This window comes from Oncorhynchus mykiss, chromosome 16 (assembly GCF_057628025.1).
Source record: "Oncorhynchus mykiss isolate SJ-2025 chromosome 16, ASM5762802v1, whole genome shotgun sequence".
Taxonomy (NCBI): Eukaryota; Metazoa; Chordata; class Actinopteri; order Salmoniformes; family Salmonidae; genus Oncorhynchus; species Oncorhynchus mykiss.
In genome coordinates, this window is record NC_143037.1 from 27673214 (window position 1) to 27795109 (window position 121896).

The 121896-nt window shown below is 42.9% G+C and overlaps 1 protein-coding gene across 4 annotated transcripts; it reads left to right on the top strand.

Annotated features, from left to right (window-relative positions):
- Window positions 1–30710: 30710 nt before the first annotated feature.
- LOC110491776 (double C2-like domain-containing protein alpha) lies at window positions 30711–118981 on the top strand. 4 transcript variants are annotated; one of them, XM_021565514.3, is made up of 12 exons: window positions 31002–31338; window positions 77680–77739; window positions 79449–79804; window positions 80314–80393; window positions 82201–82275; window positions 82556–82665; window positions 88381–88507; window positions 94370–94429; window positions 105723–105919; window positions 107633–107714; window positions 110977–111073; window positions 118026–118981. In XM_021565514.3, the coding sequence occupies exons 3-12, from the start codon at window positions 79453–79455 to the stop codon at window positions 118160–118162; spliced, it is 1317 nt and encodes a 438-aa protein (XP_021421189.1). In that variant the 5' UTR covers window positions 31002–31338; window positions 77680–77739; window positions 79449–79452; the 3' UTR covers window positions 118163–118981. The 4 variants fall into 4 exon arrangements, with proteins under 4 accessions (XP_021421188.1, XP_021421193.2, XP_090058616.1 ...); XM_021565513.3 differs by lacking the exon at window positions 77680–77739 and having other exon boundaries at window positions 30711–31338; XM_090202490.1 differs by lacking the exon at window positions 107633–107714 and having other exon boundaries at window positions 30982–31338.
- The last annotated feature ends 2915 nt before the right edge of the window (window positions 118982–121896 follow it).

Genomic DNA, 121896 nt, shown 5'->3' on the forward strand with positions numbered 1-121896 from the left:
TGGTAGAATTTAGGTAACCTTGTTCTCAAATTTGCTTTCTTAAAATCCACAGCTACAATAAATGCAGCCTCAGGAGATATATTTTCCAGTTTGCATAGAGTCCAGTGAAGTTCCTTGAGGGCCGTCGTTGTATCAGCTTGAGGGGGGATATGCATGGCTGTGGCAATCAAAGACGAGAATTCTCTTGGGAGATAATACAGTGGCTTGTGAAAGTATTCACCCCCATGGCATTTTTCCTATTTTGTTGCCTTACAACCTGGAATTAAAATTGAGGGAGGGTTGTATTACTTGATTTACACAACATGCCTACCACTTTGAAGTTGCAAAATATTTTTTCTTGTGAAACAAACAAGAAATAAGACAAAAAACAGAACTTGAGCATGCAAAACTATTCACCCCCCCCCCCCCACCCCCCCAATACTTTGTAGAGACACATTTTGCAGCAATTACAGCTGCAAGGCTCTTGTGATTTTTCTCTATAAGCTTGGCACATCTATCCTCTGGGATTTGTGCCCATTCTTCAAGGCAAAACTGCTCCAGCTCCTTCAAGTTGGATGGGTTCTGCTGATGTACAGCAATCTTTAAGTCATACCACAGATTCTCGATTGGATTTAGGCTTTGACTAGGCCATTCCAAGACATTTAAATCTTCCCCTTAAACCACTCGAGTGTTGCTTTAGCAGTATGCTTAGGGTCATTGTCCTGCTGGAAGGTGAACCTCCATCCCAGTCTCAAATATCTGGAAGACTGAAACAGGTTTCCCTCAAGATTTCCCTGTATTTAGCGCCATCCATCATTTCTTCAATTCTGACCAGTTTTCCAGTCCCTGCGTATGAAAAACATCCTCACAGCATGATGCTGCCACCACCATGCTTCACTGTTCTCGGAGTGATGAGAGGTATTAGGGTTTGCGCCAGACATAGCATTTTCCTTGATGGCCAAAATGCTACTTTTTAGTCTCATCTGACCAGCGGACCTTCTTCCATATGTTTGGGGAGTCTCCCACATGCCTTTTGACGAACACCAAACATGTTTGCTTATTCTTTTCTGGCCACTCTTCCGTGAAGCCCAGTTCTGTGGAGTGTACGGCTTAAAGTGGTCCTATGAACAGATACTCCAATCTCCGCTGTGAAACTTTGCAGCTCCTTCAGGGTTATGTTTGGTCTCTTTGTTGCCTCTCTGATTAATGCCCTCCTTGCCTGGTCTGTGCGTTTTTGGTGGGCGGCCCTCTTTTGGCAGGTTTGTTGTGGTGCCATATTCTTTCTATTTTTTAATAATGGATTTAATGGTGCTCCGTGGGATGTTCAAAGTTTCAGATATTTTTTTTATAACCCAACCCTGATCTATACTTCTCCACAAATTTATCCCTGGCCTGTTTGGAGAGCTCTTTGGTCTTCATAGTGCTGCTTGCTTGGTTGTGCCCCTTGCTTAGTGGTGTTGCAGATTCTGGGGCCTTTCAGAACAGGTGTATATACAGAGATCATGTGATAGATCACGTGACACTTAGATTGCACACAGGTGGACTTTATTTAACTAATTATGTGACTTCTGAAGGTAATTGGTTGCACCAGACCTTATTTAGGGGCGTCATAGCAAAGGGTGTGAATACATATGCAAGCACAAAATTTTTTTTTTTCATTTCACTTTACCAATTTGGACTATTTTGTATGTCCATTATGTGAAATCCAACTAAGATCAATTTAAATTACAGGTTGTAATGCAACAAAATAGGAAAAACACCAAGAGGGGTAAATACCTTTGCAAGGCACTGTATGGTCGGCATTTGATTGTAAGGAATTCTTGGTCAGGTAAACAAAAGGACTTGCGTTCCTGTATGTTGTTACGATTACACCTTGAGTCGTTAATCATGAAGCATACACCCCCACCCTTCTTCTTCCCAGAGAGATGTTTATTTCTGTTGGCACGACGCATGAATTATCCTAGTGGCTGTACCAACTCCGACAAAATATCGAGAGAGCCATGTTTCCATGAAACAGAGAATGTTACAATCTCTGTCTCTCTGGAAAGCAACCTTGCCCTAATTTCGTCTACCTTGTTGTCTAGAGACTGAACATTGGTGAGTAATACACTTGGAAGCAGTGGGTGGTGTGCACGCCTTCTAAGTCTGACCAGGATGCCACTCCGTCTACCTCTTCTAAGACAATGTTGTTTTGGGTCGGCCTCTGGGATTAAATCCAATGTCCTGGGTGGTGGTACTAACAAAGGATCCGCTTCGGGGAAATTCGTAATCCTGATCATAATGTTTGTAAATTGACCTTGCTCTGATATCCAATAGTTCTTCCCGGCTGTATGTAATAACACTTCAGATTTTCTGGGCTAACAATGTAAAAAAAAAAAATGAGGTGACCGGCGCTCGGCAGTCTACAAACAACCGGTCCTGGCAACACATTATTATGCACACCTACGCCTCATTAGGCACACCTGGACTTAATAATTTCCCTGATTACTCCCCCTTTATCTAGCATTCTGTTGTTATGACCCATCAGGCAGTATTGTTTCTATGCTACTCTTGTTCATGTATTCACTCTATGTTCGTTCGTATTAAACTCACTGACTGCACCTGCTTCCTGACTCCCTGCATCTGTGTTACAAACATAGACAAACCTTGTTTAAAATATGCTGAATTTGTACCTTTAAAACAATGTCAGATTTTCTAAGTTATATCCACTATCAGAAACAAAATAGGCTGGCCAGCACCTTCTAATGGAGAATTGATCAATCTACAGCTACCCTTTGGTCTCCCATCTAAGGTTTTAACCTTCCCTAGCCCTGCTTAGCTATGATATTAGTCACTTTACTATTACCATTGCTATTGTGGGAATGATTTTTGTGAGGTCTCCACTTAAAAACTAAGTTGCTATCAAAGTCATTCCAAAATGTAGGTTTTACTGGGAAATTAAATGTGACCATCATTTATCAATCATTAATGACGACATTTAGGCCTATATAGCATTTGAAAAGTAATCAACAATTCAACAGCAATTGAGTTCAACCCAGAATTCAACAAAGAATTGACAATACAATAGGCTTAGGGTTTCAAGCTCTGGTTGATTTCTAATGTAATTATATTTAGTGAAATTGAATTGTGTTTGGTTCTCAATGCAACCAAATATCATCATTTTTAAGGAGATTTATCTTCTGCTTGGATAGTTACATCTGTGCCACTGACTTAGTCTGACTTTAATTCCGGTTTGTCTGCAAATACAAAAATATACATTTTTGGTTGAGATGAAATGGAATTTAGACAAACTGGAAATTAAGTCAGTGTAACAAATGGAACTATCCAAGCAGAAAATACATCTCCTTAAAATGTTGATATTTGATTGCGTTGACAACCAAACACAATTCAATATCACTTTTTAAATATACAGTGCCTTAAGAAAGTATTCACACCCCTTCACTTTTTCAAAATGTTGTTGTGTTATAGCCTGAATTTATGTATAAAATGTATAAAATAAAATAAAATGTGTTAGTGTACTGCTCACAATACCCCATAATGCCAAAGTGGAATTGTGTTTATTCATTTTTACAAATGAATAAAAAGCTAAAAGCTGAGATGTCTTGAGTCAATAAGTATTCAACCCCTTTGTTATGGAAAGCCAATATAAGTTCAGGAGTAAAAATGTGCTTAAGTCACATAAGTTGCATGGACTCTGTGTGCAATAATAGTGTTTAACATAATTTTTGAATGACTACCTCATCTCTGTACCTCACACAAGTAATTGTTTGTAAGGTCCAGTGCTGGCTGGTGGGAGGTAATATAGGAGGACATGCTCATTGTAATGGTATAAATGGAACAGAGTCAGAAATGTGGGTTCCATATGTTTGATGTGTTTGATACCGTTTGATTAATTCCATTCGAGCCATTACAATGATCCCATCCTCATTTATATCCTCCCACCAGCCTCCACTGATGAGGTTCCAGTCAAGCAGTGAATTTCAAACCCACAAAGACCAGGGAGGTTTTCCAAAGCCTCGCAAAGAAGGGCACCAATTGGTAGATACATTTTTTTTTATTAAAGCAGACCCGTTTGAGTATGGTGACATTATTAATTCAACTTTGGATGGTGTATCAATATGCCCAGTCACTACAAAGATACAGGTGTCCTTCCTAACTCATTTGCCGGAGAAGAAGGAAACCGCTCAGGGACTTCAATAAGGATCGTACCCTTTCCTTCAATTTTTGCCTAAAATGACATACCCAAATCGAACTGCCTGTAGCTCAAGACCTGAAGCAAGTATATGCATATTCTTGATACCATTTGAAAGGAAACACTTTGAAGTTTGCGTAAATGTGAAATTAATGTAGGCAAATATATCACATTAGACCTGGTAAAAGATAATAAAAAAAATAAAATAAAAACATAAAAAGTTTTTCCATCATTGAAATGCAAGAGAAAGGCCATACTTTCAGATAGGAGTCTAGGTGTAATTTAGATTTTGGCCACCAGATGGCATCAGTGCGTGAGCAAAGTTTCAGACTGATCCAGTGAATAATTACATTACTGCACAATAAGTCTGCCAGGTGTTTGTCCAAATGTGCCGAATTAGTAAAGTGATAGATTTTCAATTATAGAACTATAGAGAAAATACAAAAATGGTATGTAATAAAAAAATAATAAGTTTACACACTCCCAGGAATGTCATAATGATGGATCATTAGCTTATACACTAACTTTCACACATCTTGACGTCTGGGCGGGATGGCTGTGAAGCCAGAGACAGCAGTTGACAGGACCTCCGGGTCTCCGGTGTGAGAAACAGTCACTTAGCAAACTGAGCCACTAATAGTCGGCAGAACCCTGAAGATGAGGCAGTGTTGAGACTGTTTTAATAAAGTAAAAAGGAAAGTTCTTCAGGCAAAAATATAAATTCACAACATCAAAAGTAATTCCAAGAGAAAAAGGTAATCCTCAAAGTCAAAAGGTAAATCCACAAGGTGGTAGGTACAGCAGAAAAAAGCCTCAAAAGATAATCAAAAATAAAAAATAAAAATCTTGAGTACCACAAAGTTCAACTGGAGCAACAAATGTTCACAGCATCACTGGGGCTGGGTGCTAACATTCAAACACAGAGCAAAGAACTGAGGAAAACTAAGGGTTTAAATATATTCAAGGGAAACGAGGCACAGGTGCAAATAATAACTGGAAACAAGGGAAAACAAAAGGGTCAAAAAGCACAATGAGGGCATCTAGTGGCCAAAACCGGAACAATCCTGGCCAAATCCTGACAGCAGTGGGGTCAAACTGTAGACCCCAGTTCCTACATTTGAACATAGTTTTGTTTGGTAAAATCCATTTTTATGATACATTCTATCTCTGGGGCCCTCAGGAAGACAAATCAGAGCAAGATTACTAAATGTAAGTACATTATTTACCTTCATAGGTGAATGCATCAAACCAGTTGCCGTGATAAAAGTTTTTTGTTGTTGTGCACTCTCCTCAAACAATACCATGTTTTTCTTTTCACGGTAATAGCTACTGTTAATTGGATTTTATTTATTTTATTTATTTATTTTACCTTTATTTAACCAGGTAGGCAAGTTGAGAGCAAGTTCTCATTTACAATTGCGACCTGGCCAAGATAAAGCAAAGCAGTTCGACAGATACAACAACACAGAGTTACACATGGAGTAAAACAAACATACAGTCAATAATAAAGTATAAACAAGTCTATATACAATGTGAGCAAATGAGGTGAGAAGGGAGGTAAAGGCAAAAAAGGCCTTGGTGGTAAGGTAAATACAATATAGCAAGTAAAACACTGGAATGGTAGTTTTGCAATGGAAGAATGTGCAAAGTAGAAATAAAAATAATGGGGTGCAAAGGAGCAAAATAAATAAATCAATTAAATACAGTTGGGAAAGAGGTAGTTGATAGGGCTAAATTATAGGTGGGCTATGTACAGGTGCAGTAATCTGTGAGCTGCTCTGACAGTTGGTGCTTAAAGCTAGTGAGGGAGATAAGTGTTTCCAGTTTCAGAGATTTTTGTAGTTCGTTCCAGTCATTGGCAGCAGAGAACTGGAAAGAGAGGCGGCCAAAGAAAGAATTGGTTTTGGGGGTGACTAGAGAGATATACCTGCTGGAGCGTGTGCTACAGGTGGGAGATGCTATGGTGACCAGCGAGCTGAGATAAGGGGGGACTTTACCTAGCAGGGTCTTGTAGATGACATGGAGCCAGTGGGTTTGGCGACGAGTATGAAGCGAGGGCCAGCCAACGAGAGCGTACAGGTCGCAATGGTGGGTATTATATGGGGCTTTGGTGACAAAACGGATTGCACTGTGATAGACTGCATCCAATTTGTTGAGTAGGGTATTGGAGGCTATTTTGTAAATTACATCGCCAAAGTCGAGGATTGGTAGGATGGTCAGTTTTACAAGGGTATGTTTGGCAGCATGAGTGAAGGATGCTTTGTTGCGAAATAGGAAGCCAATTCTAGATTTAACTTTGGATTGGAGATGTTTGATATGGGTCTGGAAGGAGAGTTTACAGTCTAACCAGACACCTAAGTATTTGTAGTTGTCCACGTATTCTAAGTCAGAGCCGTCCAGAGTAGTGATGTTGGACAGGCTGGTAGGTGCAGGTAGCGATCGGTTGAAGAGCATGCATTTAGTTTTACTTGTATTTAAGAGCAATTGGAGGCCACGGAAGGAGAGTTGTATGGCTTTGAAGCTTGCCTGGAGGGTTGTTAACACAGTGTCCAAAGAAGGGCCGGAAGTATACAGAATGGTGTCGTCTGCGTAGAGGTGGATCAGAGACTCACCAGCAGCAAGAGCGACCTCATTGATGTATACAGAGAAGAGAGTCGGTCCAAGAATTGAACCCTGTGGCACCCCCATAGAGACTGCCAGAGGTCCGGACAACAGACCCTCAGATTTGACACACTGAACTCTATCAGAGAAGTAGTTGGTGAACCAGGCGAGGCAATCATTTGAGAAACCAAGGCTGTTGAGTCTGCCGATGAGGATGTGGTGATTGACAGAGTCGAAAGCCTTGGCCAGATCAATGAATACGGCTGCACAGTAATGTTTCTTATCGATGGCGGTTAAGATATCGTTTAGGACCTTGAGCGTGGCTGAGGTGCACCCATGACCAGCTCTGAAACCAGATTGCATAGCAGAGAAGGTATGGTGAGATTCAAAATGGTCGGTAATCTGTTTGTTGACTTGGCTTTCGAAGACCTTAGAAAGGCATGGTAGGATAGATATAGGTCTGTAGCAGTTTGGGTCAAGAGTGTCCCCCCCTTTGAAGAGGGGGATGACCGCAGCTGCTTTCCAATCTTTGGGAATCTCAGACGACACGAAAGAGAGGTTGAACAGGCTAGTAATAGGGGTGGCAACAATTTCGGCAGATAATTTTAGAAAGAAAGGGTCCAGATTGTCTAGCCCGGCTGATTTGTAGGGGTCCAGATTTTGCAGCTCTTTCAGAACATCAGCTGAATGGATTTGGGAGAAGGAGAAATGGGGAAGGCTTGGGCGAGTTGCTGTTGGGGGTGCAGTGCTGTTGACAGGGGTAGGAGTAGCCAGGTGGAAAGCATGGCCAGCAGTAGAAAAATGCTTATTGAAATTTTCAATTATGGTGGATTTATCAGTGGTGACAGTGTTTCCTATCTTCAGTGCAGTGGGCAGCTGGGAGGAGGTGTTCTTATTCTCCATGGACTTTACAGTGTCCCAGAACTTTTTTGAGTTAGTGTTGCAAGAAGCAAATTTCTGCTTGAAAAAGCTAGCCTTGGCTTTTCTAACTGCCTGTGTATAATGGTTTCTAGCTTCCCTGAACAGCTGCATATCACGGGGGCTGTTCGATGCTAATGCAGAACGCCATAGGATGTTTTTGTGTTGGTTAAGGGCAGTCAGGTCTGGGGAGAACCAAGGGCTATATCTGTTCCTGGTTCTAAATTTCTTGAATGGGGCATGTTTATTTAAGATGGTTAGGAAGGCATTTTTAAAAAATATCCAGGCATCCTCTACTGACGGGATGAGGTCAATATCCTTCCAGGATACCCCGGCCAGGTCGATTAGAAAGGCCTGCTCGCTGAAGTGTTTCAGGGAGCGTTTTACAGTGATGAGAGGAGGTCGTTTGACCGCTGACCCATTACGGATGCAGGCAATGAGGCAGTGATCGCTGAGATCTTGGTTGAAGACAGCAGAGGTGTATTTAGAGGGGAAGTTGGTTAGGATGATATCTATGAGGGTGCCCATGTTTAAGGCTTTGGGGAGGTACCTGGTAGGTTCATTGATAATTTGTGTGAGATTGAGGGCATCAAGTTTAGATTGTAGGATGGCTGGGGTGTTAAGCATGTTCCAGTTTAGGTCGCCTAGCAGCACGAGCTCTGAAGATAGATGGGGGGCAATCAGTTCACATATGGTGTCCAGAGCACAGCTGGGGGCAGAGGGTGGTCTATAGCAGGCGGCAACGGTGAGAGACTTGTTTTTAGAGAGGTGGATTTTTAAAAGTAGAAGTTCAAATTGTTTGGGTACAGACCTGGATAGTAGGACAGAACTCTGCAGGCTATCTTTGCAGTAGATTGCAACACCGCCCCCTTTGGCAGTTCTATCTTGTCTGAAAATGTTGTAGTTTGGAATTAAAATGTCAGAATTTTTGGTGGTCTTCCTAAGCCAGGATTCAGACACAGCTAGAACATCCGGGTTGGCAGAGTGTGCTAAAGCAGTGAATAGAACAAACTTAGGGAGGAGGCTTCTAATGTTAACATGCATGAAACCAAGGCTATTACGGTTACAGAAGTCGTCAAAAGAGAGCGCCTGGGGAATAGGAGTGGAGCTAGGCACTGCAGGGCCTGGATTCACCTCTACATCGCCAGAGGAACATAGGAGGAGTAGAATAAGGGTGCGACTAAAAGCAATAAGAATTGGTCGTCTAGAACGTCTGGAACAGAGAGTAAAAGGAGGTTTCTGGGGTCGATAAAATAGCATCAAGGTATAATGTACAGACAAAGGTAAGGTAGGATGTGAATACAGTGGAGGTAAACCTAGGTATTGAGTGATGAAGAGAGAGATATTGTCTCTAGAAACATCATTGAAACCAGGAGATGTCATTGCATGTGTGGGTGGTGGAACTAATAGGTTGGATAAGGTATAGTGAGCAGGACTAGAGGCTCTACAGTGAAATAAGCCAATAAACACTAACCAGAACAGCAATGGACAAGACATATTGACATTAAGGAGAGGCATGCTTAGTCGAGTGATCAAAAGGGTCCAGTGAGTGGAGAGGTTGGTTGAGGGTCACGGCGATTTAGACAGCTAGCCAAGCCAACCGGTAGCAAGCTAGCATAGGATGGAGTCTGTTGTTAGCCACCTCTTGCGTTCGGTCAGTAGATTAGTGGGGTTCCGTGAGGTAGAGGGGATTAATCCAAATCACACAACAACAACAAAAATAAGAACAATAGATATAGTTATAGAGGCCCGAGAAGAAAACATAATAATAATAAAAATAAATAAATTGTCCGATTGTCTATTCAGATAGCAGCCGGTAAGACAGCTAACGGTTAGCGGGCCGCAGATGGGCGTTCAGGTAACGTCGCGACAGAGGAGCCAGCCGGATCTCCTTCAGGTAGATAACGTCGGCAGTCCAGTTGTGAAGGCCCGGTGGGGCTCCGCGTAGGCAGTGAAACGGCTCCGGATAGGTGACTGCAGCCCAGGAGTGAATGATGGAACTCAGGAGTGATTGACAGAGCTGGCTAGCACCGGAACAATCGATGTTTGCTCCGGAATCGACGAAAGCCGACTGTCACACGGATAGCAGCTAGCTAGCTGTGAGATCCGGGTATGAATGTCCAGAGAGCAGTTGAAATCCAGGGACATGGAGAGAAAAATTGGTCCGGTATGTTCCGTTCCGAGCCGCGCTGCGCCGTACAAAACTGGCGATAGATTTTCGAGCTAAAGGATAGCTGATGACCACAAACCGTGGTTAGCTGAATACTAACGATTTGCCAGTAAAGAAGCTAACTAGCTTCTGGATTAGCTTCTGGGCTAGCTCCTGGCTAGCTTCTGGCTAGTTTCTGGCTAGCTTCTTGGAGTTTCTGGCTAGCTTCTTGGAGGATTACAGATCTGAGGTAAATAATAATTTTTTATAAATATAAATTGGTGAGGCTGGTTGCAGGAGAGTGTTTAGAAGATGAGTTGATGGAAAATAAAAATAAAATGTATGTGAAAAAAGTTGTAAATATATATATATATACAGGACACGACAAGACGAGGACAAAAGACGTCTGAACTGCTATGCGATCTTGGAAAAAAAAAAAAAAAAAAAAAAAAAGATACTGCAGGTAGATTAACAAGAATATGAGCTTTCTGCCCATATAAGACACCTATATGTCCAGGAATGTTGGCTGTTATATACAACATCATTCTGGTCACATTAGCACACGTTAGCAACAACCGTCCAGTTTTAGGGACACCGATCCCGTGTTAAAAAAGTTAGGATTTAATGGCTATGATAGGAGAACTGGGGATTGATCAACAACATGGTAATTACGCCACAGTACTAACCTAAATGACAGAGTGAAAAGGAAGCCTGTACATAATAAAAAATATTCCAAAACATGCAATAAAGCACTCGAGTAAAACTGCACAATATTTGCCAAAGATATGTACTTTATGTTCTGAATACAAAGTGTTATATTTGGGGTAAATCTGACACAACACATCACTGAGTACCACTCTTTATGTTTTCAATCATGGTGGAGGCTGCATCATGTTCTGGGTATGCTTGTCATTGGCAAGGACTAGGGAGTTTTTTTAGGATAAAAAGAACAGAATAGAGTTAAGCACATGCAAAATCTGTGGTGGTTTAATTCTGTATTATCAAATGAGGAGAGACAAACTTATCCCACAAGTCAGAGTTATACTTAAACTGAATCTTTATTAGTGAGAGCTCTGCAATAGCAATGGCTGGTCGACAAACCACCCTCAGATGATTCGTTGAGAGCCCCGACACAAAGACTACAAAATTATTTTGTAGCAAAGATCCACCCCATAGTCTACATAACAAACAACAGATGTGTGGAATGCGTCACAAGGTGAGACTTGATAAATGAGAAAGGAGAAAAAGGTATTATAATTATCTATAATACCTAACTAATTCTGATTCTTCCGCCACAAATCCTAGAGGAAAACCTGGTTCACTCTGCTTTCCAGCAGACACTGGCAGACAAATTCACGTTTCTGCAGGATAACAACCTAAAACATAAGGCCAAATATGCACTGCAGTTGATTACCAAGACAACATTGAATGTTCTAGTTACAGTTCAGACTTGAAGATGGCTGTCTAGCAATCATCTAGCAACTTGACAGACCTTGAATTTTTTTTAAAGAATAATGTGCAACTATTGTACAATCACAGATCACTGCACCTGTAAATAGCCCATCCAACTACCTCACCATATTTGTATTTATTTATTTGCACCCCAGTACCGCTATTTGCACACTCATCTTCTACACATCTATCACCCCAGTGTTCAATGTGACATACTGTAATAATTTTGCTACTATGGCCTATTTATTGCCTCACCACCCTTATCCTAGATCATTTGCACACACTGTATATAGACTTTCTCTATTGTATCGTTTGTTTATTCCATGTGTAACTCTGTGCTGTTGTTTGTGTCGCACTGCTTTGCTTTATCTTGGCCATTTTCAATATGGTGAGTTGAAAATGAGAACTTGTTCTCAACTAGCCTACCTGGCTAAATATTGGTGAAATAAATAAAAAATATATAAAAAAATACAGGTGTGCTCTCAGAGACTTACCCAGAAAACTCACCGCTGTAATTGCTGCCAAAGGCGATTCTAACATGTATATGATTCTAACATTTTAGTTATAATAAATTAGCAAACATTTCTAAAGACCTGTTTTTGCTTTGTCATTATTCGGTATTGTGTGTAGATTGATGAGGGGAAAAAAAACACTTTAAGCCATTTTAGAATAAGACTGTAACATAACAACATCTGAAAAAAGTCAAGGGGTCTGAATATTTTCTGAATGCACTGTATGTTCCCCCTCCCATCTCTCTCTCATCTCGCTCACTCGCTCCCTCTTATTTTCTCCCTCATGCTCAGTCTTGGTACCCCTCTTTCCTTGTCTGCCTCTGCCCATCTCTCTCTCTATAGAAAATAAAGAACCACATTTCTTTTCTGGTTAACAAGTGCCTCCACATGATGGCATGGTTTCTTTAAACTTGAGTTCCTTGCAAAATCAGCAGAGATTCCATTTCACAGAAAATAGTTCTTCAGGGTTGGTGTATGATAGCTTGAGGCAATCCCATGACTACTGCACATTGTAATCGAGGATATAAAAAATAGTTTGTCTCAGGAAATGTCTTGAGATCACACAGAGCTGAGATATTGATGGCTGAAGTATTGGCGATAGCCTGCTGGTAATTTGTTACATGAGATTTATCTGGCCATAAAGCTGATGGAAAGTGGAGATATAAAGTGGTGCATGTGATCCATGTGACGATACTCTTGAATAGAATAGGAGGCTTCTGGACCTCTTCTTGCTATAGATATTATGTCACTGTACCAACATCATCATGGAAACACATTGGTAAAAAATTAAAAGCAAACACAGCTTATGCACAATGATTTCCACATGTTTCTAATTCTGTGTATGTTTGTGTGTGCGTGTGTGTGTGCATGCATGCAAGTTCATGCTCATATGCATGTGTGTAGTTTGGAGGGGCACATATGGATTGATTTCAATATGTTGTTTCCACACGTCACAGACATTCAATTCAATACATGATCATACACAGAAGCAACCAAGGGGTGTCAAAGTCAATTGAAGTTCACAAGATATCCAGATTCAATAGGACTAATTACCAACCAGGCCTATTTGCATTCATCCCTCATGTTGTTCTTTTTAAATGACCTGCTTCAGCTTCGTTCAGCTTTACTGAGCAAATTATTTTGTTTAGTTACGTTCTGAGATATGCAGTTGAAGAGGCAACCAGCAGTTGTTACATACATTTTTGGACTTATACATTAATGATATGTACAGTGCCTTGTGAAAGTATTCGGCCCCCTTGAACTTTGCGACCTTTTGCCACATTTCAGGCTTCAAACATAAAGATATAAAACTGTATTTTTTTGTGAAGAATCAACAACAAGTGGGACACAATCATGAAGTGGAACGACATTTATTGGATATTTCAAACTTTTTTAACAAATCAAAAACTGAAAAATTGGGCGTGCAAAATTATTCAGCCCCTTTACTTTCAGTGCAGCAAACTCTCTCCAGAAGTTCAGTGAGGATCTCTGAATGATCCAATGTTGACCTAAATGACTAATGATGATAAATACAATCCACCTGTGTGTAATCAAGTCTCCGTATAAATGCACCTGCACTGTGATAGTCTCAGAGGTCCGTTAAAAGCGCAGAGAGCATCATGAAGAACAAGGAACACACCAGGCAGGTCCGAGATACTGTTGTGAAGAAGTTTAAAGCCGGATTTGGATACAAAAAGATTTCCCAAGCCGTAACCGGCCGCGACCGGGAGGTCCGTGGGGCGACGCACAATTGGCCTAGCGTCGCCCGGGTTAGGGAGGGCTTGGTCGGTAGGGGTGTCCTTGACTCATCGCGCACCAGCGACCTGGCCGTCCCTCTAAACTTTCAGCTCATACAAGGAGAAGACTGATCAGAGATGCAGCCAAGAGGCCCATGATCACTGGATGAACTGCAGAGATCTACAGCTGAGGTGGGAGACTCTGTCCATAGGACAACAATCAGTCGTATATTGCACAAATCTGGCCTCTATGGAAGAGTGGCAAGAAGAAAGCCATTTCTTAAAGATATCCATAAAAAGTGTTGTTTAAAGTTTGCCACAAGCCACCTGGGAGACACACCAAACATGTGGAAGAAGGTGCTCTGGTCAGATGAAACCAAAATGTAACTTTTTGGTAACAATGCAAAACGTTATGTTTGGCGTAAAAGCAACACAGCTGAACACACCATCCCCACTGTCAAACATGGTGGTGGCAGCATCATGGTTTGGGCCTGCTTTTCTTCAGCAGGGACAGGGAAGATGGTTAAAATTGATGGGAAGATGGATGGAGCCAAATACAGGACCATTCTGGAAGAAAACCTGATGGAGTCTGCAAAAGACCTGAGACTGGGACGGAGATTTGTCTTCCAAAAGACAATGATCCAAAACATAAAGCAACATCTACAATGGAATAGTTCAAAAATAAACATATCCAGGTGTTAGAATGGCCAAGTCAAAGTCCAGACCTGAATCCAATTCCGAATATCCGAATACTTTTGCAAGGCACTGTACTAGGAGTGAAACAGTATGTGTATTTGTATTGAACCTGTATTTGTATTGAACCGTTTGGTACATGGTCCACAGTGCACGGTTCGGTACGCACTGCAAACCGAACGATACATTAATCATATTTTATAGCTGGGGGGGGGGGGGAATATATATATATCTCGAGCCTCGCTTCACTATCCCTCCTGTACACATTTTTCCCAGATATTAATACCTGCCTTATACAAAAGAACACCTTGAGAGCGAGTTGTCAGAAACGCAGGCTGTTGCTCTAACAACAGACAGTTGGACGTCTAGAGCTACAGAGAGCTACCTCACTGTAACGGCTCATTTCATTACGGTAGAGTGAGAGATAAAAAGCCATGTCCTTCAAACACGTCCCCTTGAGAGGAGTCACACCAGTCTAAACTTGAGGGAAGAGCTAAGGGAAGTTGTTGCAGTGTGGAAGTTAGAGAGGGATAACGTAACGATTCCTGTGACCATTGACAACCCTAGAAAAATTGTAAATGCAGTTGCACTAGCTGGATTGGGGCCACAGATAGGATGCTTTGCTGACATTATTAATCTAGCATCTCAAAAAGCAATGTCAGTGAATCCAATCTCTCGCCTCCTAGCAAAGATCAGGAAGGTGGTATCCTTCTTTCATAAAAGCACAACTGCTGCAAATGTTTTCAAGACAAAACAGGAGATGCTGGAGCTGCCAAACCACAAACTAATCCAAGATGTTCCTACTAGATGGAATTCAAGCCATGACATGGCTGAGAGATACCTTGAGCAGAAAGTTGCGGTGTATTCTACACTGACTGATCAAGCTGTGAGGAAGAATGTCAAATATGTTGTGACTTTGTCTGAAAATGACATAAGGCTAGCAGAGGAAGTTATCAAAGTGTGCAAACCTCTCAAAACAGTCACAACACTGATATGCACTGAGAGCCTTCCATCAGTTTTCATGGTCCTGCCCATGAAAACAATGATCCTGAAATCAATGGTGTCATCTGATGAAGATGAACCCGCAGTAAGGGATGTCAAGACTGCTATCAGAGTTAAACCGGAGCCTAGATATGCTGGCCATGGTGTCCAAGACTTCTTACACAAGAGCACAGCTTCGGTTCAAGTCCCTGCTGCACCTGGATGCTGCTGCTCGTCTGAGAGTCTACAATGAACTCACAGCAGAGATTTTGACCAATATACAACAAATATTGTATTTATTTTGTTAATGTGACTATTATTAATTAGTGATTTAACAATTCATTATAAAGTAATAATTGTAATTGTTATAAGTTTCTGATATATATTTCTAAAAACAAATCATATTTTTAAAGCCACTTCAGAGATAATCATTTTCATCTAATTGAATTCTGCAGGGCCAAGCCACAGATACCACAGGAGCCAACCCCTCTCCAGAGACGGCAGACAACAGGGGTTCTCCTCCAGAAAAAAAGTCTGCCATGGCTGAGCTTTTTGGGGAGTTGTTCACGACACAGGAGCAGGGAACCAAGTCAAAGGTCATAGAGGAGGAGGTGACCTCATACAGGGCAGTGGACTATTCCCCTGGATGCTGATCCACTAAATGGTGGAAGACCAAAGAGTTAATATACCCTCAGGTTGCCATGTTAGCAAAGCACTACCTGGCTGTGCCCGGGACCTCTGTCCCTAGCGAGAGGGTATTCTCTACAGCGGCTGACATTGTCACAGCAAGCCGATCTGTGCTCACTGCAGATAATGTGGATAGACTAATGTTCTTAAAGTAAAACTTGAAAGACATTTTTTCAAGTAACCAGTCTCAAGTGGTCCTATTTTATTTAAGGCATTGCTATGTGACTTAATTTTGATATATGCTGTTGGACTATGCACTCTTGTTGAAGTTCTGTTTTAAATGACTATTTTATTTCATGTTATAAGGCAGGCACTGCTTTTTTTTGTTGACCCCTTGTTTCCATATACTCCTGGGAATTCAAGCTACCTGTAACGAGTGCGCTGAGAGTCGGGAAGCAAGTTCAGGGAGTGAAAACATTTAATTAATAAATTAACAAAACAAAAAACATGAACAGCGCACTGACATAAAACAGGGACAATGATGACTGGGGAAGAAACCAAACAGAGTGACAAATAAAGGGCAGGTAATCAAGGAGGTTATGGAGTCCAGGTGAGTGTCATTATGCACCTAACGCTGGTGACAGGTGTGTGCCCTAACAAGCAGCCTGGTGACCTAGAGGCTGGAGAGGGAGCACACGTGACACTACCCATGTATACTATTATAATAAATGGAAAATCTAAATACAAATGACATATTTCTCAGGCATTTATTTTGTCGCTGTACCATATCGTACCGAACTGACCGTGAGTTTTGTGAACCGCTTCACCCCTAATATGTACCCATTGATTCTTGAAGAATATAACTCATAAATGTCTCATGAGCTTAGTTCAACGGTCGTACCCCATCAGAACCCAAAATATATGCATGTTTTACTCCAATGTTTATAAACAAAGTAAATGTAAACAAACACTATAGCCTCAACATTGATAAAACTATACTTTTGATGTCATGGATGGTCACTCTTGCATCCATAACTCTATGAATTTAAGAAGGATTACATTTCTCAAGCCCCATCCATAAGCTTTTTACCAAACACTTTGTTTCTAATCAAATCAAAAAGTTTTTGTCACGTGCGCCGAATACAACAGGTGTAGTAGACCTTACAGTGAAATGCTTACTTACAGGTTCTAACCAATAATGCAAAAAAGGTATTAGGTGAACAATAGGTAGGTAGAGAAATAAAACAACAGTAAAAAGACAGGCTATATACAGTAGCGAGGCTACCAAAGTAGTGAGGCTACATTCAGACACCGGTTAGTCAGGCTGATTGAGGTAGTATGTACATGTAGATATGGTTAAAGTGACTATGCATATACAGTGGGGCAAAAAAGTATTTAGTCAGCCACCAATTATGCAAGTTCTCCCACTTAAAAAGATGAGAGAGGCCTGTAATTTTCATCATAGGTACACTTCAACTATGACAGACAAAATGAGAAAAAAAATCCAGAAAATCACATTGTAGGATTTTTAATGAATTTATTTGCAAATTAAGGTGGAAAATAAGTATTTGGTCACCTACAAACAAGCAAGATTTCTGGCTCTCACAGATCTGTAACTTCTTCTTTAAGAGGCGCCTCTGTCCTCCACTCGTTACCTGTATTAATGGCACCTGTTTGAACTTATCAGTATAAAAGACACCTGTCCACAGCCTCAAACAGTCACACTCCAAACTCCACTATGGCCAAGACCAAAGAGCTGTCAAAGGACACCAGAAACAAAATTGTAGACCTGCACCAGGCTGGGAAGACTGAATCTGCAATAGGTAAGCAGCTTGTTTTGAAGAAATCAACTGTGGGAGCAATTATTAGGAAATGGAAGACATACAAGACCACTGATAATCTCCCTCGATCTGGTGCTCCACGTAAGATCTCACCCCGTGGGGTCAAAATGATCACAAGAACGGTGAGCAAAAATCCCAGAACCACACGGGGGGACCTAGTGAATGACCTGCAAAGAGCTGGGACCAAAGTAACAAAGCCTACCATCAGTAACACACTATGCCGCCAGGGACTCAAATCCTGCAGTGCCAGACGTGTCCCCCTGCTTAAGCCAGTACATGTCCAGGCCTGTCTGAAGTTTGCTAGAGAACATTTGGATGATCCGGAAGAAGATTGGGAGAATGTCATATGGTCAGATGAAACCAAATAGAACTTTTTGGTAAAAACTCAACTCGTCGTGTTTGGAGGACAAAGAATGCTGAGTTGCATCCAAAGAACACCATACCTACTGTGAAGCATGGGGGTGGAAACATCATGCTTTGGGGCTGTTTTTCTGCAAAAGGGACCAGGACGACTGATCCATGTAAAGGAAAGAATGAATGGGGCCATGTATCGTGAGATTTTGAGTGAAAACCTCCTTCCATCAGCAAGGGCATTGAAGATGAAACGTGGCTGGGTCTTTCAGCATGACAATGATCCCAAACACACCGCCTGGGCAATGAAGGAGTGGCTTTGTAAGAAGCATTTCAAGGTCCTGGAGTGGCCTAGCCAGTCTCCAGATCTCAACACCATAGAAAATCTTTGGAGGGAGTTGAAAGTCTGTGTTGCCCAGCAACAGCCCCAAAACATCACTGCTCTAGAGGAGATCTGCATTGAGGAATGGGCCAAAATACCAGCAACAGTGTGTGAAAACCTTGTGAAGACTTACAGAAAACATTTGACCTCTGTCATTGCCAACAAATGGTATATAACAAAGTATTGAGAGAAACTTTTGTTATTGACCAAATACTTATTTTCCACCATAATTTGCAAATAAATTCATTAAAAATCCTACAATGTGGTTTTCTGTATTTTTTTTTTCTCATTTTGTCTGTTGAAGTGTACCTATGATGAAAATTACAGGCCTCTCTCATCTTTTTAAGTGGGAGAACTTGCACAATTGGTGGCTGACTAAATACTTTTTTGCCCCCCCCACTGTATGATGAACAGAGAGTAGCAGTAGCATAAAAAGGGGTTGGCGGGTGGCAGGACACAATGCAAATATCCCGGTTAGCCAATGTGTGGGAGCACTGGTTGGTTGGCCGAATTGAGGTAGTATGTACAGTGAGGGAAAAACGTATTTGATCCCCTGCTGACTTTGTACGTCTGCCCACTGACAAAGTAATGATCCGTCTATAATTGTAATGATATCATTTTAATAAGGGAAATAAAAATTTGACCCCCTCTCAATCAGAAAGATTTCTGGCTCCCAGGTGTCTTTTATACAGGTAATGAGCTGAGATTAGGAGCACACTCTTAAAGGGAGTGCTCCTAATCTCAGTTTGTTACCTGTATAACAGACACCTGTCCACAGAAGCAATCAATCAATCAGATTCCAAACTCTCCACCATGGCCAAGACCAAAGAGCTCTCCAAGGATGTCAGGGACAAGATTGTAGACCTACACAAGGCTGGAATGGGCTACAAGACCATCGCCAAGCAGCTTGGTGAGAAGGTGACAACAGTTGGTGCGATTATTCGCAAATGGAAGAAGCACAAAAGAACTGTCAATCTCCCTCAGCCTGGGGATCAATGCAACTCACCTCGTGGAGTTGCAATGATCATGAGAACGGTGAGGAATCAGCCCAGAACTACACGGGAGGATCTTGTCAATGATCTCAAGGCAGCTGGGACCATAGTCACCAAGAAAACAATTGGTAACACACTACGCCGTGAAGGACTGAAATCCTGCAGCGCCCGCAAGGTCCCCCTGCTCAAGAAAGCACATATACATGCCCGTCTGAAGTTTGCCAATGAACATCTGAATGATTCAGAGGACAACTGGGGGAAAGTGTTGTGGTCAGATGAGACCAAAATGGAGCTCTTTGGCATCAACTCAACTCTCAGTGTTTGGAGGAGGAGGAATGCTGCCTATGACCCCAAGAACACCATCCCCACCACCAAACATGGAGGTGGAAACATTATGCTTTGGGGGTGTTTTTCTTTTAAGGGGACAGGACAACTTCACCGCATCAAAGGGACGATGGTCGGGGCCATGTACCGTCAAATCTTCGGTGAGAACCTCCTTCTCTCAGCCAGGGCATTGAAAATGGGTCGTGGATGGGTATTCCAGCATGACAATGACCCAAAATACACAGCCAATGCAACAAAGTAGTGGCTCAAGAAGAAGCACATTAAGGTCCTGGAGTGGCCTAACCAGTCGCCAGACCTTAATCCCATAGAAAATCTGTGGAGGGAGCTGAAGATTCGTGGCTGGTTCGAGTCAGCCTCGAAACCTTAATGACTTGGAAAAGATCTGCAAAGAGGAGTGGGACAAAATCCCTCCTGAGATGTGTGCAAACCTGGTGGCCAACTACAAGAAACGTCTGACCTCTGTGATTGCCAAAAAGGGTTTTGCCACCAAGTACTAAGTCATGTTTTGCAGATGGGTCAAATACTTATTTCCCTCATTAAAATGCAAATCAATTTATAACATTTTTGACATGCATTTTTCTGGAATTTTGTTGTTGTTGTTCTGTCTCTTACTGTTCAAATAAACCTACCATTACAATGATAGACTGATCATTTCTTTGTCAGTGGGCAAACGTACAAAATCAGCAAGGGATAAAATACTTTTTCCCCTCACTGTACATGAATGTATAATTAAAGTGACTATGCATATATGAAAAACAGAGTAGCAGCAGCATAAAAAAAGGGGTTTGGGGGGGGGAACACAATGCAAATAGTCCGGGTAGCCACTTGACTACATGTTCAGGAGTCTTATGGCTTGGGGGTAAAAACTGTTGAGAAGCCTTTTTGTGCTAGACTTGGCACTCCGGTACCACTTGCCATGCGGTAGTAGAGAGAACAGTCTGTGACTGGGGTGGCTGAGGCCTTCCTCTGACACCGCCTGGTGTAGAGGTCCTTGATGGCAGGCAGCTTAGCCCCAGTGATGTACTGGGCTGTGCGCACTACCCTCTGCACGGCCGTACCAGGCAGTGATGCAACCAGTCAGGATGTTCTCGATGTTGCAGCTGTAGAACCTTTTGAGGATCTCAGGACCCATGCCAAAACTTTCTAGTTTCCTCAATCAGGGACATGTTGAAAATGTCAGTAAAGACACTTGCCAGTTGGTCAGCACATTCCCGGAGCACACGTCCTGGTAATTAGTCTGGCCCCGCAGCCTTGTGTATGTTGACCTGTTTAAAGTCTTACTCACGTTGGCTACGGAGAGCGTGATCACACAGTCGTCCGGAACAGCTCGTGCTCATGCATGCCTCAGTGTTGCTTGCCTCGAAGCGAGCATAGAAGTGATTTAGCTCGTCTGGTAGGCTTGTGTCACTGGGCAGCTCGCGACTGTGCTTCCCTTTGTAGTCTGTAATAGTTTGCAAGCGCTTCCACATAAGACGAGCGTCGGAGCCGGTGTAGTATGATTCAATCTTAGCCCTGTATTGACACTTTGCCTGTTTGATGGTTTGTCGCAGGGCATAGCAGGATTTCTTGTAAGCTTCCGGGTTAGAGTCTAACACCTTGAAAGTGGCAGCTCTACCCTTTAGCTCAGTGCGAATGTTGCCTGTAATCCATGGCTTCTGGTTGGGGTATGTATGTACAGTCACTGTGAGGACTCAATGCATTTATTGATAAAGCCAGTGACTGATGTGGCGTACTCCTCGATGCCATCGGAAGAATACCGGAACATGTTCCAGTCTGTGATAGCAAAACAGTCCTGTAGTTTAGCATCTGCTTCATCTGACCACTTTTTTATTGACCGAGTCACTGGTGCTTCCTGCTTTAATTTTTGCTTGTAAGCAGGAATCAGGAGGATAGCATTGTGGTCGGATTTATCAAATGGAGGGTGAGGGAGAGCTTTGTACGCGTCTCTGTGTGTGGAGTACAGGTGATCTAGAATATTTTTCCTTCTGTTTGCACATTTAACATGATAGAAATTTGGTCGAACTGATTTAAGTTTCCCTGCATTAAAGTCTCCGGCCACTAGGAGCGCCGCCACTGGGTGAGTGGTTTCCTGTTTTCTTATTTCCTTATACAGCTGACTGAGTGCGGTCTTAGTGCCAGCATCTGTCTGTAGTGGTAAATAAACAGCCACGATAAGTATAGCTGAAAACTCTCTAGGCAAGTAGTGTGGCCTGCATATTATGACAATATACTCTATATTGTATATATATATATATTGTAAGCGACCTGCGTTGCTTCCTCTTTCAAATAACGGGGATGTTGGCCCTGTCGGGTGTTTGGAGAATGTCCTGTGCATCTTGCTTGTTGAAGAAAAAATCTTTGTCTAATCCGAGGTGAGTGATCGCTGTCCTGATATCCAGAAGCTCTTTTCCCATAAGATACGGTTGCAGAAACATTATGTACAAAATAAGTTACAAATAACGTGAAAAACCCCCACATAATAGCACAATTGGTTGGGCGGCCGTAAAATTGCTGCCATTTCTTCTGGCGCCATTTTAAACTTCTACTGCTGATTGCTGCTTTAAGGTTGACTATTAAACTTCCTTCCAACTCAGCCTTGAGGCCGAGGGAAAAAGTCACATTGCTGGTGCAGCAGAAGAGACTGGAATGCCTGTGAATCCACACTGCAGTTCCATGGACAGACTAAGACAGTGGCTTCATCCAAAATGGCACCCTATTCCCTTTTTGGTGCATTAATTTTGACCAGGGCCCATAGTGTGAAGTGACTTGATTTTCCCTTCCTCTTTTTTATACAGCTGAACAAATAGTCCCACACTTTTTTAAAGTGATATTTGGTTGGTAGGCCTACTCATATTTAAATTCCAACTAAAGATTTAAATTTGATCTCTGCCTGGTTACAGCCTACCAAAAAAGAACATATCTGTAACGGTCATCGTCGGTGGAAGAAGGTGAGGACCAAGGTGCAGCGTGGTATGTGTCCATATTTATTAAATGAACGCGGAAATAACAAAATAACAAAGAGAAGCGACCGAAAACAGTTCTGGCTGGTGCAGACACAACAGAAAACAGAAAACAATCACCCACAAAACACAATCGAAAACAGGCTACCTAAATATGGTTCTCAATCAGGGACAACGATTGACAGCTGCCTCTGATTGAGAACCATATCAGGCCAAACACAGAAATAGCAAATCATAGAAAAACTAACATAGACAACCCACCCAACTCACGCCCTGACCATACCAAAACAAAGACATAACAAAAGAACTAAGGTCAGAACGTGACAATATCGATGAGTCAAAAAGGAAAGAGTGCATTTTTATATTTCATGTTTGGAGTGTTCCCGAAATGACACCCTCCATCTTCTTAATCTAACCTGAGGCGTTGCTTGGCATTGCTCATCAAATCGACATTGGGTATGGTTATGATGATAAAATAGATAAGAGGTTGGCAGACTGGTGGGGCTGAGAAGTAGACAGGTCTGTGCATCGCTGTCTCTCCCAATCAAGCACAGGGTCTAAATGAAGTCCCCCGTTTCATCATTATTCTCAACCAACCCCCTTCACACATTCCCTCCTCTGACCCTCCACCCACGTCCCCACCCCCACCAGGCCACTGCAGTCATGATACAGATGGTATAATAAGTTCAACGGTTGCCTAGCAACTGAGTTGAGATTTGCCAGTAGGACCATACACAGCAGAGAATTAACAGTGTTTAGGATTGTGTTTGGGTGGGGTGGGATTGTGTGTGTGTGTGTGTATGTGCATAGCAATACCTCAGTCTTAAGTTCTGTTCGATACATTGTAGCCTCTGTTCCCCAAGTATTATTCTTCAGTTCTCCATGCATTAGCCTATAGTTTGTTCATTTGTTACACTTACTTCCACTTTTTTCAGAGTTTGAGGGGAAATAGTGCTTCTAACGAAAATATTACATGAAAGCTATTTCAAGTCCATAAAAGTGCAATGTCACTCTTGACCTATGATAATGTTTAATATATCCTCTTTCTCCTCCTCTTTCCACTTCGCTCTCTCTCTCCAATCTTTCTCCCTCTCTTTATTTTCTCTCTCTCTCTCTAATTCATCATCACCGCTCAGGCAGACTTCCTGAGACTCTTCATGAGACTCTTTCATTAATAAAGCAATCAATTAAACAGAAACTCTTCGAGGGCCATGTCACAATATCCCCTAATCACTCTCTATTAATTGAGTTTTCTCCAAATGGGGCATAATTTCATGCACATTACATGACATCCACCTTCATACTACTTTCCCTATTCTAAGGGCTCTATTCAAACAGATCCGCTTTAGCCGACATCTGCATAGCGGTTGTTTTGGCAGTGTCGGAGGTGGAACTGCATTAGAGCTTTCAAATCCACAAGCAGCTCCTGACATTATACCTAAAGCGGACATTGCCATTGGCTGCAAGGAGTCACATTACGATAAATCCCATGCAGCCTTGTTTAGAAGTTTGAACACTGGAATGTGAGATGTAATCTACACCTCCATTAGGCTGATAGAAATCCTTTGCAATTTTGACATCATTATTTCTATATAGTCACAATTGTCCCGTGAGAGGTTTTTTTTTGCACCCCCAAATTTTGGGGGGATTTTAGTTTTTGGCCAAAAAAGACAAAATTAACCAGGAATTCAGCAAAAAAAAGATATCATTAAGGAAATCTGTTGCCAAGTTTTCACACAAATCAAAAAATGTACGCGATCGTGTCTCAATGCTGTAAAGGTATTAAATTATTGTCATTTTCAAATACAATATCTTTTGGGCTTAGTTGTGGTCTATTTTGTATTATTTTACCAGGTAGGCCAGTTCAGAACAAGTTCTCATTTACAACTGTGACCTGGCCAAGATAAAGCAAAGCAGTGCGACACAAACAACAACACAGTTACACATGGAATAAACAAATGTACAGTCAATAACACAATAGAAAAAAGTCTATATACAGTGTGCGCAAATGAGGTAAGATTAGGGAGGTAAGGCAATAAATAGGCCGTAGTGGCAAAGTAATTAGAATTTAGAAATTAAACACTGGAGTGATAGATGTGCAGAAGATGAATGTGCAAGTAGAGATACTGGGGTGCAAAGGAGAAGAAATAAATAAATAATAACAATATGGGTATGAGGTAGTTGGATGGGCTATGTACAGGTGCAATAATCTGTGAGCTGCTCTGACAGCTGATGCTTAAAGTTAGTGAGGGAGATATGAGTCTCCAGCCTCAGTGATTTTTGAATTCGGTCCAGTCATTCGCAGCAGAGAACTGGAAGGAAAGGCGGCCAAAGGAGGAATAGGCTTTGGGGGTGACCAGTGAAATATACCTTCTGGAGCGCGTGCTACGGGTGGGTGCTGCTATGGTGACCAGTGAGCTGGGATAAGGCGGGGCTTTACCTAGCAAAGACTTATAGATGACCTGGAGCCAGTGGGTTTGGCGACGAATATGAAGCGGGGGCCAGCCAACGAGAGCATACAGGTCGCAGTGCTGGGTAGTATATGGGGCTTTGGTGACAGAACAGATGGCACTGTGATAGACTGCATTCAGTTTGCTGAGTAGAGTGTTGGAGGCTATTTTATAAATGACATCGCCAAAGTTGTAGGAGAGTTGTATGGCATTGAAGCTCGTCTGGAGGTTAGTTAACACAGTGTCAAAGAAGGGCCAGAAGTATACAGAATGGTGTCATCTGCGTAGAGGTGGATCAGAGAATCACCAGCAGCAAGAGCGACATTATTGATGTATACAGAGAAAAGAGTCGGTCCGAGAATTGAACCATGTGGCGAACCCCCATAGAGGTCCGGACAACAGGCCCTCCAATTTGACACACTGAACTCTGTCTGAGAAGTAGTTGGTGAACCAGGCGAGGCAGTCATTTGAGAAACCAAGGCTGTTGAGTCTGCCGATAAGAATGTGGTGATTGACAGAGTCGAAAGCCTTGGCCAGGTCGATGAATACGGCTAAACAGTAAAGTCTTTTATCGATGGCCTTTATGATATCGTTTAGGACCTTGAGCGTGGCTGTGGTGCACCCATGACCAGCTCGGAAACCAGATTGCATAGCGGAGAAGGTACAGTGGGATTCTAAATGGTTGCTGATCTGTTTGTTAACTTGGCTTAAGACCTTAGAAAGGCAGGGTAGGATTTCTTTTTTTATTTGTACTTTTATTTAACTAGGTAAATTCTTATTTTCAATGACGGCTCAAGGGCCTTTTCACGGGCAGAACCACAGGTTTGTACCTTGTCAGCTCGGGGATTCGATCTTGTCCAACGCTCTAACCACTAGGCTGCCTGCCGCCCTGGCTTAGATCTGTAACAGTTTGGGTCTCGAGTGTCTCCCCTTTGAAGAGGGGGATGACCACGGCAGCTTTCCAATCTTTGGGGATCTCAGAGGATACGGAAGAGAGGTTGAACAGGCTAGTAATAGAGGTTGCAGCAATTGTGGCAGATATTTTTAGAAAGAGACGGTCCAGAATGTCTAGCCCAGCTGATTTGTACGGGTCCAAGTTTTGCAGCTCTTTCAGAACAGCTGCTATCTGGATTTGGGTGAAGGAGAAATGGGGGAGGTTGGGGCAAGTTGCTGTGGGGGGTGCAGGGCTGTTGACCGGGGTAGGTGTAGTCAGGTGGAAAGCATGGTCAGCCGTAGAAAAATGCTTATTGAAATTCTCAATCATCTTGGATTTATCGGTGGTGACCATGTTTCCTAGCCTCCGTGCAGTGGGCAGCTGGGAGGAGGTGCTCTTATTCTCCATGGACTCTACAGTGTCTCAGAATTTTTTTGAGTTTGTGCTACAGGATGCAAATGTCTGTTTTAAAAATCTTGCCTTTGCTTCCCTAACTGCCTGTGTGTATTGGTTCCTAACTTCCGTGAAAAGTTGCATATCGTGGGGGCTATTCGATGTTAATGCAGTACGCCACAGGATGTTTTTGTGCTGGTCAAAAGGCAGTCAGGTCTGGAGTCAACCAAGGGCTATATCTGTTCCTGGTTCAACATTTTTTTAATGGGGCATGCTTATTTAAGATGGTGAGGAAAGCACTTTTAAAGAATAACCAGGCATCGTCTACTGACGGAATGAGGTCAATATCCTTCCAGGATACCCGGACCAGGTCGATTAGAAAGGCCTGCTCGCTGAAGTGTTTTAGGGAGCAGTTTGCAGTGTACAAAGGGAGCAATTTGCAGTGTACAAATTACAATATTTATTTTCCGGCCCCCGGCAGAAATCGGCCTGTGGCTGTATCTAGCTGCCTATTCCTGCCCTAAACTAACATAGCTACAGCCAACCAGGGCAGATCTCAAGCAACTGCACACACAACCATGCTCTGTGCAGACTCATGTGAACGAGTGTAAGGCCCTACAGAGAAGTGTGTTGCAGGCTGCCTGTCTCCAAGTGGCAACCAAGGACACTGGGAATGGCACTTTTGCCACTTGTCTATAGAATATACACTGAGTATACAAAACATTAAGAACACCCGCTCTTTCCATGACATAGACTGACCAGGTGAATCCAGGTGAAAGCTATGATCCCTTATTGATGTCACTTGTTAAATCCACTTCAATCAGTGTATATAAAGGGGTGGAGACAGGTTAAAGAAGGATTTTTAAGCCTTGAGACATGGATTGTGTATGTGTGCCATTCAGAGGGTGAATTGGCAAGTCAAAAAATGTAAGTGACTTTGAACAGGGTAGGGTAGTAGATGCCAGGTGCACCGGTTTGTGTCAAGAACTGCAATGCTGCTGTGTTTTTCACACTCAACAGTTTCCCGTGTGTATCAAGAATGGTCCACTACCCAAAGGACATCAAGCCAACTTGACACAACTGTGGGAAGCTTTGGAGTTAACATGGGCCAGCATCCCTGTGTAACGCTTTCGACACCTTGTGGAGCCCATGCCCCGACAAATTGAGGCTGTTCTGAGAGCAAAAGGTGGGGGGGTGCAACTCAATATTAGGGAGGGGTTCTTAATGTTTGGTATTCTCAGTGTAAACTTGTTTGAATCATTTTGTAGTGCATATTTTACATTTGAGTCATTTAGCAGATGCTCTTATCCAGAGCGACATACAGTAGAGAGTGCATACAGGGCGGCAGGTAGCCTAGTGGTTAGAGAGTTGGACTAGTAACCAAAAGGTTGCTAGATTGAATCCTCGAGATGACAAGGTAAAAATCTGTTGTTCTGCTGTTTTCTTCTTCAAGATGTCAAGACCATTATGAGTCGGAATACCTAATATAAAAATTGACAGTCCTTTTGGGATCATGGATCTAGCCTATTACCTTTTCATATTTCCATTCAATTATGTTATTTTAATATGATCTATACTAGTGTTTGGGGTTGTACTCTCCCAGTATCATACACCAATGTTGGTATTCGTCTAGCCTGAGTGCCAGTCTGTTTGTGATATCATGCCAACTTCTGGTCATGCACGACATGGCATGACAATGAGCAATGGATTTGGCAAGAGCACAAACAGATCTGGGACCAGGCTAGTATTTGTCCTCATATCATTAATGGACTATACTGTAAGTCACACAACAGCCTCTCCTTTATTTCAGGCAGGATCTAAGTTAATACATGTAATGATGCCAACGTTTCCGTCTGTCACTTCTGTCAGCTAGTGAATCACCCAATACTCCAGGGTGGATCTGGATCACAGAATATGTACTGGAGAGGATGTCTGCTTCCCCAATAGCACCCTATTCTTTATAAAGTGCCGCTCTTTTGACCAGTACTTTGGTCAAAAGTAGTCTACTATCTAGGACATAGGGTGCCATTTGGGAAGCAGTCGAAATACCAAAGTGCTTCTTTTACAAGAGCCTTCTTTATATTTCACTTCTCCGTACATGATCTTACTCGAAAAATATCTTACTTTCAGGAGAATTTGCAACAGGAAAATGAAAGAAACAAACCTTCCCTTCCAAGTCCACAAGTCTCTGCGATCATCGTCTGTGATTTTATTAGGGGTTCACGCTGTGAAATCTATTGTTATTGTCTTCACTTAAACCCTCATATCGTCACCCCATTTGGCCTACTTTGTATGTAGGTGTCTTTCCTCATGCTGAACAAATTTCCCTCAAGGACCCATAAGGTCCGTCAGCATAGATTTTCCTCAATCTTATTTTTATTTTTTTACCATTTTTTTTTACAATCTTTGAAAATCTTCTCATGAACCATACGTCCAAATAGCACCAACTAAGGGATTGGATAAGAGATGGCTGAGTTATTGATCAATCAGGAAATCAGAATTGATGTGTCCATTTAAATCCTTTGTAAAATCCACTCCACAACGGCCAGTTTCAACTTGAAACTTTTTAGGGTCATTACCAGGATGAACCATGTTACGTTTGGCATTGATATCTTAATAAATAGGGAAGCTATTGACATGAACCTTTTTTACTATGCAACGCTAATGCTTAAAATAACCATTAAAAAAATCTAAAAGTCAGATTCACTCCAAATGAGGTCTTTGGACTCATCACAATAGTCCCTAAAGAGTTTGTGAAAATAACATTGATGCATTCAAAGATGCCAACACTATGCCAGTAGATTCATATTAGCGCATACACTAATATGCAAACATTAAAAAAAATTAAAAAAACTTCTAAAATCTTCTTCTCATGAACCAAATGACACCAAATTACATGTACATGTTTAACCTTAGTTTGAGAAAAAGCGAAGGAATTTTACATGTCAATTCAAATCACTGTAAATCCACTCCATTGTGGCGTTTTAACTCAAAACCTATAATCACTATCATGGACCACACTAAATTCCTACATGATAGAGTGGTTGCTTTGTTATCCAAATGATCTGATGTCCTTTCTGCCATACTGTGGAACCTGACCATTGCTGCCCACAGCTATATATATGTTTTTCCTTTTCAGCATCCATCATCAATCATCCCTCTATTCCAGAGAGTCTTGGGATCCTTTAGTCAATATTGCCTTATTTCTCATATATAGTCTTCTACTCACTTTGAGGTAAAATATTTGTCAGATTGAAACACCTGGTTTGTTATTATGCCAACCCAATCTTTAAAAAAAATACAGAACTAGGCATGTACAGGGTATAATCCATATAATCCACAGGCATATGCAACATAGGAGTCGATATTTTTTTTTATGGTCAATCGTTTGTAGACTTCGTAGACTTGGATGGGAGGTCATTTTCTTCAAATGTCAACACAGCCAAGCATGACATAATTGCTTTGGGGATACTGGGTAATTACTTTCACGCTGATAGTGGACTACATGCATTTTTATGCGAGGATTTTCACTGTTCATCTACACTAGTGGGATGTATAGAGAAGAAAATAGCAGCTTTGGGAAAGTGAGATATGGGTGAGGGAAAGAGTAGCGGAATAGAAAAGGTTAGAAAGATTGAACACCCTTTTTTTTGTGTGTTTACAGGTATGTGTGTGTGCGTGCGGTGTCTGTGTGTTCGTGTGAGTGTGTGCGTGCCTGAGAGAGAATGTGACCGTGAATTCATATGCATTTGAGTGGAAGGGGGAAAGAATAGAAAGACATGAACAGAAAGAGACTGACTCTGTGCCAGCTAGTCCTAAAAAATGGGCAGCTAGTCCTCATTGCTATACTACAATGCAACTTTGACATTATTTGTGCTGATCTGTGATGGATGAATAGATTCAGAGAGTGAAGGCCAAGGATTGGGTTGTGAGAGCCACAGAGAGAAAGGGATAGGGAAGGACAGAAAGAGAGAGAGAGAGACAGAGAGAGAGGGAAAGACAAGGAGGGAGGGAGCGAGGGGTAACGACAGGAAGACCCATAAGCAACACCAATTATGACCCTTTACCAAGAGGAGAGAAGGGGAAATAGCATGTCTCCCTGTGTCTATCACTGCCTGAAGTACAATTAGTTTAATTATATGGAGAGAAAGAGTGAGTGTGTGAGAGAGGGAGAGAGAAAGAGGGGCAGACAGAGAGAGACTGAGGGGTTGGGGGGTTGACTGAGTGTGGGGAGTCGAGAGTGGAGTGTAGAGACAGAGAGAGACTGGGAGGGGGAGAGGGAGGGGAAGAAACAGACATACTGAGAGGAGAGAGAGACAGAAAGGGAGACTGGGAGACAGTCTGTACTGCATTGCATTGGCACTGGCTTGGAAAGCAAAACAGAACAGAAAAGAGAGAAAAAGGAAGCGAGAGTTTTTTTGGTGATCCTGGAACAACTGCAACACTGCACTGAAGGAGGAGGGGGGGCAAGTGGGAGGAGAGAAAGAGAAGGAGGGAGAGAAAGGAAAGACAGAAATAGTCACACACAGAAGAGCAAAACAGACTGTCAAGGAATATCTGTCAAGGAATAATTTTCCTTCCCGTTGAGTCACTCTATAATCTTCCTCCTCCAGCATGCCTTTGTTCTTCCTCCTCTCATTCTCTTTTTTTTTTTATCTCAACTTGAACTATTCATGCATTAAATTTTGAATGCATCTTTCTCCTCTCCCTGACTCTCACTGTCTCTCTTTCTCCATCTCTCTCTCTCTGTCTTCCTCCCTCCCTTCTCCTCACCACCTGTTAGTCTTGATTCTCTCTTCACCGGTATTTCCAGTTTTACGGGGGAGTTTCACACTCACGCTATTACTAAGGTAAGTCCATACTTTTATCAGTGGATATTGCATTTTCATCTATTTCTAAGCTCTTTTTTTGTGTGATTGCAAATGTTTCTTTTTTTAAAATCTTGATCTTTCGTTTATTCTATCACACCGCTTATTTTACTATCAGCATTCACTCTTTCCCCGCGTTGTCTGTCACATCCCCTCTACTCCTCTTTTTTTCCCACTATCAGTAGGTCTAATGTGCAGTTTGTCAGTATTAGCTGTTTGAGCTGTCAATGTCTCCTCACTCAATGTAGTCGCGGGTGTGTCCGTTCACTTCACGTGACATTTACTCTCAACGATTGTCACCTGTGATTGTCATCTGTGCTACGCTGTGAAAACGAATACAGGAAAAACAATGCGTAGCCAAGTTGTAGGGTGTACCCACCCGCGCACACATGCACGTACGTACAGACACATATGCACATACACACACGTACACACTTTAGTTAGATTTATTTAACTCTCTCTTTCACTCACACACAACTAGAGACTTGATGCTTTATCTCGCCCTCACACATATGCGCAATTTTGGGGTCTTTTTGTTGTTGTTGTATCTCCCTCTAACACACATGCCCCCCGCAACCCCTACCCCAGCTCCAATCCTGAAACAAACACACACAAAAGCACACACACACACTGGAAATAATTTGACTCTAATTGACAAGCGCTCACCGTGGTACTAGGAGGCTGAGTGAAACACAGACTATTAGGTTCTAATGAGTAGAGTGCACTGCACAATAATGTCTGTCTCCACAGTTTTATTTAAAGGTGAAAAGAGACTGCCAAGGGCCTATTTAGGTTCTATGAAAGACTGGAAAGAAAGTAACACAACACAGGTTGGGGGAAAGAAACGCCAAAAAGACTGACAGAGAGAGAATTTGAAAGATAAAGACAGGAGGATGCAAGACGAAGGGTTGACGAATAGAGAGCGGAAAATGGGGTGAGAGGATGAAAAGAGGAAAGTCGTGGAAGCGACCATGCATATGATATGATATGAGTCTAATTCAAGGTGAAAGAGCTAACTGAAGAAGGGAGAGGCAGGGTTGAGTTGGAAGGGGGACTCTTCCAATATAAGTTTTTCTGAGATGTTCTTGTCTGTCAGGGTTTATAAAGCCCTTTTTATTCAAGTTTGGACCTGAGCACTGTCTGTCCCCATAGGAGAACCCTTTGAAGAACCCTTTTTGGTTCCAGGTGCAACCCTTTTGTGTTCCATGTAGAACCTTTTCCACAGAGAAAAAAAATATATCCAAGGGTCAAGGTTGGAGAATTACAGTATCTACAGGTCTCTAAATCTACAATTAGATGCCACCTCCATGCCAATAGGCTTTTTGGAAGGGTTGCCAGAAAAAATCCTTTATTGAGAGCAACCAACAAATGTACACACCTGGAGTTTGCTAAACGCCTGGAGTTTGCTAAACGGCATTGGCACTTGGATTGGAACCAGTGCTATTGGCTGATGAGAAGAAAATAGAGCTATTTGGTCATGCACACCAGTGGTGGGTTTGGCATCGAAAGAAAGATGCATATACAGAAAATAACCCCACTGCAATGATGGCAATCATCAATTTTTATCACCAGTAAGAAACAATTGGCTGCTAACAGCTGAGAACTTTTAGCTAACTGGCAAGCACGAAAACAGTCAACAACTTCGGGAGTAGAGAGAACCCTATAAATTGGCAGATCGCCCTCTAGTTGCGAAAGTAAGAACCGCCAAAAATACGGAGTCAAGGAAGATAATAAGTATTCTGAAAAGGAAACATATATACAGTACCAGTCAAAAGTTTTGACACACCTACTCATTCAAGGGTTTTTCTTTATTTTTACTATGTTCTACATTGAAGAATAATAGTAAAGACATCAAAAGTATGAAATGTCACATATTTAACAACAGTCTTGAAGGAGTTCCCACATATGCTGAGCACTTGTTGGCTGCTTTTCCTTCACTCTGCGGTCCAACTCATCCCAAACCATCTCAATTTGTTTGAGGTCGGGTGATTGTAGAGGCCAGGTCACCTGATACAGCACTCCATCACTCTCCTTCTTGGTCAAATAGCCCTTACATAGCCTGGAGGTGTATTGGGTCATTGTCTTGTTGAAAAACAAATGATAGTCCCACTAAGCGCAAACCAGATGGGATGGCATATTGCTGCAGAATGCTGTGATAGCCATGCTGGTTAAGTGTGCCTTGAATTACTACATATTCCATGTCTTCACTATTATTCTACAATGAGTAGGTGTGTCCAAACTTGACCGGTACCGTATATATTTTTTAGGCACTCTAAGACTAAAGAAACCTGAGACAGTGTGTAAATGATAACACAGGGCATGAAATTAAGAAATGGATTAAAATGCTTGAAGTGAATGCTGGAATTTAAAAAAAAAGCAGTGTGCATAAAGGAAATAGACACCTGGCTCAAATAGAAGTCTCTCTCTAATAAAGCGCCTGTTTAATTTCAGTTTTACAGTATTTATTTTACAGTTATAAGGAAGGTAGTCTCGCGTTGCCATATCTCCAAAATCATGTAATTGTCACGCCTCCCTTGGAGGTTTGGAGAGTTTTGCATTGCAAAAACAGTTTGAAAGATCCACTGGGGACAATATTTCGATTGGATGTTACATTTCAAGTACCCTCCCCCAACACGCCCATTGAAAGGGGTGTTATGTTCGTCACTAATTTCCAACTGGGTAGGGCACATTTTGTAGAAAGTCTCTCTCTGCGAAGATGTCAATTTATATTTACAACCTGAATTTTTCTCAGGTCAACATACTGTAAATATATATATTTTTAAAATGTATTACCGTAGAATGTCAATTAAATGCTCAAATAGCCTTTCCTTTTTAAATAAATCAAATCAAATCAAATTTTATTTGTCACATACACATGGTTAGCAGATGTTAATGCGAGTGTAGCGAAATGCTTGTGCTTCTAGTTCCGACAATGCAGTAATAACAAGTAATCTAACTAACAATTCCAAAACTACTGTCTTGTACACAGTGTAAGGGGATAAAGAATATGTACATAAGGATATATGAATGAGTGATGGTACAGAGCAGCATAGGCAAGATACAGTAGATGGTATCGGGTACAGTATGTACAAATGAGATGAGTATGTAAACAAAGTGGCATAGTATAGTATAAAGTGGCTAGTGATACATGTATTACATAAGGATACCGTCGATGCTATAGAGTACAGTATATCCGTATGCGTATGAGATGAATAATGTAGGGTAAGTAACATTTATATAAGGTAGCATTGTTTAAAGTGGCTAGTGATATATTTACATCATTTCCCATCAATTCCCATTATTAAAGTGGCTGGAGTTGAGTCAGTGTCAGTGTGTTGGCAGCAGCCACTCAGTGTTAGTGGTGGCTGTTTAACAGTCTGATGGCCTTGAGATAGAAGCTGTTTTTCAGTCTCTCGGTCCCAGCTTTGATGCACCTGTACTGACCTCGCCTTCTGGATGATAGCGGGGTGAACAGGCAGTGGCTCGGGTGGTTGATGTCCTTGATGATCTTTATGGCCTTCCTGTGACATCGGGTGGTGTAGGTGTCCTGGAGGGCAGGTAGTTTGCCCCCGGTGATGCGTTGTGCAGACCTCACTACCCTCTGGAGAGCCTTACGGTTGAGGGCGGTGCAGTTGCCATACCAGGCGGTGATACAGCCCGCCAGGATGCTCTCGATTGTGCATCTGTAGAAGTTTGTGAGTGCTTTTGGTGACAAGCCGAATTTCTTCAGCCTCCTGAGGTTGAAGAGGCGCTGCTGCGCCTTCTTCACGATGCTGTCTGTGTGAGTGGACCAATTCAGTTTGTCTGTGATGTGTATGCCGAGGAACTTAAAACTTGCTACCCTCTCCACTACTGTTCCATCGATGTGGATAGGGGGGTGTTCCCTCTGCTGTTTCCTGAAGTCCACAATCATCTCCTTAGTTTTGTTGACGTTGAGTGTGAGGTTGTTTTCCTGACACCACACTCCGAGGGCCCTCACCTCCTCCCTGTAGGCCGTCTCATCGTTGTTGGTAATCAAGCCTACCACTGTTGTGTCGTCCGCAAACTTGATGATTGAGTTGGAGGCGTGCGTGGCCACGCAGTCGTGGGTGAACAGGGAGTACAGGAGAGGGCTCAGAACGCAACCTTGTGGGGCCCCAGTGTTGAGGATCAGCGGGGAGGAGATGTTGTTGCCTACCCTCACCACCTGGGGGCGGCCCGTCAGGAAGTCCAGTACCCAGTTGCACAGGGCGGGGTCGAGACCCAGGGTCTCGAGCTTGATGACGAGCTTGGAGGGTACTATGGTGTTGAATGCCGAGCTGTAGTCGATGAACAGCATTCTCACATAGGTATTCCTCTTGTCCAGATGGGTTAGGGCAGTGTGCAGTGTGGTTGAGATTGCATCGTCTGTGGACCTATTTGGGCGGTAAGCAAATTGGAGTGGGTCTAGGGTGTCAGGTAGGGTGGAGGTGATATGGTCCTTGACTAGTCTCTCAAAGCACTTCATGATGACGGATGTGAGTGCTACGGGGCGGTAGTCATTTAGCTCAGTTACCTTAGCTTTCTTGGGAACAGGAACAATGGTGGCCCTCTTGAAGCATGTGGGAACAGCAGACTGGTATAGGGATTGATTGAATATGTCCGTAAACACACCGGCCAGCTGGTCTGCGCATGCTCTGAGGGCGCGGCTGGGGATGCCATCTGGGCCTGCAGCCTTGCGAGGGTTAACACGTTTAAATGTCTTACTCACCTCGGCTGCAGTGAAGGAGAGACCGCATGTTTTCGTTGCAGGCCGTGTCAGTGGCACTGTATTGTCCTCAAAGCGGGCAAAAAAGTTATTTAGTCTGCCTGGGAGCAAGACATCCTGGTCCGTGACTGGGCTGGGTTTCTTCCTGTAGTCCGTGATAGCTGGGCAACAGCACACATGTCAGCAAATAAACAAATGCCTGTTTTAAATAAATGCCCGGTCTAAATTAATTGTTTACAAGGTTATCATGAATTACCATGAATTGTTTTCAAGGTTTAACGTTTTATTTTTTTGTACATGAAATAATTCCGTAATGACTTGAAAAAATTATGGAAATCATCAATTTTCATCGCCAGTAAAAAACTGCTAGCCATTGGCTGCTGACAGCTGAATACTGCTAACATGGCCCCGGATGAGTCAACTGATCGATGTCTCCCTAGATATGATGTGCATCAATATAAAAGTTTTATCTCCAGCTGTTGTGACTTAATGGATATTTGGAGAGTTCAGAACCCAGATGTCAAGCAATTTGCTTGGTTCAAACCCAATGGTCCCAGTAAATCAATAACTAATGATTGGCTCAGTCGGAAGTTTACATATACCTTAGCCAAATACATTTAAACTCAGTTTTTCACAATTCCTGACATTTAATCCTAATAAAATGTCCCTGTCTTAGGGCAGTTAGGATCACCACTTAATTTTAAGAATGTGAAATGTCAGAATAATAGTAGATAGAATGATTTATTTCAGATTTTATTAGTTTTCATCACATTCCCAGTGGGTCAGAAGTTTACATACACTCAATTAGTATTTGGTAACATTGCCTTTAAATTCTTGAACTTGGATCAAACGTTTCGGGTAGCCTTCCACAAGCTTCCCGCAATAAGTTGGGTGAATTTTGGCCCATTCCACCTGACAGAGCTGGTGTAACTGAATCAGGTTTGTAGGCCTCCTTGCTCGCATAAGCTTTTTCAGTTCTGCCCACACATTTTCTATAGGATTGAGGTCAGGGCTTTGTTATGGCCACTCCAATACCTTGACTTTCTGGTCCTTAAGCCATTTTGCAACAACTTTGGAAGTATGGTTGGGGTCATTGTCAATTTGGAAGACCCATTTGCAACCAAGCTTTAACTTCCTGACTAATGTCTTGAGATGATGCTTCAATATGTCCACATAATTTTCCATCCTCATGCTGCCATCTATTTTGTGAAGTGCACCAGTCTCTCCTGCAGCAAAGCACCTCCACAACATGATGCTGCCACCCCCGTGCTTCACGGTTGAGATGGTGTTCTTCGACTTGCAAGCCTCCCCCTTTTCCCTCCAAACATAACGATGGTCTTTATGGCCAAATAGTTTTATTTTTGTTTCATCAGACCAGAGGACATTTCTCCAAAAAGTATGACATTTGTCCCCATGTGCAGTTGCAAAGCGTAGTCTGGCTTTTTTATGGTGATTTTGGAGCAGTGGCTTCTTCATTGCAGAGCGGCCTTTCAGGTTATGTCGATATAGGACTCGTTTAAATGTGGATATAGATACTTTTGTACCCGTTTCCTCCAGCATCTTCAGAAGGTCCTTTTGCTGTTGTTCTGGGATTGATTTGCACTTTTCGCACAAAAGTACGTTCATCTCTAGGAGACGGAACGCGTCTCCTTCCTGAGCGGTATGACGGCTGCGTGGTCCCATGGTGTTTATACTTGGGTACTATTGTTTGTACAGATGAGCGTGGTACCTTCAGGTGTTTGGAAATTGCTCCCAAGGATTAACCAGACTTGTGGAGGTCTACAATTGTTTTTCTGTAGTATTGGCTGACTTATTTTGATTTTCCCATGATGTCAAGCAAAGAGGCACTGAGTTTGAAGGTAAGCCTTGAAATATATCCACAGGTACACCTCCAATTGACTCAAATGATGTCAATTAGCCTATCAGAAACTTCTAATGCCATGACATCATGTTCTGCAATTTTCCAAGCTGTTTAAAGGCACAGTCAACTTTGTGTATGTAAACTTCTGACCAACTGGAATTGTGATACAGTGAATTATAAGTGAAATAATCTGTCTGTAAACAATTGTTGGAAAAATGTATTGTGTTATTCACAAAGTAGATGTCCTAACTAACTTGCCAAAACTATAGTTTGTTAACAAGAAATTTGTGGAGTAGTTGAAAAACGAGTTTCATTGACTCCAACCTAAGTGTATGTAAACTTCAGACTTCCACTGTATGTCTGTAACACTTCCATTTCAGCTTCCCCTCCCACTGATCATAGTGCCATATCTCTAGATATTTAAAACCTACGATCCATAACTCTGTTAATAAGTGTTATTGGAAATGTACGCTGATCTTCTTAAGGATGAATCTTACTGGAAAGAGAAGAAATATGATTTACAATTTTTTTTAACAGCACTGAGTTAAGCATGTACAGAAGTAAATGGGAATATCTCAAATTTAAGATCTGTGAATTTTCCATTTATTTTACTAAAAAAGTTTTTCAGTGTATAAAACAGTCACTTTGATTCGGGAAGTATTTAGACCACTTGACTTTTTCTACATTTTGTTACATTACAGCCTTATTCTTAAATTGATTTAAAAACAAAATTCTCATCAATCTTCACACAGTACCCCATAATGACAAAGCAAAAACTGGTTTTTAGAAGAAAGAAAAAAATATCACATTTACATAAGTATTCAGACCATGTACTCAGTACTTTGTTGAAGCAACTTTGGCAGCGATTACAGCCTTGAGTTTTCTTGGGTATGACGCTACAAGCTTGGCACACCTATACTTGGGGAGTTTCTCCCTTTCTTCACTGCAGATCCTCTCAAGCTCTGTCAGGTTGGCTGGGGGGTGTCGCTGCTGCAAAGCTATTTTCAGGTCTCTCCAGTGATGTTCGATATAATTCAAGTCAGGGCTTTGGCTGGGCCACTCAAGGACATTCAGAGACAGAAACCACTCGTGCATTGTCTTGGCTGTGTGCTTCGGGTTGTTGTCCTGTTGGAAGGTGAACCTTCACCCCAGTCTGAGGTCCTGAGCGCTCTGTAGCAGATTTTCTCCAAGGGTCTCTCTTTACTTTGTTCAGTTCATCTTTCCTTCAATCCTGATGCTGCCACCATCATGTTTTAACTTCTTGGTGACAGGGGGGCAGTATTGAGTAGCTTGGATGAATAAGGTGCCCAGAGTAAACTGCCTGCTACTCGGTCCCAGATGCTAATATATGCATATTATTAGTAGTATTAGATAGAAAACCCTCTGAATTTTTTAAAACTGTTTGAATCATGTCTGTGAGTGTAACAGAACTTATTTGGCAGGCGAAACCCAGAGGACAAACCATTCAGATATTTTTTTTTTAGGTCACTCTCTTTTCAATGGGTTAAATTGGGAATCCAGATATCTAAGGGACATTCTTGCAGTTCCTACCGCTTCCACTGGATGTCAACAGTCTTTAGAAATTGGTTGACGTTTTTTCTTTGTGTAATGAAGAAGTAACACTGTTCTGAATGAGGCTAGAGTGAAGAGGACTCTTTGTTAGAGGGGCGTGACCTGAAAGCTAGCTACAGTTTGTTTTCCTCCTGTTTTGAACACAGTTCATCCCGTCTTCAATTTTATTGATTATTTACATAAAAAAATACCTAAAGTAGTTTGAAATGTTTTGGCAAAGTTTACAGGTAACTTTTAAGATATTTTGTAGTCATGTTGCGCAAGTTGGAACCAGTGTTTTTCTGGATCAAACGAGCCAAATAAATTGACATTTTGGATATATATCGACGGAATTAATCGAACAAAGGGACCATTTGTGATGTTTATGGGACATATTGGAGTGCCAACAAAAGAAGCTCAACAAAGGTATCTTTATTTCTGCGTTTTGTGTCACGCCTGGAGGGTTGAAATATGCTTGTCAGTGTTTGTTTACTATGGTGCTATCCTCAGATAATAGCATCGTTTGCTTTCGCTGAAAAGCCTTTTTGAAATCTGACATGTTGGCTGGATTCACAACAAGTGTAGCTTTAATTTAATATCTTGCATGTGTGATTTCATGAAAGTTTGATTTTTATAGTAATTTAGTTGAATTTGGCGCTCTGCATTTTCACTGGCTTTTGGCCACAATATCCCAGAGAGGTTTTTTAACAAGTAAAAAAAATGTATTAAGCTTGCGTTCTACCTCCCTGTTGCACACAAGCTCCAATCCCCCTGTCATAAGGGGAGTTCTGGCTCATTTAATCCTTAAAACCTCTAGTGACTCCCCATCCCGCATGAGGGAGCGTAATCATCGCCTGACACTAATTAGCATAACGCAACGGACATAAATATTCCTAGAAAATAATCCTATTCATGAAAATCACAAATTTTGTTAATCACCCTGTCATCTCAGATTTTCAAAATATGCTTTACAGCCAAAGCTAGACAAGCATTTGTGTAAGTTTTTCGATAGCCTAGCATAGCATTTTGTCCAGCTAGCAGCAGGTAACTTGGTCACGGAAATCACAAAAGCAATCAAATTAAATCGTTTACCTTTGATGAGCTTCAGATGTTTTCACTCACGAGACTTTTTTCCAAAAATATTATTTTTGTAGGCGAAATAGCTCCGTTTGTTCTTCACGTTTGGCTGAGAAATCCCCCGGAAATTGCAGTCACGAAAATGCCGAAAAATATTCCAAATTAGCTCCATAATATTGACAGAAACATGGCAACCGTTGTTTATAATCAATCCTCAAGGTGTTTTTCAGTAGGACTGATTGGAGTAATGGCTACCTCTGTATTTTACTCGAGAATCTCTCTGGGAGCATCAGGTGACCACTTGCGCAATGTAGCCGCTTACGGGTATTCTTCAACATAAATGCGTAAAACTACGTCACAATGCTGTAGACACCTTTGGGAATACGGAGAAAGAGTAATCTGGTGATAGCCCATTCACTGCTCAATAGGGACTCATTGGAACGCAGAGCTTTCAAAACAGGAGGCACTTTCGGATTGGATTTTTCTCAGGCTTTCGCCTGCAATATCAGTTCTGTTATACTCACAGACAATATTTTTACAGTTTTGGAAACTTTAGAGTGTTTTCTATCCTAAGCTGTCAATTATATGCATATTCTAGCATCTTGTCCTGACAAAATATTGCGTTTACTACGGGAACGTTTTTATTCCAAAAATGAAAATACTGCCCCCTAGTCACAACAGGTTTTGAGAGTCTACTGATGTACCCGTGGGTCAATCTAAGTAAAATATTTTTTTTGCATGGGCAACAATCCACCACATTCGTCTGATGGCCTTCTGTAGCATCAGAACCGTTTGGGCTAAAAACTAATGTGACCCCACCTTGGAAAGGGGACACTCTCATGAACAGAACGTGTTCTCCGTTTTGCTCTACGACCTCACTAGTGTCACGGGATGTGTCAGAGGGTAGCCCATACAAATAAATGGAAGTATGGAGGTAGTTATATGCCAACAAAAATAAGAGGTTAAATGTGTACAGTGTATTAAATATATACAGTGTATTCAGACCCCTTCCCTGTTCCCACATGTTGTTATGTTACAGCCTTATTCTAAAATAGATTAAACATTTGTTTTTCTCATCAATCTACACACAATACCCCAAAAGGACAAAGTGAAAACAGGTTTTTAGATGGTATTGAGTATGCCACCTCAGTCACTGGCCTCATCAATAAATGCATCGACGACGTCGTCCCCACAGTGCATATCCAAACCAGAAGCCATGGATTACAGGCAACATCCGCACCGAGCTAAAGGCTAGAGCTGCCTCTTTCAAGGAGCGGGACACTAATCTGGACGCCTATAAGAAATCCCGCTATGCCCTCAGACGTTCCATCAAACACTACAGGACTAAGATTGAATCCTACTAAGCCTATTCCCCCTCAGGAGACTGAAAAGATTTGGAATGGGTCGTCAGAAAAAGTTCTACAGCTGCACCATCGAGAGCATCCTGACCAGTTGCATCACTGCCTGGTATGGCAACTGTTTCCAACCACAAAGCACTGCAGAGGGTAGTGCGTACGGCTCAGTACATCACTGGGGCCAAGCTTCCTGTCATCCAGGACCTCTATACCAGGCGGTGTCAGAGGAAAGCCCTAAAAATAGTCAGACTCCAGCCACCCTCGTCATAGACTGTTCTCTCTGCTACCGCACGCCAAGCAGTGCCAGTGCGCCAAGTCTAGGTCCCAAAGGCTTCTTAACAGATTCTACCCTCAAGCCATAAGACTCCTGAACAGCTAATCAAATGGCTAACCAGACTATTTGCATTGCCACCCCCCCCCCCCCTTTTACACTGCTGCCACTCTTTGTTTATTATCTATACATAGTCAACTCTACCTACATGTATGTACAACCTCAATTACCTCGACTAACCTGTGCCTCTGCACATTGACTCTGTACTAGTACCCCCTGTATATAACCAATCTATTGTTATTTTACTGCTGCTCTTTAATGATTTGTTACTTTTATTTAAACATTTTTACTTATCTATTTTTTACTTAACAATTATTTTTCTTACAACTGCATTGTTGGTTAAGGGTTTGTAAGTAGGCATTTCACTGTAAGGTATTCAGCGCATGTGACAAATACATTTTTTTTCTTGTGTTTCTTGGCCCAAGCATGTCTCTTCTTCTTATTGGTGTCCTTAAGTAGTATTTTCTTTGCAGCAATTCGACCATGAAGGCCTGATTCACATAGTCTCCTCTGAACAGTAGATGAACAGTAGATGTTGAGATGTGTCTGTTACTTGAACTCTGTGAAGCATTAATTTGGGCTGCAATTTATTTGGCTGGGAACTCTAATAAACTTATCCTCTGCAGCAGAGGTAACTGGGTCTTCCTTTCCTGTGACGGTCCTCATGATAGCCAGTTTCATCATACCGCTTGATGGTTTTTGCGACTGCACTTGAAGAAACTTTCAACGTTCTTGAAATGTTCTTCATTGACTGACCTTCATGTCTTAAAGTAATGATGGACTGTCGTTTTCTCTTTGCTTATTTGAGCTGTTCTTGCTATAATATAGACTTGGTATTTTACCAAATATAACTATTTTCTGTATACCACCCCTACCTTGTCACAACACAACTGACTGTCTCAAACACATTAAGAGGGAAAGAAATTAAACTAATTAACTTTTAACAGGGCACACCTGTTAATTGAAATACATTCCAGGTGACTACCTCAGGAAACTGGTTGAGAGAATGCCAAGATTGTGCAAGAGCTGTCATCAAGAGCTGTCATCAAGTCAAAGGGTGGCTACTTTGAAGAATTTAAAATATATAATATATATTTACATATAATATATTTTTGATTTCTTTAACACTTTTTAGCGTTTCTTCATGATTCCACATGTTATTTCATAGTTTTGATGTCTTCACTATTATTATTATTATTATTCTACAATGTAGAAAATAGTAAAAATTAAGAAAAATCTTTGAATGAGTAGGTGTGTCCTAACTTTTGACTGGTACTGTATATTTCTTGAGCGTTCTTATATCTCCTAGATATAGGTCAGATACTTCAAAACCTTATTACTGATGATACATTGTATGACTGTATTTTTTGTCATTTATGAACGTGTTACTCAATGCGTTTCTATGGGCTATAGTAGTATAGGCCAAATTCAATATTTTATTAAATAATTTTTTTATATATACATTTTTGATAGTAAGGATCCGCCCTTTTTTTCAATTTCTGCCTAAAATGACATACCCAAATCTAAAGTGGGCCTAAAATGATAAATCAAATAGTTAAATAATCCATCCATCTTTAAACAATTCCATATATTAGCTTAGACCACCCCCCACCCCAAAGGTCAACACTGTTATGGTCAAACTTTTATAGTAATTTTTCTTAATTGCCTTTTTTAAAATGGGAAAACATGCTTCTTAAGAAGTTGAGCGTGCTCTTTATGGCAGAATGTAAAAATGTTCTGAAATAAATTATCTTTGTCAAAATTACAATATCCAGAAGCCACTCTATTTGTGGAAGGACACAGTTGTTGCAACTGCGACAGCTAACGGGGATCCAAATAAACAAATAAATGCATACTTTGTTAAAGGTGTGGTAGAAGGCTATACTTGGGGTTTGAGCAATGGCAGGACATATATAATAATACATACAGTGCCTTGCGAAAGTATTCGGCCCCCTTGAACTTTGCGACCTTTTGCCACATTTCAGGCTTCAAACATAAAGATATAAAACTGTATTTTTTTGTGAAGAATCAACAACAAGTGGGACACAATCATGAAGTGGAACGGCATTTATTGGATATTTCAAACTTTTTTAACAAATCAAAAACTGAAAAATTGGGCGTGCAAAATTATTCAGCCCCTTTACTTTCAGTGCAGCAAACTCTCTCCAAAAGTTCAGTGAGGATCTCTGAATGATCCAATGTTGACCTCAATGACTAATGATGATAAATACAATCCACCTGTGTGTAATCAAGTCTCCGTATAAATGCACCTGCACTGTGATAGTCTCAGAGGTCCGTCAAAAGCGCAGAGAGCATCATGAAGAACAAGGAACACACCAGGCAGGTCCGAGATACTGTTGTGAAGAAGTTTAAAGCCGGATTTGGATACAAAAAGATTTCCCAAGCTTTAAACATCCCAAGGAGCACTGTGCAAGCGATAATATTGAAATGGAAGGAGTATCAGACCACTGCAAATCTACCAAGACCTGGCCGTCCCTCTAAACTTTCAGCTCATACAAGGAGAAGACTGATCAGAGATGCAGCCAAGAGGCCCATGATCACTCTGGATGAACTGCAGAGATCTACAGCTGAGGTGGGAGACTCTGTCCATAGGACAACAATCAGTCGTATATTGCACAAATCTGGCCTTTATGGAAGAGTGGCAAGAAGAAAGCCATTTCTTAAAGATATCCATAAAAAGTGTTGTTTAAAGTTTGCCACAAGCCACCTGGGAGACACACCAAACATGTGGAAGAAGGTGCTCTGGTCAGATGAAACCAAAATTGAACTTTTTGGTAACAATGCAAAACGTTATGTTTGGCGTAAAAGCAACACAGCTGAACACACCATCCCCACTGTCAAACATGGTGGTGGCAGCATCATGGTTTGGGCCTGCTTTTCTTCAGCAGGGACAGGGAAGATGGTTAAAATTGATGGGAAGATGGATGGAGCCAAATACAGGACCATTCTGGAAGAAAACCTGATGGAGTCTGCAAAAGACCTGAGACTGGGACGGAGATTTGTCTTCCAACAAGACAATGATCCAAAACATAAAGCAAAATCTACAATGAAATGGTTCAAAAATAAACATATCCAGGTGTTAGAATGGCCAAGTCAAAGTCCAGACCTGAATCCAATCGAGAATCTGTGGAAAGAACTGAAAACTGCTGTTCACAAATGCTCTCCATCCAACCTCACTGAGCTCGAGCTGTTTTTCAAGGAGGAATGGGAAAAAAATTCAGTCTCTCGATGTGCAAAACTGATAGAGACATACCCCAAGCGACTTACAGCTGTAATCGCAGCAAAAGGTGGCGCTACAAAGTATTAACTTAAGGGGGCTGAATAATTTTGCACGCCCAATTTTTCAGTTTTTGATTTGTTAAAAAAGTTTGAAATATCCAATAAATGTCGTTCCACTTCATGATTGTGTCCCACTTGTTGTTGATTCTTCACAAAAAGTACAGTTTTATATCTTTATGTTTGAAGCCTGAAATGTGGCAAAAGGTCGCAAAGTTCAAGGGGGCCGAATACTTTCGCAAGGCACTGTATATAATACATTTGAGGTATTAGGCTATGCATCTTCTAGCAGAATGCAAGTACAAGGTGACACTTCCATATGAGTTATGCCTGAGGCAACTAATCTCCAACAGAAACCATAAGAAAGCCAATGATAAGCTTAATTGGTGAGGATATTATGAAGAGGCATAATAAGATTAGTAGCCTCAAAGTCATAATTCATATACCAGCCTATTATAAACTAGTCTGGTCCCAGATCGGTTTGTGCTCTTGCCAACTCCATTGCTCTTATTGTCAAGCCAAACATGTTTGTCATGACAAGTCCATAAAGAGGTGGTAAGAGTGTCATGTACTGTCATGTTGTCTTGTCTCTGTCCTTTCCCTTCACCCTGTCTCCCTCTGCTGGTCGTGTTAGGTTACCTTTTCTCCCCCGCTTTCCCCCAGCTGTCCCTTGTCTCCTCTAACTACCCATTCACCCCGTTCCCCACCTGTTCCCTTTTTCCCTCTGATTAGGTCCCTATATCTCTCTCTGTTTCTGCTCCTGTCCTTGTCGGATTCTTGTTTGTTTGTGTCATTCATGCCTGAACCAGACTGTCGTCATGTTTGCTGTAACCTTGTCCTGTCCTGTCGGAATCTGCCGGTCCATCTGAGCCTACCTATGTTTGGTAATTAAAGAAGCTCTGTTTAAGTTGATTCGCTTTTGGGTCCTCATTCACGCAGCGTAACAGAAGAATCCGACCAAGAATGGACCCAGCGACTTCGGATCCTCTCCACTCAGCCGTCGAGATCCAGGGAGCGATGCTAGGCAGACACAAGCAGGAATTGTCTGCTGCTCGACATGCCGTTGAGACCCTGGCCACCCAAGTCTCCAACCTCACAGAACAGGTTCACCATCTCCGCCTCGATCCACCGGCCACTTCCAGGGCTTTCGAATCTCCGGAGCCCAGAATCAATAACCCGCCGTGTTACTCTGGGGAGCCCACTGAATGCCGCTCGTTCCTCACCCAGTGTGATATTGTGTTTTCTCTCCAGCCCAACACTTACTCCAGGAGCACTGCTCGTGTCGCCTACGTCATATCTCTCCTTATTGGACGGGCTCGTGAGTGGGGCACGGCAATCTGGGAGGCAAGGGCTGAGTGTACTAACCAGTATCAAGACTTTAAGGAGGAGATGATACGGGTTTTTGATCGATCTGTTTTTGGGGAGGAGGCTTCCAGGGCCCTGTCTTCCCTATGTCAAGGCAATCGATCCATAACAGACTACTCTATTGAGTTTCGCACTCTTGCTGTCTCCAGTGGCTGGAACGAGCCGGCCTTGCTCGCTCGTCTTCTGGAGGGTTTCCGCGCAGAGGTAAAGGATGAGATTCTCTCCCGGGAGGTTCCTTCCAGCGTGGATTCCTTGATTGAACTCGCTATTCGCATTGAGCGACGGGTTGATCTTCGTCACCGAGCTCGTGGAAAGGAGCTCGCGCTCTCCGTCGCCTCCCTCTCCGCATCACTACCATCTTCCTCTGCCGGCTCGGGTGCTGAGTCCATGCAGCTGGGAGGTATCCGCATCTCGACTGAGGAGAGGGAACGGAGAATCACCAACCGCCTCTGTCTCTATTGCGGTTCCGCTGGTCATTTTGTCACTTCATGTCCAGTAAAAGGCCAGAGCTCGTCAGTAAGCGGAGGGCTACTGGTGAGCGCTACTACTCCTGTCTCTCCTTCAAGATCCTGCACTACCTTGTCGGTCCATCTACGCTGGACCGGTTCGTCAGCTTCCTGCAGTGCCTTAATAGACTCTGGGGCGGAGGGCTGTTTTATGGACGAGACCTGGGCTCGGGAACATGACATTCCTCTCAGACAGTTAAAGGAGCCCACGGCCTTGTTCGCCCTGGATGGTAGTCCTCTCCCCAGGATTCAGCGTGAGACGCTACCTTTAACCCTCACTGTTTCTGGTAATCATAGTGAAACCATTTCTTTTTTAATTTTTCGTTCACCTTTTACACCTGTTGTTTTGGGCCATCCCTGGCTAGTTTGTCATAATCCTTCCATTAATTGGTCTAGTAATTCTATCCTCTCCTGGAACGTCTCTTGTCATGTGAAATGTTTAATGTCTGCTATCCCTCCTGTTTCCTCTGTCTCTTCTTCACAGGAGGAGCCTGGTGATTTGACAGGGGTGCCGGAGGAATATCACGATCTGCGCACGGTGTTCAGTCGGTCCAGGGCCACCTCTCTTCCTCCACACCGGTCGTATGATTGTAGTATTGATCTCCTTCCGGGAACCACCCCCCCCCCGGGGTAGACTATACTCTCTGTCGGCTCCCGAACGTAAGGCTCTCGAAGATTATTTGTCTGTAGCTCTTGACGCCGGTACCATAGTCCCCTCCTCCTCTCCCGCCGGAGCGGGGTTTTTTTTTGTCAAGAAGAAGGACGGGTCTCTGCGCCCCTGCATAGATTATCGAGGGCTGAATGACATAACAGTGAAGAATCGTTATCCGCTTCCTCTTATGTCTTCAGCCTTCGAGATCCTGCAGGGAGCCAGGTTTTTCACTAAGTTGGACCTTCGTAACGCTTACCATCTCGTGCGCATCAGGGAGGGGGACGAGTGGAAGACGGCGTTTAACACTCCGTTAGGGCACTTTGAATACCGGGTTCTTCCTTTCGGCCTCGCTAACGCTCCAGCTGTCTTTCAGGCATTAGTCAATGATGTCCTGAGAGACATGCTGAACATCTTTGTTTTCGTTTACCTTGACGATATCCTGATTTTTTCACCGTCACTCCAGATTCATGTTCAGCACGTTCGACGTGTCCTCCAGCGCCTTTTAGAGAATTGTCTTTTTGTGAAGGCTGAGAAGTGCACTTTTCATGCCTCCTCCGTCACATTTCTCGGTTCTGTTATTTCCGCTGAAGGCATTAAGATGGATCCCGCTAAGGTCCAAGCTGTCATTGATTGGCCCGTCCCTAAGTCACGCGTCGAGCTGCAGCGCTTTCTCGGCTTCGCGAACTTCTATCGTCGTTTCATCCGTAATTTCGGTCAGGTGGCAGCTCCTCTCACAGCCCTTACTTCTGTCAAGACGTGCTTTAAGTGGTCCGTTTCCGCCCAGGGAGCTTTTGATCTCCTCAAGAATCGTTTTACATCCGCTCCTATCCTTGTTACACCTGACGTCTCTAGACAGATCGTTGTCGAGGTTGACGCGTCAGAGGTGGGAGTGGGAGCCATCCTTTCTCAGCGCTCCCTCTCTGACGACAAGGTCCACCCATGCGCGTATTTTTCTCATCGCCTGTCGCCGTCGGAACGTAACTATGATGTGGGTAACCGCGAACTGCTCGCCATCCGGTTAGCCCTAGGCGAATGGCGACAGTGGTTGGAGGGGGCGACCGTTCCTTTTGTCGTTTGGACTGACCATAGGAACCTTGAGTACATCCGTTCTGCCAAACGACTTAATGCGCGTCAGGCGCGTTGGGCGCTGTTTTTCGCTCGTTTCGAGTTCGTGATTTCTTATCGTCCGGGCTCTAAGAACACCAAGCCTGATGCTTTGTCTCGTCTCTTCAGTTCTTCAGTAGCCTCCACTGACCCCGAGGGGATTCTCCCTGAGGGGCGTGTTGTCGGGTTGACTGTCTGGGGAATTGAGAGGCAGGTAAAGCAAGCACTCACTCAAACTCCGTCGCCGCGCGCTTGTCCTAGGAACCTTCTTTTCGTTCCCGTTCCTACTCGTCTGGCCGTTCTTCAGTGGGCTCACTCTGCCAAGTTAGCCGGCCACCCTGGCGTTCGGGGTACGCTTGCTTCCATTCGCCAGCGTTTCTGGTGGCCCACCCGGGAGCATGACACGCGTCGTTTCGTGGCTGCTTGTTCGGTCTGCGCGCAGACTAAGTCCGGTAACTCTCCTCCTGCCGGCCGTCTCAGGCCGCTTCCTATTCCCTCTCGACCGTGGTCTCACATCGCCTTAGATTTTGTCACCGGACTGCCTTCGTCAGCGGGGAAGACTGTTATTCTTACGGTTGTCGATAGGTTCTCTAAGGCGGCTCATTTCATTCCCCTTGCTAAGCTTCCTTCTGCTAAAGAGACGGCACAAATCATCATCGAGAATGTTTTCAGAATTCATGGCCTTCCGTCAGACGTCGTTTCGGACAGAGGTCCGCAATTCACGTCTCAATTTTGGAGGGAGTTTTGCCGTTTGATTGGGGCTTCCGTCAGTCTCTCTTCCGGCTTTCACCCCCAGTCTAACGGTCAAGCAGAACGGGCCAATCAGACTATTGGTCGCATCTTACGCAGTCTTTCTTTTCGCAACCCTGCGTCTTGGTCAGAACAGCTCCCCTGGGCAGAATACGCCCACAACTCGCTTCCTTCGTCTGCGACCGGGCTATCTCCTTTTCAGAGTAGCCTCGGGTACCAGCCTCCGTTGTTCTCATCTCAGTTCGCCGAGTCCAGCGTCCCCTCCGCTCAGGCTTTTGTCCAACGTTGCGAGCGCACCTGGAAGAGGGTCAGGTCTGCACTTTGCCGTTATAGGGCGCAGACTGTGAGAGCTGCTAATAAGCGTAGAACTAAGAGCCCTAGATATTGTCGCGGTCAGAGAGTTTGGCTCTCCACTCAGAACCTTCCCCTTAAGACGGCTTCTCGCAAGTTGACCCCGCGGTTCATTGGTCCATTCCGTATCTCTCAGGTCATTAATCCTGTCGCAGTGCGACTTCTTCTTCCGCGATATCTTCGTCGCGTCCACCCGGTCTTCCATGTCTCCTGTGTTAAGCCCGTTCTTCGCGCCCCCGCTCGTCTTCCCCCCCCCCCCCCATCCTTGTCGAGGGCGCACCTATCTACAGGGTCCGTAAAATCTTGGACATGCGTCCTCGGGGCCGTGGTCATCAGTACCTAGTTGACTGGGAGGGGTACGGTCCTGAGGAGAGGAGTTGGGTTCCCTCTCGGGACGTGCTGGACCGTGCGCTGATTGATGATTTCCTCCGTTGCCGCCAGGTTTCCTCCTCGAGTGCGCCAGGAGGCGCTCGGTGAGTGGGGGGGTACTGTCATGTACTGTCATGTTGTCTTGTCTCTGTCCTTTCCCTTCACCCTGTCTCCCTCTGCTGGTCGTGTTAGGTTACCTTTTCTCCCCCGCTTTCCCCCAGCTGTCCCTTGTCTCCTCTAACTACCCATTCACCCCGTTCCCCACCTGTTCCCTTTTTCCCTCTGATTAGGTCCCTATATCTCTCTCTGTTTCTGCTCCTGTCCTTGTCGGATTCTTGTTTGTTTGTGTCATTCATGCCTGAACCAGACTGTCGTCATGTTTGCTGTAACCTTGTCCTGTCCTGTCGGAATCTGCCGGTCCATCTGAGCCTACCTATGTTTGGTAATTAAAGAAGCTCTGTTTAAGTTGATTCGCTTTTGGGTCCTCATTCACGCAGCGTAACAAAGAGAGCAGAATCAGTCTGGCACCCAGGCTACATATTTTTAGGAACTATGAATGAATCATTTATTTGTATAAGCTGTAAGTTACAAGGCTCGGCGACTGGTATATATAAATTATGACTTCGAGGCTACTAATCTTGTTCAGCAGCTATAAAAGATCCATGATAAAACCTGACAGGTTAGGATATATGACAATGAATTTGTACTTTGTATGAGCTGTAAGCTTTGAGGCTGGGAGACACATCTGTATAATGTTCTGGAGCTGGTCATGATGTGTAGATGGTGCATGTTTACGGGTGATTCTTCGGGCTTGTAGGTGACTGACTGATCAACACCCACCAGCTGCCATGGCGTGCATGCGAGTGTGTGAGTGTGTGTTTTTGCGAATGTGTGTACCAATTTCCATCTGATCTTGATGTTGTCTGAGAGAGTGTGTGTGTGTGTGTGTGTGTGTGTGTGCGCTTGTGTGAGTGTGCGCTTGTGTGAGTTTTGCTATCTGTGTTTTGCCCGTTTACATATGATTCTAAGGATGCTTGTGTGAGTTCTTGTGTGCGTACGTGTGTGTGTATGTGTGTGCCAGTGTCCATCTGATCCTGATATTGTTTGAGAGAATGTGTGTGTGTGTGTTGTCATCATGTATTGGCATTGCTTTCAAAGGATTGCTTGCATTACATTTTGAAATGGAACCGAAAATCCTTCATACTCTGATATTTCTGATATCATTGCTTTGTACTGTAGGCTGGGCCCAATAGCGGTGTGGTGGTCGAGTTGTTGGCTCTCCTGTCACCACATCAAACCCCCCTACACTATCATGGATGGAGTGTCACAGAAACACAATGTGGATTTAGAGAAGCTCCGTTTAGAATAATGGCCCCTTTTCTTCAGGTGCTGCAATCCAAGATTTGTCTCTCACTATGCCACGCTATTTAATTGAGTGCTGATGAACTCTGACCTCGGGCTTCCAGCTTCAACACAGAGTCATTCATTCTGCCTTTGTGCTCTGATTTTGTCGGCTACGTCCCAAATGGCACCCTATTCTCTATGTAGTGCACTGCTTTTGACCAGGGCCCGTGGGACCTAGCTTCCCATGCTTGGGAAACTGGATATGCACTGACAGTGCTACAACATTGAGTCAATATGGTCGCAGTCTGCCCCAGCCAGCCAACAGAGTCATGTTCAGTAGATGATTCTAATTAAGTCCACATAGTTACTCTTTATTTCGTTTGGGGCCTGATTCAGACGCCTTTCCTACGCACATCTTTCCTACCCACTTCTCAGTAGTTGGTATTCAGACTTATCTTATGCAGGTCCGTAATGGGCTTTGCAGACGTGTTTCCCTTACACACGCTGAATACATATAATTACAACGCTGAAAACCATCCCACTTGCTGGCCAACAGATTTTCTCGTGGAGTTTGCATTCAATAGGGGTTTCAATACATTTACTGTGTCTTAAGCCATCCCTTTAAATACGATGTTCTTTTAATATGAATTTTGACAAACTCACAAGAAAACATTGAGAGAATGGGTTCAGAAAATGGGGATCAAGGAAAGCCATCTAAATACAGTTGTAGTCGGAAGTTTACATACACCTTAGCCAAATACATTTAAACTCAGTTTCACAATTCCTGACATTTAATCCTCATATAAATGCCCAGACGTAGGTCAGTTAGGATCGCCACTTTATTTTAAGAATGTGAAATGTCAGAAAAATAGTAGAGAGAATGATTTATTTCAGCTTTTATTTCTTTCATCACATTTCCAATGGGTCAGAAGTTAACATACACTCAATTAGTATTTGGTAGCATTGCCTTTAAATTCATTAACTTGGATCAAACGTTTCGGGTAGCCTTCCACAAGCTTCCCACAATAAGTTGGATGAATTTTGGCCCATTCCTCCAGACAGAGCTGGTGTAACCGAGTCAGGTTTGTAGGCCTCCTTGCTCGCACATGCTTTTTCAGTTCTGCCCACAAATGTTCTATAGGACTGAGGTCAGGGCTTTGTGATGGCCTTGTGATGACTTTGTTGTCTTTAAGCCATTTTGCCACAACTTTGGAAGTATGCTTGGAGTCATTGTCCATTTGGAGGACCCATTTGTGACCAAGCTTTAACTTCCTGTTAATTACTTGTGTCATGCACAAAGTAGATGTCCTAACCGACTTGCCAAAACTATAGTTTGTTGACAAGAAATTTGTAGAGTGGTTGAAAAATGAGTTTTAATGACTCCAACCTAAGTGTATGTACTTCCGACTTCAACTGTTTATGCATATTCGTCTCTGTTTCAGCACCAACTGGTAGACAAAAAAATACTCTGATCTTGTAGATAATTTAGGCAAATTGTAGGGTTAGGTAAGTATGTATGAATCATAAGAACAGTGTTTGAGTCATCCGGAGATTTACCGTATTCAAATTCGATGCATAAAATATTGGAAGGTGGAAAAAAGTGTACAATAGGGTTGAACAACAGTCCTATAAATCTACCCTAATCCTCACTAATCATGGAACTGTATGGCAACGGTCCAGTCGTTGTGAACTGTGCACTAAGCTCTATAATGATTCAAATAGGCTACATGTCTCAAGTTATTGCACAACTTTAGCCTAATATGAAACACTATTTCTAGCGACCATTGGGAACATTTACACAGACGAGGAAAGACAGGTGAATGGAATGGAATGGAATGGAATGGAATGGAATAACGCTAAATTTAGGCTACAAATTGAAGGAAAAAAACACTAAAATGACAGTTATAAATTCATGTGGGTATTACTGACAGTGGGTCTCGATAGTGGCTAATATTTAACATTGTAAAAATTGTAGAATAATATTGAGAAAATTCATCCCTGCAAATGATGAGAGGGCATCCAATTAAAATTTGGAATAACGGCACAGCTATTTATAGCCTACTTCACTGTTTAAAAGTGGCCGCAATACATGTCATGTTGATACGATTTTCAATTTGCTTCAATTTGACTGATATCACATTCGTCTCCAGGGATCATGAGGAAAATGTATCTAAAACAATTGCTATGTGTTGTTAGGTTCTTCTTTTTCAGAGTAAATAACTCATGGACACTAGAGAAGCTTTAACCAAGTTGAATTCTTCCCAAAGGTTCTGTGGAGCTGTATTCAGACAACTTAACATTTCTCCCATCCAGATATATATCCCACTTAAGACACTTCTCCTTCTCTCCAGTCCTCACATTTTATGGTTCTACAGGAAGAGAGTAAAGAGGGTAACAGGATACCAAACATGAATTACTCCCATAAGAGAATCTGTCCTCACCTCCTGACCTCAACCCCTCCTTCATCTAATCCACAGATGTCCATCAGTCTCCCCTGTATCAATACATTGCTCTCCTCTTGTCAACCAACACAGTCCACAGCTATCTGTCTTGCTACAGAGACCCAGTATCTTTCCCTCCTTGATGTACTATGCGTCGGATCAATCATGTCTTTAATATCTCAATGTTCAAAATGTCAAATCCAATAGTGTATTTACAATCCAGTTCTCCAAACGGATTGCTAATTTACCTAGCTCTCATCAATCGCTCCTATGAATTTATAAATTACAGTGCCTGGAGATTCTATCTGAAAAAAAAGAAAGTAGATGTCTACAGATACACCGTATTCTGACCATGAATAAGGTTGATCGAACCTGCCGGTTCCAGGTAGAAAAAACACACCTCCGCCACACGTTCATTTCTTTGATCTCCACCCAAAACGAATAGCGGATGAATAGCATGTTATTCTCATGCTGAAGTTCAAGGTCAGAATACGTGTGGAGAGAAAAGTGCATAGAAAGGGAATTACATCCCATTGAAGCACACATAACTAGACTCCTAATGGCCATGACCTAGGTCTGTGTCAGGGTCATGTTCATTAGGGCACGCAAAGGAAAATGTTTTAAAACGGAAAATTAATGTTTCTTATTATTAAGTTCAGGTTGTCGTCTTTTCTGTTTGGGGCCTAATGGTCTGTATCCTTTGGTCAATGTGGAGGTGATCTACCTGGTGTCAGCTTGGGAGATGTTTGTTTGATCCCAGGTCAGAGAAAACTAGATGAGTTCTGCCTCCTTCCACCCAATTCGCTGCAGAGAGTTTGGGCTCAACATGACCAATGACCCTCATGACTTTGTAAGCACTCTCAAAGTCATTGATCAGTGACCCAAAGTGTGTTGACACTACTGAACATTTCTATAGTGTGTGTCACATTCCCCTAATGTTCCCAAGAACTCTAAGACATCATGCCACAATGACTACCACCCTATGAAAGGCTTTGAGAGGCTGGTTATGGCACACATAAACTCCATCATCCCAGACACCCTAGACCCACTCCAATTTGTGTACTGCCTTAACAGATCCACAGACAACGCAATCTCAATTGCACTCCTTACTGCCCTCACCCACCTAGATAAGAGGGATACCTAGGTGAGATTTCTGTTCACTGACTAATGCTCAGTGTTCAACACAATTATCCCCTCCAAGCTCAGGACCCTGGGACTGAACACCTCCCTCTGCAACTGTGTCCTGGACTTCCTGACGGGCCGACCCCAGGTGGTGAGGGTAGGCAATATCACCTCCGCCACACTGACCCTCAACACGGGGGCCCAACAGGGGTATATGCTTAGTCCTCTCCTATACTCCCTTTGTTACAAATACACAGAGGCTTGTTGTGCAATTAAACTGATCGTCTTTACTTCAGATCAACATGTTCACAACTTGTACAAAACTCACTCATCCCATCCTCACACCTCCGTTCACACACAACGTGCCTGATACATATTACAGAACCCAGCACAACACCATGGCCACGACTGCGTGACCATGCACGACTCCAACACCATCATCTAGTTTGCTGACTACACAACGGCAGTAGGCCTGATCACCGGCGATTATGAGACAGCCTACAGGGAGGAAGTCAGTGACCTGGCAGTGCCGGAACAACCTCTCTCTCAACGTCAGTAAGACTAAGGAGCTGATTGTGGACTACAGGAAACGGGAGGGCGAACATGCCCCCCATTCACATCGACGGGGTGGCAGTGTAGCGTGTGTCGAGAGCTTCAAATTCCTCAGTGTCCAAATCACAGACATAAAATGGTCCACTCACACGCGCACAATCATGAAGAAAACGTGACAGTGCCTCTTCCCCCTCAGGAGGTTGAAAAGTTTTGGCATGGGCCCTTAAATCGTCAAAACGTTCCACTGAGAGCATCTTGATTGGCTGCATCACTGCTTTGTATGGCAGTAGCACTGCCCTTGATCGCATTGGTGCTACAGAGGATGGTACATTACTGGGGCCGAGCTCCTTGCCATCAAGGACCTCTATAAATCGTTAAAGACTCTATCCACCCAAGCCATAGAGTCTCTCCTTCCGCACTGCAAGCGGTACCAGTGCATCAAGTCTGACACCAACAGGCTCCTGAACAGCTTCTATCCCCAAGCCATAAGAGTGTTAAATAGCTAACTAAATAGCTAACAAAATTGCTCAACAGACTATCTGAGTTGACCCTGAGTTGACCCTTGACCCTCGCTATGCACACTCACAGGGCCCTACACACTTACGCACACTGACACTCCAACACACACAAACACTCACTTCATAATTTGCTCACACATATGATATGCACATACATTTATACTAACTCTACACACACGCACAACCACAAACAATCATCATACACTGAGTGTACAAAACATTAAGAACATCTTCCTAATATTGAATTGCACCCCCATGTTGACGCCAATGCGTCCCACAGTTGTCAAGTTGGCTGGTTGTCCTTTGGATGGTGGACCATTCTTGATACACACGGGAAACTGTTGAGTGTGAAAAACACAGCAGTGTTGCAGTTCTTGACATAAACCGGTGCACCTGGCACCTGCTACCATACCCTGTTCAAAGGCACTTCACTCTCTGAATGGCACACATACACAATCCATGTCTCAAGGCTTAAAAATCCTTCTTTAGCCTGTCTCCTCCCCTTCATCTACGCAGATTGAAGTGGATTTAACAGGTGACATCAGTAAGGAGTCATAGCTTTCGCCTGAACACAGGGCATGGGTGTCTGTGGTGGCTGTTGATATCCCACTGGGCACAGCACATCGTTTCTGTCTATGTCATGTTTTGTACACTCAGTGTACAGGTTGTCATCGACCAAAAATATCAACCAAACATTTATCCACACTGAAACGATGTGGTGTGCCCAGTGGGACATCACCAGCCACCACAGACACCCATGCTCTGTGTTCAGACAATGTCTGAGTCCCAAATGGTACCCTATTCCCTATAGTGCACTATTTTGGACCAGAGTCCAGACAATGTAAACGTCCCAAATGTCACCGTATTCCCTATATAGTGCAATGCTTTTGACCAGAGCCCAATGTAGGGAATAGGGTGCCATCTGGGATGAAACCAATATGAACCACTCAGTAAAAGAACCACTGAGACGTCTACAGCCACAATGTAGAATTGTCGTCCTCCATAAAGCAGACGTTTTTATAATTAGCCAACTCTTCAATACGCTTGGTGAGGCAGTGTGCTGCATGTTAAGATAATGTGCATGTTTGAAGTGGCTCCCAGTCTGACACTGCTATCAGACCGGGATAATGAGTATTGGAGTTAGGGCGTTTTAGTTCCCCGGCCTGACTGCCTTACTGTCTTCAGACCAGTAATTTGTTTCTCTGATATGCTGATGGTTTTTTTCCGAATCAGTCCAATGACAGACTTTTATTCAGGATGAAATTTTAAGGGAGCAATTATAGACTTTTTTGGAGGGGGGATGCTCATCACAAGTATAAGATAAGACAATTAATAAGTTAAAGTATAAGAATAGTTCTAAGTATAAGGGCTCTATTTTAACAAACCTCACACAATGAACCTCACACACAAACCAGTTGTAGGTGTGAAGAGCGCTTGGCCATGGCTTAATACTGCATACATTTGTCTCAAGTTGTGTAGGTTAAACCTTGACTTAACTAGGCAAGTCAGTTAAGAACTAATTCTAATTTACAATGACGGCCTACCAAAAGGCAAAAGGCCTCCTGCGAGGACGGGGCGGAGATTATTATTATTTTTAAACAACACACATCATGATAAGAGAGACACCACAACATCAAGAGAGACCTAAAGACAACAACATTGATGGAGCAACACGACATGACAACAGCATGGTAGCAACACAACATGGCAGCAGCACAAAACACGGTACAAACATTATTGGGCACAGACAACAGCACAAAGGGCAAGAAGGTAGAGACGCAAAGCAGCCACAAGTGTCAGTAAGAGTGTCCAGGATTGCGTCTTTGAATGAAGAGATGGAGATAAAACTGTCCAGTTTGAGAGTTTTTTGCAGCTCGTTCCAGTCGCTAGCTGCAGCGAACAGAAAAGAGGAGCGACCCAGGTTCATTTGTATTGTATTTGTAATGATACTACAGTTATTAAATAGCAAATCAAATCAAATCAAATTTTATTTGTCACATACACATGGTTAGCAGATGTTAATGCGAGTGTAGCGAAATGCTTGTGCTTCTAGTTCCGACAATGCAGTAATAACAAGTAATCTAACTAACAATTCCAAAACTACTGTCTTGTACACAGTGTAAGGGGATAAAGAATATGTACATAAGGATATATGAATGAGTGATGGTACAGAGCAGCATAGGCAAGATACAGTAGATGGTATCGAGTACAGTATGTACAAATGAAATTAGTATGTAAACAAAGTGGCATAGTTTAAAGTGGCTAGTGATACATGTATTACATAAGGATACAGTCGATGATATAGAGTACAGTATATACGTATGCATATGAGATGAATAATGTAGGGTAAGTAACATTATATAAGGTAGCATTGTTTAAAGTGGCTAGTGATATATTTACATCATTTCCCATCAATTCCCATTATTAAAGTGGCTGGAGTTGAGTCAGTGTCAGTGTGTTGGCAGCAGCCACTCAGTGTTAGTGGTGGCTGTTTAACAGTCTGATGGCCTTGAGATAGAAGCTGTTTTTCAGTCTCTCGGTCCCAGCTTTGATGCACCTGTACTGACCTCGCCTTCTGGATGATAGCGGGGTGAACAGGCAGTGGCTCGGGTGGTTGATGTCCTTGATGATCTTTATGGCCTTCCTGTGACATCGGGTGGTGTAGGTGTCCTGGAGGGCAGGTAGTTTGCCCCCGGTGATGCGTTGTGCAGACCTCACTACCCTCTGGAGAGCCTTGCGGTTGAGGGCGGTGCAGTTGCCATACCAGGCGGTGATACAGCCCGCCAGGATGCTCTCGATTGTGCATCTGTAGAAGTTTGTGAGTGCTTTTGGTGACAAGCCGAATTTCTTCAGCCTCCTGAGGTTGAAGAGGCGCTGCTGCGCCTTCTTCACGATGCTGTCTGTGTGAGTGGACCAATTCAGTTTGTCTGTGATGTGTATGCCGAGGAACTTAAAACTTGCTACCCTCTCCACTACTGTTCCATCGATGTGGATAGGGGGGTGTTCTCTCTGCTGTTTCCTGAAGTCCACAATCATCTCCTTAGTTTTGTTGACGTTGAGTGTGAGGTTATTTTCCTGACACCACACTCCGAGGGCCCTCACCTCCTCCCTGTAGGCCGTCTCGTCGTTGTTGGTAATCAAGCCTACCACTGTTGTGTCGTCCGCAAACTTGATGATTGAGTTGGAGGCGTGCGTGGCCACGCAGTCGTGGGTGAACAGGGAGTACAGGAGAGGGCTCAGAACGCACCCTTGTGGGGCCCCAGTGTTGAGGATCAGCGGGGAGGAGATGTTGTTGCCTACCCTCACCACCTGGGGGCGGCCCGTCAGGAAGTCCAGTACCCAGTTGCACAGGGCGGGGTCGAGACCCAGGGTCTCGAGCTTGATGACGAGCTTGGAGGGTACTATGGTGTTGAATGCCGAGCTGTAGTCGATGAACAGCATTCTCACATAGGTATTCCTCTTGTCCAGATGGGTTAGGGCAGTGTGCAGTGTGGTTGAGATTGCATCGTCTGTGGACCTATTTGGGCCGTAAGCAAATTGGAGTGGGTCTAGGGTGTCAGGTAGGGTGGAGGTGATATGGTCCTTGACTAGTCTCTCAAAGCACTTCATGATGACGGATGTGAGTGCTACGGGGCGGTAGTCGTTTAGCTCAGTTACCTTAGCTTTCTTGGGAACAGGAACAATGGTGGCCCTCTTGAAGCATGTGGGAACAGCAGACTGGTATAGGGATTGATTGAATATGTCCGTAAACACACCGGCCAGCTGGTCTGCGCATGCTCTGAGGGCGCGGCTTTTGGATGCCGTCTGGGCCTGCAGCCTTGCGAGGGTTAACACATTTAAATGTCTTACTCACCTCGGCTGCAGTGAAGGAGAGACCGCATGTTTTCGTTGCAGGCCGTGTCAGTGGCACTGTATTGTCCTCAAAGCGGGCAAAAAAGTTATTTAGTCTGCCTGGGAGCAAGACATCCTGGTCCGTGACTGGGCTGGATTTCTTCCTGTAGTCCGTGATTGACTGTAGACCCTGCCACATGCCTCTTGTGTCTGAGCCGTTGAATTGAGATTCTACTTTGTCTCTGTACTGGCGCTTAGCTTGTTTGATTGCCTTGCGGAGGGAATAGCTGCACTGTTTGTATTCGGTCATGTTACCAGACACCTTGCCCTGATTAAAAGCAGTGGTTCGCGCTTTCAGTTTCACACGAATGCTACCATCAATCCACGGTTTCTGGTTAGGGAATGTTTTAATCGTTGCTATGGGAACGACATCTTCAACGCACGTTCTAATGAACTCGCACACCGAATCAGCGTATTCGTCAATGTTTATATCTGACGCAATACGAAACATCTCCCAGTCCACGTGATGGAAGCAGTCTTGGAGTGTGGAGTCAGCTTGGTCGGACCAGCGTTGGACAGACCTCAGCGTGGGAGCCTCTTGTTTTAGTTTCTGTCTGTAGGCAGGGATCAACAAAATGGAGTCGTGGTCAGCTTTTCCGAAAGGGGGGCGGGGCAGGGCTTAATATGCGTCGCGGAAGTTAGAGTAACAATGATCCAAGGTCTTTCCACCCCTGGTTGCGCAATCGATATGCTGATAAAATTTAGGGAGTCTTGTTTTCAGATTAGCCTTGTTAAAATCCCCAGCTACAATGAATGCAGCCTCCGGATAAATCGTTTCCAGTTTGCAGAGAGTTAAATAAAGTTCGTTCAGAGCCATCGATGTGTCTGCTTGGGGGGGATATATACGGCTGTGATTATAATCGAAGAGAATTCTCTTGGTAGATAATGCGGTCTACATTTGATTGTGAGGAATTCTAAATCAGGTGAACAGAAGGATTTGAGTTCCTGTATGTTTCTTTCATCACACCATGTCACGTTGGCCATGAGGCATACGCCCCCGCCCCTCTTCTTACCAGAAAGATGTTTGTTTCTGTCAGCGCGATGCGTGGAGAAACCCGTTGGCTGCACCGCTTCGGATAGAGTCTCTCCAGTGAGCCATGTTTCAGTGAAGCAAAGGACGTTACAGTCTCTGATGTCCCTCTGGAATGCTACCCTTGCTCGGATTTCATCAACCTTGTTGTCAAGAGACTGGACATTGGCAAGAAGAATGCTACGGAGTGGTGCACGGTGTGCCCGTCTCCGGAGTCTGACCAGAAGACCGCCTCGTTTCCCTCTCTTTCGGAGTCGTTTTTTTGGGTCGCTGCATAGGATCCACTCCGTTGTCCTGTTTGTAAGGCAGAACACAGGATCCGCGTCGCGAAAAACATATTCTTGGTCGTACTGATGGTGAGTTGACGCTGATCTTATATTCAGTAGTTCTTCTCGACTGTATGTAATGAAACCTAAGATGACCTGGGGTACTAATGTAAGAAATAACACGTAAAAAAACAAAAAACTGGATAGTTTCCTAGGAACGTGAAGCGAGGCGGCCATCTCTGTCGGCGCCGGAAGTATGCATAGCATAGGCTAAGGTAACCAGTGATAGCAACAATAAAAAATAAAAACATCCAGTGTTTGGTCAATATGTCTGGAATGTTGACAGGAAATATTGTTGTAATTAGCTTCAATGAGTATAGGCCTTTACTCATTGCACTTCTCCTCCCAATAACTACTAGGCTCCTGTAAATTGTATTATAAGTGAGGCACATTCTCAATAAGCAAGATATAGCCTACCTTTGATATGGCATTATAGTACTGAACATTTTGAGCATGTCTTTGGCAACCAGACAGTATGCACTGCAGGTATGCACTGCAGGTACTGTAGGCCTATGTCAATTGTAAATAATGCAAAAGCCTCATGAGTAGACAATTTAGAAACATTTCATGGATAGGCTACTTGGCTAATGCATGGCCAGGATAAGAAAGGCTGAAATGAAAAGGAATCTCTGCACACTCAGGATTGAGGCAAAATGTTAAACTTATATTTGCTGATCTTTCGGTGATCAGACCTTCATCAGAGCATACAAAAACACACAATGACAGAGGCCACATATAGCCAACGTGCATCAAAGCAATCAGAGATTCAGATTGAAACTCATGTCCATAGGGTGAGTAGGAGGAGGAGAGGGAAGGTGTTAGCTGACCAGTGGCGGCTGTACAGCAACCTGATGGTATGAGGAGGGAAGCTATTAGCCATTCTTCCAGTTTGGAAGCCTCGTTGATGAGGATGGGGTACGTGTCCAGCCTGGTTCCTCCTGAAGTCCACAATTAGCTCCTTTGTTTTGATAACGTTGAGGGATAGGTTGTTTACCTGGCACCACGCTGTCAGAGTGCCTACGTCCTCCGTGTAGGTAATCAGGCTTATTACTAATGTGTTGTCAGTGAATTGGAACTGTGTGAACTTTGTGAGGCCACCCACAGGCGAATTGGAGAGGGTCGGGAGGGAGGAGTTGATATGGTTTTTGACTAGCCTCTCGAAGCTCTTCATGATGACGGAAGTCAGTTCTACTGGGCGGTAGTCATTCAGTTCAGTTACTTTCCCTTTGTTGTGCACAGGGAATCTAGAATCAGGTGGATATAGCGTCCTGTGCTAGGGAGAGATTGAACGTCAGAGAACACAACAGCCAGCTAGTCTACACATGCTCTGAGGGCATAGCTAGGGATGCTGTCTGGGCCAGCAACCTTGCAAGGGTTAGCACCTTTGAAGGACTTACATATGGCCTCAGTGGAGACTGTGACTGTGTAGCCCACATTGTCATCGAGGGCACTCCTCGGCAGCTCAGGGTCATTGTGCTCGAATCATGAGAAAAAGGTGTTTAGCTCCTCCGGTAGGGTTGCGTTGCATTGGTGACCGCGATGTGACTGGCTTTCTTTTTGTTCATTAGGAGCCCAGGGCCATATATTCCTTGTGTGTCCGACCCTCTGAAATGCTCATCCACTTTGTCCCAATGCTTTTGTTTCGCAATCTTGATCAATCTGCGTAGGTCGTATTTGTACTGTTTAACCAAACTATTGTCCCCGGCCACCTTGCCCTGTTCATAAGCAGCATCTCTTTCTTTCAGTTCTTACAAGGCGGCTATCAATCCACGGTTTTTGATTCAGGAGCATTTTGAAAGACATTATCGGTATCACGTTTATGCATTTTTTGATGCGGTGATTGAGTCTGAGTATTCATTAGTGTTATCTCCAGAGACGACCCGGAACATACAGTGCATTCTGAAAAGTTTTCAGACCCCTTGATTTTCCACATTTTGTTACGTTATAGCCCACTTTAGAAGTGGATTAAATTTTAAAAATGTCCTCAACAATCTTCACCCAATTCCCTATAATGACAAAGCGAAAACCCGTTTTTTGAATTTCGGGCAAATGTATTACAAATAAAAACCAGAAATTCCTGATTTACATAAGTATTCTGACCATTTACTATGAGACTCGAAATTGAGTTCAGGTGCATCCTGTTTCCATTCATCATCCTTGAGATATTTCGACAACTTGATTCGAGTCCACCTGTGGTGAATTCAATTGATTGGACATGATTTGGAAAGGCACACTCCTGTCTATATAAGGTCCAACAGTTGACAGTGCATGTCAGAGCAAAAACCAAGCCATGAGGTTGAAGGAATTATCCGTAGAACCCCGAAACAGGATTGTTATCGAGGCACAGATCTGGGGAAGGGTACCAAAACCTTTCTGCAGCATTGAAGGTCCCCAAGAACACAGTGGCCTCCATCATTCTTAAATGATTGGCTGGCCGCCCAGCCAATCTGAGCAATTGGGGTTGAAGGGCCTTGGTCAGGGAGGTGACCAAGAACCTGATGGTTACTCTGACAGAGCTCCATTGTTCCTCTGTGGAGATGGGAGAACCTTCCAGAAGGACAACCATCGCTGCAGCACTCCACCAATCAGGCCTTTATGGTAGAGTGGCCAGATGGAAGGCACTCCTCAGTGCCTGAGGTTCATGCCTCTGTTCATATGAGTCTTCGATCATCCACCGGAGGGCAGAGAGGGGAGTGAGCGCCTACTCCAACTACGGCAGGAGGACTAGACCGCTGCGGAAGTACGCCCTCATCTTCCGTACAGTGGCAGCATCCATCGGATGGAATGAGCCGGTGCTGCGCACCTTATTCAGAAGAGGATTGCGCGAGGAGGTACAGATGGAGTTGGCATGCCGAGACGACACCCTCTCATTGGACTCACTCATCACAATGGCCATCCGCATGTATAACCTCCTTCGTGAGCGTCAGTACTCCCATCGCCTCTCTCCCTCCTTCATTGACCGATCTGAGTCAGAGTCTGAACCCATGGAGGTAGAGGCCACATGCCTCTCCGCAGCTGGGCAATGCCGTCAGAGATAGCTGGGGCTCTGTCCCTACTGTGGTCAAGAAGGGCACTAGCTTCAACGGTGTCTGCTACGTCCCAAAACCCGGGAGCCACTAGAACAGATTTACGGCCCTGTGATCATCCGTCTCCTGGGGTAGGTGTGAGTATTCCATCATCATCAGTCTCCACCAAAGCCTTTTTAGTACCGATTTCACTAGCTGGCTGTCCCTCGTGTTGTTCCTACAGCTCTAGTGCACTCTGGTGCCACGGGAATTTTATTGACCAGGCTCTTGCCTCCTCCCTGAACATAACATCATACCTGCTCTCCTCTCTTTTTCCGATTCAAGCGCTAGATAACTGACCACTGGGATCTGGGACAATCACACACATCACAGCACCACTCACCATCACCGTGGGACCCCTGCTCCAAGAAAACTGCTTTCCCTTACCCTGTCATTCCACGTTGGTTGAGAGTCCTGTGGTTGCCCTCCAGGCCGGAATCCCGGAGGTTTACCAGGATTGTAGGTTTTCTCCAAGACCCTGTCTCCCTCCTCATCTCCCCTGGGACTGTACCATTGACCTGCTAACAGACTCGGCGCCTCTGCGCAGCCACATCTACCCCCTGTCGGTGGCTGAAATCAAGGCTATGGCGGAATACATCCAGGATGCTCTCCAACAGGGTTTCAGCCACCCATCCACCTCCCCTATACACGACCACCTGACGCCCAACGTGTCCCGAAACAGCTCGTTCACGAATGCCTGCCACACTGACAGAGCATTGGCTAAATGCAGGTTTCTTCTTTATGGCCAAGAAGGAGGGGGGTCTTAATCCATGTATTAACTAAAGAGGTCTCAATGCCATCACCACCAAGTACTGCTGACCGCCATTGAACAGCTCAGCGGGGCCCGCTTTGTTTCAAAGCTGGACCTGTGGAGTGCCTACAATTTGATCCGCATCCGGGAGGGGGATGAATGGAAGACGGCCTTCAGCCTGATGTCTGGGCACTACCAGTACTTGGTGATGCCTTATGGATTAGCCAATGCTCTGTCAGTGTGGCAGGCATTCGTGAACGATGTGTTTCGGAACACGCTTGGGCGTCAGGTGGTCGTGCATATCGATGACATCCTGATCTATTCGTCCAACTTGGAGGAACACATTGCCCACGTCCAAGTAGTCCTGGAATGCCTCCTGGAGAACGATCTGTACGTCAAAGTGGAGAAGTTCCTGTTCCATCAGGCCATCGTCTCCTTCTTGGGATATCGGATCAGCCCGCAAGGAAGGTAGATGCAGTCAGGTCATGGCTAGTCCCAACCACCATGAAGTGGGTCAATGAATTACCAATTACAGCTTCCCACTACCTACCAGATCTCACCCTCTTTCCACATTTCCCCTCTCAGGCCGGTGGTTTCTGGTTCCGTGGCTGATGCGGTCCCCCACAACACCCCTCCACCTCCCCTGGACATCGAGGGAAACTCCACCTATGCTGTCTGATCCCTCCTGGACGTCATGGGGGTCGGCTCCAGTACCTGGTGGACTGGGAGGGGTATGGTCCAGATGATTGTTAGGTTTCGGTGGACGAGTAGTATTGTTTCCTGTTTTCATGTTTAGACTCCTGTTTTTGAATACACTCCATGTTCGTTCCTATTAAACTCACTGACTGCACCTACTTCCTGACTTTACCTCCAGCTGCACATCTTGCCAGGTCACCAACGGTTGTCGATGGGATTGGTAGGTTTAGTCTGACCTGTTCAAACTTCAACATAGTACCTGTTGTGTGTTAGATATGACCTAACTGCCATTGATAATAGAACAGTGACTGTGTGTGTGTGTGTGTGTTCACAAAAACCGGTATGGAGCCATGATCATGTGTTAAAGTCGACGTGATACTGGTATCACCGGCGTGATACTGGTGTCTCTGATTGGAGAGAGACCTGACACTCGGCATAAACATTTTACTAGACACAATTGCCTTTTCGATTATTGAATTGAATGGTATCAGTCAATATGGGGAAGGAGAACCCCTGTGTATTTTGCCACGGTAGCCCCATTACCGTCAGAAAAAATGCAGATAGGCACAGTATCTGTATCAGCTGGGAATGACAATGAAAGATGAAATGAGCACATTGTTATATTAGCAGAATACTGCTTTTATTGTATTATGTAAAGGCTTGTTTATTCGACCTGTGACTACATCTGAAAGTTATCAAAACACTTAGTTTAGTATATGTACATTCAGCAATTGCATTATTCTCATGCTCTGTAGGCTACTGACCTATTCAAAGCTTCCTCTGTCATCTCACCATACATCTGCCTGTAGTTATTGAACTCAACCTGCAAGAGTGTTGTTTGTTGTGATTGAGTCGGGGGAAACAGCCGTGGGCAAAGTTCTGAGGACACACCCAAGAAACACCCACATCTAAGCACACCCCCAAGGCAACTCACCAGCATTTCTTGAGGAGCAAGCCATAAAACTAGGCCAAATGAGTGGGTGCAGTTCCACTTTAAGCCCTGATGGTTGTAAAGTGCCAAAAGAGTTCCCTTTGGTACAGATTTTTCTCAGTGCTCCCTCCTCTGGGTAAAGGTAAACCTTTTTCAATACCCTGAAAAAGTAAAGTGACACTGTGTGAACATTTGTTAAAGTGGCAGGCAACAGAGTAATTTTCCTCATTACGCCTTATGCTCACTAATTATTTGCTTAAGGCGCCAAGAGGTTTTCCCAACATACAACATATCACATGGGTAACATAAAATGTAAATAACATTCATTGTGTTACATGTGATAAAACCTTGAATGTTAAACCTTTTACCAGAACAAAGTCAGAGCTTTTTACTCTATTATTACACTGTGCTTAATTGCCACAGAGATGATTGCCTTCTCTGAGAGGCGCAAGGAGGGTTTGTTTGGGATCAGAATTAAGGTCGCTCTAACAAGTTTCTTGTGGACGTTCGGATCCTTGTTTATAAAAAAGGGGGATCTTTAAATAGCTGGCTCAGCGTAATTATGTTAATTATGCTATCAATCAGTATATGCTTTAGGGATAAATGTGGTTTTACATGTAACAGATCAGTTTTTCTTGTTTTCACACTTTTGCCTAGCAACTCTTGGTGCAGGTTGAAGAGTGCAGTGCAGCACGCTTCCTCCACGCCCTGGGAAGATTAATCTCTGTCGAATAAAGGCTGTTTCATGGCTGCAGCCCTGTAGATGTCAACATCAGTGAGATTGGCACTCGTTTTTAAGTGCATTAGGATGCGCACTGTTAGCTATCTTAGTCTGAAAATCACGGCTAGGTTCGGCCTTAAGTTTCCTATAGAAATATGAATTATACAGCTGGCGATAGGCTTCTGTCTTATAGTCTGATAGATTCTGGATGACAATAGCGCCGCCTTTATAGGCAGGTTTAATCACAATTTGGTTATGCTCGGAAAGTTCATCAATAGCTTTCATCATGGCTAAGACTGTGAGGTACACTACCGGTCAAAAGTTTTAGAACACCTACTCATTGAAGGGTTTTTCTTTATTTGAACTATTTTCTACATTGTAGAATAATAGTGAAGACATCAAAACTATGAAATAACACATGGAATCATGTAGTAACTAAAAAAAGTGTTTTATATTTGAGATTCTTTAAATAGCCACCTTTTAACTTGATGACAGCTTTGCACACTCTTGGCACTCTCTCAACCAGCTTCATGAGGTAGTCACCTGGAATGCATTTCAGTTAACAGGTGTGCCTTCTTAAAAGTGAATTTGTGGAATTTCTTTCCTTAATGCATTTGAGCGAATCAGTTGTGATGTGACAAGGTAGGGAGCTATACAGAAGATAGCCATGTTTGGTAAAAGACCATGTCCATATTATGGCAAGAACAGCTCATATAAGCAAAGATAAATTAAATTCCATCAATACTTTAAGACATGAATGTCAATACGGAAAATGTCAAGAGCTATGAAAGTTTCTTCAAGTGCAGTTGCAAAAAACATCAAGCGCTGAAACTGGCTCTCATGAGGACCGCCACAGGAATGGAAGACCCAGAGTTACCTCTGCTGCAGAGGATATGTTCATTAGAGTTACCAGCCTCAGAAATTGCAGCCCAAATAAATGCTTCACGGAGTTCAAGTAACAGACACATCTCAACATCAGCTGTTTAGAGGAGACTGTGTGAATCAGGCCTTCATGGTCGAATTGCTGCAAAGAAACCATTACTAAAGGACACTGATAAAAAGAAGAGACTTGCTTTGGTCAAGAAACATGAGAAATGGACATTAGACTGGTGGAAATTTGTCCTTTGGTCTGGAGTCTAAACTGGAGATTTTTGGTTCCAACCACCGTGTCTTTTTGAGACGCGGTGTGGGTGAACGGATAATCTCCATGTGCATTTCCCACCGTAAAGCATGGAGGAGGAGGTGTTATTGTGTGGGGGTGCTTTGCTGGTGACACTGTCTTGATTTATTTAGAATTCAAGGCACACCTAACCAGCATGGCTACCACAGCATTCTGCAGCGATACGCCATCCCATCTGGTTTGGGCTTAGTGGGACTATCATTTGTTTTTCAACAAAACAATGACCCAACACACCTCCAGACTGTGTAGGGGCTATTTGACCATGAAGGAAAGTGATGGAGTGCTGCATCAGATGACCTGGCCTCCACAATCCCTCGACCTCAACCAAATTGAGATGGTTTGGGATGAGTTGGACCGCAGAGTGAAGGAAAAGCAGCCAACAAGTGCTCAGCATATGTGGGAACTCCTACAAAACTGTTGGAAAAGTATTCCAGGTGAAGCTGGTTGAGAGAATGCCAAGCGTGTTCAAAGCTGTCATCAAGGCAAAGGGTGGCTACTTTGAAGAATCTCAAATCTCAAATATATTTGGATTTTTTTTAACACTTTTTTGTGGTTACTACATGATTCCACATGTGTTATTCCATAGTTTTGATGTCTTCCTTATTATTCTACAATGTAGAAAATAGTATAAATAAAGAGTAGGTGTATCCAAACTTTTGACTGGTTCTGTAAGTATTTACACCCCTGAGTCAATAAATTAAGGAAGCACCTTTGGCAGCGTTTACAGCTGTGAGTATTTCTGGGTAAGTCTCTAAGAGCTTTCCACACCTGGATTGTGCAGCATTTGCCCAATATTATTTTCATAATTCTTGAAGCTCTGTCAAATTGGTTGCTGATCCTTGCTAGACAACCAATTTCAGGTCTTGCCATAGATTTTCAAGCAGATTTAAGTCAAAACTGTAACTCGGCCACACATTCACTGTCTTCTTGGTAAGCAACTCCCTCCAGTGTAGATTTGGAATTGTGTTTTAGGTTATTTATTGTCCTGCTGAAAAGTGAATTAATCTCCCAGTGTCAAGTGGAAACAGACTGAACCAGTTTTTCCTCTAGGATTTTTCCTGTGCTTAGCTCCATTCTGTTTATTTTTTATACTGGAAAAACTCCCCATTCCTTAACAATTACAAGCATACCCATAACATGATGTAGCCACCACTATACTTAAAAATATGGAGAGTGGTACTCAGTAATGTGTTGTTTTGGATTTGCCGAAAACACAACCCTTTTGGTAACAATTTACTTCACTCCTAGCATCATGACATGTTATGCCACAGTTATAATGATGTCAAAATATGTCATAACAGCTGACATAACGTGTCATAACCTGGCATAATATAGTCATAACACTGTCATGACTTCTATATTTAGACCTGTTGTGAGATATATTGCGTTATTTTACGGCTGGTTATGACACCTACATAAGTGTCTAAACACGTAAAACCTACCACAGAAGGCAAAACATTCCATTACATCATAGCCTACTTGTCAACAGTATTTTTTATTTAATAACATTTTATGAAATTGACAATATTAAATTATCATTATCATTTTCTTAGTCCCAGCAAAGTGACACACGCGATGGTCATAATGCTTTATGACAGTGTCACGAAGTGTATTTTCTAGAAGTTATTCAAAATACAATGAAATAAAACGACTGTAAAGAATTAATTACATCAACAACAAAGGATTTAAGAAACAAACATTCAAACTAAAGGAAACTTCCTGGCAGATAAAAAGCGGATTTGAAAAAATGTGGGTTTTGACACTCTTATGTAGGCGTCATAACCAGACATAAAATAACACAATATACAGTATGTCACAACAACTGTAAATATATGGGTCATGACAGTGTTATGACCATATTATGACGGGTTATGACAAATTATGTCCGCTGTTATGACATATTATGACATAATCATGACTGCGCTATAATGAATTATGAAGCTCCACTATACATAAAAAAGTTTGTGGACACTTGCTGACAGGTGTATAAAATCGAGCACACGGCCATGCAATCTCCATAGACAAACATAGGCAGTAGAATGGCCTTACTGAAAAGATCAGTTATTTTCAACCTGGCACCGTCGTAGGATGGGAGTCAATTTGTCAAATTGTTGCCCTGCTAGAGCTGCCCCGGTCAACTATAAGTGCTGTTATTGTGAAGTGGAAACGTCTAGGAGCAACAACGGCTCAGCCTCAAAATGGTAGGCCACACGAGCTCACAGAACAGGATCGCCGAGTGTTGAAGCACATAAAAGTTGTCTGTCCTTGTTTGCAACACTCATGATTGAGTTTCAAACTGCCTTTGGAAGCAATGTCAGCACAAGAATTGTTAGTCGGCAGCTTCATGAAATGGGTTTCCATGGCCTAACAGCCACACAAATGCCTAAGATCAGTAAGCGCAACGCCAAGTGTAGGCTGGAGTGATGTAAAGCTGGCTGCCATTGAAATTTGGAGCAGTGGAAATGCGTTCTCTGGAGTGATGAATCACGCTTCACCAGCTGGCAGTCCGACAAATAAATCTGGGTTTGGCTGATGCCAGGAGAACGCTACCTGCCTCAATGCATAGTGTCAACTTTAAAGTTTGGTGGAGGAGGAACAATGGTCTGGGGCTTCTTTTATGGCTAAGCTCCTTAGTTCCAGTGAAGGAAAATCTTAACGCTACAGCATACAATGGCATTCTAGATGGTTCTCTGCTTCCAACTTTGTGGCAACAGTTCAGAGAAGGCCCTTTCCCATTTCAGCAAGACTGTAAATAGTCTAGGTGCTGTGGGTAAGGTGGAGTCAGGCGCAGGACACAGAGATGAGTAATAATTGTAACTTTACTCAACAAACAGTCTTTTATCAAGGAGAACGAATATCCAGAGCACATTAACGAGACAACTTGACAACAATAAACAAGCACAAAACCATGATGGAACCAGAGGGTTAAATAGGGAATCAATTATAACGTAATGGAAAGCAGGTGTGTACAATCAAGACAAAACCAATGGAAAAAGAAATGTAGATCGATGGAGGCCCGAACAAGGAGAGGCACCAACTTCGGCGGAAGTCGTGACAAAAGCATTACCCCCGTGCACAAAGCGAGGTCCATACAGAAATGGTTTGTCGAGATTGGTGTGGAAAAACTTGACTGCCTACACAGAGCCCTGACCTCAACCCCATCGAACACCTTTGGGATGAATTGGAATGCCAACTGCAAGCCAGGCCTAATCGCCCAACATCAGTGCCCGACCGCACTAATGCTCTTGTGGCTGACTGGAAGCAAGTCCCCAGCGCAACGTTTCAACATCTAGTAGAAAGCCTTCCCAGAAGAGTGGAGGCTGTTATAGCAGCATAGTGGTGGCCAGCTCCATATTAATGCCCATGATTTTGGAATGAAATTCGTTTGACGAGCAGGTGTATAATTTTGGTCATGTAATGTAGGTGTCAAGTAAACCACACTTTGTATTTACGACAAAAAGTGAATGGCTTTGATGCATTTTTTGCAGTTGTACTTTAGTGCCTTGTTGTGAACAGGATCCATGTTTTGGAATATTTTTATTCTGTACAGACTTCCTTCCTAGTATTTTGGAGTAACTGCAAAATTGTTGATCCATCCTCAGTTTTCTTCTATAACTGTTTTAAAGTCACCATTGGCCTTGTGGTGAAATCCCTGAGTGGTTTCCTTCCTCTCCGGCAACTGAATTTAGTAGGATGCCTGTATCTTTGTAGTGACTAGGTGTAGTGATACATGCTCAAGGGGATATTCATGTCTGCTTTTTATATTTTTACCAATAGGTGCCCTTCTTTGTGAGGCAGTGGAAAACCTCCCTGGTCTTTGTGGTTGAATCTGTGTTCGACTGAGGGACTTGTATGTGTGCAGAATATTTGAAAGCACTGCGTAAAACAGGTAAATTATCAATCCTGGCCCCATGGCTGGACTGATAATTCAGGATCAATTTCACCTTTTACAGTGCCTTCAGAAAGTATTCACTGACTTTTTCCACATTTTGTTGTGTTACAGCCTGAATTAGACATTTATTAAATGTAGATGTTTTTGTCACTGGCCTGCACACAATACCCCATAATATCAAAGTGGAATTCAATTAAATGAGTTGCATTTGTACGTAAAGCTGCGTTGAGTACATTGGCCACATTTGTAATTACCTTCCGGAACCTTGTCCAAAAAAGTTTCCCTTTTCTCTGGTGGGTAATCAGATTTAACCGGAATATCTCTCACGTTTGGGGGTCTTTTAAAACCCATACAGTGGGGAGAACAAGTATTTGGTACACTGCCGATTTTGCAGGTTTTCCTACTTACAAAGCATGTAGAGGTCTGTATTTTTTATCATAGGTTCACTTCAACTGTGAGAGATGGAATCTAAAACGAAAATCACATTGTATGATTTTTAAGTAATTCATTTGCATTTTATTGCATGACATAAGTATTTGATCACCTACCAACCAGTAAGAATTCCGGCTCTCACAGACCTGTTAGTTTTTCTTTAAGAAGCCCTCCTGTTCTCCACTCATTACCTGTATGTATTAACTGCACCTGTTTGAACTCGTTACCTGTATAAAAGACACCTGTCCACGCACTCAATCAAACAGACTCCAACCTCTCCACAATGGCCAAGACCAACACACTACGCCATCATGGATTAAAATCCTGCAGCGCACGCAAGGTCCCCCTGCTCAAGCCAGCGCATGTCCAGGCCCGTCTGAAGTTTGCCAATGACCATCTGGATGATTCAGAGGAGGAATGGGAGAAGGTCATGTGGTCTGATGAGACAAAAATAGAACTTTTTGGTCTAAACTCCACTCGCCGTGTTTGGAGGAAGAAGAAGGATGAGTACAACCCCAAGAACACCATCCCAACTGTGAAGCATGGAGGTGGAAACATCATTCTTTGGGGAAGCTTTCCTGCAAGGAGGACAGGACGACTGCACCGTATTGAGGGGAGGCTGGATGGGGCCATGTATCACGAGATCTTGACCAACAACCTCCTTCCCTCAGTAAGAGCATTGAAGATGGGTCGTGGCTGGGTCTTCCAGCATGACAACGACCCGAAACACACAGCCAGGGCATCTAAGGAGTGGCTCCGTAAGAAGCATCTCAAGGTCCTGGAGTGGCCTAGCCAGTCGCCAGACCTGAGCCCAATAGAAAATCTTTGGAGGGAGCTGAAAGTCTGTATTGCCCAGTATCAGCCCCGAAACCTGAAGGATCTGGAGAAGGTCTGTATGGAGGAGTGGGCCAAAATCCCTGCTGCAGTGTGTGCAAACCTGGTCAAGAACTACAGGAAACGTATCTATAATTGCAAACAAAGGTTTCTGTACCAAATATTTGGGTCTGATTTTCTGATGTATCAAATACTTATGTCATGCAATAAAATGCAAATGAATTACTTAAAAATCATACAATGTGATTTTCTGGATTTTTGATTCCGTCTCTCACAGTTGAAGTGTACCTATGATAAAAATTACAGACCTCTACATGCTTTGTAAGTAGGAAAACCTGCAAAATCGGCAGTGTATCAAATACTTGTTCTCCCCACTGTATGTGGGGGATGTTTAAAAATAGGATTCAATTGAGGGTCAATATCAATAATATACCAGTGCTTCCTGATACTGTCCTTAAATGCCTTCCCCAATGGTGAGTATTGGGTAAAGCATGATGGGACATGTTCAGATTTTTTAAAACATTTGGTTGAAGGCTTTCCAACTGTGTTAAACCTTCAAAAAGACAAACAAGCGGAAAAAGTTTCAGCGTGATACTGCGGACTACAAGGAGTAGAAGGTATATTTTTGGAGGGATGGCCGGAGACTGGAGTGCCGATTGGCACTCCCCCACAAGCAAGCTGGAAGGGTATATGCCAGCCCAGCCATAATCCTAGAGGGCCATTAATGTGGCGATCAACCAACTCCCTCACATCTGACTCCAGTGACCAATCCAGAGCCGGAACGTCTTCTTTTTTGAGGAATCCCGATGGATGACGTCATCGAATAGGCCGTCATCACGACCCCCGCCAACCCTGCGTCCCCGCAAGAAATGCAGGAGAGGACTACGTACGAAGACGGTAACACCCGAAATTCCCGCACCACACATGGAGCAAAAGACACACCTGTTGGACAGGTTTATTACCGTATCTGATACATGTTCATCTGCCCTAGGTAAGGGATCATTTTCCCAACATCTCAGGCCAAGGACTTTGATACAGTTATAGACTTTCAAAAGTTTCCTCAGTTTGAGATTGGCTAAGTTCCCTATGCACTTGCCAATGTTAATCTATTGAACTCTATTAGTAACCAGACAGGAAACAGTGCAAATGTTTTTCCCATTGATAACCTGAATGACAATGAACCTGACTCTCACCCTGAGGACATGACAAGGGAAAATACATATTTTAAGAGGAAAAGCAAATTTTTACCACCTAAAAGACAACCCTCGAAACATATTGCCGCCTAGATAAGAAAGATGTACATAATCTCCTGGCTAAGAAAAAAAAGAGGGTATTCCACAATATGTCCAAAGCAGAGAAAGAATCTCTTATGGAACTGAAAAATAAAGGACCAAACAAATCAATTCAAGTCTCTGACAAAATGTATGAATGAAGGGGAAATTGCAAAGACCAAATTAGTTTATGAAAGTTGACTGCCCAACCACACCTGTATTAATACTCTCTACCCAAAATTCACAAGAGCATGACACCACCTATACCAGGCAGGCCCACTGTGAGTAGTAATGGATCTCTGACAGATAATATCTCTACCTTTGTAGACCATTTTGTGAAACCCTGGGCGATCTCCCTCCCCACGTATACTAGAGACTATTAATTTGATACATTTTTTGGAAATCTGTGGACCATATACCTGAAAATTCTATTGTGTACTTTTGATGTTACCAGTCTATATACTAAACATCCCCCATCAGGGCGGCCTAGGGGCCCTCAAGTTCCTACTCAATGAATGTCCCCCTAATGCTGTACCCAGCACCAATTGTACTGTGGACTTGGCTGAACTGGTACCAACTATTTTATTTTCAGGGGAGACTTTTTCCTTCAGACCAAAGGGACAGCGATGGGGAGCACTATGGCTCCTAATTATGCTCTCCTATATCTAGGAATGTTTGAAAAACAGGTGGTGCTGAATCCAGACGTTAACCCTTTTCTCCCCAATATTCTCCTAAATCCGAGATATTTGGATGACATTTGTGATCTATACAGGCGCCCAGGAAGAACTTTTGGAATTCCCAGATGCAGACCGCATCGAATAAACAATAGTTAAATAACCCAACAGGGGCAGGCAATAGACAGGTCAAGGCAGGCAGGGGTCAGTAAACCAGAGGTGGGGCAACAGTACTCGGCGTCAGGCAGAGGTCGGTAATCCAGAGGTGGGCAACAGTACTCGGCGGCAGGCAGACTCGGCGTCAGGCAGAGGTCGGTAATCCAGAGGTGGGCAACGGTACAGGTAGGCAGGCAGGCTCAGGGGCAGGCAGAGTGGTCAGGCAGGCGGGCTCAGAGTCAGGACAGGGTCAAAAGCAGGAGGGCGAGAAAAGAGAAACTGGAAAAAGCAGGAGCTGAGACACAAAACGCCAGTTGGCTTAAACAAACACGATGAACTGGCAACAGACTAGCAGAGAACACAGGTCTAAAAACACAGGGGATAATGGGGAAGATGGGCGACACCTGGAGGCGGGTGGAGACAATCACAAAGACAGGTGAAACAGATCAGGGTGTGACACTTACCTAAAGACTATGAATTAACACCTTCACTTCACCATTAACTACGACCTATCACAAATCAGTTTTCTTGATGTGACGGTTATTAAGGACAAACCCTCCCTCTACAGATCTCTATAGGAAACCTACGGACAGAAATACCCTCCTTAGAGGTAACAGCTTTCATCCACGTCCACTTTTTAAAAGTCTCCCTATAAGTCAATTCAGTTGTATCAGAAGAATATGCAGCTCTGATGCTTCTTATCAGAAACAGACCACGGACCTCACACAAAGATTTAAGGAAAGGGGGTACAAAGACAATTGGGTAAAACATGCCAATGATTGTTTTGAAGGTTTAACACAAAAGTCAAAGAAAAATCAGAACATGGCCAATCGTGCTTTACCCAATACTCACCATTGGGCATTTAAGGCATTTAAGGACAGTATCAGGAAACACTGGTACATTATTGATACTGACCCTCAATTGAAACCCATTTTTAAATATCCCCCACGCATGGGTTTTAAAAGACCCCCAACGTGAGAGATATTGTAGTTAAATCTGATTACCCACCAGAGAAAAGGGATATGTTTTTGGACAAGGTTCTTACAAATGTGGCCAATGTGCTCAATGCAGCTTTACCTACAAATGCAACTCATTTACACCACTCCCCCCCCACAGATGTGGGTGATCAAGGGCCTGATTACCTGCATTTCCACCAATAGTATTTACATGTTGAAATGTCCTTGTGGTCTGTCTTACATAGGTAAAACCCATAGAAGCCTTAAGACACGGATCAGTGAGCACCGCAGCAATATACAGACAGGTGAGACAAAAATCCAGTTACTTCTCATTTTGTAGAAGCTGGACATCCTATTAGCTCTCTGTGATACATTGGAATAGAAATGGTCAAGATGTCACACAGGGGAGGGGACATTGAGAGGAAACTTCTTCAAAGGGAATCTTTCTGAATCTACAGGCTCAACACACTGTCTCCTCTTGGCCTTAATGAGGAGTTTGACTTGGAACTGTTTCTATAGTTTCAATATGTCTAGTTGTTTAAAAAAAAATCCTAATTGAATATTGTATGTATATTACTGTAAATATTGATCACATTCCCTGTGTATGATCATATATTTTGATACATTGAATGTTAATATTGTGAAAATATATTTTTTAAAGAATTCACCTCCTGTTTCAGGAAGTGATGTCACTGAGTACTGCCCCTATACGTATATAGGACCTTCCACCCCCACCGGGGATATGGATGCCTGATTAAGACCTAAGGGTCGAAACGTTGTTAATAAATTTCACCTGGGAGCATGAGCAGCAGTGTTTTCCATGAGTTTGCCTACAACTCCAGCTCCTGCGGAAAGTACCTGGATGTGCGTATGTTCTTATTAAATACACTTTGGATGGTGTATTAATACACCTAGTCACTGCAAAGATACAGGCGTCCTTCCTAACTCAGTTGCCGGAGAGGAAGGAAACCGCCCAGGGATTTCGCTGTGAGACCAATGGTGAAAACAGTTAGAGTTTTGTAGTTACTCCACACTAATAACCTAATTGACTAAGTGAAAAGAAGGAAGCCTGTACAAATCACAATTATTCCACAACATGCATCGTGTTTGTAACAAGGCACTAAAGTAATACTACACATTGTTTTGCAAAACAATAAACATTTTGTCCTGAATAGAAAAATTGTTATGTTTGGGGCAAATCCAATGCAACACATTGAGTGCCACTTTCCATATTTTCAAGCATAGTGGTGGCTGCATCATGTTATGGGTATGCTTGTAATCGTTTTTCAGGATAAAAAAGAAACGGAATGGATTTGAGCACAGGCAAAATCCTAGAGGAAAATCTGGTTCCATCTGCTTTCCACCAGACACTGGAAGATTAGTTCACCTTTCAGCGGGACAATAACCTGAAACACAAGGCCAAATCTACACTGGAGTTGCTTACCAAGAAGACAGTGATTGTTCCTGAGTGACCAAGTTACAGTTTTGACCTAAATCTGCTTGAAATCTATGGCAAGACCTGAAAATGGTTGTCTAGCATTGATCAACAACCAAATTTGGCAGAGCTTGAAGAATTTTGAAAATAATAAATGTTGCGCAATCCAGGTGTAGAAATCGCTAAGACTCACTGCTGTAATCACCACCAAAAGTGTATTGACTCATGAATGCGTATCTAACATGAATATTTATCTAATGAAGATATACTGTATATGTTTTATTTTTTATTTTTTTTACAAATGTTAATGTTGTTAGTATTTTGTGTAGATCGTTGACAAAAAATTACAATTAAATCCATTTTAATCCCACTTTGTAACACAACAAAATGTGGAAACTTACACTGAATCGCTTGATACGTACAACCCCGGGACTGAGTTGGAAAACACAAAGTGGTTAGATGGAAAAAAGGATCAGATGTCATCAAAGACTAAGTACCACAACTGAATATATCCTCAAGGTCAATATCATGATTTGTGTCTATTCCCTGACTATAACAACTGTTTCTTTCCCCCACCAGCCCTATGACTGTGCGAAAGGGAAACAAGCGCCTGACCATCTCCATCCAGGAACACATGGCCATTGACGTCTGTCCCGGGCCAATCCGCCCCATACGACAGATCTCTGCCTACTTTCCCCGCCTCTCGCCCACTTCCTCCGTCTCTGAGTTGAATCCAGCCAATCCATCTGGATTTCCTTCCACGCTCAGCCCCAGCAGCGGAGGAGGGGCAGTAGGGGGAGGAGGAGGGGGCGGCGGTGGCCTGTTGTCCCCACTGTTGGCGGGGGCAACGGGAGACGGTGGAGGGGGCACGTTGTCGGCCATGGGTAGCATGGACACATCAATCGAGATTGACAGCTGTGACAGCGATGACAGCAGTGAGTGGAAGGGTTATGGAGTGGAGTATCAGAGTGGAGCAACAGGGTAGAGTAATGCAGTACATACCCAGGGTGGAGTAAGTGGGTCGCACAGGGTGGAGTAAGTGGGTGTAGAAACACAGTGGAGTAACAGAGTGGAGTAAGAGGGTAGAGTAATTGAGTGGAGTAATGGGGTGGACTAACAGGGTGACGTAACAGAGGGGAATAACAGAGGGAAGTAATAGGGTAAAGAAACAGAGTGGAACAACAGGGTGGAGTAACATGATGGAGTTAACAGGGCGAAATTACAGAGTGGAGTAACAGAGTGAAGTAACAGAGTAGAGTAACACGGATGGAGTAACATGGTGGCGTAACGGAGTAACAAGGATAAAGTATCAGGGTGTAAAAAAAATGAAGTAACGTGGTTGAGTAATGAAGTGAAGTAATGGGGTGGAGACCAGAACCATAACATAGATTTGTGGGATAAAGGAATCATACATTAAAGTCGTATTTCTGTTACTGTCTTTCAGCCGCCTTGGGGACATTGGAGTTTGACCTGCTGTATGAGCGAGCCACCAGCTCCTTACACTGCACCGTAATCAAAGCCAAGGTAGCTACACTCAAACCCCCAGTCTCAGAGAAACTGTTCTCTCCAAGCATCTCTCTCTATCCTCCACCTGCCACTAGTGGTGGAAAAAGTACCCAATTGTCATACTTGAGTAAAAGTAAAGATACCTTAATAGAAAATGACTCAAGTAAATTGAAAGTCACCCAGTAAAATACTACTTGAGTAAAAGTCTAAAAGTATTTGGTTTTAAATATACTTACTGTAAGTATCAAAAGTAAATGTAATTGCTAAAATATACAAAAGTATCAAAAGTAAAAGCATAATCATATCTAATTCCTTATATAAAGCAAATCAGATGGCATAATTTTCTTGTTTTTTTTTACATTTACGGATAGCCAGGGGCACATTGGCGGACTCACTGTTAAGTGAGTCCACCAGATCAGAGGCAGAGGGATGACCAGGGACATTCTCTGTTTAGTGAGTCCACCAGATCAGAGGCGGTAGGGATGACCAGGGACGTTCTCTGTTTAGTGAGTTCACCAGATCAGAGGCGGTAGGGATGACCAGGGACGTTCTCTGTTTAGTGAGTCCACCAGATCAGAGGCAGTAGGGATGACCAGGGACGTTCTCTTGGTATGTGTTTGAATTGGACCAGAATTTTTTTTTTTTTTTTGTTCACTAGATTAGTGTCTACAACTCTTTGGACACTAATATTCCATAGGTTAATTCATTTGGGGGCTAATTCAGCACCTGAGGAAGTGGTTAGTTAGATAATAAAGCCTAGCCCAGCTTTTCCCAAACCTGGACCCCGAAGGGGTGCACATTTAGTTTTTTGCCCTAGCACTACATAGCTGATTAAAATAATCTAAGCTTTTATGATGAGTTTATTATTTGTTTCAGTTGTGAAGAGTTAGGAACAAAAAAAAACCTTGGGGTCACCGGGACATAGTTTGGGAAACGCTAGCCTAATATTTAGGCTACTAATAGTTAGCCGTGTAATTGATATCAGTAAATGTAATGAATAGGCCTATGCACTCACTCACCTTGAACGGCTGACGTGAGTACCCTTTGGTCAATATTAAGAGTTGATAAATAACATTCTGACCAAAAGAAAGCTGGGACCCTCTTCTCATTTACAGTAACAACAGTTGTTGCTTTCGAGTCATTGCGCAATAAATAAATCGCAAGGTAAAAACAATCACGGCAAAAATGATCCCGCAATGGAGCACATAAAGGAGAGAGAGAGAGTGAGAGAGAGAGAGAGATAGAGAGAGAGAGTGAAAGTGGACCGCTACAAAGCAGTCTGATTGACCAGAAGGCCAGGTGTAAAATGTTTTTTTACATACAATTAGAAGCCATCCACCGTTGATGGGCAATCAGCAGAACACTATGATATTTCAGAGCATGTTAGAATCTTGAGGGTGCTCTAAATGACAGCAACGCTGACAAAGTTTGATCAATTTTCCCTCTCGATACTAAGTAATCCCAAATGTAATCAGCTGTTTTTAAGAATGAAACTGTAATCAGATTTTTTTTTTGTATTTGCGCTGATTACAGTTACTTGACATTTGCATTCGGATTACGCAATCCCCGTTACATGTAATCCTGTACTACCCTGTCCCCTCCCCCTCTACCATTATTATCCTCTACTATAGTAAGATAGATGTTTGGTGAGGTTTCATAATGAATTGTTCATATGCCCACCCGTGTAGGGCTTCGACTGTGCACAATCGATGTTGTCAGGTGGACTTGATATTCTCTCTCTCCTCACCACCACATGCTCTACCCCCCCTCTTTCTCCCTCTCGCTATCCTCTCTTTTTCTTTCCCCATCCCCCTCTACCTCCAAGGGTCTGAAGCCGATGGATTTCAATGGCCTGGCCGATCCTTACGTCAAGCTGCACCTGCTCCCAGGAGCCTGCAAGGTCCACTGTTGTTATTAGCACACATTACATACAGTATGTTGATATAGCCTTATCATCAAACGTCACATTTATTTTGCACCTATTAAGAATTTTTACACATAATCGTTGTTGGAGTAGGGAAATCCCTTGCCACTGGTTATTTATTATTGACACGGTTATCCCTGTACCATGAAATGTTTCCCAAATAGGTTGGCACTTTGCCCATTAGGGCCAATGTAAATGGGTATGGGTTGCGGTTACTGTTTTAACCCTGCTTTGTTGTGATCTTCAACACTCCCAGGCGAACAAACTGAAGACCAAGATCGTGCACAACACCCTGAACCCTGTGTGGAATGAAAGACTCACCTACCTGGGCATCACAGAGGAGGACATGTACAGAAAGACACTCAGGTAAGTGTTATACTTTGGCAGGGTTGAAAAGTAGATTTAAGTTGTCCAACTGACTAGGTATCCCCTTTCCCTATTCATTCAATAGGATCTCTGTGGACCTAGTCGTAAAGATTTGTCATTTCACTTAGAAAGTGTTTTACCTAATATTGTGGCATAAACACAGCCAGTCATGATGTTTTCATCTGATTGTCAAACAATCACTTCGAAGGGCTCCTTTGCTATACTACCTACGCACATTCATCCACTGGCGACATATTTCCAGTGGTGATTGGAAAGAGACATCTGATGCTGCTGGAGGACGGTCATGACCTGGAATATGACATTTTAATGCAATTGGCCTAAGAGCATTTTTGACCTCTATTGGATGTAGAAACTAAGTGACTCGAATCCAGACTGTATCACCACCGACCTTGATTGGGAGTCCCATAGGGTGGCACACAATTGACCCAGCGTCGTCCGGGTTTGGCCGGTGTAGGCCGTCATTGTAAATAAGAATTAGTTCTTAACTGACTTGCCTAGTTAAATAAAGATTAAATGAAAAATGTAAAAATACTTGAATCTGTCTGCCTGTCGTCTGTCTGTCTGTCTGTCTGTCTGTCTGTCTGTCTGTCTGTCTGTCTGTCTGTCTGTCTGTCTGTCTGTCTGTCTGTCTGTCTGTCTGTCTGTCTGTCTGTCTGTCTGTCTGTCAACCCTGTGACACTCATCTTTTCTCATTGAATGTAATGCATTAACAAAAACGTCTACCATATGACAGTCATCTTTTCCCATTGAAAAAAACATGAACCATTTGACACCTACATTTTCCCACTGAATGCAATGTATTGACAAAGACAATATATTGTCATGTTTTCCTTTTTCTAAAACAGGCTGTAACGATAAATAATGCTTTAATAGGCTTCAGTTTTCTTGACCTATTGTGATAGGCTCATGTTTTACCGTTACGGTGTACCCCCACTATTTATTTTGCTGGGACGTCGTACTGGACGTACCGCCTTACGTTCACCGCTGTACTCTGGGATCCCTTTCTATTTCTGTCCTCTTTGCTCTCTCTCTCACTCTCTCACACAGACAGACAGACAGACAGACAGACAGACAGACAGACAGACAGACAGACACAAACAAACAAACAAACAAACAAACAAACAAACAAACATACACACAAAAACACACTTTCTTTTTCATTTCTCAGTGTCTGTATAACTCTCATCTGCATGTTTTGTCAACCCCTTTTCTGTCTTCCCCTCCTCTTTCTCTCCCCTCCCTCCCTCTCCCTCACCGCATCCTTCACTATCACTCACTCCCTCTCTCTGTCCCCTCCATCTCTCGCCCTCCCTCCCTCCCTCCCTTCCCTGCTCCTCCCTCCCTATCTCCCTATCTCCCTCTCTCCCTCACTCCCTTCCGCCTTCCCTCTCTCTCTTCAGCTGCAGTGACAGATTGAGGTCGGAGTCATCACCAGGGGGTATTTAAGTTCATTGACCCCTCCCCCAGAAGTGACGAAAGCCTCAGATTGTTCGTCTGGGTGACTTCAAGCCGCACGTGGGAGACGCAGTTGTATAGAATAGACTATCAATCTCCTGCGGGAAATTAGATTGTCACCAGCATGAGAGAAAATGTTTGCATTGAAAAATAGTGCCCTATGTAGGGAATAGGGTGCCATTTTGGCACTTTAATAAATCATATATATATATAAACTCAGCAAAAAAAGAAACGTCCCTTTTTCAGGACCGTGTCTTTCAAAGATAATGCGTAAAAATCCAAATAACTTCACAGAGGGTTTAAACACAGTTTCCCATGCTTGTTCAATGAACCATAAACAATTAACGAACATATACTTGTGGAACTGTCGTTAAGACACTAACAGCTTACAGACGGTAGGCAATTAAGATCACAGTTACGAAAACTTAGGACACTAGAGGCCTTTCTACTGACTCTGAAAAACACCAAAAGACAGATGCCCAGGGTCCCTGTTCATCTGCATGAACGTGCCTTAGATATGCTGCAAGGAGGCATGAGGACTGCAGATGTGGCCAGGGCAATAAATTGCAATGTCCGTACTGTGAGACACCTAAGACAGCGCTACAGGGAGACAGGTCAGACAGCTGATCGTCCTCGCAGTGGCAGACCACGTGTAACAACACCAACAGGATCAGGACATCCGAACATCACACCTGTTGGACAGGTGCAGGATGACAACAACAACTGCCCGAGTTACACTAGGAACGCACAATCCTTCCATCAGTACTCAGACTGTCCGCAATAGGCTGACAGAGGCTGGACTGAGGACTTGTAGGCCTGTTGTAAGGCAGGTCCTCACCAGACATCACCGGCAACAACATCACCTATGGGCACAAACCCACCGTTGCTGGACCAGACAGGACTGGCAAAAAGTGCTCTTCTCTGACGAGTCGCGGTTTTTGTCTCATCAGAGGTTATGGTCGGATTCGCGTTTATCATCGAAGGAATGAGCGTTACACCGAGGCCTGTACTCTGGAGCGGGATCAATTTGGAGGTGGAGGGTCAGTCATGGTCTGGGGCGGTGTGTCACAGTATCATCGGACTGAGCTTGTTGTCAATGTAGGTAATCTCAACGCTGTGCGTTACAGGGAAGACATCCTCCTTCCTCATGTGGTACCCTTCCTACAGGCTATATAATAGTAATTATATACATCACAGAAGACTGAAATGTATTTTGAAAAACATAATTCCACTTTGACATTATGGGGTATTGTTTGTATACCAGTGACAAAAAAAATCGCAAATTAATCCATTTTACACAGCAAAATGTGGAAAAAGTCAAGGGGTGTGAATACTTTCTGAAGGCATTGTATAGAGATGAATGAGATATATTGATGCATGGACATTATGGAGTTGGTCCCCCTTTTTCTGTTATAACAGCCTCCACTATTCTGGGAAGGTTTTCCACTCGATGTTGGAACGTTGCTGCTGGCACTTGTTTTCATTCAGCCACAAGAACATTAGTGAGGTCGGCCACTGATGTTGGGAGATTAGGCCTGGCTCACAGACGATGTTCCAATTCACCCCAAAGGTGTTTAATGGGGTTGAGGTCAGGGCTCTGTACAGGCCAGTCAAGTTCTTCCACACCAATCTTGACAAACCATTTCTGTATGGAGCTCGCTTTGTGCGCGGGGGCATTGTAATGCTGAAACAGGAAAGGGCCTTCCCCAAACTGTTGCCACAAAGTTGGAAGCACAGAATCATCTAGAAAGTCATTGTATGCTGTACCGTTGTATGGTCATTCTACTGACAATGTTTGTCTATGGAGATTGCATGCCTGTTTGCTCGATTTTATATACGTCAGCAACGGGTGTGGCTGAAATTGCTGAATCCACTAATTTGAAGGGCTGTCCACATACCTTTGTATAAATAGTGTACGTTAATTTGCATGTTTGGATTGGCGTATTTCACTGATTGAAGCATCTTCATTTAAATAAATGATTTCACTGATTGAAGCTTCGGTTTGTGCCACTCTCCCAGTGCGAGGATTAAATTCAAACAGCATCACCGCTACAGACATTGTGTTCGCCAAGGAGCTGAAAATGTCAGCCACCATCACGGTAATAGGAAATTGATCATGTATTCTGAGGGCAATAGAGTGTCGCTCCCTTCCTCCCCCCTCCATTTTTGTCTGCTTCTCTCTCTCTGTCTCACTGACTCCCTATCTGCCTCCACGCTATCTCTCTCTCTCTCTCTCTCTCTCTCTCTCTCTCTTTCCCTGCCTCCTCTCTCTCTGTGTCTCTGTCTGGGTCTCTCTGTCTCTACGTGTTTGTTTCGCTGGTTTTCTTCTAGAGGACGTGAAGTAAAAGTTGCCTGTGTTCTGAAGGCTAATAAGACAATACAGTGTAAATTATCTCTGGAGCCTTCAACAGCTATCGAGTGGTTTCCCCAGGCAACTGGCCTCTCGCACCTGACCTCACATAACCAAAGTCCTAAATGGCACCCTATTCCCTACATAGTGCACTACTTTTGACGAGAGCCATATGGGCCCTAGTCAAAAGTAGGGCATTATATAGGGAAGATGGTGCCATTTGGGACACAGGCATATTTGTACAGTACATCCTTCCCAGTTCCAGGCCAGCAATTTGGCCATCTTGGTCCCTTGATCAAGGATTTAGTTAAAGAGGAAAATAAGGCAATCGGGTCGGTGGACTAACAGGCAGCACATTCTATCACACACTCTCTCTTTCACACACACACACACACACACACACACACACACGCACACACACACACACACACACACACACACACACACACACACACACACCTTCACTCTCTTTCTCTCACACACACACACACACACACACACACACACACACACACACACACACACAATGACACATACACAAATGCCTGTGCATACAAAACAGAAGGTAACACTTTATTTTGGAGAGGCAGTAACATTTCAACTATCTACTAACCCTGACCCTAACCCTAACCTTAACCCTTACTCTAACCCTAACCTTAACCCTTACTCTAACCCTAACCTTAACCCTTACTCTAACCCTAACCTTAACCCTTACTCTAACCCTTATTCTAATCCTAACCATAACCTTAGCAAGCAGCTGCTTATCAACAGTAGTTTGTTGATACTATGACCATCTGTACAGATGGACTATCCAGATTATCCAAACAGTGCCTCTCTCTCATTTTCCACATCTTTCCCTCACTTTCATCACCTTCCACGCTCTGCCTTGATATCACATGCACACCCTCTCTCTATCTCTCCCACCCTCTTCTTTCTCCATGTGTGTTTTTGTCTAATTTAGGTGACATAGTGGCAGGATATAAAAACAACTGCAGAGCCAATAAATATGGATTAGATTAGTTTAGCATGCTGCACTTTCACTCTCTGAAATCAGACCACTGCTCCACTCGGGAGCAGAATTATGATACAGTTGTAATGCATTTTAAGACTTGTCATGAGCATATAAGCTTCATAATGTCTTATCATCATGATGACTAATGACAAAATACCAACCATTTGAGTCAGTTGAAATGTGGATACATAGAGACACATAACACATTGCAAAACTTTATAATAAGACATTATAAAGGCTGATGCATGTTTATAACGAGTTCAAAAGCATTATACCTGCAGGTGTAACAGATGTGGATTTGTGAATCTCACTCCTCAGCCTGAAAACTTGCGACTGGTTAGAATGTATCACGTGTCTGCAAGGCAAATGTCCCGGGTTCTAGTCTTGGTGTGAGCTAGAGCGGAAGGAATTGGTACAGCTAAGCGACGCACAATGACGGCTGCTACACAGGCTGTGTTTCTTTCTAATTCAGTGCATGTCAGTCCTGTCAATGGTTAGTCATCATAATTGAGTTAAGTTAATCATGACCAACTTTGTTGAATGTTCATGTCTACTTGTATGCTCTCTCGCTCTTTGTCTCTGTGCCCTATTCCTCCCCCCCTATACCTGGGGCTCTATTAAATCTGCATCGCGGAAGATTAGCATTCTGGGTAAATTTAATTTAAAGGCAATGTTACTGCTTTAGTGGAGACTGCATTCACGGTAAACGCTGCATGTCTGCTCAACCGGAAATTACAGATTGAACAGAGCCCTTAGTCATGACTGAGTTAGACACAAGTGACCAACTCTGCTTAACTTGTGTGTGTTCTCTCTCGCTCTCTCTCTCTCTCTCCTTCTGTCTCTCTCTCCTTCTGTCTCTCCTCCATCCATCCATCAGGGTGTCTGTGTGTGACGAGGACAAGCTGACGCATAACGAGTTCATCGGAGAGTCGCGGGTGGCCCTGCGCCGCGTGAAGCCTGACCAAACCAAACGCTTCAACATTTGTCTGGAACACCCACCGCCCGTGAGTAAGAGGGAGAGAGGGACGGAGGGACGGAGGGACGGAGGGGGGATGGAGTTCACTTCATTGTACTTTTTCAGGAATTTCTCTCACATCATAAGTTCTTCTTGAGTCATCTCTTCCCCACCCCGTGCCAAACAAAACCAGACAGAAACCGAAGTCAAAATGTCAGATCCAAACCAACAGCGATGAGAGGATAGATAAAGGCCAGATTACAATAAAAAGGGATAAGGGAGTGAACGTTATTTATAACAAGGGTTACAAGAAGAAAATCAGACTACTCTGAAATTAAAATGGATGGCCCCCTCTTCAGCAAAATATATTTTACCTAAACCCTCCCTGAACGTTTGGAAATAAAAAACTTTGCTAAACACAAAATAACAAAACAAAGTGGATAGCCGAGAACATGTCTACCCTTTACCCTCACTTCTTCAACAGACCAGGGTGTTAGATATGCATCCTGTAAGCATACATGGCAATGCAGGAATTGTGATAGTGCCCAGGGCTGTGGGCCAGAAGGTTGTGGGTTCGCAGACCACTGTAGACAAGAGTTGGGGTGGCCTCCCAAGTGGCACTGCATCGTAGGGCTAGCTGTGCCACTAGAGATTCTGGGTTCGAGTCCAGGCTCTGTTGCAACCGGCCACAACCGGTAGACCCATGGGGCGGCACAAAATTGTCCGGGTTAGGGAGGGTTTGGCCGGCACACTAGCGACTCTTATGGCAGGCCGGGCGCAGTGCACCCTGACACGGTCATCAGGTGTACAGTGTTTCCTCTGACACATTGGTGCAGCTGGCTTCTGGGTTAAGTGGGCATTGTGTAAGAAGCAGTGCGGCTTGGTTGGGTTGTGTTTCGGAGGATGAGTGGCTCTTCGCCTCTCCCGAGTCCGTACGGAAGTTGCAGCGATGAGACAAGACTGGATACCACGAAATTGGTGAGAAAAAGCGGTAACAAATAGAGTAGGGGTGGAAAGACCTCCTTTATAGTAAAAGTATTGCATGAATCTATCATCATATTTGCTGGTCTGAGAAAAACATTTTTTTATAAACCTTTCATGCAATTTTAAATCATTTTACAAATTGTCACGAACCGGCTCGAAGTTTGTAACAAAAAGGGAGACAACGTTGAGATCAGAAATAACAAAATATATTTATTAACTGAAGTAAACTAAATACATTTAACAATGGTGTGTGTATTCAGCCATCAGTAGTGTAGGTGAGTGGTTGCGTGCATAAATGTGATAATGAGAGATGAAGGTGCCAACGCAAACAAAAATTCCATAACCAAAATGTATCAGTGACTGCACGGAGAGAGTCTCCTCAGTGAATGGGGAAGAGGTGTATTTATCCCGGGACACACCTGAGCCCAGGTGTGTCCCATTTTGCTGACGACCCTCCCAGCTCCGCCCACCGACATCCTATTAAGGAAAACAAAGAGCAAAGAATTCGGCAGACAGAGTGGGAGGGTCGTCACAATATAAGCAGAATATTTTTTAATACCACACAAATTATCAGGTGTGACGGTAAGACAGTGATGCTGACAATGTCAAATGAACAATGGTTTAATAATCCAACAAGGGCAGACAATAGACAGGTCAAGACAGGCAGGTAAACCAGAGGTGGGGCAACGGTTCCCGGACAGCAGGCATGCAGAGGTCAATAATTGAGGTGGGGCAAATGTACAGATCGGCAGGCAGGGACAGGCAGAGTGGTCAGACAGGCAACGGTCAAAACCAGGAGGGTGAGGAAAAGAGAGAGACTGGGAAAAGCAGGAGCTGAGACACAAAAACGCTGGTTGACTTGAGTAACAAGACGAACTGGCAACAGACAAACACAGGTATAAATACACGGGGGATAATGGGGAAGGTGGGAAACACCTGGAGGGGAGTGGAGACAATTACAAAGACAGGTGAAACAGATCAGGGTGTGACAAATTATGGAAATTACAGGCTAAGAATAGACAGAGGCCGACGTGTTCATATCATATTTATCCATTGCCAAATCGATGTGTCTTGTTTGGAACTAAATTGCCCCTGTTTGCAAATAATTCAATCTGAAACTATAAGGGCACAAGAAGAGACCCAGATGCAGGAGGCAGATGGTTAGAGTCTTAGTTGTTTATTTATATCCAAAAGGAGTAGGCAAGAGAATGGTCGTGGACAGGCAAAAAGGTCCAAGAGGTACAGAGTGGCAGATAGGCTTGATGGCAGAAGGGTCAGGCAGGTCCAGGAAAAACAGGCAAGGGTCAAAACCGGGAAGACTAGAACGAGAGAATAGAAAACAGGAGCATTGGGAAAAATACACTGGTTGACTTGAAACCATACAAGACGAACTGGCACAGAGAGACAGGAAACACAGGGATGACTACACTGGGGAAAATAAGCGACACCTGGAGGAAGTGGAGACACTCACAAGAACAGGTGAAACAGATCAGGGTGTGACAGAAACGTAATTTGGAATCTGAGCATGGTACTTTCAAAAGTTAGGCCTAACTTTCCACCCCCTACAGAGTAGGCCTAGCGTTGCAGAAAATGTAAGCTTTAACTGCTGGCTACTCTTCTTCAGTTGCATAACCCAATGAGAGAAGGTCACAAGTGTTTCCCTAAAAGCTGTCTGGGTTTAAGCATCTTCTACTGTACAGAAAGGGAATAGCTTAATCAGTTGAGAGTGACAGAATTAGATTACTTCCAAGCAAAGTAAATGTTTTTGTCTCCTCAGCTATAGGACATTGTAGCTCAGCCTCTGAAAGTCAAATAAATGAAACAATGATATCCCCATATGCATCAGTGTCACGTCTTTCCCGGGTATTTTACAGCTTGTTTCTAGAATAAATTACTGCGGACCAAAGCGCTGTTATAGATCATTTTATATAATCAGATCTGTTTTATTTTCTTCAAAATCTTAAGCTAACAAAGGGCAGGCCTGTGCTTTTTGACACTTTCTTTCAAATAAGGTAGGCCTATGGCATACCCTCTCATACCCCCTCAATTCGAATCTTGGTTTTAACTTAACGACCGTTCACTGACACAGAGGTAGGCTATTTTAAGAGTGAATAGTGGGTGGAGGAACTGACCGACAAACCTATGGTTATAGCAGCCTATAGCTTAATTTCATCTGCCAAACAGTTAGCCTTACCTCTTATTTCTTAATAGGTAAAAATAGGCTCCAACACAAAGCCCTCTTGTTGTTAGTAGTCTAATTAAAATGAAGACGGTGTAAATGCCTCGTCGAATTTGCCTTCTTTCAGCACTATGAGCTGTCCATTTCCGATTGCTGCTGCTTGAAGATTCAGCACCACAATGTAAATTACTTGAATCTGTCTAATTGTGAGGTCAATAACTCTGATAAATACATAATGGGCAAGAAACATATTGTTTTTAATCAAATCGATTATAGTAGTAGCAAGCTATCAAAGATGACCTCCGGTCCTCCCCTTCGCACTCTCTTTTCAAACTGAACAGAACATAAACTATAGGCCAGTCTTCACGCACATTTTTGGACTAGGCTTAATACCCACCCAAAAATCAAAAGAAGCCTTTGACTCTCCTCCTGAACTGCCACCGTAGGTCTACACAGCTCAGCCATTGGTTAAGCAGCACCCAAAAACGTTTTTGATCAGTAAGAGCAGAGCAGCCCAGGGCTCAGGGTTGGAATATCCTTTGCAGTGTGAAATGCTGCCTAGTTTTATTTAGACCATCCCAGCAGATATCTTAGAAAGATAACTTTGCTCTGTGCTTCTCCGAGCACGCACTTCATAGCCTATATTTGGCACACAGAAAAAAAGAGGTCATGAGTAACCTGGTCAAAAAGAATGGTACTGATTGGCCTATGAGGTGCTGTTATAAGCAGTCTCACTTAAACCCTCAAATCCATCGCCCCTTTTGACCTAGAGACTTGAAATGTTGAACAAATTTGCCTCAAGGACCCAACGGTCTCTCAGGATCGATTTTCCTACATCTTGAACATTTTTGAAAACGTATTCTCATTCTTCTCTTAACTTCGTTTCAGAAAAGCTAAGGATTGGTTAAGATATGGCTGAGTTATTTATAAATCAGTAAATCAGATTTTACCTGTCCATTTTAAATCCCTTGTAAATCCACTTCACAATGGCTTATCAACTTGAAACGTTTTAGGGTCACAATTCTCTTTTTTGGCTGTAACTGTATGCTTAAATTAATCATAAAAAATATTCTCATGGACCAAAAGTCAGATTGACTCAAAATTTCACAACAGTCACTAAAGAGTTTGAGAAAATAATGTTCATTAACGTTCAAAGATGGCCACACGATACCAGTAGATTCATATTAGCACATACGTCTTCTCATGGACCATAGGACCAAAATACACCAATTTGGAATGTAGGCCTATCAAAAATTAGATTTTACATTTAAACCAATGTTAATCCACTCCACAGTGTCCTATCAACTTGGAACTTGTCATCACTGTCATGGATGTCTAAAAGTCTAACTGAATTTGGAATGGATGTCTAAAAAAACAAGGAAACTATAAACAACCAATTGTTTGCATATGTAATGTTAATGCTCAAAATCATCTGCAATCATCTTCTCCTCATTAACCATATGTCAGATTCCCTCCAGTTTTTGTATTTACTCATTACGTCAGTCTTTAATAGTTGCTGCATTCAAAACATAAGCTGTGTGAATATAAAGTCACTGCTGCCTTAGATGGCTACACCAGACTAGATGGCGGCACTTTAAATGTCATTGGCACCAGTGGCACCATAGGATACTAGAGCAATAACTATTGATCAAGTGAACTTTGTCTAATGCAAATGATTGTTAAATTATGCTGACGAATAATGTGAAACACAGGTTTTTGGAAATTTATTAATTCATTTAAAAAAAAAGAAGTATTCAGACCCTTTGATATGAGACTCGAAATTGAGCTCAGGTGCGTCCTGTTTCCATAGATCATCCTTGAGATGTTTCAACAACTTGATTGGAGTCCACCTGTGGTAAATTCAATTTATTGGACATGATTTGGAAAGGCACACACCTGTCTAAATAACTCCCCAAATACGGGTATTGCAAGCTTATAGCGTCATACCCCAAAAGACTCGAGGCTATATTTGCTGCCAAACTACCTTCAACAAAGTACTGAGTAAAGGGTCTGAATACTTTTGTAAATTTGCAAACATTTCTAAAAACTTGTTTTTCTTTTTCATTATAGAGTATTGTGTGTAGATTGATGAGGGGGGTAAAATAAAAACATTTTAATCCATTTTAGACTAAAGCTGTAAAGTAACAAAATGTGTTAAAAGTGGATGCACTGTATGTGATCTGAACGTAGTGACTATTTTTTGGGGGAAAATATGAAACCGGAAGTCCTGCCGCTTGCTCTGTCAGGGTATTACAGTTGTGAGGGTGTATTTAAGTATTTTGGAATACTAAGTGAGGAGTGAGCTTGAGATCATTTACACAAGCAGATTTCGATAAAATGAAGTCCCAGAATTCAAAGATGACCACAAGATACCAGTACATTAATGCTGAAAATATTTCAGAAACAGTAGTCAAATTGACCCCAGAATCAAGTAATGACTTTAAGAATGATTACCAGCTGCATTCCAAGATAACGAACCTACAGCACTAGACTAAACTTCACTTGCATCATCCTTGTGATACTGAGAGATAAACATGCTAATGCTTTCACTGATTGCACATAAAGGAAGCTAGTTCCTACCTGATAGTGCTTGCATTGTTATCCAACTGATCATTTGTCCTTTCCGTCATCCTGTGAACCATGTTCATTGCTGCTCGCAGCTATATTTATCTTTATTCCTCTTTCTCTCTCTCTCTCCATCCCTCTCTTTCTCTCTCTCTTCCTCTCTCTCTCTTCCTCTCTCTCCAGCTTCCCTCCCCTTCTGCAATGAGTGCGGCACTGAGAGGCATTTCCTGCTACCTGAGAGAGGTACACCAAACACCACTTCACCTCTGTCTGACCATGGTTCAAACAAACTGTGCTGTGCCGACATCGCACTGCTAAAGGCAGTGTTGGCTTCAGCAACACCGGATTCAAAACTTTGAATTTTTCCATTTAAATTATTATACAAAATTCTTGCCACCAATAGAATGTTATATAAATGGGGGATAAAACCATCCCAGCTCTGCAGATTTTGCTACGAAGAGACAGAATCATTTGATCATTTGTTTTGGTACTGACCATATGTCGCTTGTTTTTGGTTGCAGGAATGGTTGAAGAAGTGCAACATTTACCTGGAGCTAACTCTGCAGATAGCACTCCTGGGTGACTTGATAATATAATATAATATAATAATACTTTTAACAAAAATGTTTATCTTTGATTTACAATCTGTAGAAACTGTGAGAATAGAAAGGTTCAGAACTTTCAAAACATAATTTAAAAAAAACTGAACTATGACATTCAGACCCTTTACTCAGTACTTTGTTGAAGCAAACTTTGGCAGAAATGTACAACCTTGCATCTTCTTGGGTATGAGGCTACAAGCTTGGCACACCTGTAATTGGGGAGTTTCTCCCATTTTTCTCTGCAGATCCTCTGCAGATTCTCTCAAGCTCTGTTCAGTTGGATGGAGAGCGTCGCTGCACAGCTATTTTCAGGTCTCTCCAGAGATGTACGATTGGGTTCAAGCCCGGCCTCTGGCTGGACCACTCAAGGACATTCAGAGACTTATTCTGAAGCTACTCCTGTGTTGTCTTGGCTGTGTGCTTCAGGTTGTTTAAAAGTGAACGTTTGCACCAGTCTGAGGTCCTGAGCACTCTAAGCAGGTTTTCATCAAGAATATCTCTGTACTTTGCTCCGTACATCTTTCCCTCGATCCCGACTAGTCTCCCAGTCCCTGCCACTGAAAAACATCCCCACAGCATGACGCTGACACCACCATGCTTCACCGTAGGGATGGTGCCAGGTGACATGACGCTTGGCATTCAGGCCATAGAGTTCAATCTTGGTTTCAAATAACTAGAGAATCTTGTTTCTCAATGTCTGAGAGTCCTTTAGGTGCCTTTTGGTTAAATTCAAGCAGGATGTCATGTGCCTTTTACAGAGGAGTGGCTTCTGTGTGGCCACTACCATAAAGGCCTGATTGGTGGAGTGATGGAGAGATGGTTATCCTGGAAGGTTCTCCCATCTCCACAAAGGAACTCTGGAGCTCTGTGAGAGTGACCACGTGGTTCTTGGTCACTTCCCTGACCAAGGCCCTTCTCCACTGATTGCTCAGTTTGGCAGCCAGCTCTAGGAAGCTGGCCGCCAAATTCTTCTGTTGAAGAATGATGGAGGCCACTGTTATCTTGGGGACCTTCAATGCTGCAGACATGTTTTGGTACCCTTCCCCAGATCTTCCCCACAATCCTGTCTCAGGGCTCTATGGACAATTATTTCGACCTCATTGCTTGGTTTCTGCTCTGACATACACTGTCAACTGTGGGACCTTCTATAGACAGGTGTGTGCTTTTCCAAATCATGTCCAGTCAATTGAACTTACCACAGGTGGAATCCAATCAAGTTGTAGAAACATCTCAAGGATGATCAATGGAAACAGGATGCACTGTATAGGCTAGAAGTAGAAGCCTACGTGTTGTTGTCCATTAGTTTACTCCAATTAGGTGAGGGGTGTTAGGGTTAGGGGAAAATAATAAAGGAAAATCTATTTTAAAAATATATATACACAGTACCAGTTAATAGTTTGGAATAACCTACTTGTTCAAGGGTTTTTCTTTATTTTACTATTTTCTACATTGTAGAATAATAGTGAAGACATCAAAACTGTGAAATAACACATATATAATCATGTAGTAACCAAAAAAGTGTTAAACAAATCAAAATATATTTTATGTTTTATGTCACCCGTTGCCTTAATGACAGCTTTGCACACTCTTGGAGTTCTCGCAACCAGCTTCATGAGGTAGTTACCTGGAATGCATTTCAATTAACAGGTGTCCCTTGTTAAAAGTTAATTTGTGGAATTTCTTTCCTTCTTAATGCGTTTAAGCCAATCAGTTGTGTTGTGACAATATAGGGGTGGTATACAGAAGACAGCCCTATTTGGTAAAAAACAACAACTCTATATTATGGCAAGAAGAGCTCAAATAAGCAAAAAGAAATGACAGTCCATCATTACTTTAAAACATGAAGGTCAGTCAATCCTGAAAATTTCAAGAACTTTGAAAGTTTCTTCGAGTGCAGTGGCAAAAACCATCAAGCGCTATGATGAAACTGGCTCTCATGAGTACCGCCACAGTAAAGGAAGACCCAGAGTTACCTCTGCTGCAGAGGAGAAGTTCATTAGAGTTAACTGCACCTCAGATTGCAGCCCACATAAATTCTTCACAGAGTTCAAGTAACAAACACATCTCAACATCAGCTGACTGCGTGAATCAGGCCTTCATGGTCGATTTGCTGCAAAGAAACCACTACTAGGACACCAAAAATAAGAAGAGACTTTCTTGAGCCAAGAAACACTAGCAATGGACATTATATTGGTGGAAATCTGTCCTTTGGTCTGATGAGTCCAAATTTGAGATTTTTGGTTCCAACCACCGTGTCTTTGTGAGACGCAGAGTAGGTGAACTGATGATCTCTGTATGTGTGGTTCCCACCGTGAAGCATGCCGGGCATATAATTTGTTTTTCAGCAGGACAATGACCGAACACCTCCAGGCTGTGTAAGGGGTATTTGACCAGAAGGAAAGTGATGGAGTGCTGCGTCAGATGACCTGGCCTCCACAATCACCTGATCTCAACCCAATTGAGATGGTTTTGGATGAGTTTTGGATGAGTTGGACCGCAGAGAGAAGGAAAAGCAGCCAACAAGTGCTCAGCATGTGGGAACTCCTTCAAGACTCCTTCAAGACTGTTGGAAAAGCATTCCAGGTGAAGCTGGTTCAGAGAATGCCAAGAATGTGCAAAGCTGTCATCAAGGCAAATGGTGTCTACTTTGAAGAATCTAAAATATTTTGATTTGTTTAAAATTATTTTGGTTACTACATATGTGTTATTTCATAGTTTTGATGTCTTCACTATTATTCTACAATGTAGAGAATAGTAAAAATAAAGAAAAACCCTCGTAGGTGTGTCAAAACTTTTGACTGGTACTGTATATATATATTTTACCTTTATTTAACTAGGCAAGTCAGTTAAGAACAAATTCTTATTTTCAATGATGGCCAGTCGGTTAACTGCCTGTTCAGGGGCAGAACGACAGATTTGTACCTTGTCAGCTCGGGGGTTTGAACTTGCAACCTTGAACTTGCAACTAGTCCAACGCTCTAACCACTAGGCTACCCTGCCGCCCCATATATGTATATGATGGGATGTATAGACATTATGGACAGTATGTGGATAGAATATGTAGTAAATCTGTAGAATACGTGGGATAGAATGGTATATGTACAGCAACAGTTGAATAGGATGGCCTTGACTAGAATTCAGGATATACATATTAAATTAGTAAAACAGTATGTAAACATTATAAAGTGAAAAGTGTTATATTAATAAAGTCACTAGTGTTCCATGTGTATGTTCTTAGGGCAGTAGCCTCTAAGGTTCATGGTAGAGTAACCGGGCGGTAGTCGACTCGTGAATAAGTTCAGGGCAGGGCTCCACCCAGTGATGGCTATTTACCAGTCTGATGACCTTGAGATATAAGCTGTTTTTCAGTCTCTCGGTGCCAGCTTTGATGCACCTGTACTGACTTTACCTTCTGGATGATAGCGGGGTGAACAGGCCGTGGCTCGGGTGGTTGATGTCCTTGATTAACTTTTTGACCTTTCTGTGACATTGGGTGCTGTAGATGTCCTGGAGGCCAGGCAGTGTGCCCCCTGTGATGCGTTGGGCAGACCGCACCACGCTCTGAAGAGCCCTGCGGTTGCGGACGGTGCAGTTGCTGTACCAGGCGGTGATACAGCCTGACAGGATGCTCTCAATGGTGCATCTGTAAAAATGTATGAGGGTCTTAGGGGCCAAGCCGAATTCCATCAGCCTCCTGAGGTTGAAGAGGTGCTTTTGCACCTTCTTCACCACTGTCTTTGTGGGTGGACCATTTCAGATTGTCAGTGATGTGTTCACAGAGGAACTTGAAGTTTTTCACCTTCTCCACTGCTGCCCTGTCGATGTGGTTGGGGGTGTGCTCCCTCTGCTGTCTCCTGAAGTCCACGATCAGCTCCTTTGTTTTGTTGACGTTGAAGGTGAGGTTATTTACCTGGCACCAGTCTGCCAGGGCTCTCACCTCCTTCGTGTAGGCTGTGTCGTCATTGTTGTTAATCAGGCCTACCACTGTTGTGTTGTCTGCAAACTTGATGATTGAGTTGGAGGCATGTGTGGCCACGTAGTCATTGGTGAACACGGCGTACAGGAGGAGGTTGAGCACACACCCTTGTGGGGCACCTGTGTTGAGGATCAGCGTAGTGGAGGTGTTATTTCCTACCTTTACCACCTGGGGGCGGCAGTCAGGAAGTCCAGGACCTAGTTGCACAGGGCGGAGTTCAGACCCAGGGCCCGAAGCTTAATGATGAGCTTGGAGAGTACTATGGTGTTGAAGGCTGAGCTGTAGTCAATGAAAAGCATTCTCACATAGTTATTCCTCTTGTCCAGACGGGGTTGGGCAGTGTGTAGTGCAATGGCGATTGCATCGTCTGTGGATCTATAGGGGCGTTATGCATATTGAAGTGGGTCTAGGCAGTCAGGTACAGTGCAGGTGATATGATCCTTAACTAGCCTCTCAAGCTTTTTAGAATGACAGAATTGAGTGCTACGGGTAGTCATTTAGTTCAGTTACCTTTGCTTTCTTAGGTACAGAAACTATGGTGGCCATCTTGAAGCAAGTGGGGACTGCAGAATGGGATAGGGAGAGACTGAATATGTCCATAAACACTCCAGCCAGCTGGTCTGCGCATGCTCTGAGGATGCGACTAGGGCCGTCTGCGAGGGTTAACATGCTTAAATGTCTTACTCACGTTGGCTACGGAGAACGAGAGCTCACAGTACTCGGGAGTGGCCCGTGTCAATGGCACTGTGTAATCCTCAAAGTGGGCAAAGATGTTTAGCTTGACCGGGAGCAAGACGCCAGCGTCAGCGACTTAGCTGGTTTTCCCTTTGTAATCCGTGATTGTCTGAAGTCCCTGCCACATACGTCACGTGTCTGAGCCGTTGACTTGCAATTCTACTTTATCTCTGTACTGATGTTGTGCTTGCTTAATTGCCTTGTGGAGGGCATAACTGCACTGTTTGTATTCAACCATATTCCCAGTCACCTTGCCGAGGTTAAATGCGATGGTTTGTGTTTTCAGTTTTGCGCGAATGCTGCCATCTATCCACGGTTTTTGGTTTGGGTAAGTTTTAATAGTCATGGTGGGAACATCATCCCCTACACTTCCTTTCCGACTGTATGTAATAACACAAAATACATTCTGGGCTAATAATGTAAGGAAAATATATCCTGCAAAGTTGCTTAGGAGCTAGAAGCAGAGCTGCCATTTTGAAATTATTTGTATTTTTCTTATATATTTAAAAAGTAGTACTCACGCTTCAAACAAGTGATAGGCTAATATTGTCACCCATCGGACTATTCTGAATTGAATCTTGTCTTTACATTTAGTAAATAGTATATGTATGAAATTTGTTTTGATTTAGAATGGACCATTATCATGCACCTGTCTCAGAACAGGGGCAGGGGGAAAAAAATACATGTCATCTATATGCATTTTCCCATGGCTTATTTTCATGCCAGCCAGGTAGGTTTTACTCCTGTTGTAAAGCTAAGAAATGTGCTTGATAATTGGAAAGTTGAGAAATAAATATAATAGGCCTAGCCTATAGAAAGCTGATGGAATCCTCCTCTTTTTAATAGATGCCATCAAAAGTCTGTTTTCTCAAGCAATTGCATAGGCTATAGAAATGTTGCCCAACATGAGCTCATGGGCTCTCATGAAGTGCTTTTATACATTTGCATTGATGTTGTTAATGGGACAATTACTTACTGACTTTATTGTCCCCATGGGGACATTTTGTTGCAGTGTCATGTACACGTTTAAAGTGGCGTTTAAATACAAAACCAAATTGACAATACAACTTTCTTAACAGTTACATACCAATAAAACATTTATTTTAAAAGACTAGCCTGCTAGCCTTACTGAGTTGATAGGAACATTAGCCCAATCTATTTAGGAGGGATATCACACCTGGCACAAATGATTGTCTAGTTCTGTTTTTCCTGTTAAGTACCAGAGTGCTGAGAGTGCTGAGTACCAGGTAGTTAGCAAGTTTGGTATGCTACTAATAACCATCAGCAACATCAGAACTTGGAGAAGCCTAGTTACCTTGACTAAAAGGTCATGTGGAATTTGAAAGTGGTCATGACTCGTGAATGCCAGTGTGCTGGTAGTATGGTCACTGTAACAGCCCTAATCAAAGGTTGGCAAATTTATGCACTCACAAAAATAACATAAAAATGGAAATAGACAAATGTATGCTTCACTATTAATACATGCATGTAGCTCGGCTCTGCCTGTGGCCATGGAGTGACTCATGCTTCCCTGAGATGTTGCATCTCATCATTCTTAGCTTCTTTGAGTGGCTGCTCCCTCGCTTTTCTTTTCTATTCCTTTATCCGTCAATCTTAATGTGATGTGTCATGATGCGTACCGTGCTGTACTTGCTATCAGACTCTTCCACCACAATAGTCAGTCTATAAGACACACAAGAGGATGAATGAATGGATAAACTTTATTGATCCCAAGAGGGGAAATTGAGCTTGTCACCCGCATAAGATCACTGGTGGACTTACCACTAGGCAGAAAAGGCAGTTGCCTCAGGCCTCACATCATCAAGGGGCTTGTGAGCTGGGCATAATAAAATAAAATAAACACTAGTAGCTCCCCCACCATGCTCTGCCTGCTAGGGTGGCACCTCCTCTCCTTATTTGTCTTCTTCTTCGTCTGGTTTTCCGGGAGACTAGACGCTTTGTTGCGTGTTGCTGTCTTTCACAGTTTGGAAAATGCATTGCACATTTTGTTCACAAAAAAGGGAAAAGGGAAATGGGCAACACCACCTTTCTGTTCCTTCTGTCCCTCACGCTTTTTCAGCTACGGTTAATAAAGTAGCTTAAAAATGGACTTCTCCGCTGCTTCCTTCACTCGGATCAGACCAGGTCTATACGGAACTGGTCTAGTTGGCCTCGGGTCCGTTCGGAATGGGTCTCTATATTAAACAAATACATTTATGCATATAAGACCTCTAATGTGACATGCCATACTTTTTTTGTCCAGACAGCATCAGATACATGGCCTACATACTCTGAGCGTACAAAACATTAGGAACACCTTCCTAATATTGAGTTGCACCACCTTTTGCCATCAGGACAGACTAAATTCATCGGGGCACGGACTCTACAAAGTGTTGAAAGTGTTCCACAGGGATGATGGCACATGTTGACTCCAATGCTTCCCACAGTTGTGTCAGGTTGGCTGGATGTCCTTTGGATGGTGGGTTATTCTTGACACACATGGGAAACTGTTGAGCGTATAAAAACCCAGCAGCATACTCAAACCAGTGCGCCTGGCACCTACTATCATACCCTGATCAAAGGCACTTACATATTTTGTCTTGCCCATTCCCCCCTCTGAATGGCACACATACAGAATACATTTCTCAATTGTCTCAAGGCTTAAATCCTTCTTTAACATCAACAAGGGATCATAGCATTCACCTAGATTCACCTGGTCAGTCTATGTCATGGAAAGAGCAGGTGTTCCTCATGTTTTTTACAGTCAGTGTACAGTATAGTTAGAGGGGTGCTGTTTCCCTCGTTTGGATGCTTTCTCTGGTAAGATAAACTCAGCAAAAAAAGAAACGTCATCTCACTATCAGCTGCGTTTATTTTCAGGAAATTAACATGCGTAAATATTTGTCTGAACATAACAAGATTCAATCATTTGAGACATAAACTGAACAAGTTCCACAGACATATGACTAAGAGAAAAGGAGTAATGTGTCACTGAACGAAGGGGGGGTCAAAATCAAAAGTAACAGCCAGTATGTGATGTGGCCACCAGCTACATTAAGTACTACAGTGCATCTCCTCCTCACGGACTACACCAGATTTGCCAGTTCTTGCTGTGAGATGTTACCCCACTCTTCCACCAAGGCACCTGCAAGTTCCCGGACATTCCTGGGGGGAATGGCCCAAGCACTCACCCGCCGATCCAACAGGTCCCAGACGTGCTTAATGGGATTGAGATCCGGGCTCTTCGCTGACCATGGCAGGAAATCATGCACAGAACGAACAGTATGGCTGGTTGCATTGTCATGCTGGATGGTCATGTCAGGATGAGCCTGCAGGAAGGGTACCACATGAGGGAGGAGGATGTCTTTCCTGTAACGCACAGGGTTGAGATTGCCTGCAATGACAACAAGCTCAGTCTGAGGATGCTGTGACACACCGCCCCAGACCATGACGGACCCTCCACCTCCAAATCGATCCTGCTCCAGAGTATAGGCCTCGGTGTAACGCTCATTTCTTTGAGCGTTACACCCCTTTGAGCGTTACACCCCTGGTGAGACAAAATCACGACTCGTCAGTGAAGAGCACTTTTTGCCAGTCCTGTCTGGTCCGGCAACGGTGGGTTTGTGCCCATAGGCCATGTTGTTGCCGGTGATGTCTGGTGAGGACCTGCCTTACAACAGGCCTACAAGCCCTCAGTCCAGCCTCTCTCAGCCTATTGTGGACAGTCTGAGCACTGATGGAGGGATTGTGCGTTCCTGGTGTAACATGGGTAGTTGTTGTTGCCATCCTGTACCTGTCCCGCAGGTGTGATGTTTGGATGTACCAATCCTGTTGGTGTTGTTACATGTGGTCTGCCACTGCGAGGACGATCAGCTGTTCGTCCTGTCTCAATGTAGTGCTGTCTTAGGTGTCTCACAGTACGGACATTGCAATTTATTGCCCTGGCCACATCTGCAGTCCTCATGCCTCCTTGCAGTATGCCTAAGGAACATTCACGTAGATGAGCAGGGACCCTGGGCATCTTTCTTTTGCTGTTTTTCAGAGTCAGTGGAAAGTGTCCTAAGTTTTCATAACTGTGACCTTAATTGCCTACCGTCTGTAAGCTGTTAGTGTCTTAACGACAGTTCCACAGGTGCATGTTCATTAATTGTTCATGGTTCATTGAACAAGCATGGGAAACAGTGTTTAAACCCTTTACAATGACGATCTGTGAAGTTAGTTGGATTTATACAAATTATTTTTGAAAGACAGGGTCCTGAAAAAGATATGTTTCTTTTATTGCTGACTTTAGTTTCAGACACTTGCGAATTGAAGGAAAGTTGGCAGGTGCACAGTGCACTGTTGCTGGAATTATTTTGGATGAACACGTGACCTACTTTTTGAAGTGATTTGCTAGTCAACGGTAATACATGTTTACAGTTAAACTACCTTTCTTTACTGTAAAACCCCAAATCACTAAGTCTGTGCATGCATAAGATAGGACACGTACAGTTCAGAGCGACACTGTATTGAATGTACTGACGTGGACATGTTTCAACCCAAAGGCTATTTATTGTCTTATGTCAGATAACGTGTTCATCTGTACTAGCAACGCGTAGTAGTGGTGCACCTGTTGGAAGACAATGTCCCAATGCAACAATGGCAACAACAAAGAAATGCTAATATGACACTGTATCCATAAGTATTAAATATACTTTATGTAAGGGATAAACGCCGAAGTCATATACATTGCCTTGGAAATAATGGACAACGCAGAGGGACGAGGCGGGACCGAGTCCCTTTGCAGAGTTCATTTTTCCAAGGTAATGTACAGAACGGAGCTGTTTATCCCGCTTATACCACCCACAGTTGCTAGAGAAAACAATATGATGAAAGCACACATTTAGTAGAAAAAAACATTATGTTTATATTTTCATTTTTCTAAACTAATTCATACTTTCTCATCTTTTGGTTGCTAGAGTCGCGAACAAGTCATTGTTCAGTTAGTTTGATACTTATGGACGCGATCCAGTCGTTCGTTCTTTATGTTCTGTTGCCATGCTCGCTGGCAACCTCCTTATCCCTTGCTTGCTAGCTAGCCAGCTAGCTACGGCTAACACAGTCACAACCTCTGCAGACAGGACAACAACAAAGTAGCTGTTTTCTACTGACGTTAATTTGGATACATCCATAACAATGAGCTGATAATGCACAATTTTGCCTGGCATAGCCAGAAAAGTTTGCCTTCACTTCAGGACACTCAACCCTGTTCATTACGAGGAGATCGCATTGCATATCAAACACAACTATTTTGTTGTTAGCAAACCTGCCAGTATGACAACCGAATTAAAAAAGATCAGTTTCTGAAAACAGCTGGTCAAATTAGAAATGTGGGAGTATTTGACAGCATAGAGCCACTTGTGTCATGACTGCAACAGTAGGGACCAGAGGAATTCATTTCCATCACTCACCACGTTATGTCATCAGATGCTCTAAAAAAATATGTCTCTGCAAAAACAAATCAATGCTACTTTCTAAGTTCTTCCTTGTTGGACCTGCGTTTACAGTGTATCCAATTTTGGTTTGTTGGTTTATCTCTCTGTTACTTTGTAGCAAGTATGGTCTGCATGTGTAGCCGCTTATTGCATACTGAGTCCAAGGTCTCCCAGTATATTTTACAACTGTCCAGATATATTTTACAAATGCCCCATTATCTGGTTTTAATGTTCATTCTAGAATGTTCATTCTAGAGTGTCCTTCTAACCAATCAGAAATGAGTATTCAGCAATGCTGTGGTATAATTCTCATTGACTGGGCATTCCAAGGTAGTTGCACATTTTTTTTGACCTTGCACGTCCCTTTTCCCAAAATCTTGCTGCTAGGTCCTTTCAGCTAGTAGTTGCTATGTCAACATCGTGTCTGACAAATGCTGTCACTGCTAACTTAAGTGCCTTCAGTACAGACACAAAAGGTCAATACATAGTCATCCCAACAGGTTGTTGGCCTAAATACTGAAGTTTACAAAGTAAAAAATTCAACAGTTCTTTGGCACTCGCTCATTTAAGAGGGAGATGATAGCAGCCCCTGGTTTGACTCTTTCCTTTTCTCTCTCACTCTATCCTTAATAAAAAAAATCTCTGCTACTTTCTCTCTCATTCTCTTTCCTTTTCTCTATATATGTTCCTGTCTCTCACTCTCTCCTTTTCTCTCTACCACTTTTTCCTCAATGTCCCCTTTCCCTCAGTGGGAGAGTGAACAGCAGAGGAGTCTGGAGGAGAGGGGTCGTCTGCTGCTCTGCCTGCAGTTCCTCCCCACGTCCGGTGTGGTCGATAAGGCCAAAGGGGAGGAGAGGGCCCACGGAGGGCTCTGTGTGGGTGTGCGACGCTGCGCCCACCTAGCCGCCATGGACGTCAATGGATTCTCGGACCCCTATGTCAAAACGTGAGTATAGACGTTGATCGTGATACCAATACTAGACCTGGGTTATGTTCATTAGAGCAAACCGCAGCTAAATGTTTTGCAACGGAAATGAAAATGAGTGTTTCTCTGTTTCACACGTTTTCGGACCGTTTTTGTTGTTTATAAATGTTTTGTTTTCTTTTAAATACTAAAGCTGCGCTTGATTGAGCTTGAATGTTGTAACGGAGTGAATGGAATAGTCCCAAAAGTGAAAACTCTTACCATTTGGCACTCCAGGCAGGCTCAATGAAAGGCTCAAAGTATCTGAAAGAAAACAAATACGTTATTATTTCCAGTGTGCAAGAGCGGTAGAAAGAGATGCAGTGTACAGGGAGTCATGGTTAGTAACATACAGAGATTTACGGACTGGAGCTGTTGCACAATTGCATTTCAATAGTAAATTATTTGAAAACAAGGGGAGGGAGGGAGGGAGGGAGGGAGGGGGAGAGGGAGAGGGAAAGCCATGGCTAGTGAGAGGAGGAATTTTTCCCAGCGTGACTGATGCATCCTGACAGAAATCAGACAAAGGAACTAAACATTTCCTCCCTTGTCAATGTGTTCACTTCAATTCCGTCACTGGCCTTGAGCTTTCCCTGGAATTAGTAAAAAACAGTGGCTGTGCCGTGCTCACTTTACCTCCCTTTCTCACGTACATAAACACACACGTACACACTTTCTTGGAGAAATATACCAAGCCAGCTATTTCCCCCCTCAGGTTAAAGTACAAGCAAGTAATAGAAATAGACATGCCACCGTTTTCCTACTGCCAGTTCACACAATCAAATGTCTCTCATGCAGACGCTTTCTCTCTCACATACACACACGGTCATGCACACACACAACCATGCATGCGGACACAAACTCATGCATGCAGACACACACAGGCATACACAGACACGCAGTGTCTCATTCTGTTTTTTTCTCTCGTTCTCGCTCTCTCTCTCTACCACGCTCTCTCGCTCTTTGCTCTGAATTAGCACTCGGTAAATTCCCCATCTGTTTTGTTGTGTCTGAGTGTGGGGGAGAACATCAGGTCTTCGTGCTGCGGGGTGGTGGGTGGAAAATGTGTGTGAGGGAAAATGCAGAAAACTAGCTCTCTGTCGGTTTATATATTAGAGAATGTGTCAGAGCACGGAGAGAGATACTCGGCACAGTTAAAGATTCTGCTGTGTAGCTTAAGACTTCAAGTCTCAGACCGTAAGATAATACGATTTCACGTTCAGAACTGTCCTTGTCACGACACACATAGCTAGAAACGTACTATACAGTATATAATCGGACATGGGAAATGTACCGAATAGCACCCTATTCCCTATATAGTCCATTATTTTTGACCAGGGCCTATAGGATCTGGGGTGCAATTGGGACACAGCCATATTTTTTATGATAATTAAATGATGGGGTCTTTACATTTGGAACGTAACAATATCACGCTCCGAAAGTTCTGTTTGGGATTTCATGCGTTTCAGAAGACATTATAATTCTGCAAAAGTTTCAGTGGATGGGGATTTACAATTACAATAGCAGCAAGAAATCATGCAGAATGTACAGGAGCTTTAAACAGGACCTTGCCGTAGGAACGACAATAGCAAATGGCAACCTATTCCCTACATAGTGTATTACTTTGGACTGCATAATAAATTGAGTTTGTGTTTTCTTAATGGAGCGTGACAGCCTCACATTTCTCTGTATCAGGTACCTCAAGCCAGACCTGCAGAAGAAATCCAAGCATAAAACAGCCGTCATAAAAAAGACTCTTAACCCAGAGTTTAATGAGGTGTGTGTTTGTGTGTGTGTGTGGGGGGGTGTGGTTCTTGTGCTTGTGTGCAAGTTATAATCTGCATGTTTGTGAATTGTGCATGTGTGTGTTTGTGTGCATGTTTGTGAATCGTGCGGTGTGCACCATGCAGTGGCATGAAGAAAGCTTATTGGGACTATAATCAGTCCTCGGAGACACAATCTAAAATGCCCAATTATATACTGTTTTTTTGTACAATACAACACTTACATTTCACATTGTAGTCATTCAGAGGATGCTCATACCCCGAGCCATTTGCACTGCGAACATACTAATACATGTTTTTTTTAGTTTCTCTGCTCCAGTCCTGGGGACGGCCGCTGTTTGGGTTCTCATTTCAATCAATCACTTCTACAGCCTGAGTGACAAATCTGTTTTTTTTTTTATCATGCACAAACAGATCTGGGATCAGGCTGTCAGTTATGCTGAGCATACATTACACAACTTCTAAAAACATAACAACTTGGACTTGCTCACATTTCGCAATTTCCTTGTCCCAAATCTTTCATTCCGTCCATCCTCAAACCCAGGATGTAAAAAAATGCCAACACGCAAACAGTGAGCTAAAAAAATGTAAATAAATTGGAATAATTTTACATTTAGATAAATGGATTAGTGTGCACATTATTATGTGCAGAAACATAAAAAAAAAAAATAGATTTCACAGAGGTGCAGAATATGGGCTCCCACATTGAAAAGGCAGCTGCTTTCTTTCCACAGCTTCACCAATCTGTCTTCCATCACCTCCGTAGTACACACGGTGCCTGTTCTTGTTGCTTTCCTCTTCACCATCATTGTTTTGGTCTCACATGCTGCATGCTCATTGGCTATTAGCAGCAGTCCTTGGCCAATCGCAACGTAGCACTGCTCATACTACAGCATGACCAACAATGAAAATTATTGGGACATCTGACACGGATCTGGAGAATGTAACAGCCATCATCGGTGTGTCCTTAACCCGCTCAAACTACATGTGTCCCGACGTACTGATCCTAGCCCAAATTCATTTGGATTTCACCCCGATCATGAAAATTGTCATGTTTGATTTCCGGTTTAAGGACCGATTTTACAAGATCCAGATAAAGCTTAGTCCTGGACTAAAAAGAAACCAGGACTATACATAGTATGGGTGATTGTAGGTGATTATCAATCTATTTTAGTGAATTGGTTTTGTTGAACTGTGCAGATACTATTTGTTTAACTCTGCTGGAGTCTTCACTGTAATGGCCATTGAGGCTGCGTCCTATGCACTGCTTTAAAAAAAGCATGTAGCTATATATCTATATATAGATATCTGCTGCTTACATGTCCTGCATTCCCAAACAAATTCACAAAAGGGCAGTTTAGCCAAGCAGAAATAATGACAATGTAAAGCATCGCGATACTTGTTATTATCATGGCAAGGAAACAAAACACGAAGAGAATTCAACTTCTTTAGGAAAAACAGCCCTACTGTTAGAAACGAACATCAATTGTCACATTTATTTATTTTCAGGCTTTAGCATACAATATTTTACATACATGTACATTTTTAAAGGACCAAATAGTTTGGTCTGCTTCGTGTTTTCATTGTTGGTATCTTCCCAGCTCTCAAATTCAGGGTTGCAAAGTAATTCGAAAATTTCCGCAACAATTGCCACACAACACTAGCCAAAAGAACACACGCAATCGTGGAGCTGGCTAATTGTAATGCACACATGGCAACAACCACCCTGACCACCTGTACTCATTAGCAACACTGTGCCGGGATTCAATCCAAGGCACATTATAGAGCAGCTCACTGGACAACTGACAATGTGCCTTTTAAAGGCAATTTCACCTTTTTAAAGGCAATGGTTTGCATTGTTATTATTTTCACTTTGCTAAACAGCTCTCTATTTGTGAATTTGTTTGGGAATGCAAGACTTAAAAGCAGCAGATACACTACATATACAAAAGTATGTGGACCCCCTTCAATTTAGTGGATTCGGCTATTTCAGCCACACCTGTTGCTGACAGTTGTATTAAATCGAGCACCCAGCCATGCAATCACCATATACAAACATAGGCGGTAGAATGGCCTTACTGAAAAGCTCAGTGACTTTCAACGTGGCACCGTCAGAGGATGCCACTTTTCCAACAAGTTAGTTCGTCAAATGCCCTGCTAGAGCTGCTTCGGTCAACTGTAGGTGCTGTCATTGTGAAGTGGAAACGTCTAGGAGTAACAACGACAACGGTGTGTGTGCTGAAGTGCGTAAACATTTTCTCCTTGGTTGCAAAACTCACTACCGAGTTCCAACATGCCTCTGGAAGCAACGTCAGCACAATAACTGTTTGTTGGGAGCTTAATGAAATGGGTTTCCATGGCCGAGCAGCCTTTAAGATCACCATGTGCAATGCCAAGTGTCGGCTGGAGTGGTGTAAAGCTCACCGTCATTGGACTCTGGAGCAGAGGAAGTACGTTCTCTGGAGTAATGAATCACGCTTCACCATCTGGCAGTCCGATGGACGAATCTGGGTTTGGCGGATGCCAGGAGAACGCTACCTGACGAATGCATAGTGCCCACTGTAAAGTCTGGTGGAGAATGACCATTTCCCCGTGCACAAAGCGAGGTCCATACAGGAATGGTTTGTCAAGATCGGACATCTTTGAGAAGAATTGGAAAGCCGACTGCAAGCTAGGCCTAATCGCCAAACATCAGTACCCGACCTCACTAATGCTCTTGTGAATGAATGGAAGCAAGTCCCCGCAGTAATGTTCCAAGATCGAGTGGAAAGCCTTCCCAGAAGAGTGGAGGCTGTTGTAGCAGCAATGACCAACTCCATACTAATGGCCATGATTTTGGAATGAGATGTTCGACGAGCAGGTGCCCATATACTTTTGTTGTATATAATGTATTTAATGCAGCTACACACATTTTGAACGCAATTGCATAGGTCCTAGGATGTAGGATCAATGACAATACAGTGAAGTACTGTATGCTGTCGATTTAAATTGGCTAAACTGGAGGGAAATTCAGCAAACACACTGGCTGCCACAGGACCAACAATGAGAAACTGAATCTGTTACCATTCTCATAAGGAAATGCTGTTCAACAGTGTGTTTCTATGTTTCTTTCATTGCTTTACTTTTTCTACTCAAGTTACTAGACATGCACACACTATTTCTATATTAATTATCCTTATAGGGCCCATTTTTCTCTCTCTATCTCTCGTTAATGATTGCATGTTGACCCGCCATCCATCCCCTGGCTCTCTGCAGGAGTTCTTCTATGAGATCTCCTTCACAGAGCTGTCCACCAAAACCCTGGAGGTCACCGTCTGGGACTACGACCTAGGGAAATCCAACGATTTTATTGGTGAGTTGGCGACTGTGCCACCCACAGTCATAAGTGGGATTCTAGTCGTGGGCGGCCTGGCTGCCCAATTGGGCCAGTTTCTTCATTTTCTTAACCAAGGCCGTAGTTCATTCAAAGGCACAGTGGTGCAAAGTACCTAAGTAAAAATGCTTTAAAGTACTACTTAAGTAGTATTTGGGGGTATCTGTACTTTACTTTACTGTTTACATTTCTGACAACTTTTACTTTTACTTCACTACATTCCTAAAGAAAAGAGTGTGCCCCTGGCTATCCGTAAATGTAAAAAACAAGAAAATGGTGCCATCTGGTTTGCTTGATTTAAGAATTTTCTTTGTTATTTGAACTTTTACTTTTGATATTTAAGTATATTTTAGCAATTACATTTACTTTTGATACTTGAGTATATTTAAAACCAAATACTTTAGACTTGTGTCATTTTCTATTAAGGTATCTTTACTTTTACTCAAGTATGACAATTGGGTACTTTTTCCACCACTGGTCAAAGCACTGATCTCATCAGTGCAATTTCTCCAGTTCTTCAACAGTGGTAAGCACAGATGCAAGCAGCTACTGCTTGGGTGGGGTACAACACGACGGCACCCTTAAGCCTGTAGCTTTCTGCTCACGTACACACAGTAACGCCAAAAAGAGATTGAGAATGAGTGACTCGCAGGCTTGTGGGCATCAGCAAAGATTTACTAGCATTTGTGAGGGTTGGAGAACTATCGCTTGATCACAGATCACAAACCGCTGGTGACATTGATAAACAACAAAGACCTGTACAATGCACCCCTTTGATGTGATGTCAGTGGCCGCTGATTCGACTTGATGAAGTTCAACCCCATTGAGGGAAGAACGGAAGAACCTCGTCATCGCCGATGCCTTTTCTAGGCACCCCAAACCAGAGATGGATGATACAAGGTTGGAAGCAGATGTCCAGGCTATGGAAAGGATCATACAGTGCCTTCTGAAAGTATTCATACCCCTTGACAGTCCACATTTTGTTGTGTTACAGGCTGAATTCACCAATCTAGATATAATAGCCCATTATGGCAAAGTGAAATCATGTTTTTAGACATTTTAGCAAATGTTATTGAAAATGAAATACAGAAATATCAAATTTACACTCCTGAGTCAACACATGTTAGAATCACCTTTGGCAGTGATTACAGCTGTAATCAGCTGAGTCTTTCTGCACACCTGGATTGTACAATATTTGCTCATTATTCTTTAAAAAATGATTTAAGCTCTATGAAATTAGTTGTTGATCATTGCTAGACAGCCATAGATTTTCAAGCCGATTTAAGTCAAAACTGTAACTTGGTGACTCAGGAACATTCAATGTTGTTTTGGTAAGCAAGTATATTTGGCCTTGTGTTTTAGGTTATTGTCCTGCTGAAAGGTACATTTGTGAAGTTGGCAGCAGACCTCAGCGAGTTCAAGGGGAAAACGTTCCTAGTCTTCATAGACTACTACTCTTGGTGGCTCAAGATCTTGAACTTCACAAAGAAAACTAGTGACGCAGTCATCTGAAAATTTCCAAGCATCTTCGCAAGGTTCAGAATACCTGAAGAAATGGTGAAAGATACTGGCCCACATTCTAAATCACAGCAACTTTGAGATTTCACAGCCAAGTACGACTTCAAACACACAACGTCAAGTCCATAATATCCCCAAGCAAACGGGATGGTGGAACGGGAAAATTCAACCTCATACAGAACTATTCACAGCTCGCACTAATGATCTACAGGGGGACACTACAAAGGAACCAACACGAGAAAGTCCAACCAGACTCCTTATGGGAAGGAGACTCCACACGACAGCTCCTACTCCGAAACAAAACCTAAAGCCAGCATGGCCACTGTAAAGCACAATGATGCCAAAGCCAAACGCGCCTATGAGAAAACGTACAACAGGAGGTACTCTACCAGACCACCTTGTGCTCTGCAGATTGGCTACAAGGTTCGCTTGAAAACTGATGGAGAGAAAGAGTGGAAAACGACCTGAGTCATCCAAAGTAAGCGCTTCACACCATAGTCCTTTGTTGTACAAACATAGCATGGGGACTCGACAAGACGGAACCCCCAACACTTGCAACGCGGTCAGGACGCACAGAGCGCAGGCAAAAGTCAATTGACCAAAGTTGCTAAGCTTGCTAGATAACCTCCTTCAACGAATGACAGAATATCGAATTTATGATTATACAGATAGCTCATGAATAATGGGGAGATGAAGAGTGGAAATATACTTTACAAAAATATAAATGCAACATGCAACAATTTCAAATATTTTACTGAATGACAGTTCAATTACAGGAAATCAATCAATTTAAATAAATAAACGAGGCCATAATCTATGGATTTCACATGACTGAGCAGGGGTGCAGCCATGGGGGGGGGGGGGGGGGGGGCTGGAAGAGCATAGGCCCATCCACTTGGGCGCCAGGCCCACCAACTGGGGAGCCAGGCCCAACCAATCAGAATGAGTTTTTCCCCACAAAAGGGCTTTACTACAAATATAAATACTCCTTAGAACTCCCCCCCCCCCCCCCCCCACCACCACCACTACCACCACCACCAAATTCTCTAAAAAGACATGGAGGGGGCCCATGTTTATCCCTACCGGTAACTGGTGCTAACTCTCTGGTCCCAGACTAACACCGATCAGCTTTGCCTCAGAAAAGTGTGATCCAGGACAAGCTCCTACCGGTCCGGAAGCATTGTGAAGCCTGCAACCAAGTTAACCTTTTAGTTAGGGAATGAGCAATATGGGGCAGAATGTTTTATGTATTATAATAATTGATTATGCTTATGTTGTATTCATAGAAGGGGAAGGGCTATAAGACCCCTCCCCCACTATATTTATAGGGTCCTGGACTGTAGATTGGCAATATATATATATTCATTATAAGGTTTAATGTTGTTCCACAGCTCTTTTCTAGTCTCTGCTTCTTATAAGAACCAGTCTGAGAGATGTGTGAGTTATTGCAGTCAAAATAGGGTGTCTGTGAGAAAGCGCCTCAAGGCTAAAAGAGATTCATAGACACAGAACCCTGCAGGGGAGTGAAAGAGATAAGAGACTAGTCAGACATACCACTATAAATCATCTTGGGGAGTGGAAATTTACTGCTGATCCATTAGAAAACACTGAAACTATTGTCTCTCCTGCAAGTTTGTAAAACTGTATGTGCATGGTCTTGGTCTCATGAGTAGAAGGAATTGACGTAGGTAGTTACATCGTTAGGGGTTGACTGCAAGCATAGTAAAAGCAACTTGGACTTTTCCTATTTTGCAGAACTCAGGAGAGACATCAGTTGTATGTTTGATGTTTGATCTTTGACTTCTGTCTAGAGCTGTATTTTGATTAAAATTGTTATGATTTATAAGTGCCCATTTTGAGTATTCCTTATTTGTTAAGTAAATAACGGAGCCCAGAAAAGTGGAACCAACAAGAACTGAAAAAGCGTGTGCGAGCAAGGAAGCCTACGTACAAACCTGATTCAGTTACACCAGCTCAGTCATGGAGGAATGGGACGAAATTCACCCAACTTCTTGTGGGAAGCTTGATGTAGGCTACCTGAAACATTTGACCCAATTTAAAGGCAATGCTACCAAATACTAATTGAGTGTATGTAAACTTCTGACCCACTGGGAATGTGAAGAAAGAAATAAAAGCTGAAATAAATCATTCTCACTACTATTATTCTGACATTTCGCATTCTTAAAATGAAGTGGTGATCCTAACTGACCTAAGACAGGACATTTTTACTATGATTAAATGTCAGGAATTGTGAAAAACTGAGTTGAAATGTACTTGGCTAAGGTGTATATAAACTTCCGACTTCAACTGTAGTTACAGTGGGGCAAAAAACTATTTAGTCAGCCACCAATTGTGCAAGTTCTCCCACTTAAAAAGATGAGAGAGTCCTGTAATTTTCATCATAGGTACACTTCAACTATGACAGACAAAATGAGAAAAAAAATCCAGAAAATCACATTGTAGGATTTTTTATGAATTTATTTGCAATTTATGGTGGAAAATAAGTATTTGGTCACCTACAAACAAGCAAGATTTCTGGCTCTCACAGACCTGTAACTTCTTCTTTAAGAGGCTCCTCTGTCCTCCACCTGTTACCTGTATTAATGACACCTGTTTGAACTTGTTATCAGTATAAAAAACACCTGTCCACAACCTCAAACAGTCACACTCCAAACTCCACTATGGCCAAGACCAAAGAGCTGTCAAAGGACACCAGAAACAAAATTGTAGACCTGCACCAGGCTGGGAAGACTGAATCTGCAATAGGTAAGCAGCTTGGTTTGAAGAAATCAACTGTGGGAGCAATTATTAGGAAATGGAAGACATACAAGACCACTGATAATCTCCCTCGATCTGGGGCTCCACGCAACATCTCACCCGTGGGGTCAAAATGATCACAAGAACTGTGAGCAAAAATCCCAGAACCACACGGGGGGACCTAGTGAATGACCTGCAGAGAGGTGGTACCAAAGTAACAAAGCCTACCATCAGTAACACACTACGCCGCCAGGGACTCAAATCCTGCAGTGCCAGACGTGTCTCCCTGCTTAAGCCAGTACATGTCCAGGCCCGTCTGAAGTTTGCTAGAGAGCATTTGGATGATCCAGAAGAAGATTGGGAGAATGTCATATGGTCAGATGAAACCAAAATATAACTTTTTGGTAAAAACTCAACTCGTCGTGTTTGGAGGACAAAGAATGCTGAGTTGCATCCAAAGAACACCATACCTACTGTGAAGCATGGGGGTGGAAACATCATGCTTTGGGGCTGTTTTTCTGCAAAGGGACCAGGACGACTGATCCATGTAAAGGAAAGAATGAATGGGTCCATGTATCGTGAGATTTTGAGTGAAAACCTCCTTCCATCAGCAAGGGCTTTGAAGATGAAACGTGGCTGGTTCTTTCAGCATGACAATGATCCCAAACACACCGCCCGGGAAACGAAGGAGTGGCTTCGTAAGAAGCATTTCAAGGTCCTGGAGTGGCCTAGCCAGTCTCCAGATCTCAACCCCATAGAAAATCTTTGGAGGGAGTTGAAAGTCCGTGTTGCCCAGCAACAGCCCCAAAACATCACTGCTCTAGAGGAGATCTGCATGGAGGAATGGGCCAAAATACCAGCAACAGTGTGTGAAAACCTTGTGAAGACTTACAGAAAATGGTTGACCTCTGTCATTGCCAACAAAGGGTATATAACAAAGTATTGAGATAAACTTTTGTTATTGACCAAATACTTATTTTCCACCATAATTTGAAAACAAATTCATAAAAAATCCTACAATGTGATTTTCTGGATTTTTTTTTTCTCATTTTGTCTGTCATAGTTGAAGTGTACATATGCTGAACATGACAGGCCTCTCTCATCTTTTTCAGTGGGAGAACTTTCACAATTGGTGGCTGACTAAATACTTTTTTGCCCCACTGTATACACGGTATGTTGTTTGTTTATATACTCTATGTGAACCTAGTTATTATGGGATCAGCCATCTTGCTTAAAAACTTCTTAGGGATAAGCATCCAACTAGCGGGACACCAGCCGGCAACATCTGGTGAAATTGGAGGGTGCGCAATTCAAATAAATAATTGTAATATTAAACATTCATGAACATTCAAGTGTCTTATACAATTTAAAAGCTTAAATTATTGTTAATCTGAATGTGTTGTCTGATTTCAAATAGGCTTTACGGCGAAAGCATACCATGCAATTGTCTGATGGACGGCGCCCCACATCAACATATTTTTCAACCAGCACAGGCTTCATAAATTCCCAAATAGCAATGAAATAAATCACTTACTTTTGAAGATCTTCCTCTGTTTGCAATCCCAAGGGTCCCAGCTACAACACGAATGGTCGTTTTGTTAGATAAAAGCCTTCTTTATATCCTAAAAAGTCAGTTTAGTTGGCGCCATCGATTTCAGTAATCCACTCGTTCAACATGCAGACAAAGGAATCCAAAAAGCTACCGCTAAACTTCGTCCAAACAAGTCCAACGACGTTTCTATTCAATAGAAATTGAAAATTAGTAAGCGTGCCCTCTCCCTCGCGTGCCAAAAGACATATTGATATTGTTCCGGTGCTCTTCTCACCAAAACTCCAAATTCAACAAGCCTGAAACTTTGAATAAAGACTGTTGACATCTAGTGGAAGCCATAGGAATTGCAATCTGGGAGACGGATTTACATAGAAACAATAGGTTTCCATTATAAGAGTCTGGGAGCTAAAATAAAAATTCCAGTTGGATTTTCTTCTGATTTTTGCCTGCCATATCAGTTCTGTTATAGACTCAGACATGATTTTAACAGTTCAAAGTGTTTTCTATCCAATGCTACCAATGATATGCATATCCTGGCTTCTGGGCCTGAGTAACAGGCAGTTTACTTTGGGCACGTCAGTCAGGCGGAAATTCAGGAAACTAGACCCTATCCCTAAGAAGTTTAAGGGGGGAAATGTGGTGATATGCTGATAACCTAACATCATTAAATAGATTTTAGCCTAAGTTCAAGCACGCACTGCCAGACATGCGCAGTTAGACCAAAGATGTTCAGCAATAAAGACCCATAAAGATAGCTCATTTATATGTTTATACAAGTTAATACTTTTTACCAGTAAGACAGCAGAACTTTACAGTCCCTTTTATTGAATCCCGGCCCAAGACTTGTAGGGCAACAACTAGAGGTATTCAATGGTCGCGTTCCAGGTCGACTACATTGCAGTCACCTGCCAGAAATCTCAACTCCTGGATAAGTGTTTCAGCTAACCCCATTATAAATAATCTGATGCTGACTGCAAAGTTAATAACTTAGAACGCATAAATTGATTGATCCGCACAGTGCTACTATGATATAGGTTGCCTGGAAAGACATCCAGTGCGACACAGATTGTTTTGTAACTTCATTTTTCTGTCTACATCTTCTAGGAGGCGTGTCCTTAGGCTGTCACTCACAAGGAGAAACTCTCCAGCATTGGATAGACTGTCTGAAGAACAAGGGCACAAAGGTGGAGCGATGGCACACGTTGACCAATGAGCTGCCTGGATCCACATTCCATGAATGAAAATGGGCCAATAATAATATCTCACTACTGTACTGTTTTTGGCCAAAATGTTTGGCTAAATTGGGATTATGGATGAAAAGGTGTTCATCAACGCATGTTATGAAGATGTATTCTGCATGACTTGAACATTTGAGTTCAGAAAGAAATGGTAGGGGTGTGGGGTTAGTTGAGCCAAAGGGGTTAGTTAAGGCATCCTTGTTTCTAAGAAACCATACACAAAATGTATAATTTGGCCAAATACTTAGGAAGCGGTCATCATTTCATGGAGTCTGTGAAGAAAGGATTCCTAAACTCGGTCCTCGGGACTCCAAGGGGTGCACTTTTTTTTATTCCCTAGCACTACACAGCTGATTCAAATAATCAACTAATCATCAAGCTTTGATCATTTTAATTAGCCGTGTAGTGTTCAGGCAAAAAGAAAAACATGCACAAAAGTGGGAAGCAAGTCAGGTCCCCAAAAATGATTTTCACCAAGTCAAATGAATATGTTAGAGGTTTCATGATGCTTGTATTTGAACCAAAGTAGATCGTTTTAAGATTGTTCTATACATCAGTTGGGGTCTTTATGAGTTTCAATATGAGGTCCTAAACCTAGCATGAAGTTCATCCTTGTAGCTGTGTGGGCTAATATAGTCAAAATGTTTACATTTTGGGTAAGTGTTTTCTTCCCAGGCATAATGCAAGGCATTATCGCTGGGACATGAGGTAATAACAGGGCATGGCCTATGTTAAAAATGATTCAAATGATTCAAAGACAAAAAGTGCTTGTGATTGTGTTGAATTGTGTTTGGAAAATAAAGATAGACATGGTTTTAAAAAGGTAGTGGTTATATTTCATTCAGTACAGAAATGTGCAGCTAAGTTTGTCCCGCAGCTCAACTTACCCCATACCCAATGTAAGTTGTACCAAGAGATCACTTTTTTGGGACAAACTAGGCTTTCAATATTTACATGAATTCTGATTATTACCAGGGATACACAACATCCTGAAATATATATATATATATAGATATCTTTGTTAGAAAGAATACTGTACTGTATGTCCCTTGATGGAATGAGGCTGAATGTAAAAAATGGCACAACTTACACCACTCTCCCCTAAGTAGAGAATATCTCCTTATACTTAGGCTATACATAATTCTCTTTCACGTTACAGAGGGCCATATCCATTCTGTATATTTAATTTTGCGCTCAGTGTTCAGAAACATAGCACCCTAGGCTACTGAATAGACCTCCTGTGAAAAAGGCTAATTAAAATCATGTAAATCACATCTAAGGAAGTGAAAAAATGAAATTATTTTGTAAATTTACTCCTCATTATTCATACTGTTTCGTTTGTTTATTCTTCTAAAATTAGATTTCGTTCTTTCACTAACTTCTGATTCGTCCTGACCTGGAAAATATCCCCCCGTATTTCCCTTCTCACTGCCTGAATACCTCTCCAAAAGCAATAACGTCTTGCCTAATGCTTCCAAAGAATTCTAAATGGGTCTTATTAGTCACAAACATTTTCTATCGACTGATGTAACTGCCATTAAATGATCTGCAAATTATAATTCATTTGATTAAATAGTGCAAAGTAATAAGACAGTTGGTTCTTTGCATGTTTGATGTAATAAAAAAAATGTGACTGACTTACCTCTCCTCCAGTTTTGGTGGAACAGACACAAATGCTTGAAGAGCATCATTTCAGGATGTAGGCCTACATCTCTGTGCTGTTCCATATTTTCTCGAGTCACGTTGGGATGACTACCCTTGTAAAATAAATATGTACTTTGTTCAAATAAATCATTGTGGAAAGGTTTTTCTGCTTTTTTGTTGTTTTTTGGACGGTCTAGGGCTGTGGCGGTCATGACATTTTGGCAGCCGGTAACTGTCATGCAATTGACCATTAATTGTAGAATAAAAAACATGAGCTGGTGCACACCCAGCAAAATGTGTTCGTGTGGAGGTGCTGACTAAAAGCGAATAAACTATCAAATTAAGAGAGTCGCACACCCCACACATAAACTCCCAGTAATTTATTGGGTATTATGCCAAAACGTTGGTATATGGAGTGTGCAACTTTCTCTATTTTGATAGTTTATAATTGACCGTTAATTAACATAAACATGTTTAGCATCTCCAGGCTTCCACACATAGAATACAAGCCACTGATGCAGACCTTTGGAACATCTACATTTTAAATATGGCCTATATCATCACAATAAATCCATAATTTATTTTAGGCAGGTCTAAATAAACATAACATGAAGAAAATGTAGCCTATTTCAGAACAACAGAATAATACCATATTCCGAGTCATCCTTTTGTTTGGCCCTGATCTGTCTATGCCATATGGATGTGGGCTAAATTAGTTAATTTAGCAGATAAGATTTTGCTTATAATTCTCGTTGCATTATTTATATTTTATAGTAAGAATAATACATTTTAACATTGCTGAGTAAAATAGAAAGGAGGTTTTTCCTAAACGATTTCCAAAGGAGTGCGGACATGTGGCTATTCTGTGTTGAGTGGTAAACAAAGGGATCACTTGAAACAGGTCCTCTTATATGCTTAATTTAGAGTTATTTATGCAAATTTAGTTGTGATACAAACCTTAGGCTATACACTGAGCGTAGAAAACATTATGAACACCTGCTCTTTCCATGAAGTAGACTGACCAGGTGAATCCAGGTGAAACTGTTGGTTAAGGGCTTGTAAGTAACCATTTCACAGTAAGGTCTACACTTGTATTCGGTGCATGTGACAAATAAAGTTTGATTCGATTAGCTTTTATTTTGAAAGCTATGATCCCTTATTGATATCACTTGTTAAATCCACTTCAATCAGTGTAGATGAAGGGGAGGAGACAGGTTATCAAGGGAGGATTTTTAAGACTGCAGACAATTGAGACAGCGATTGTGTATGTGTGCCATTCAGAGGATGAATGGGCAAGACAAAAGATGTGTACCTTTGAACAAGGTATGGTAGTACGTGCCAGATGCACCGGTTTGTCAAGAACTACAATGCTGCGCTCAACAGTTTCCCGTGTGTATGAAGAATGGTCCACCACCCAAAGGACATCCAACCAACTTGACACAACTGTGGGAAGCATTGGAGTTAACATGGGCCAGCATCCCTGTGGAACGCTTTCAACACCTTGTAGAGTCCTTGCCCTGATGAATTGATGCTGTTCTGAGGGCAAAAGGGGTGGTGCAACTCGATATTAGGAAAGTGTTTTATGTTTTACGTACTCAGTGTATGTTTTGATTTCTAACACATTCTAAGGCTGGATGATGCGACTCTCGTGATGATTTAAAAAAAGTTGCATGAAAGGCAAAAGGCTCTGCTCTGTTTCTTGCGCAGGTGGGACACACTTCGTCAGTCTCTAATTATCAATTTGACAATCACTTAATAATATTTTCACCCATTAGACTATTCTCAATTTAATCTGGTCTTTAATGCTTAGCTTAAAATGTAACAATAGTTGTCACAGAGTGATAAAAGGAGGGAGTGTGATGGAAGTTTCTCTGTGTGTATCAGATCGTATGTTTAGCACAATGCTGCTTTTCTTTAACCCTACTGCGAGTGACTGATTGATTGTACATGGGAGGAATCCACACTATCACTGATAAGCAATGTGGCAGTACATCATTGTACTGTACATCATCAAGTATCTCAGTTTAAAGGTCTCAGCTTTGAGAGAAGAAGCCTTGTGAGGTGTCAATCAGTCACATGCAGGAACCAACGTT

Bases quoted from the DNA above. Each gene is read 5' to 3' on its own strand.
- LOC110491776 (XM_021565513.3), top strand. From the start codon at position 31,178: ATGCATCTTTCTCCTCTCCCTGACTCTCACTGTCTCTCTTTCTCCATC. The intron at 31,339-79,448 runs GTAAGTCCATAC...TTCCCCCACCAG, and splicing joins ACACTCACGCTATTACTAAG to CCCTATGACTGTGCGAAAGG. The intron at 88,508-94,369 runs GTGAGTAAGAGG...CTCTCTCTCCAG, and splicing joins GTCTGGAACACCCACCGCCC to CTTCCCTCCCCTTCTGCAAT.